The 105,494-nt window shown below is 46.4% G+C and overlaps 6 protein-coding genes across 17 annotated transcripts; 2 read left to right on the top strand and 4 right to left on the bottom strand.

Annotated features, from left to right (window-relative positions):
- Positions 1-1,167: 1,167 nt before the first annotated feature.
- On the bottom strand, positions 1,168-12,396 carry CCM2L (CCM2 like scaffold protein). Of its 2 annotated transcripts, none has more exons than XM_069953759.1 (10): positions 11,939-12,396; positions 11,679-11,849; positions 9,545-9,628; positions 6,324-6,507; positions 5,670-6,238; positions 5,414-5,546; positions 4,516-4,579; positions 3,356-3,503; positions 2,268-2,406; positions 1,168-1,598 (listed from the first exon to the last, which is right to left on the bottom strand). In XM_069953759.1, the coding sequence occupies exons 1-10, from the start codon at positions 11,966-11,968 to the stop codon at positions 1,339-1,341; spliced, it is 1,782 nt and encodes a 593-aa protein (XP_069809860.1). In that variant the 5' UTR covers positions 11,969-12,396; the 3' UTR covers positions 1,168-1,338. The 2 variants fall into 2 exon arrangements, with proteins under 2 accessions (XP_069809860.1, XP_069809861.1); XM_069953760.1 differs by having other exon boundaries at positions 11,679-11,846.
- Positions 12,397-21,551: 9,155 nt separating this feature from the next.
- XKR7 (XK related 7) lies at positions 21,552-31,611 on the bottom strand. Of its 2 annotated transcripts, none has more exons than XM_069953762.1 (3): positions 31,494-31,611; positions 25,049-25,248; positions 21,552-23,210 (listed from the first exon to the last, which is right to left on the bottom strand). In XM_069953762.1, exons 1-3 carry the CDS (start codon positions 31,532-31,534, stop codon positions 22,258-22,260), a joined length of 1,194 nt encoding a protein of 397 aa, XP_069809863.1. In that variant the 5' UTR covers positions 31,535-31,611; the 3' UTR covers positions 21,552-22,257. The 2 variants fall into 2 exon arrangements, with proteins under 2 accessions (XP_069809863.1, XP_069809862.1); XM_069953761.1 differs by having other exon boundaries at positions 31,104-31,582.
- Positions 31,612-39,069: 7,458 nt separating this feature from the next.
- On the top strand, positions 39,070-44,082 carry PDRG1 (p53 and DNA damage regulated 1). Of its 2 annotated transcripts, XM_069953769.1 has the most exons (6): positions 39,070-39,218; positions 42,157-42,232; positions 42,392-42,466; positions 42,551-42,631; positions 42,794-42,902; positions 43,849-44,082. In XM_069953769.1, the coding sequence occupies exons 1-5, from the start codon at positions 39,129-39,131 to the stop codon at positions 42,874-42,876; spliced, it is 405 nt and encodes a 134-aa protein (XP_069809870.1). In that variant the 5' UTR covers positions 39,070-39,128; the 3' UTR covers positions 42,877-42,902; positions 43,849-44,082. The 2 variants fall into 2 exon arrangements, with proteins under 2 accessions (XP_069809870.1, XP_069809868.1); XM_069953767.1 differs by having other exon boundaries at positions 42,794-44,082.
- Positions 43,115-54,602, bottom strand: TTLL9 (tubulin tyrosine ligase like 9). Of its 4 annotated transcripts, XM_069953764.1 has the most exons (14): positions 54,483-54,602; positions 49,850-49,896; positions 48,268-48,360; positions 47,949-48,060; positions 47,667-47,852; positions 45,855-45,923; positions 45,676-45,766; positions 45,498-45,538; positions 45,305-45,392; positions 45,030-45,088; positions 44,666-44,862; positions 43,823-43,936; positions 43,291-43,415; positions 43,115-43,207 (listed from the first exon to the last, which is right to left on the bottom strand). In XM_069953764.1, exons 1-14 carry the CDS (start codon positions 54,522-54,524, stop codon positions 43,134-43,136), a joined length of 1,338 nt encoding a protein of 445 aa, XP_069809865.1. In that variant the 5' UTR covers positions 54,525-54,602; the 3' UTR covers positions 43,115-43,133. The 4 variants fall into 4 exon arrangements, with proteins under 4 accessions (XP_069809865.1, XP_069809867.1, XP_069809864.1 ...); XM_069953766.1 differs by having other exon boundaries at positions 43,115-43,415; positions 48,263-48,360; XM_069953763.1 differs by having other exon boundaries at positions 43,115-43,415.
- A 3,254-nt stretch (positions 54,603-57,856) lies between these two features.
- Positions 57,857-65,447, top strand: LOC138772242 (interferon regulatory factor 4-like). 3 transcript variants are annotated; one of them, XM_069952493.1, is made up of 9 exons: positions 57,857-58,256; positions 60,703-60,916; positions 61,052-61,226; positions 61,356-61,423; positions 61,601-61,691; positions 61,993-62,097; positions 63,079-63,471; positions 64,562-64,677; positions 64,764-65,447. In XM_069952493.1, exons 1-9 carry the CDS (start codon positions 58,009-58,011, stop codon positions 64,881-64,883), a joined length of 1,530 nt encoding a protein of 509 aa, XP_069808594.1. In that variant the 5' UTR covers positions 57,857-58,008; the 3' UTR covers positions 64,884-65,447. The 3 variants fall into 3 exon arrangements, with proteins under 3 accessions (XP_069808594.1, XP_069808593.1, XP_069808595.1); XM_069952492.1 differs by having other exon boundaries at positions 63,076-63,471; XM_069952494.1 differs by lacking the exon at positions 61,993-62,097 and having other exon boundaries at positions 63,076-63,471.
- Positions 65,448-66,980: 1,533 nt separating this feature from the next.
- On the bottom strand, positions 66,981-98,255 carry MYLK2 (myosin light chain kinase 2). 4 transcript variants are annotated; one of them, XM_069953629.1, is made up of 13 exons: positions 97,927-98,255; positions 90,318-90,427; positions 81,886-82,135; positions 81,393-81,670; positions 80,883-80,988; positions 79,970-80,063; positions 77,839-77,948; positions 76,395-76,536; positions 72,298-72,368; positions 72,075-72,203; positions 70,463-70,615; positions 68,114-68,246; positions 66,981-67,698 (listed from the first exon to the last, which is right to left on the bottom strand). In XM_069953629.1, exons 3-13 carry the CDS (start codon positions 82,005-82,007, stop codon positions 67,618-67,620), a joined length of 1,419 nt encoding a protein of 472 aa, XP_069809730.1. In that variant the 5' UTR covers positions 82,008-82,135; positions 90,318-90,427; positions 97,927-98,255; the 3' UTR covers positions 66,981-67,617. The 4 variants fall into 4 exon arrangements, with proteins under 4 accessions (XP_069809730.1, XP_069809731.1, XP_069809729.1 ...); XM_069953630.1 differs by lacking the exons at positions 90,318-90,427; positions 97,927-98,255 and adding an exon at positions 88,128-89,085; XM_069953628.1 differs by lacking the exons at positions 90,318-90,427; positions 97,927-98,255 and adding an exon at positions 85,108-85,401.
- Between the last annotated feature and the right edge of the window lie 7,239 nt (positions 98,256-105,494).

The raw sequence follows: 105,494 nt of genomic DNA, 5'->3' as shown, positions 1-105,494 counted from the left end.
TTTGTGGGATCTGCTCACATGTGGATGCTGCAGTGTAGATGATATTATTTGGGGGATCATGTGTCACCCCGGTCCTATCAGGATGCAGCAGCTGCTTGTTGGCTCTCAGCACAATGCTGCCCATGGGGTTGGGGGGCACTGCTTGTTATAACAGCGGCTCCATTCATCTTTGACTGGGGGGTGTCCCATTTTCCTTGTTTATCACTAAGGCTACAGACAGATGTAGGTGGAATCTCCCTTTTATCTTTGTATAATGGGCTGTGCCGGGGGTTGGAGTTCACTTTGCTCCATTGTAAGGATTAGCCCTTGGGGGTCATTCATATGCATGTGTGCTATCAGTCCAAATACATTATGACTATATGGTCTTCCAAAATATCAGTGGGTGCTATTAGAGATCTCCAGGTTGTGTGTAACACAATTTTTCTTCTTCCTGTAGTGTTTGTAATGGTATACACACACACCTACTTGAAGAAATAAGTCTGTTGTGCATCTATAGAGGATGTGCACCCTGTAAATACCAGGTCATGTTTTGATGGATTGATGCCATCTGTACATATTACATGGTACTTTTTTTTTTTTAAATGATCCTTCTATAATGACCTCTCTGTCCCCCATGCTGCTTTACTGACATGTATAGGACGTCTCCTTAAAGGGGTGATTAAAGAATAGAAGGGAAAAAAACCCCGAAACCCTGCACCACACCTTCAGTTCATTGAAGTAGGAGACTGTAATACCACTAGAGATGAGCGAACCGGGTTCGAGTCGACCCGAACGATCGGTATTAGCGGTGGCTGCGGAACTTGGATAAAGCTCTAAGGTTGTCTGGAAAACATGGATACAGCCAATGACTATATCCATGATTTCCACATAGCCTTAGGGCTTTATCCAACTTCAGCAGCCACTGCTAATCAAATGCCGAAAGTTCGGGTTTGCTCATCTCTAAATACCACATGTGACCTGAGGTGTGCGCCTTTTTGTAAGAACGTAGCCATGTTTTTGTAATCCTGGATAAGTCGTTTGGTGTGGAAACCTATTCCTCCATGTGATACTCCTTGTAGAGCTCACCTGTACAGATAGTCTCAGTGCTGCCTCCCTTGGTCAGAGCTGGAGACTTCTAGCATTCTAGATTTGTAGAACATGCAATAGAAACTATATACACATCTCAGCCTTGGCTTTAATAAGAATAATGACAAAGTATATCAGCTGGGAGGTGTCAGCCGGGTGTCTTTCCCAGAAGCCTGAATGATACTCATTGTCTCAGTGCTGGCCAGGTGCCTTCTCGCACGTTCTGTCCCAGCCTCCTGAATGACTGGCCTTATATACAGGTGCAGGTCACGGTTATAGGAAGTCATCGTCGTCCGAATCGTCTCTCGCTAAAGCCTCTATATTGTGTGTGATGTCCGTGATCATACGGTTAAAGCGGTTGGACCCGGGCGAGCAGCTGTCGTAATTGCGCACAGCAGAGGCAGACGTGTTACTCATGCTGCGCTTGATTCTCCCAAAGCTGTCCGTCAGGATCCCGCCATCACGAATCCCAATGCTCTCCAGGAAACTTTCAAAGTAACTGATGTCCATGTCGGGGATGAATGGCCTCAGGCCTGACAAGAAACCCGGAAATGGTGACAGGTCAGGGACACAGGTTGTCATGTAACTGCTGAGGATCTGTGTCAGCACAAGGTGGACAGTCTCTACAGTGCCCTGACCTGGGTGGGAGTCTCAGCATTACAACAGTTGGAAGGGTTCGGGTTTAAAGCAGCAATGGGGAACCCTTGGCCCGACAGCTGTTGTAAAGCTACAATGCCCATCATGCATGGAGCTTTGGCTGTCCAGGCATGATGGGTATTGTAGTTTTGCAACAGCTGAAGTGCCAAGGGCTCCCCATCCATGGTTCAAAGTGAATGTAGTATCAGGCCCAGACTGAAGCACTGGAGGCAGGCTGACCTACCCCCAGTGGGTGGAAACTCCTAGCCCCCCCCCCATGATATGGCTCCATTGATTCTAATGGAGCCACGTCATGGGTAGGGGGGGGTTCGGTCTGCCTCCAGTGCTTCAGTCCGGGCCTGACGGTACATTCACTTTAAAGCCTGCTCAATAAAGTACCTGTTATGGTGCTAACCCTGGACCTTATGTATACTGGGAGGTCTGAGTGGGTGTGGAAACGTCCCACACTCCCACAGGATCTCTGCACAAGCTCTTTCACCATCAGCTTCCTCTGCTTGCAGAAGTCTCAATAACATGTCTGCTATAAGCAGTGACTGACCCCTTACCCAGCAGCAGGAACTTCCTGTTCTCCCCATAGAGGTGGAGCAGCTCCCGGCAGTAATCCTTCACATCCATCCCCAGACGATACTCCCGTAAGAGGCAGGCAAAGCGATAGATCTCCATGGGGGCCAGCTTGTTTCTCAGCTAGAAGAAATGACTGCTTTGTTATACTCAAGAAGCACTGTCACACACAAGACATGTCTGAAGCTTTGATCCGGGAGTGTTCAGACCCCGACCGATCCTGAGACGTCTCAGTCTGTGCAGTCCTCTCCTGGTGTCATGTGACAGGCAGCCTCATAATGGAAGTCTATGGGACATGTCTTTTTCACTGATACCTCACTCATTCTATTGATGGTCAGCATCTGAACACTCACACCCTGCCTGATAAAGGCTGTCCGGGCATAATGGGAATTGTAGTTTTGCAACAGCTGGAGGGACGAAGGTTCCCCATCCCTGTTGGAGGGTATGTGCACACTACAGAACCCAGGCGTATCACCCGTGCATCTCCGCTGGTCCCATAGGCTTCATTCTATGGTTTGCCAGATTCTGCCATCAGCCCGAAGCCTGAGCGTGTTTATTCTTCGGGCACATGGCAGAATCTGGCAAATCATAGAACGAAGCTTATGGGACCAGCGGAGATGTGCGTGTTTGTGAGCTGCGGAATCTGCGGCGGGTGATACGCCGAGATTCCATAGTGTGCACATACCCTTATACTCTTGTCACATCCAAAGTTGCATTCACATACCAGTGCATTAGCTCTTGGGTCACATGACCTCCCATTTACCTGTGCCCAGGTGTGGCTCATATCTTATACAGCAATGGTGCACAACCTGTGTCCCTCCAGCTGTTACAGAACTACACTACCCATCATAGTTTTGCAACAGCTTGAGGGCCACAGGTTGTGCCCCACTGCTATAGAGCACTCTTTTATATGTAGTTGGGGAAGGGAAGGTTCTCTCCTATTACGTCAATGTACATATGAGTATAATAGGACTACATAGGCCCCAGGTGGCCTATATCTCTATGAGGTGAGCTCAGCACCTATAAGACATAGCATAGGTTTAGTGCTGCACGTGTTCAGCTCCATACTCACAGTCATCATGTAGTCCTGCAGCTGCTCCATGGCTGCGCCATTCTGGTCGCCATCGCTGGCTCCGGACGCCAGGCTCTGCTCAGACACCCTGAACGAGGGGGAAGATTCTCCACTGTAACGCACCTCGAATGCGTCATGGGAGCCATTGCTGGAAACGGGAGGTTAGAGAAGAGTATACTTGGGATAAAGGGTACCCCCCATTTCAGCAAGCCTAGTCATACTTGTAGGGCATCAAGTTTAATCTTTCTGCAGCCACATTTTGTAAACCTGTATCCTCCTGATATGCTGCTGTTTTCCTTCCACTGTTGACAGCTCGTTGTCTAGGTTACCGACCACCACCCTGCTAAAAAGCAGTGGTCTGGTGGATATATAGCTATAGTATACATATTATATAGTATTTATACAACTACATTATAGCTATATATACACACACCAGCCAGACCAGTGCTTTTAGAGCAGAGTGGTGTTTGGTAACCTAGACAACAAGTGGTCAACAATGGAAGGAAAAGAGCAGCATACAAGGAGAAAAGTTTGCCAAATTAAAATATTTGCACAAATACTGAACTTTAAAAAGGAAAAACAGCCAGGGAGGAGGTGGCTGAACATTGCAGACACTTACCTCTCCGGCTCCAGCGCTGGGGTCCACTGCACCCTGCTCTGGTTCCTGGTCCCCCGGCCCCTTCCTGGTCTGAGTGGGGACCCAGGATGTGAGTCAGCGAATAAGGCGGGCCCCCGATATGGCTGCTGACTGGCTGAGCGGGGCTGACACGTCAAGCCCAGGGTTCCCACTCAGACCAAGAAGGGGCCATGGGACCTCGACCTGGAGCAGAGGACAGCGGACCCCAGTGCTGGAGCCGCGGAGGTGAGTGCCTGTTATGTTCAGCCACCTGCTCCCTGGCTGTTTTCAAAAATATGTCAAAGCCCAAACTTCCCCTTTAACCGTATTAGCTGAGATAAGTATTCCCCATTAAACAATATATTATTATTATGAGAGGTTATCCCAAAATCAAAGCACCTAGCTGAGCGATGGGTGGGGTGTCTTACCACTAGGACCCCCACAGATCACATGAGCAGAGTTACAATGTCCACTGGAATAAATGGAGCTCTGTTGATCAGTGGGGGTGCACAGGATAACCCCTTTAAGGATTATACTGACTTACAAGGAGCTGCAGCAGCTGAAGTCGGCGTCATATGAGAATGTCCCTTCTGTATGGGAGCTGTCACCTGAAATACGACAAGAGCAGAAATCATAAACCACTTGGACAAGGGGGCAACTGGGCAAAGTAGCGACAAGTGTAGAAGCTGCTCCGACCACCAACCACATCAGGACTCCACTATGGTTTCCTTCTTTAGGATTTGTATAGCAGTATTGGGGATATAGCACTATTATATGCACACAATGGGGTGGTATTATTCAGGCACTGTATAGCAGTATTGGGTATAAGGCACTATTATATGCACACAATGGGGTGGTATTATTCAGGCACTGTATAGCAGTATTGGGTATAAGGCACTATTATATGCACACAGTGTGATGGTATTATTCGGGCACTGTACAGCAGTATTGGGTATAAGGCACTATTATATGCACACAATGGGGTGGTATTATTTGGGCATAGTATAGCAGTACTAAGTATATGACACTATTATTTGCACACATTGGGGTGGTATTATTCGGGCACTGTATAGCAGTACTAAGTATATGACACTATTATTTGCACACAGTGTGATGGTATTATTCGGGCACTGTACAGCAGTATTGGTTGAGTATATGGCACTATTATTTGCACACAATGGGATGGTATTATTTGGGCCCTGTATAGCAGTATTATTTGAGTATATGGCACTATTATTTGCACACAATGTGGTGGTATGATTCAGGCACTGTATAGCAGTACTGAGTATATGGCACTATTATTTGCACACAATGGGGTGGTATTATTCGGGCACTGTATAGCAGTATTGTTTGAGTATATAGCACTATTATTTGGGCACCTGGTGACACACAATGCTGTCACTATGAGCATCTGAATGAATATTGGGGGGCCCATATCTTACAGCGTGACAGCCACGGCCTCTCCGGAGGGGATGTATAGTGATAGCCGGCCCGGTCCACACATTCAATGCTCTGGTCTCCATAGATGATCTGGAAGACTTGGCAGATGAGAGCACAGGATTCCTCTGCAGCGTCCTGTAACACACAATGACAAGACTGAATCTATGGTGACAGATACAATGCTCAGCCCCACAGACACCTCCTGCTGCTTCACTGTCTGCACATAGCATGCATGCAGGATGAGTAGAAGCTCCTCACCCTGTTCTCCACAGCCAGGATTATCAGGTTGCAGTAAGCATCTGGACTTGGCTCTTTGGGGTCTAAGGGATTCTGTCCAGGTCTTCTCTCCCAGCTGCCCCCACAGGGGTGACGTCTCTCCCAGCTGCCCCCACCAGGTTGCCTCCTCTCCCAGCTGCCCCCGCAGGGTTGTCTCCTCTCCCAGCTGCCCCCGCAGGGTTGTCTCCTCTCCCAGCTGCCCCCGCAGGGTTGTCTCCTCTCCCAGCTGCCCCCACAGGGTTGTCTTCGCTCCCAGCTGCCACTGAACGTCATTCTCCTTTCCCAGTTGCCACACGCCTGACCTCCCCGACTCTTCTCCCAGCTTCCAGTCTCCTGCTTTGCGCCACTTCTCTCCAGACTTCCCCCACCCTTGGTTCGTCCATCTGAAGTTCGGTGTGCCATCTTCCAGTCCAGGCTGCAGATGGTATGGCGCCTCTCCATGGCACCTCCTATGGGCTTGGAGCCAGCTCCACCTGGAGTCCTGTCAACCTTTCCAACTGGAGGTTTTCTTTCCAAGCTGCCATTGGCTGGAACAGGGTCCAATCCGAGACCTAAAGGGAGGACCATGAGAGTGTGACCAATACAAAGCTAATACAAGGCTGCAAATCTCCAGGAGAGACAGTCTGATGGTCACACCTGTCTTCAGGACCAGCAGATGGAGAGCGTCATCCCGAACATAGGAAGCCGCAGCAATCTCATGTGTGGGGATCCGGAGAATCAGCTCCTCATTGTCTCTCCAGGTCAGTAAGAGGCTCCGGGCTGATAAGCTAAGGATACTGTCCTGCTCCGGGGTGCACTGCAGGGGGAGCGCCTTCAGCTGCTGCAAAAGTGGAAAACAAACAAACCCTCAAGTTACAACAATAAATGTTCTATGTGTAGATATCTATGTACATTGGAGCAGTATTATAGTGGTTATATTCTTGTATATAGGGAGCAGTATTATAGTAGTTATATTCCTGTATATAGGAGCAGTATTATAGTAGTTATATTCCCGTATATAGGAGCAGTGTTATAGTAGTTATATTCCTGTATATAGGAGCAGTATTATAGTAGTTATATTCCTGTATATAAGAGCAGTATTATAGTAGTTATATTCTTGAATATAGGGGGTGGTATTATAGTAGTTATATTCTTGTATATAGGAGCAGTATTATAGTAGTTATATTCCTGTATATAGGAGCAGTATTATAGTAGTTATATTCCTGTATATAGGAGCAGTATTATATTAGTTATATTCTTGTATATAGGAGCAGTATTATAGTAGTTATATTCTTGTATATAGGGGCAGTATTATAGTAGGTATATTCCTGTATATAGGGGCAGTATTATAGTAGTTATATTCCTGTATATAGGAGCAGTATGGCTTGATCAATTCATATACAGACACTCTGGTGTTGATTTTTAATATAGGCCTAGCGGCGTTAGTATCAGCCATAGATAGGATGTGCAGCCGTTCTATTCTCTCCAGTTCGTGTTTTGCAATTCTCCCTCTCTGAACAGCTAGCACTCCTTTATAAGACCCACATGACCAAAATTGGCAGGATATGTCTGTGCTCACATGTCTGGACCCTATGTCTTCCCCATTCTGTGAGAGCAGCAATGGTAAGTGTAATACCATATCCATACTTGTGTCGTTTGGGGGCAGCCTTCCCCGCCGGTGGTGCTGGCTGGGTTTTGGTGGGGCTTTTTGGGTCTGGTCCTGTGACATTGGGGTTGCAGGGCCGTTCCATGGCCTCCCTTCCCTGCACGTGCACGCTTTGCGGGGTTGGCGGTCGCTTACCGACACGGTGTGGAGTTAGCGTAGGGACCTGTGTGGACCAGAGGACCTGCGCGGTGGTACACGGGGCAATATGGCTTGATCAATTCATATACAGACACTCTGGTGTTGATTTTTAATATAGGCCTAGCGGCATTAGTATCAGCCATAGATGGGATGTGCAGCGGTTCCATTCTCTCCAGTTCGTGTATTATAGTAGTTATATTCCTGTATATAGGGGGCAGTATTATAGTAGTTATATTCTTGTATATAGGAGCAGTATTATAGTAGTTATATCCCTGTATATAGGAGCAGTATTATAGTAGTTATATTCCTGTATATAGGAGCAGTATTATAGTAGTTATATTCCTGTATATAGGAGCAGTATTATAGTAGTTATATTCCTGTATATAGGTGCAGTATAATAGTAGTTATATTCTTGTATATAGGAGCAGTATTATAGTAGTTATGGTTCAGGGAAGAGAAAGAGTGCTGCACCTCACACCTATGGCTGATACTTGTACCTCTCGGCTGCATTAACAACATCAGAATTCTGTATGTGAATTGATCAAGCCACACTGCCCCATGTACCGCGTGCAGGTATCTGATACACATGGGTCCCTACACTAAGTCCACACTGTGCCGGTCAGCGACCACCACCCCCGCAGGCGTGCACAGTCAGGGAAGGGAGGCCATGGAACGGCCCGGCAACCCCCATGCCACAGGACCGGACCCAAAAATGCCACACCAAAACCCAGCCAGCACCACCGGCGGAGGAAGCTGCCCCCAAACAGCACAAGTCTGGATAAGGTATTGCACTCACCATAGCTATCAAAGATAGAATGGGACAGACAGGAGGGATTAAAACCATGAGCACTCAGGTGTCTCCTGCTAATTGCGGTCATGTGGGTCTCACCAGGAGGAGTGCAAAACACGGAGAAAAGAGAGAAACAAAATACGGTTCAGGGAAGAGAAAGAGTGCTGCACCTCACACCTATGGCTGATACTTGTACCTCTCGGCTGCATTAACAACATCAGAATTCTGTATGTGAATTGATCAAGCCACATTATAGTAGTTATATCCCTGTATATAGGAGCAGTATTATAGTAGTATATTCCTGTATATAGGAGCAGTATTACAGTAGTTATATTCCTGTATATAGGGGCTGTATTATAGTAGTTATATTCCTGTATATAGGGGCAGTATTATAGTAGTTATATCCCTGTATAGGAGCAGTATTATAGTAGTTATATTCTTGTATATAGGAGCAGTATTATAGTAGTTATATTCTTGTATATAGGGGGCGGTATTATAGTAGTTATATTCCTGTATATAGGAGCAGTATTATAGTAGTTATATTCCTGTATATAGGAGCAGTATTATAGTAGGTATATTCCTGTATATAGGGGGCAGTATTATAGGAGTTCTATTCTTCTATATAGGAGCAGTATTATAGTAGTTATATTCCTGTGTATAGGAGCAGTATTATAGTAGTCGGTCGCTGACCGAAACGGTGTGGAGTTAGCGTAGGGACCCGTGTGGACCAGAGGACCTGCGCGGTGGTACACGGGGCAATATGGCTTGATCAATTCATATACAGACACTCTGGTGTTGATTTTTAATATAGGCCTAGCGGCATTAGTATCAGCCATAGATGGGATGTGCAGCCGTTCCACTCTCTCCAGTTCGTGTATTATAGTAGTTATATTCCTGTATATAGGAGCAGTATTATAGCAGTTATATCCCTGTATATAGGGGCAGTATTATAGTAGTTATATCCCTGTATATAGGAGCAGTATTATAGTAGTATATCCCTGTATATAGGGGGAGTATTATAGTAGTTATAGTCCTGTATATAGGAGCAGTATTATAGTAGTTATATTCCTGTATATAGGAGCAGTATTATAGTAATTATGTGTGCAATATAGAAATAGAAGTGATGTATATTTCTATATATTACTATAGTTCTTAGTCATGTACAGTTATATAGATTTTAAAAGCATTGTCCTCTTCACTGTGCCTGTAAAGTCTTTGCTCCATTGTGATGCATAAGGAGAGACCTGTAATGTGATGTAGGAATACATATATGACTTTTCTTACCCTTGCTGTATCCAGAAGCTGCAAAATTTCATCTCGACTGGATGGATTCAGAGAGGCCACAACCCAAGTCAGGTGACCCAGGAACTGTGAAGAGGATTTACACTGTACTTCACTTTCAGCTTTTTACATAAAAACAAGATTGTCGGCAGTAAAAGCCCCCCCCCCCCCCCCCCCCCCCCCCCCAATACCAAACCCTCTCCTATGTCACTATCCTTACCTACCAACCCTGCTCCTATGTCACTATCCTTACCTACCAAACCTTCTCCTATGTCACTATCCTTACCTAACAAACCTTCTCCTATGTCACCTTACCTAACAAACCTTCTCCTATGTCACTATCCTTACCTACCAAACCTTCCCCTATGTCACTATCCTTACCTACCAAACCTTCTCCTATGTCACTATCCTTACCTACCAAACCTTCTCCTATGTCACTATCCTTACCTACCAAACCTTCCCCTATGTCACTATCCTTACCTACCGACCCTGCTCCTATGTCACTATCCTTACCTACCAAACCTTCTCCTATGTCACTATCCTTACCTACCAAACCTTATCCTATGTCACTATCCTTACCTACCAAACCATCTCCTATATTACTATACTTGCCTACCAAACCTTCTGCTATATTACTATCCTTACCTACCAAACCTTCTCCTATGTCACTAACCTTACCTACTGACCCTGCTCCTATGTCACTATCCTTACCTACCAAACCTTCTATGTCACTATCCTTACCTACCAACCCTTCTCATATGTCACTATCCTTACCTACCAAACCTTCTCCTATGTCACTATCCTTACCTACCAAACCTTCTCCTATATCACTATCCTTACCTACCAAACCTTCTATGTCACTATCCTTACCTACCAACCCTTCTCCTATGTCACTATCCTTACCTACCAACCCTTCTCCTATGTCACTATCCTTACCTACCAACCCTTCTCCTATGTCACTATCCTTACCTACCAACCCTTCTCCTATGTCACTATCCTTACCTACCAGCCCTTCTCCTATGTCACTATCCTTACCTACCAAACCTTCTCCTATGTCACTATCCTTACCTTCCAAACCTTATCCTATGTCACTATCCTTACCTACCAAACCATCTCCTATATTACTATACTTGCCTACCAAACCTTCTGCTATATTACTATCCTTACCTACCAAACCTTCTCCTATGTCACTAACCTTACCTACTGACCCTGCTCCTATGTCACTATCCTTACCTACCAAACCTTCTCCTATATCACTATCCTTACCTACCAAACCTTCTCCTATATCACTATCCTTACCTACCAAACCTTCTCCTATGTCACTATCCTTACCTACCATACCTTCTCCTATATTACTATACTTACCTAACAACCCTTCTCCTATGTCACTATCCTTACCTACCAAACCTTCTCCTATGTCACTTACAATCATATTATAGAGAATAGGACTCCGAACAGACCCTTGTGGCACACGGAATATACACCATTACCAACAACCCTCTGATATCTATTATTCACCAACCACAAATCCACTGAACTATCCAGGGATTAAGTCTAATTTTCTCTAACTTCTCTATCAGCTCTTTATGGGGAACTCTATAAAGTCTTTGCTGAAGTACAGATAGGCGATATACCCGGTACATTCATCCAGCACTTTTGTGACATCAAAGAAATCAATGAGATTAGTCTGACATGATCGTCCTGCAGTAAAGCCATGCTGGTTTGCATCAATCAGATTGTTGATTCTTAGATGATCAATTATCTTCATTTTTAGAAGAGTTTCCATAATTTACTACCACAGATGTCAGGCTAACTGGCCTGTAGTTACTGGGCTCCTCTCTACTCTTGTTGTGGATGGGTTTAACATTGGCCGTTCTCCAATTATCAGGGACATCTCCTGTTAGCAGGGACTGGTTATACAGATCTGTCAGGGGGGCAGCAATCACAGATCAGAGTTCTTTAAGAAACCTGGGGTGGAGGCCATCAGGACCCATCGCCTTATTCAGCTTTAAACGGGCAAGCTCCTCTGAAACATCGGCCTCTGAAAACACTGCAGCCCAACCCATATAACTGGAGGCATTTGTTCCCAATTTAGTACCCCCCTCCCATGTGCCATCTTCACCCCCAATCTTCTTACCTTTACTTCCTTCTCTACATAATCATGCAGAAGTATCTGGGGATCCAGCAGGAAGTCGGGGGGCATCACCGGCACAGAGTGTAGGGGTCGGCGGTAGCTGCTGTTTCTGACCGCTGACCGGCGGTTAGACTTCAGTGACACTAATCGTTTGATGGGCGACACCAGGGCCTGCTGGGAGAGAAGTAGAGATGGACCAATGGACCCTATGATACAGGATGAATCGGACCCCACAGACACACAGGGACAATACACCGTGGTACCTTCTTGCCCTTCTTGGTCTGTTGCTCCATGCTGCTGCTGTCTTCCAGACCTCCCGACACTTTTGTATATCTCCACACGGACTCCCAGCTCCCTGGGCTCCTGTGTCTAGCTGGCTCTGCCTCCTCTTCCTCTCCATTGTTATTTTCCTACAGAGGAAACTCCACCAGGTTCAGGGACAGAGCTCAGTTCCTGCCTCTGTCCAGTGATAAGAGAGCAGATGGCTGGGTCAATAGGCAGTGCAATTTACAGGACTGCCTCTAGATGGCAGCACACCACCATTAATCCAGGGTGTAGAACATGAGACATGCAGGGCCGAGCGCCTCATTCAACCCATGGGGACGACAAACTTGGCTCTGCTGAATCTTCTCAGTATATAAGTCATAATTTGTAGACACAAGCTTAAAGGGGTTTTTCAGAATAGCAAAACCACAGCTGCCTTCCTCCAGAAGCAGCACCACTCTTGTCCTCAGGTTGTGTGTGGTATTGCAGCCCAGTTCCACTGAAGTATATAAAGCAAAGTTGTAATACCACACATGACCTGGGGTAAGGTGTGGAGCTGTACTGGGAGAAAGCAGCTAAGTTTTTTAAAGCCTGCATACTCCCTTTAAAGGGGAAGTCCATTCACTAAATATACCCCTTGGGTATTAAATGGGTGCTCTGGTGAAAATATTTTTCTTTCAAATCACCTGGTGTCAGAAAGTGATGTAGATTTGTAATTTACTTCTATTTTCAAATCTCCAGTCTCCCAGTACTTATCAGCTGCTGTATGTCCTGCAGGAAGTGGTGTATTCTCTCCAGTCTGACACAGTGCTCTCTGCTGCCACCTCTGTCCATGTCAGGAACTGTCCAGAGCAGGAGAGGTTTTCTATGAGGATTTGCTGCTGCTCTGGACAGTTCCTGACATGGACAGAGGTGACAGCAGAGAGCACTGTGTCAGACTGGAGAGAATACACTGATTCCTGTAGGACATACAGCAGCTGATAAGTACTGGAAGACTGGAGATTTTTATATAGAGGTAAATTACAAATAAATATTACTTTCTGAAATCAGTTGATTTGAAAGACGATTATTTTTACCAGAGTACCCCTTTAAATATATGTTCTCAGGGGTGTATAAGCACATGCACCCTCCTCGATCTCTTAAGCAGGGGTCCCATGTCTTCGCTTAGAATGTTACGGCTGCTCCGCTCACTGTCTATGTGACCCCTGCTGCAGCACTGGCCGTCCCATAGCGGGTCTGGCCGATCACCTCTTACCCTGTGGACAGCGGATACGTGTTGGTGGTCAGACACTGCCACACCTTCCCACAGGTGTTTTTGGGTTATTACAGCACCTTCACTTTAATTAAGCTGAGCTGCAGTACCAGACACAACCTATAGGCAGGTGTGGCGCTGTTTCTAGAAGGAAGCAATCACGTATTTCTAATAAAGTATATCCCCTTTAAATTAGCCATAGTGCTATATTCCTAAGGAGATTTATTGCAGCATCACAACCCAAAGCACAATGTGGTAGCGGCCATATGCTCCTCTCCGAGCCTGGATCCCCCATGTGCCGCCATATGGATCAACGCCTCAGCACATTCCCACTTGGCGTCTCCATGTTACGCAGCATCAGGGCTGCACGTTATCATCTCCGCATTGTGTCGCTGTGTATTATACTTCATAGCCGGCAGCAGAGAATTCCTCAAGTGCAATAATCTGCAGAGAAAACCTACAACAGAGTCTGGGAGAAAGTGACCCCCACAGTGCAAGCACCTGCAGGGGGCGACGGTGCTGACAGAGGGCCAGCCAGATGCATTATAGTGCATAGATCTATAGGGCTTCAATCCGGCCCTATTTACAAGACCTCCATTTCCTGCCAGAGAATAAGAACATTCTTCTTTCCTTCTATAAGTCCTACAGACAAGATACTGCTCACAGCTGGTGGTTTGTTACAGTTTCATCCACTCACAATTCTCTCATACATCTTTACTGCGCTGAGGAATTGCAAAACCCTGTGAGGACAGGAGAGGGCGCTGTGCTGCTAAGGTGCTCTGCTCCAGACTGGAAGCATTGCAGGGGTAGCTGCTGCATCTCCTTCACAGTGTGGTCCTGCTCCCAGCTGAGGAGTCAGTGTAGACAATGCTCTGTGAGCTCTACAGCCTGGACTCCAGACTGATACATTGTACATAGCTAGTCCTGTCTATAGACAATGCTCTGTGAGCTCTACAGCCTGGACTCCAGACTGATACATTGTACATAGCTAGTCCTGTCCATAGACAATGCTCTGTGAGCTCCAGACTAATACATTGTACATAGCTAGTCCTGTCTATAGACAAGGCTCTGTAAGCTCTACAGCCTGGACTCCAGACTGATACATTGTACATAGCTAGTCCTGTCTATAGACAATGCTCTGTGAGCTCTACAGCCTGGACTCCAGACTGATACATTGTACATAGCTAGTCCTGTCTATAGACAATGCTCTGTGAGCTCCAGACTAATACATTGTACATAGCTAGTCCTGTCTATAGACAATGCTCTGCGAGCTCTACAGCCTGGACCCCAGACTGATACATTGTACATAGCTAGTCCTGTCTATAGACAATGCTCTGTGAGCTCCAGACTAATACATTGTACATAGCTAGTCCTGTCTATAGACAATGCTCTGTGAGCTCTACAGCCTGGATTCCAGACTGATACATTGTACATAGCTAGTCCTGTCTATAGACAATGCTCTGTAAGCTCCAGACTGATACATTGTACATAGCTAGTCCTGTCTATAGACAATGCTCTGTGAGCTCCAGACTAATACATTGTACATAGCTAGTCATGTCTATAGACAATGCTCTGTGAGCTCCAGACTAATACATTGTACATAGCTAGTCCTGTTCCCAGCTGAGTAGTGATACAATGGTATCCAGCCTAGACAATGCTCTGTGAGCTCAACAAATTAGAGTTGTGCTCTTTGTGTCTGGTCCAGAACGGATACAACTGTAACAAACCCTCAGCTGTGAGATGTATGAGCTCAGGGAGAGTTCCCATATGGCGACTAAGCTGCAGATACCCCCTGACATGAAGGTTGCGGCCCCCAGGAGGGGTATATAACCAGTATACGGGCTCCAGAGGGCGATGACAATGACCACAACAGACACGGTACTGAAATCACGTTTATTATCTCATGTAGCACCAAATGAAAAATATACAAAACCCGGTGAATACAAAAAGATTCCTAGAATCCTGATTCTGCCCCCATGAGGGGGTATTGTGCACGATGGGGGAGGGGACGGGGGCAATGTGACAACTGTGAGATACAGGAACCCAGGCACAAGATATACAATCAGCAGCTTATCGTATAGGACTCCCCTCCAATCACAATCCAGGACAGGTAACCCACCAATCACAGCCCACGCTGGAGGAGCTTCACGTGTACTACTGCCATGGAACTGAGGGGGCGCCACTGTGTTACTGAAGGGGACTGACATCAATATAGCGGTAATATGTGCATGGCGGTGTCATGTGACCCCCACCCCCCCAGAGTCAATATTCTCCAGTTACTATACCGTCAATCTGCAATGTGCGGACAATCAGCAGATGTTACACCCAGATGGGCAGATCCCAGAAACTACCACCTGGAGTCTGTGGCGGTATTATACATGGCTACTAGCTGTTAAAGGGCAATTCCAGTCACATATGTCTACTCTCTTACCTACATAGACCAACAGTGGGCAGTATTATAGTAGTTATATTCCTGTATATAGGAGCAGTATTATAGCAGTTATATTCCTGTATATAAGAGCAGTATTATATTAGTTATGTTCCTGTATATAGGAGCAGTATTATAGTAGTTATATTCCTGTATATAGGGAGCAGTATTATAGTAGTTATATCCCTGTATATAGGAGCAGTATTATAGTAGTTATATTCCTGTATATAGGGAGCAGTATTATAGTAGTTATATTCCTGTATATAGGAGCAGTATTATAGTAGTTATATCCCTGTATGTAGGGGGCAGTATTATAGTAGTATATTCCTGTATATAGGAGCAGTATTATAGTAGTTATATTCCTGTATATAGGAGCAGTATTATAGTAGTTATATTCCTGTATATAGGGAGAAGTATTATAGTAGTTATATTCCTGTATATAGGAGCAGTATTATAGCAGTTATATTCCTGTATATAGGAGCAGTATTATAGTAGTTAGATTCCTGTATATAGGAGCAGTATTATAGTAGTTATATTCCTGTATATAGGAGCAGTATTCTAGTAGTTATATTCTTGTATATAGGGAGCAGTATTATAGTAGTTATATTCCTGTATATAGGGGGCAGTATTATAGTAGTTAGATTCCTGTATATAGGGAGAAATATTATAGCAGTTATATTCTTGTATATAGGGGGCAGTATTATAGTAGTTATATTCTTGTATATAGGAGCAGTATTATAGTAGTTATATTCTTGTATATAGGAGCAGTATTATAGTAGTTATATTCCTGTATATAGGAGCAGTATTATAGTAGTTATATTCCTGTATATAGGAGCAGTATTATAGTAGTTATATTCCTGTATATAGGAGCAGTATTATAGTAGTTATATTCCTGTATATAGGGGGCAGTATTATAGTAGTTATATTCCTGTATATAGGGGGCAGTATTATAGTAGTATATCCCTGTATATAGGGGGCAGTATTATAGAAGTAATATTCCTGTATATAGGGGGCAGTATTATAGAAGTAATATTCCTGTATATAGGAGCAGCATTATAGTAGTTATATTTTTGTCAATAGGGGGCAGTATTATAGTAGTTATATTTTTGTCAATAGGGGGCAGTATTATAGTAGTTATATTTTTGTCAATAGGGGGCAGTATTATAGTAGTTATATTTTTGTCAATAGGGGGCAGTACTACAGTACTGAATGCTGGTCTGGTACAGCTAGGTTTGTCAGGACAATAACTGATTTAGCCTAGTGACAACCACTTGGGATTCTCTGGCTCTCTTAGCAGCTCCTTAGAGACATTGATGAGGACAGGACAAAGCTCCTCCCAATGCAAGATTGTGTGACTACCAATACTGACTGGAACTGCCCTTTAGGCTGCGTTCACACTACGTATATTTCAATCAGTATATTTCAGTCAGTATTGCAACCAAAACAAGGAGTGGATTAAAAACACAGAAAGGATCTGTTCACATAATGGTGAAATGGAGTGGATGGCCGTCATATAACAGTAAATAACGGCCATTATTTCAATATAACAGCCATTTTTTTAAAATAACAGCAAATATTTGCCATTAAATGGCGGCCATCCACTCAATTACAGCATTGTGTGAACAGATCCTTTCTGTGTTTTTAATCAACTCCTGGTTTTGGTTGCAATACTGACTGAAATATACATATACTGACTGAAATATACATATACTGACTGAAATATATATATACTGACTGAAATATACATATACTGACTGAAATATACTGACTGAAATATACATATACTGACTGAAATATACATATACTGACTGAAATATACATATACTGACTGAAATATACATATACTGACTGAAATATACGTAGTGTGAATGCAGCTCAAGGTTATAAATAGTCACCAAGTGATTCCTAGACAAAGGCACAAGACTGCAGCCGGATTACTTAGCTTCATGTCATAGAGATCACAGGAGACTCTGGGTATCTGCCCATATTTCCCGTAAGGTCGTTCACCTCCAAATAAACACAGATGACACAATGATGTCAGAGCTCATCCATTATAATCTGTGATGTCAGAATTCATCTATTACAGGCAGCGACATCAGAGTTCATTATGAATAAAGCAACACATGCAGCCACCATACATGATGTGGGGAAAGTGACTCATCATGGTCATACGTATTGTGGCCATTACATTAGCGGACTTCAATAACTGACCAATCAGCTTCCAGGGACAAAGACATCTCCTATGGAACTGTGAACATGTAGTCATCTCCAGGGTTCAAATTAGGGCATATCCAGCTGTGAGTGCTGCAATCTATGGCAATCTCTTCCCGATAGGTGGCAATGAGCTCCCCCCCCCCCCCCCCCCCCAATATTAGCCGACATCTCAAGGAGTCATGTATGGGTATGGGTGAACCGCAGGTTGCATGTGGTACTCCAGCACAGTTCTAGTCAATGATGCCGAGTTGCAATACCAGACACAACCTATAGATGGGCATGGTGCTGTCTCTGCAACCAAGAAGCCATGGTAACTAATCTGGAAAAACACCAAGATCTTTACTATCCAGGTGTCTGTCCCTGCGTTGAGGATACGATGGAGAGGCTGATCTGGTGTTCCCATAGGTGGTTGTGGTGGGCAGCACATACAATAGTTATTGCTCTGAGGATGGGTGATGGTGGCCATACATTCCCACCACCCTGAACCTCATTGATGAATCTGTAGACAGGGATGGGGGAGTCCTACAGCTAGTGAGGAGCCATAGGTCCCATAAGGTCTCTCTAGGATGATGCCCACCCCTATTGGCTGATTAGGAGATGCAGCCATGACACAAACAACATGGCAGCCCTTACAATATATAAGATATTGGACATTAGGTTGGGTGGCCCACGTATAGTTAGAATGGAAGAAGATGGAAGAGATGGGTCTCAACCTGTGGCTCTCCTGCTGTTGTAAATCTACAATTCCCAGTAATCCCAGACTGCAGCTTACTGGGAATTGAAGTATTAGAAGAGCTGACGGGTGGAGATCATGTACAACAAGACATGAGGCTCTATCATGGGAACCTACAAGCCACCTTAGATGCCGAAGTGACTATGAAACCCACAGAGAAGGATCCAGATGCATCGCAAAGGTCAGTGAAGGTCACCCAAAATAATCTTATATTATCATGTGTGAGGCGTATGGAGACTTGGATGTCTGATGATGGGATCTGGGGACTGGAGTCTAACATATCTGGGGGCTCTCAGGTCAGGCACCTATGAAATGCATCTTTGGCCATGACCCCTTATTTACAGCCCTTGGATGATCCGTGCCTGAGGGTTTGGGGTTTTTGCCTGCCTGGATATTGCTTTTCCTTATTGCTGTCCTACCAACACACAAAGCACAGGACCTGCAGAGCATCGCTCCGGAAGAACATTGCACCAAACCAAAAGAGTTCCCATATAAATAGTATATTGGTTATTTTTAACAATATAATCCCCATCCCACCACCCAAAAAAACATTCCCGAAGCGATACACATAGATGATGAACAGTCCACCTCTCCCTATGTACAGGCTCTCTAGGCCGACAGACACAGTGTACAGAAGAGGCACAATCACGTGTGGTTCAGTCGTGAGCAGAACAATGGCACGTTACACAGCACTGAAGATGCCACCACAATCTACCGCCACTCATGGGTATATACAGGACTATTACACTCTTTATTAAAAAAAAAAAAAAAAAAAAAAAAAAGGGCTACAACAAAATGGCTGCCACCACCATCATATGGTATGAGAACTGAAGACATGCTGCTAAGATGGCGGCGAATGATACGTCCAGCTTATGGGTGGAGGAGGGATATATAGACAGTCATGGCCGCCAACTCCTCCCACCGCAAAACATTTTGGTTCCACGTTTTCTTCCCATCTGTACAAATCTGCCTGATCTTCTCACAGGGAAAACAACTATGATTCATGCACATGAGGGAACATGCGGCTGTCAAGATGTTCTTGGCTATACAGCCTGCAAGCCGGGATAAAGGAAAGCGTATGTTCTTTCAGCGCCATTTTACAGTTTTTATACAGGAAACAAAAACATCTACATAAATACATTACTTGTCCTGTACTGAGTTACCGCCTGTATTATACCCCAGAGCTGCACTCACTATTCTGCTGGTGGGGTCACTGTGTACATCAGGGATGGGGAACCTTCGGCCCTACAGCTGTTGCAAAACTTTAATTCCCATCATGCCTGGGCAGCCCTGGTGTACATACATTACTGATCCTGAGTTACATCCGGTATTAGGCCATGTTCACACAGCGTACATTTAGCAATCATTGAATAGCGCCCGCACAAACATGTCAGTTTACACAATGGCTCCGGCCGCACGCTCCATTGTATGCAGCAGTGAATTGGGATGTGGGCGCACACAGATGTGCCCGCATCTGAATTCACCAGAAATGAAGATCATCCGGCCATTACTGCAGTATGATGATCCTCAGTAATACTGGCCGTTCTGTGACCCAGCTGGGTCACAGAGCGGCCGTTGTTATATGCAGTGGGAACATGGCCTTATACTCCAGAGCTGCACTCACTATTCTGGATCCAGCAAAATAGCGAGTGCAGCTCTGGAGTATAATACAGGATGTAACTCAGGATCAGTAATGTAATGTATGTACACAGTGACCTCACCAGCAGAATAGTGAGCGCAGCTCTGGAGTATAATACAGGATGTAACTCAGGATCAGTAATGTATGTACACAGTGACCTCACCAGCAGAATGAGTGCAGCTCTGGAGTATAATACAGGATGTAACTCAGGATCAGTAATGTAATGTATGTACACAGTGACCTCACCAGCAGAATAGTGAGCGCAGCTCTGGAGTATAATACAGGATGTAACTCAGGATCAGTAATGTATGTACACAGTGACCTCACCAGCAGAATGAGTGCAGCTCTGGAGTATAATACAGGATGTAACTCAGGATCAGTAATGTAATGTATGTACACAGTGACCTCACCAGCAGAATAGTGAGCGCAGCTCTGGAGTATAATACAGGATGTAACTCAGGATCAGCAATGTTATGTATGTATATACTGACCTCACCAGCAGAATAGTGAGTGCAGCTCTGGAGTATAATACAGGATCAGTAATGTATGTATACAGCATCACATTCTATGAAACCAATAAAGGATGGGGCAGTATATCTATGAGTTACAGCCATATAATATACAATCTTGGCAGATATATACTGCACATGTGACAGTGACATGTAGCTGGAGGTGACCCCATACATTAGGACACATGGCACTTTGCAGATGTGTAACGTGAAGCTCCTGTGCCCCACAATGGAAAAATAAAATCTAACAGCGCCCCCGCCTGCCATGTGTCATCATGATAGTGCGGTCCTGAAAGCTGCACTGCTGGCACCAGGTAACATGTAATATAAGCTGGGGTGCTCATACTGTCAGCCTCGAGTTCCCCCTCTCTCAGCCACCATGGTGGGATTTAAAAAGTGATATTTGTGACACACTTTACTTCTGCTGCAAACACAACAAAATGGCTGCCTGCAAAATACAATGAGACGATTGTGCCGGGTCCTTGTGAGACTAGTGCTTCCCCATTATCTTCTATACTGCTGTGCGACACTACCGCGTGCTATACGTCTATCCCAGGTGCCGTCTGTGTCTCGGGGGATATATGTGGGGCCAGTGAATGTGATTTGTCTGCATCCATGTTTGTGGGACCCTCTCAATGTGATATAAACCACAACCCCAGCCTGAAAGCAAGAGAGCGAGACTTGTAGTTTTACAACAGTTGCGCCAGGAGTTGCAGACCATTGGGTTTACGGGCTGACCATGGAGAATCCCCATTACATCTAGTCCTATGCATTGTAGCTGTGTATAGGTAAGGCTTTCCATATGGAAGAATCTGGAAACCCTGCTCAGGATCCATAGGCTCGTACACCATTATATAAACACCACCATACACGCCACAACCATAATATACAATACAGGCAGTCATGTGCTCATAGTAAGTATTACTGGCTCTCCAATCACAGTAGTAGCAGCAATCGCACCTGGTTGGGTGGTCTCCTCTTTTATGGGGCAGAGGTCTTTCCCTATCTTCTCACGTCCTCCTTAACCATCTGAGGTCACCCCTGCCCGGGCCTATCGCCACCTTTGTCTCCCGTCCTGAACAGGATCCACCCAGGGGACGGCTACTTTTCCCATTTGCTTTCTTACACGTCCTCCATACACTCCAGACCTAGGAGCAGATAATGGAACCAGTGTTGGCTTTAAAGCCCCCATTGGTATTGCCAGTCAACCTATTGTTCATAAGACATTGTTGAATGGCAAGGTCTGCCCCAGACAAGACAGCAGCAGGACCTTCGGTTGCCCATCTCTGCTCTTGAGAGTCTCTTCTTACAACACACACACCAGAGAGTCTTCTGCTCACCACGTGCCCCTAGACCCTCAATGTGTCATTAACATCTCACAGTGTGGCCTACAGTATTGGAGAACGTCATCTGGGGCCACCAGTGGTCTCCTTCCCAGACCATCTCTCCTGCCAGTGTCTCTATTCTCCTTGCCCCACAAGACATTGAAGAGCCTCTGACCATCAGGTGATCCCCCAGTGTCTCCTACGTTGTGAGAAGGAGGTCACACTGTGGTCTCATACTCGGTAACTTCCTGTGAGGTCCCTACAGTCCTGTACTGAACACGGGGGGTGGCTGGGGAAGAATATTCCAGGGCCAAAATAGTCTTTCTTAATCGGCGGTCTATGAAATGGGCATCCCAGGCTGGATATTTCTTGCGTGGAAGATCTATACGTATGACGGGTCCCTGGGCCCGAGGAGCACGCGTTACTGGGGTGGCAGGGATGCTAGACCGGACTTGGAAGACGGGAACACAACTATCCCTGTCACCAGGCACCAAGTCTCTGTCTTGCTCTGTAGTCCGTGGTAGAGTACGAGGAAGGCTCTCCGTACACTCCACTTCAGGAACCCTAGATGTCTCGGGACCCTCAGTGAAGACACAACTGCTGCTCGAGGGGCCAAACATCGGACCATTGGGATGGAGAAGACTGTAGTATAGGAGCATGAAGAAGACACCAAGAGCAAAGCTGCAGAGGACAGAGCAAACAATGAGGAGGGCGTAGAAGTCGCTGAGCATATAATCGGGCCGATAATAATACCACAGCGCCGTGAGGACTGCGTTCTCGGACAGCACGATAATGTAATAGGTGGTCATTCTACAGCGAGTCCGACCCTCACGCACATTGAACCAGCAGAAGATGTAGATGATCCCCAGCACCATGTTGTAGATGATCTCCTCCCAGCGAGACATGCAGAAGTCCGTCTCTCCTTGGATAATCCAAAAAGTCATGAGACACCAGTGAGTGACAATGAAGATACCGAAGTACAGGTGGAAGACAGAGGCAAAGAGGGAGAATGCCAAAGCGCGGGCAGCGATGGTGAAGAGGTGCCACAGTATCTGCACCACCGCCCCCTTGTAGGACATGGGCATCTTATCGTCACGGGAATCCCTCAGAACCTTTTGGTAAGAGGCGATCATCCAGGCGAGAGACAGGAGAGAAGCAGTGGCAGAAAGACCTGAGCACGGAGAGACACAAGGGAGAAGAACAAAGAGGAGTCAGAGGAGAAGTCACCGAAACACAGAGGAACCCAAGCCCCACCACCAGCTACAAGACCAAGATTATGGAACCAGACTATTCCCGAGCTCCATCTTTACCAGCTATAGCCCCTTCTTCCACTGCTGTTTAACATGAAGGTTCTGGGCTGTAGGAAGAACATGCGAGAACGGGGAGAACATGCAAGCTGCATACAGATGGTTTCACTCAAACATATGGTCTAACCACGCTGCGGGGGCACTGTGCCCGGGTATATGGTGGAAGGCACAAAAAACAGTTATAAAATACATAGTATGCGAGTCCTCCGAGGCGGAGCGGCCACACAAGCCTTAAGCTGCCCCCCACCACCACCACCCCCTCCACATACACGAGCACTTGGCTCGGCTGAGCATTCGTGTGTTCTAAATAGAGAAGCTGGGGAGCCGCTACCAGACTGCTCAGACAGCGGCTTACCTCCTTGAGTTCTCCAGGATTAGAAATACAGAATTATTATCTTCCAAAAACAGTGCCACACCTATCCTCGTTTTGCCATTTCCTTCAATAAAACTAAGCTGCAATACCACCCAAAACCTGAGGATTGGAGTGGCGCTGTTTCTGGAAAAGAGCAGCTATGTTTTTCTAAGCCTGGACATCCCCTTTAACATACAATACACATGAGATGGTCAGCTGGTCCCTCTGTAATTATCAGGTTTGGCCAATAATTATTATATATATATATATATATATATATATATATATATATATATAGTCCTTTGGTGCTCAATGCCAGGTGTCAGCCGAGGGGAGGTAAAGCCAACCTCAATGGTCTCTAGACTAGTTCTCAATCATTCTTCACCATTTACATATCTGGGTTTTGCAGCTTCTGTCCAAACACTTGAGGTGTCCTCTGACATTCTAGAAGCCAGTCATGGTCAGGGGTTCACATACTTTTGGCTGTGGGGTAAATCTGCTATGGATCTTCTGTGCATCAATTATTAATTCCATTTTTATGCAGGTAACAAACACAGCGGCTGAGAGCTGAACCATGGGGAACAAATAGGTCGAGGTGAGGAGGGGTCTGTGGGCGACAGGACTCCCCCTCCCCCCTCTACGGCTACACCTCCGACTGATTACTGTAAATTATTTATCCCAGACAATAAAGGTCAATTATGTAAGAGCTCAGTGCACGTCTCCCGCCAGCCAGGCACTGAAGGAAACCAATGCTGAGAAGTCACTACAGGTCACAGCATGCCCAGCAGGAGTGCAGATACATGCCTTTATATAAGAGAGGTGTCTTAAAGGGGTTGTTCCCCACAAAATAATTTGTTGAAATCGACTGGTCCAACAAGTGCCAGCGATCTGTAATTTACTTCTATTAAAAAAAAAATACATTTCCACTTCCAGTACTTATCAGCTGCTGTATGTCCTGCAGGAAGTGGTGTATTCTCCCCAGTCTGACACAGTGCTCTCTGCTGCCATCTCTGTCCATGTCAGGAACTGTCCAGAGCAGCAGCAAATCCCCATAGAAAACCTCTGCTGCTCTGGACAGTTCCTGACATGGACAGAGGTGGCAGCAGAGAGCACTGTGTCAGACTGGAGAGAATACACCACTTCCTGCAGGACATACAGCAGCTGATAATTACTGGAAGAAATTAGTTATTTTTTATAGATGTAAATAGTAACTCTTTAGCACTTGGTGGCACCAGTTGACACAGCATATAGGAGTTTCTGGACGAGTCTGAACACCAGCGTGCAGCTCTGGATGTGACAAGGGTATACAGAGAGACAATGATGGGAGTGGTAGTGGGGAAGAGCACTTACCCTGTAAAGGCTCCACGTGGCCTTGCTGCACCATGATGCAGAGCTGCAGCACCAGCTGGGGGGCGCTCTTCAGAAAGGTCTCCAGCAGACGGAGCATGCTGATATCTGCGCTCTCAAACATCATGCGCCAGTAGAAATGGCGGCTCTGCTGCTCTGAGTGCCAGCGGCTCTGCAGGCCGAGATACAGCGCTCGCAGGTACCTGGTGAGAGATGGAGGACACGGTGACCAGTATATTACACGGCAGAGAAGCTCATAGGAAGGGATACTATATACACATGTGATATACTACATGTAATATATACTAATAGTACACAGAGACTGTATATACCATGTAATATATACTAATAGTACACAGTGACTGTATATACCATGTAATATATACTAATAGTACACAGTGACTGTATATGATGTGTAATATATACTAATAGTACACAGTGACTGTATATAACATGTAATATATACTAATAGTACACAGTGCCTGTATATAACATGTAATATATACTAATAGTACACAGAGACTGTATATACCATGTAATATATACTAATAGTACACAGTGACTGTATATAAGATGTAATATATTCTAATAGTACACAGTGACTGTATATACCATGTAATATATACTAATAGTACACAGTGACTGTATATGATGTGTAATATATACTAATAGTACACAGTGACTGTATATAACATGTAATATATACTAATAGTACACAGTGACTGTATATAAGATGTAATATATACTAATAGTACACAGTGACTGTATATACCATGTAATATATACTAATAGTACACAGTGACTGTATATGAGGTGTAATATATACTAATAGTACACAGTGACTATATACCATGTAATATATACTAATAGTACACAGTGACTGTATATAACATGTAATATATACTAATAGTACACAGTGACTGTATATAACATGTAATATATACTAATAGTACACAGTGACTGTATATGATGTGTAATATATACTAATAGTACACAGTGACTGTATATAACATGTAATATATACTAATAGTACACAGTGACTGTATATGATGTGTAATATATACTAATAGTACACAGTGACTGTATATAACATGTAATATATACTAATAGTACACAGTGACTGTATATAACATGTAATATATACTAATAGTACACAGTGACTGTATATACAATGTAATATATACTAATAGTACACAGTGACTGTATATACCATGTAATATATACTAATAGTACACAGTGACTGTATATACAATGTAATATATACTAATAGTACACAGTGACTGTATATACCATGTAATATATACTAATAGTACACAGTGACTGTATATGACATGTAACAGTACATCCACCATCACTCCCAGCATCCACCATCACTCCCAGCATCCCCGGTGTAACCAGTGAATGATACCCAGCGTGTAACCAGAGATACCAGTGTAACCAGTGATACCAGTGTAACCAGAGATACCAGTGTAACCAGTGATACCCAGTGTAACCAGTGATACCAGTGTAACCAGTGATTGATACCCGGTGTAACCAGTGATACCAGTGTAACCAGTGATGCCCAGTGTAACCAGTGATGCCCAGTGTAACCAGTGATTGATACCCGGTGTAACCAGTGATACCAGTGTAACCAGTGATACCCAGTGTAACCAGTGATACCAGTGTAACCAGTGATACCCGGTGTAACCAGTGATACCCAGTGTAACCAGTGAATGATACCCGGTGTAACCAGTGATACCCAGTGTAACCAGTGAATGATACATAGTACACAGTGACTGTATATAAGATGTAATATATTCTAATAGTACACAGTGACTGTATATACCATGTAATATATACTAATAGTACACAGTGACTGTATATAAGATGTAATATATACTAATAGTACACAGTGACTGTATATAAGATGTAATATATACTAATAGTACACAGTGACTGTATATAACATGTAATATATATTAATAGTACACAGTGACTGTATATAACATGTAATATATACTAATAGTACACAGTGACTGTATATAAGATGTAATATATACTAATAGTACACAGTGCCTGTATATGATGTGTAATATATACTAATAGTACACAGTGACTGTATATACCATGTAATATATACTAATAGTACACAGTGACTGCATATACCATGTAATATATACTAATAGTACACAGTGACTGTATATACCATGTAATATATACTAATAGTACACAGTGACTGTATATACCATGTAATATATACTAATAGTACACAGTGACTATATACCATGTAATATATACTAATAGTACACAGTGACTGTATATACCAGGTAATATATACTAATAGTACACAGTGACTGTATATGATGTGTAATATATACTAATAGTACACAGTGACTGTATATACCATGTAATATATACTAATAGTACACAGTGACTGCATATACCATGTAATATATACTAATAGTACACAGAGACTGTATATACCATGTAATATATACTAATAGTACACAGTGACTGTATATGATGTGTAATATATACTAATAGTACACAGTGACTGTATATGATGTGTAATATATACTAATAGTACACAGTGACTGCATATACCATGTAATATATACTAATAGTACACAGTGACTGTATATAACATGTAATATATACTAATAGTACACAGTGACTGTATATACAATGTAATATATACTAATAGTACACAGTGACTGTATATACCATGTAATATATACTAATAGTACACAGTGACTGTATATAACATGTAATATATACTAATAGTACACAGTGACTGTATATACCATGTAATATATACTAATAGTACACAGTGACTGTATATGAGGTGTAATATATACTAATAGTACACAGTGACTATATACCATGTAATATATACTAATAGTACACAGTGACTGTATATGAGGTGTAATATATACTAATAGTACACAGTGACTGTATATACCATGTAATATATACTAATAGTACACAGTGACTGTATATAACATGTAATATATACTAATAGTACACAGTGACTGTATATAACATGTAATATATACTAATAGTACACAGTGACTGTATATACCATGTAATATATACTAATAGTACACAGTGACTGTATATAACATGTAATATATACTAATAGTACACAGTGACTGTATATAACATGTAATATATACTAATAGTACACAGTGACTGTATATAACATGTAATATATACTAATAGTACACAGTGACTGTATATACCATGTAATATATACTAATAGTACACAGTGACTGTATATAACATGTAACAGTACATCCACCATCACTCCCAGCATCCCCGGTGTAACCAGTGAATGATACCCAGCGTGTAACCAGAGATACCAGTGTAACCAGTGATACCCAGTGTAACCAGTGATACCAGTGTAACCAGTGATTGATACCCGGTGTAACCAGTGATACCAGTGTAACCAGTGATACCCAGTGTAACCAGTGATACCAGTGTAACCAGTGATACCCAGTGTAACCAGTGATACCCAGTGTAACCAGTGATACCCAGTGTAACCAGTGATACCCAGTGTAACCAGTGATACCAGTGTAACCAGTGATTGATACCCGGTGTAACCAGTGATACCAGTGTAACCAGTGATACCCAGTGTAACCAGTGATACCAGTGTAACCAGTGATACCCAGTGTAACCAGTGATACCCAGTGTAACCAGTGATACCCAGTGTAACCAGTGATACCAGTGTAACCAGTGATTGATACCCGGTGTAACCAGTGATACCAGTGTAACCAGTGATGCCCAGTGTAACCAGTGATTGATACCCGGTGTAACCAGTGATACCAGTGTAACCAGTGATACCCAGTGTAACCAGTGATACCCGGTGTAACCAGTGATACCCGGTGTAACCAGTGATACCCAGTGTAACCAGTGAATGATACCCAGTGTAACCAGTGATACCAGTGTAACCAGTGAATGATACCCATTGTAACCAGTGATACCAGTGTAACCAGTGATGCCCGGTGTAACCAGTGATACCAGTGTAACCAGTGAATGATACCCGAAGTAACCAGTGATACCAGTGTAACCAGTGAATGATACCCATTGTAACCAGTGATACCCGGTGTAACCAGTGATACCAGTGTAACCAGTGATACCAGTGTAACCAGTGATACCCAGTGTAACCAGTGATACCAGTGTAACCAGTGAATGATACCCGGTGTAACCAGTGATACCAGTGTAACCAGTGAATGATACCCGGTGTAACCAGTGATACCAGTGTAACCAGTGAATGATACCCGGTGTAACCAGTGATACCCAGTGTAACCAGTGATACCAGTGTAACCAGTGAATGATACCCGGTGTAACCAGTGATACCCAGTGTAACCTGTGAATGATGCCCGGTGTAACCTGTGATGCCTATGGAGATGTGGGCACAGTAGCTGCTGGGTGTTATTCCCAGGTTTGTACATACAGATAATCAGTTACAGAACAGAGTTTTGGAGTTTGGTGTTACTGTACTGACACAGCGTACTGATACTGTACTGACACAGCGTACTGATACTGTACTGACAGCGTACTGATACTGTACTGACAGCGTACTGATACTGTACTGACACAGCGTACTGATACTGTACTGACAGCGTACTGATACTGTACTGACAGCGTACTGATACTGTACTGACACAGCGTACTGATACTGTACTGACACAGCGTACTGATACTGTACTGACAGCGTACTGATACTGTACTGACATATCTGCTGTGCCCTGTACCACTAGTGACCCCAGTGATATCTGCTGTGCCAGCTATGCCCAGTGATCTGTTCTATCCAGTAAGACCAGGGATGCCCAGAATGAGAAATGATATTCAGTGTAATCATAGATGCCCAGTGATGGCCGGTAATGGCTGCTGTGCCCAGTGATGGCCGGTAATGGCTGCTGTGCCCAGTGATGGCCGGTAATGGCTGCTGTGCCCAGTGATGCCCGGTAATGGCTGCTGTACCCAGTGATGCCCGGTAATGGCTGCTGTGGCCAGTGATGCCCGGTAATGGCTGCTGTGGCCAGTCTGTGCCCAGTGATGGCCGGTAATGGCTGCTGTGCCCAGTGATGCCCGGTAATGGCTGCTGTACCCAGTGATGCCCGGTAATGGCTGCTGTGGCCAGTGATGCCCGGTAATGGCTGCTGCCTGTGCCCAGTGATGCCCGGTAATGGCTGCTGTGCCCAGTGATGCCCGGTAAAGGCTGCTGTGCCCAGTGATGCCCGGTAATGGCTGCTGTGCCCAGTGATGCCCGGTAATGGCTGCTGCCTGTGGCCAGTGATGCCCGGTAAAGGCTGCTGTGGCCAGTGATGCCCGGTAATGGCTGCTGTGCCCAGTGATGCCCGGTAATGGCTGCTGTGCCCAGTGATGCCCGGTAATGGCTGCTGTGCCCAGGGATGCCCGGTAATCGCTGCTGTGCCCAGTGATGCCCGGTAATGGCTGCTGTACCCAGTGATGCCCGGTAATGGCTGCTGTGCCCAGTGATGCCCGGTAATGGCTGCTGCCTGTGCCCAGTGATGGCCGGTAATGGCTGCTGTGCCCAGTGATGGTCGGTAATGGCTGCTGTGCCCAGTGATGCCCGGTAATGGCTGCTGCCTGTGCCCAGTGATGCCCGGTAATGGCTGCTGTGCCCAGTGATGCCCGGTAATGGCTGCTGCCTGTGCCCAGTGATGGCCGGTAATGGCTGCTGTGCCCAGTGATGCCCGGTAATGGCTGCTGTGCCCAGTGATGCCCGGTAATGGCTGCTGCCTGTGCCCAGTGATGGCCGGTAATGGCTGCTGTGCCCAGTGATGCCCGGTAATGGCTGCTGCCTGTGCCCAGTGATGGCCGGTAATGGCTGCTGTGCCCAGTGATGCCCGGTAATGGCTGCTGCCTGTGCCCAGTGATGCCCGGTAATGGCTGCTGTGCCCAGTGATGCCCGGTAATGGCTGCTGTGCCCAGTGATGCCCGGTAATGGCTGCTGTGCCCAGGGATGTCCGGTAATGGCTGCTGTGCCCAGTGATGCCCGGTACTGGCTGCTGTGCCCAGTGATGCCCCGTGCCCCGGTTAACCCTCTCACCTCCACACCTGTCCGAGCTGCAGCAGGTGGATGGAGCCCTGCAGGAACCAGGCGCAGAGGCGGCAGCAGGGGCGGGTGGTGCCCGGTGAGGAGCCCCGGTCGGTGACCGCCCAGCTGAAGCTCAGGCTCTGGGTGAGCAGGGAGGGCAGCAGCACGAGCAGCACGGTGGGCCAGAAGCACGAGAGCCGGTGCCGCTGCAGGTAATCCGCCGCCAGCCACAGGTCGGACGCTCCATCCGAGAAGAAGACGAGCAGCGCGGCCACCACCCACAGCCCGTCCCGGAGAGAGTAGCGGGGACACCGGGGAGCCACCCGGGTACCGTCCGACTCCGCCGCCATGATGGGAGGAGCCGACTTCCGGGGACACACCCGGGGCTGACTACTCCCTTACCGGAGGGCGACAAATCCATCTACCGGGGGAGGGGGCGGCATCGCCGGGAGCCATGGTTACCGCCGCTCCCCGGGCTCCGCAGCCGTTATAAGCGGGAAGCGACCGTCATGTGACCGTTATCCGGAATCAGAGAATTGCAACAATGTATCACAATGTATCTGGTGTAACCCCGCCCCCAGCCAGCATTAACCCCCTCCTGCCCGCCTGGATCTATAACCCCGCCGTCCTTGTAATAGACCGGATTATCCCCCCGGGGACCCCGGCCCCTCCGCCATCATTGTGTCTATGGGACGTAGTGACGGCCGCTGTCCGGGGTGCTGAACTCTGACGGCGGGGACCGGATCTGTATCATCTGCCTCTTGTCCTGGGACCGATCTGTATCATCCACCTCCTGTCCTGGGACCGATCTGTATCATCTGCCTCCTCTCCCGGGGACCGATCTATATCATCCGCCTCCTGTCCCGGGGACCGATCTGTATCATCCACCTCCTGTCCTGGGGACCCGATCTGTATCATCCGCCTCTTGTCCTGGGGACCCGATCTGTATCATCCGCCTCTTGTCCCAGGGACCCGATCTGTATCATCTGCCTCCTGTCCCGGGGACCCGATCCGTATCATCTGCCTCCTGTCCCGGGGACCCGATCCGTATCATCTGCCTCCTGTCCCGGGGACCCGATCCGTATCATCTGCCTCCTGTCCCCAGGGACCCGATCCGTATCATCCGCCTCCTGTCCCGGGAACCGATCCGTATCATATCATCCGCCTCCTTTCCCGGGGACCGATCTGCATCATCCGCCTCCTGTCCCGGGGACCGATCCGTATAATCCGCCTCCTGTCCCGTGGACCGATCTGTATCATCTGCCTCCTCTCCCGGGGACCGATCCGTATCATCCGCGTCCTGTCCCGGGGACCGATCTGTATCATCCGCCTCCTGTCCCGGGGACCGATCTGTATCATCTGCCTCCTGTCTCGGGGACCAATCTATATCATCCACCTCCTGTCCCGGGGACCGATCTGTATCATCTGCCTCCTGTCCCGGGGACCGATCTGTATCATCCACCTCCTGTCCCGGGGACCAATCTATATCATCCACCTCCTGTCCCGGGGACCCGATCCGTAGCATCTGCCTCCTGTCCCCAGGGACCCGATCCGTATCATCCGCCTCCTGTCCCGGGGACCGATCCGTGTCATATCATCCGCCTCCTATCCCGGGTACCGATCTGCATCATCCGCCTCCTGTCCCGGGGACCGATCCGTATAATCCGCCTCCTGTCCCGGGGACCGATCCGTATCATCTGCTTCCTGTCCCGGGGACCAATCTATATCATCCACCTCCTGTCCCGGGGACCAATCTGTATCATCTGCCTCCTCTCCCGGGGACCGATCCGTATCATCTGCTTCCTGTCCCGGGGACCAATCTATATCATCCACCTCCTGTCCCGGGGACCAATCTGTATCATCTGCCTCCTGTCCCGGGGACCAATCTATATCATCCACCTCCTGTCCCGGGGACCCGATCTGTATCATCTGCCTCCTGTCCCGGGGACCGATCTGTATCATCCGCCTCCTGTCCCGGGGACCCGATCTGTATCATCCGCCTCCTGTCCCGGGAACCGATCTGTATCATCCGCCTCCTGTCCCAGGGACCCGATCTGTATCACCCGCCTCCTGTCCCGGGGACCCGATCTGTATCATCCGCCTCCTGTCCCGGGGACCCGATCTGTATCATCTGCCTCCTGTCCCGGGGACCTGATCTGTATCATCTGCCTCCTGTTCCGGGGACCGATCTGTATCATCCGCCTCCTGTCCCGGGGACCCGATCTGTGTCATCCGCCTCCTGTCCCGGGGACCCATCTGTATCATCTGCCTCCTGTCCCGGGGACCCATCTGTATCATCCGCCTCCTGTCCCGGGGACCAATCTATATCATCCACCTCCTGTCCCGGGGACCCGATCCGTACCATCTGCCTCCATTCCCAGGGACCGATCTGTATCATCTGCCTTCTGTCCCGGGGACCCGATCTGTATCATCTGCCTCCCCTGGGACCGATCTGTATCATCTGCCTCCTGTCCCGGGGACCCGATCCGTATCATCTGCCTCCTGTCCCCAGGGACCCGATCTGTATCATCTGCCTCCTGTCCCAGGGACCCGATCCGTATCATCTGCCTCCTGTCCCCGGGGACCCCATCCGTATCATCCGCCTCCTGTCCCGGGTAACGATCCGTATCATATCATACGCCTCCTATCCCGGGGACTGATCTGTATCATCCGCCTCCTGTCCCGGGTAACGATCCGTATCATATCATCCGCCTCCTATCCCGGGGACTGATCTGTATCATCCGCCTCCTGTCCCGGGGACAGGAGGGGGGGGGTGATGGGTACGCGCACTGTACAGTGATAATATTGGGGGTCACACTGACTGTACAGTGATAATATTGGGGGTCACACTGACTGTACAGTGATATTGGGGTCACACTGACTGTACAGTGATAATATTGGGGGTCACACTGACTGTACAGTGATATTGGGGTCACACTGACTGTACAGTGATAATATTGGGGTCACACTTACTGTACAGTGATATTGGGGTCACACTGTACAGTGATAATATTGGGGTCACACTGACTGTACAGTGATAATATTGGGGGTCACACTGACTGTACAGTGATATTGGGGTCACACTGACTGTACAGTGATAATATTGGGGTCACACTTACTGTACAGTGATATTGGGGTCACACTGACTGTACAGTGATAATATTGGGGTCACACTGACTGTACAGTGATATTGGGGTCACACTGACTGTACAGTGATAATATTGGGGTCACACTGACTGTACAGTGATATTGGGGTCACACTTACTGTACAGTGATAATATTGGGGTCACACTGACTGTACAGTGAGTGGGGGAGGGGGGCACCCCGTTGCGTTGTCTGGCTCCTTACCGTTCCCAGTATAACTCGTCAGACTCCAGTCACAATACGCGGAGCGGGTAAAGTGATAATTATAGGGATTGCAGCAGGCGGAGGGAAGGCTCCCAATTACTGAATCACTGCTCATCCCTTATTATCATGTGATGTCGCAGCGGGGGGGGGGGAGGCAGCATGCAATCCTGATCATCAGTCACATCCCCAGAAAACTGGGGGGTTTATTCCCTCCAAATACGCAGGAGGTAGGGGGTCACACTATACGCCCAAATCTTAAATGGGTTGTGCAAGATTAGAAAAAATACAACTGCTTTCTTGCAGAAACAGCGCCACCCCTGTGTGTGGTATAACAAGTCAGCTCCACTCACTTTAATGGGACTGAGCTAGAAAACCGCATCAAAACTAATGACAGGAGAGGTGCTGTTTCTGAAGCGAAGCCGCCATGTTTTTCTAAGCCTAGATATCCCCTTAAGGGTACAAACACACACACTGTATACGCAGCAGATTTGATGGTGTGTTCAGTTATTTAGATCTAATCTGCTGTGTATTTGCTGCGTATTTGCTGCGTATCGCAGCAGTAAATACGCTGCGTATAAGGTGTGTGTGAGAAAGTACAAAAAATTACCTGCATGCAGAGGGGGTGCAGGAACATAATAAAGAAAGCATACTTACCCCTCCCTGTGCCTCCGCAGTGCTGCCTTACTGATCTCTGGTCTTCTGCTATCCGGCTGATGTACAGCCCTGACAGGCAATCAGTGAGATGGGGGACACAGCTGCAGTCACTGACTGGCTGAGCAGGCAATCAGTGAGATGGGGGGCACAGCTGCAGTCACTGACTGGCTGAGCAGGCAATCCATCAGCCGGGCCGTGACCTTGCAGCAGCAGGAGACGGAACTATGACGTACCAGAAAGCTGGCCGAAAATGATACCTGGTGGCTGTCCGAGAGCGGCCATACAGGTAAGTATATTTTCTTCATTATATTCCCCACACACCTGTGATTTTTTTCCTATGGACTTTAATGTTTGTAACTTTCTGAGATTTAAAAAAAAAGGGGTACTCCACTCAAACATAGCTTTTGATATGTTGCTGCCCATGGTGAGACTATTCTTCCATACTTCTTATTATCTGTTCAGTCTCCTTCCCCCAGTTCTGAGCTGCTGTTTTCTGCTGATGACACATAAATCTTTGTGTGAGCCCTTCTCTCTGTCTCCTCCTCCTCTCCCCTCCCTACTGAGACGGCTGATGTAAACAAGTCCCTGGCAGGCTTTATCTGCAACATTGTAGCTTCTTTGTAATGCTGGGAGGATTATTTTGAGGTCAAGTTGCTGATGAACTCATGTGATTATCCCTCCCAGCATTACAACGAATCTACAATGTTGCAGATAAAGCCTGCCAGGGACTTGTTTACATCAGCCGTCTCAGAAGGGAGGGGGAGACACAGATTTTTGTGTCTTCAGCAGAAAGCAGCAGCTAAGAACTGGGGGAAGGAGACTGAATAGATAAAAACAAGTATGGAAAGAATTGTTAGTCTCACCATGGGCAGCAACATATTAATAGTTGTGTCTGAGTGGAATACTGAGTTAATACTGTGCCCTGATGAAGCAGATATTATTGTTGTAGAAACACGTTAGGGCTGTTCAGGTTTCCATTTATTGTGGGGGGTGATGTTAGCGGTGGATGTGGAGGGTTACACTACACACATGACCTGGACAGATTCCAAGTGCACAAGTCTATGGGGCCAGGACACAGAGCGGGGACAGGAGCATGCGGAGGCGGCCTTGTTCTTCTGATAAGTCATGGTGTGAGCCCTTAGTCCCTGACCGACCTGTCCTTAGGACATTTACTATGAGTGACAGGTGCAGCAGATTTTCCCGCCCATTGTCCTGCAGTAGCAGAGGATTTATAGATTTGCTGGGAAACCATTTAAGTCAACGGGCAGGAAAATCTGCAGCAGATTGTCAGGTGTGAACGTACTCTTACATGATGGTCAGTTCCTTGCTGTGACATACATGTATAGGAATACCACTTAATAACAGATATACAACATCACCTTCATGCAACTTTGCATCAGACAGACATTATAGGAGAACATGGAACATTGCCTCTTCAGACCACACATGGTATATACTGTATACAGCACCAGGCACCTGTATGTAAGAAGGACATGGCTGACCTGGAGCGGGTGCAGAGGACAGGACCAATGGGGGGGGGGGGGGGTACAGGACAGGTTATCAAGCTTGGGGTTAGAGAGGAGACGTCTTAGGGGCGATCTGACCCCAATGTACAAATATATGAAGGGACAGTACAGAGATCTTTGTAGTGGTCTCCCTACTCCTAGGTCTGTAACCATGACAAGGGGGCATCCTCTACGTCTAGAGGAAAGAAGATTTCACCATCAGCATCAACGCGGGTTCTTTACTGTAAGAGCAGTGAGACTGTGGAACTCTCTATATTCTTTACTGTAAGAGCAGTGAGACTGTGGAGCTCTATATTCTTTACTGTAAGAGCAGTGAGACTATGGAACGCTTTATATTCTTTACTGTAAGAGCAGTGAGACTATGGAACTCTATATTCTTTACTGTAAGAGCAGTGAGACTATGGAACTCTCTATATTCTTTACTGTAAGAGCAGTGAGACTATGTAACTTTCTATGTTCTTTACTGTAAGAGCAGTGAGACTATGGAGCTCTCTATATTCTTTACTGTAAGAGCAGTGAGACTATGGAACTCTCTATATTCTTTACTGTAAGAGCAGTGAGACTATGGATCTCTCTATATTCTTTACTGTAAGAGCAGTGAGACTATGGAACTCTCTATATTCTTTACTGTAAGAGCAGTGAGACTATGGAACTCTCTATATTCTTTACTGTAAGAGCAGTGAGACTATGGATCTCTCTATATTCTTTACTGTAAGAGCAGTGAGACTATGGAACTCTCTATATTCTTTACTGTAAGAGCAGGGAGATGTTGTTATGGCTGATTCATTAAAGTGACTCTTTCCCCGCATGTAGCCGCCCCCAAACTGCTTATACCGTGTTGTAGAGGTTCTCACGCCGCATCCATCTCGGGAGTCGGCCTTGCTCTTAGTGACTAAGAAAAACTACTTTTATTGCTGCAGCGGTGCGGGGGTCAATCTGGCGTGGCCTAGAGTTTCTGTGCCCTAGAACTGCTGCAGCCTCTCCCTGCCTCCATCCAGCCCAGGGGGAGAGGCACCACCGGCATAGGGCACAGATAGGGCACCGGCATAGGGCACAGATACTCGAGGCCACGCCAGATACGTTCAATAAGTTCATCTGCCTCATGAGGGTTTCGCCTTCCTCTGATATGAGCACAAATGGAGCATGATCATATGCGATTGTTCGGAAATGAAATAGCAGTGGCTGAAGAAGATGGAGGCAGCCCTAGGGAGTCTGGGATAATATGGACACAGCCATAGGCTGTATCCACCAGGACTCCCTGGGGCTGCATCCAACTTCTTCATCCACCGCTATTGCAATGCCGCACAATCGCATCTGATCATGCTCCATTTGCACGTATCTCTATTGAGGGGGGCCTTCCCCTGTTGCCCCCCTCCTGTGGGGATAGGGGACAAGTTAATATATGTGGGAATACCCCTTTAAAGGGAACCAATCACGTTACCCGAGGGACGTGATTACATCGCCAATCTGCCCAGGGGACGTGACTCGCTTCATAGAGACCGCCGCCCAGATGACTATTTGGGGGTCATTATAGTAAGTTTAGAAGGGAGGATATAGGGACGTGTATGGGAAGTCTGCTGGCTGATGGGTCCGCACATTTCCCCAGCTTCATAGCCATTTTAACCTGATTGGTTCCCTTTAAGCGCCTCTTTGTCATTATGTATTAAATCCTGGACAAAAAAGGGTTAAACGACTCTGAAGTCGCAGATCTCAGTCGTCGACACACGGATAGGGATCTCATACACATTTATATTATATGGCGGTATGGATGGTGCAGCAACAAACCGCATGTGAGCCGCGCCACCAATGCGTCCGTGCAATCTGCTGCAATATGGCTGTATAGGAAAAAATCACAGAGAAGTCACAAGCAGGTCGCATTGGTTTTCTACTAACACCGAGGTCAGCGGCGGGCGGCCATGCGGCGGTCGCATCAGGCTGGAGGCTGCAGTAACGGCACTGACAATCACTAATGCGACATTGTGACGGTAATAAAAGCAGTCGCCACCTCAGCCCGGCCCAAAGTGAGAAGACGGCCATTGGTATTGGTAAGATCCAATATGGTGGTATATGGGTCAGAGGAGACCAAACCCACCAGGTGCCACTCATGGGCCCAACCTAAGCCGCCCCTGTGGTGATGGTTTATCACACAACTCTATGTATGCCAGCAACCTAGCAAAGGAAATGTGTAAACCATGTGGAACTACAAGCCCCAGCTGACCCTGCCGTCCAGGCTGTGACTACTCTACTCCACACTACAACTGGGCTGACTGGAGACAGTGTCACGTGATTGTCTCAGGTTATGACCGCGCCTCACCACCAGATGGCGCACATGCCCCTGAAATCAATACTGATCCCACTTGTCACCAGAGGCAGAAGTGAGGATGTGGAGTTGTCTCCGCGGCCATCTTGTCGAGGTTATCTGCACTATAAACAGCTGCCCGTCTTCTAGAGTGACGTATATAGTCTGCGCTGTGAGAGGATCAGACCGGGAAACGACATCAAGCAAGGCATGGAGAACTACGGGGGGACGGAGAGTGTGCTGGCCTATCTGCAGGAGGTGGAGAGGAAGGCGGAGGATGTGCTGGGAGACCGGCGCCAGGTAGTAACCGGGTAGTAAGGATAAAGCTGCCTGCTCAAAGTACCCGTGTATATATATATATATACTGCACTCCTGTAAGCAGAGCGCCCCCTATATATATATATATGCGCTGCACTCCTGTAAGCAGAGCGCCCCCTATATATATATACTGCACTCCTGCCAGCAGAGCACCCCCATATCTCACCCACTCCCTATATATATATATATATATATATATATATATATATATATATATATATATATATCACTCCTGCCAGCAGACCACCCCACTATATATATATATATATATATATATATATATATATGTGTGTATATACACTCACCGGCCACTTTATTAGGTACACCATGCTAGTAACAGGTTGGACCCCCTTTTGCCTTCAGAACTGCCTCAATTCTTGGTGGCATAGATACAACAAGGTGCTGGAAGCTTCCTCAGAGATTTTGGTCCATAGTGACATGATGACATCACACAGTTGCCGCAGATTTGTCGGCTGCACATCTATGATGTGAATCTCCCGTTCCACCACATCCCAAAGATGCTCTATTGGATTGAGATCTGGTGACTGTGGAGGCCATTGGAGTACAGTGATCTCATTGTCATGTTCAAGCAGAAATCGAGACTCATCAGACCAGGTAACGTTTTTCCAATCTTCTACTGTCCAATTTCGATGAGCTTGTGCAAATTGTAGCCTCAGTTTCCTGTTCTTAGCTGAGCGGAGTGGCACCCGGTGTGGTCTTCTGCTGCTGTAGCCCATACTGTGTACTGTGCGTTCAGAGATGCTCTTCTGCCTACCTTGGCTGTAACGGTTGGCTATTTGAGTCACTGTTGCCTTTCTATCAGCTGGAACCAGTCTGCCCATTCTCCTCTGACCTCTGGCATCAACAAGGCATTTCCGCCCACTGGATGTTTTTTCTTTTTCGGACCATTCTCTGTAAACCCTAGAGATGGTTGTGCGTGAAAATCCCAGTAGATCAGCAGTTTCTGAAATACTCAGACCAGCCCTTCTGGCACCAACAACCATGCCACGTTCAAAGGCCTCAAATCACCTTTCTTCCCCATACTGCTCGGTTTGAACTGCAGGAGATTGTCTTGACCATGTCTACATGCCTAAATGCACTGAGTTGCCGCCATGTGTTTGGCTGATTAGAAATTAAGTGGTAACGTGCAGTTGGACAGGTGTACCTAATAAAGTGGCCGGTGAGTGTGTGTATATGTGTGTGTGTATATATATATATATATATATATATATATATATATATATATATATATATATATATATATATATATATATATATATATATATATATATATTAGGGATGTCATGATACCAGAATGTTGATTTCGATACCAGCGTGCTTTGGAGGTTTCCTGCCATCTGCTTGTCTTGCTCAGCCAAGAGTGAAATCCACTGCGGATCCGGTGTGTGTGACGGCACCCTAAAAATACAAATATACTGCCCCCCACCCAGACTGCGGATATGCTAGGAGTTGCTGTTGTGTTGGGAAGCTACTGCTGCAGAACTACAGCTCCCAGCGTACCTCCTCCTCTTGCATAAGAAGGTATGCTGGGAGTTGTAGTGCACAAGAGGGTATGATGGGACTTGTGCATAAGGTATGCTGGGAGTTATGTTGGAAGGCTGTTGCTGCACAACTGCAACTCCCAGCATACCTTCTTGTGCACAACAACTCCCAGCATACCTCCTTGTGTATCCACACCTCTGCTGGCTGTCAGTGTATCCCACACCTCTCCTAGAAGTCAGTGAATGGAAGAGCTGATGGATCTCACAGCTGAGGGGCTGTTACAGTGTGTCAGCAGCAGTGTTGTGTTTGCACAGATCTTCCTGGCTGTGGACTGATTGGGGAGTTCCTGTGTCAGATATCCATATGTGACCCTACCCAAAAATTATCACTGTCCCTTTACATAAAAAGTGATGTGAGTGAAGGATGATTAGATACAGCTACGAGAAGAGCTTCACCGTGCGCTTCACTCCCCTACTTACTGCAGGTGATGGGCTCCAGTGTCTGTGTCTATGGAGACTCTCGTGCTGTTGGGACCCGGAGGTCGGCCTGCAGTGGGGGACCCGGAGGGAGGTCGGCCTGCCTGCAGTGGGGGACCCGGAGGGAGGTCGGCCTGCCTGCAGTGGGGGACCCGGAGGGAGGTCGGCCTGCCTGCAGTGGGGGACCCGGAGGGAGGTCGGCCTGCCTGCAGTGGGGGACCCGGAGGGAGGTCGGCCTGCCTGCAGTGGGGGACCCGGAGGGAGGTCGGCCTGCCTGCAGTGGGGGACCCGGAGGGAGGTCGGCCTGCAGTGGGGGACCCGGAGGGAGGTCGGCCTGCAGTGGGGGACCCGGAGGGAGGTCGGCCTGCAGTGGGGGACCCGGAGGGAGGTCGGCCTGCAGTGGGTCCCGGGGACGGAGGGGCTTGCGATGGGGGGCCGCTGCACCAGGGGAACAATCGTTAAATGACAGCTGACTGCGGGATCACGGGCTGCAGTCATTAGCAGTGGGAGCCTCTCCATATACAGTAGACCCCAGCTGTATATGGAGCGGCTCTGGAGGGGTTAAATGCCGCTGTCAGTTATGACCACAGCATGTACACTGTAAAATAGCCGGCACAAGCGATCCCTAAGTGGCGGCTATTTGAAGGTGGCTGGTGGCAGGCTGAGGAGGTAACACCAGGGGGAAGCACACAGAGAACATGGCTGACGCTCAGGTAGCATAAAATCAACATAAAGTATCGAATACCAGGAAGTCCTGGTACCGAGCCGTTTTGTTGCCCAGAATATCGATAGTAGTATTGATATTTCGGTGCATTGTGCATCACTAGTTATATACCCACCGCCTATATATCTCACTCCTACACGGTTCATGTCATGTAACTGGATGATATTGATGCGTATAGTTGGGATTCTTGGCAACTCTCGAATCCTTTATATTTCAGATTGTGGACCTCGACATGAAAAGGAATCAGAACAGAGAGGCCTTACGGGCGCTCAGCGGGGACCCCTCTCAGTCAGGTGAGTTACTGCAGCTCCCCCTGTAAATTCCAATCATCCAGCATAGAACTAATTTTATTGCAGGCCGGTTAGCAGGATTCCATGATAAATGTACAGGTACCCCCTGCCTGGCGGCTCTCTGGAGAGCAGCCTCTACCATCTATCACTGTATGTCCGCAGGGCCGGTGACAGTCTGCTTCGGGAACATGTTCATAAACCTTCCAAAAGATAAAGTCAAGGCAATGATTGAGCAAGGTGAGTGTGACGGCCGGGGATGATGGGGATAGTAGTGGAGGACTGGTGTACGGTGATGATATCGCATCAATACTCTTCTTTCAGATCAGGAACAATTGGATGGAGAAATCAATAGACTTCGCTCTCAGCTAAAAGTGAAGGTGAACCAGTTATATGAGGCGCAAGGTAATGCAGGATCCGGGTCTCCCCCTTTGATCACTACCCATCCCCTCCCCCTGTCAATCACTACCCATCCTCTCCCCCTGTCAATCACTACCCACCCTCTCCCCCTGTCAGTCACTACCCACCCCCGCCTTGGCCACCATTTATGGATCTCTGTCCACACAGGTCAACCGGAGCTGAAAGGCTTCCACCTGACTCCGCTGGATCCGGATGAAGTCAAGGCGATCAATAAAGTTCTCAAGGGATGAGCAGACCGGAAGAACACAACAGTCTTGTAAGTGACGGTCACCTTTCTCAGAGCTGTAGAAAATCCGGTACTCCAAGCCGGTGCACAGATTATACTGCACCACCTGAAATGGACGTAATGTCATCAATACGACCAATGAGCTCACACCGTGTTCACCGACAGCAGTTTATATGAACCTACTCCATAGCCACTATGGCCAACACCTTTGACCCAGCCCTGTAAATGCAATGGACAAGATGGCGGATGTTGAGAAGTTTATTAAGTAGCCGATGATTTCTTACTGGCGGCTTTCATGAGTTGTCTCAGGTTCTTCTTTCTGTCATTGACGCAGCCTGTGGGTGGAGGGGATGTGTCAGTAAGTGTGCACCAAGGCAATGATAGGGACTGCACGCTGTAAGAACAGGCCGCCTCTCACCTAGGTGTGTGTTTGCCATTAAGTTTCCGCTGCTGATACCGTCTAGCTGTCCGTCGTCTCGGGATACAGGGCCGTCGTTCCACATGAGGTCGAAACCTCCGACTCTCCTTTCCTTCCCTGTTAGTCTGAGTAGAAGTGAATAAAACGTTCGGGAACCTATCATCACTCTCCTGCTGCGTGAACCAGGAGTCATCTGGGCGGTTCTCCTCACCCCACCAGCCTTCATTGATTGATACATTTCTCTACATACCCAAATGGAGAAATCTGTCAATCGCGGGTGGTGGGGAAGGTAGAAGCTACCAGGGACCATCCTGATGACTTCAGGTACAGCCAGCATGAAATGGATGACTGCTTCTACAACTTTTCAACATGTATTGTGTACTTCCTCACCACTTTCAATATTTCCATTAGCTGTCAGTAAAGCATATAGGTGTTTTGTGGGGGGTTTTCCCCCCAGAACCACCTATATGCTTTCATTCACTGACAGCAAGCAGAGATCTCACCATCTCAGAATGTTTGGCACAGGTCTCACCTTCCTTCCATGTCCACTACGTGCAGGGTGTCTTCCAGGAGACGACATTTCAGGTCATAATCTTCTTGACTGCTGGCGGTCAGGGAGGGGGAAGCATTAACCTCCAGCAGCCACCTGGGGAGAAGAGCAAGAACATCGGAACCAAAGCTCTACGGGTCGTTTGCCAAGGATGGGTATCTGTGGTCACTGTTTCTATGGTAACCGCAGAGCCAGTGTTTATACATTATAATGTTAATAGTAAACCTATATTTTGTTTCTCATAGTGCGAGTTATGTTGTATGTGTCCATGATGCACTGATATAGCCTCAAAGGGGTGCCCAGTCATTCTGGTCAGTGCAACACCCCCCTAAAGGTGTCACTGATATAGCCTCAAAGGGGTGCCCAGTCATTCTGGTCAGTTCAACAACTCCCTAAAGGTGTCACTAATAGCCCCAAAGGGGTGCCCAGTCATTCTGATGAGTGCAACGCCCCCCTAAAGGTGTCACTGATATAGCCCCAAAGGGGTGCCCAGTCATTCTGGTCAGTGCAACACCCCCCTAAAGGTGTCCATGGTGTCACTGATATAGCCCCAAAGGGGTGCCCAGTCATTCTGGTCAGTTCAACAACTCCCTAAAGGTGTCACTAATAGCCCCAAAGGGGTGCCCAGTCATTCTGATGAGTGCAACGCCCCCCTAAAGGTGTCACTGATATAGCCCCAAAGGGGTGCCCAGTCATTCTGGTCAGTGCAACACCCCCCTAAAGGTGTCCATGGTGTCACTGATATAGCCCCAAAGGGGTGCCCAGTCATTCTGATGAGTGCAACGCCTCCCTAAAGATTAACCCCTGGCAGCAGCTGTTGCTCACGGTTTTAGGTCCTCGTCCAGCAAGATGTCGTATCCGTACAGTTCAAAGCAATGCTTGTCATTGATGATGATCTTCTGAACGCTCTGTAGGCTCTTGATGAAGATATTGTCTATATTCTGAAAGAGGGTCTCCACTGCCACCGGGCCGTGCTTGGCCGTCAGGTACTGCCGCAGCTGCTGTATCATCCATTTGCAGCCCTAAGGAGAATATAGAATGGTTTCTAGAATAGGTCAATCATAACGTCCCAGAATGCCACCACGATGTGCACTGGAATGATGACCGTACCAGCTGAGAGCACTATGGGCCACAGTGTGAGGGGAATGCATAGGAAATAACTATCAGTGAAGGTATTGGCACCGCTCACCTTTTCAGGATCATAATCTGGAGCAGTTTTCTGGATCGCCACATTGGTCAAGTGAATATCTGTACCAGGAAGTTAAAGGGTTAAAACAAGAAGCAGCTCTCTGAATAATGTCAGTCTACTCTAATCCCACAGTTCCAGATATACTGTTAGTATAAAGTAGTGTATGGTCTCCAGCGGTTGCAAGACTACGACTCCTATAAAGCCCTGTCCTTTGGAATGGTAATTATGCAATGGCCGGAGAGCCACGTTCCAGGGAACATTGGTATAAAGGATACACTGATCGTCGATGCTGCTGAGGGTGAAACGAGTGTTTGAGAATCGGGCAAAACCATCGCGGTAAAGCCAGGCCCGGAGGGGGGTGTACTGTGGGGAAAGAAGGCATCACACGGGTTTAGGATGTCTGCAAATCTCGTACAATCGTTACATCTATGGTAGCGATATAACGTCTCCATCATGGCTCAGTCTTACCGATGTGACCAGCACGTAGACCCGCAGGTCAAATTTTCTTCCTGTAAATAAAGTGTAAAGACATAATATACGTAGTCTCTGCAAAGGTAATCGAGAAACCGAGCTGGGCTCCTCGCCATAAGTGTGTATGAGCAGGAGCTCCTCCATACTCTGCGGAGGGGGCAGCGGCTTCTCTCACCTCCTATCAGGTATGGATTCTCTATGTAGCGCTGAGCCACGTAGTTTTCTACAGGGATCTCATCTCTCTGCTCATCTGAGCGGCCGCCATCCTGCAAAACATTGAGACAAGCTTTTTAAATTTCCACCTTCTTAGATGACATGTCGCCCGATTCCCCTTGTCCAGAACCTTTAAGTCACCTTCCTCCAGTCAATGATGTCCTTTAGCTTCCGGAAAAGGAAAATCCCCTTTCCTTGGGATCTGGCCACCTAGAGGAAAGACCAATTGTAGATATGGTATATACTGGTGCATACAGAACATGCTGATAAACTACAGCTAATTCTGATCCAAGACTTCAATAGTCTGGAAAACTCTGGCGTATTTAACCATTAGTATATTCTAGCCCTTTCTCCTTATCTGCCATGGCAATGCATCGGGGTTCAGACGGCAACAATGGAAGCTGCTTCTCTCTGCCTAACCACTTACATGCCAGATATACAGGATTAGAAAACCATGGCTGCTTTCTTTCAGAAACCTGTTGAGGCCTTGCAGCTTAGCTCTTAAAGGGGTTATCCTGCGTTAAAAAAACATGGCCACTTTCTTCCGCTTTTGTCTCCAGTTTGAGTGCAGGTTTTGCAACTCCATTGAAGTGAATGGAGCCTAATTGCAACCCACACCTGACCTGGAGACAAGAGCGGTGCTGCCTCTGGAAGAGAGTGGCCATGTTTTTCTAATGCTGGAGAACCCCTCTTAAAAGGGGTATTCTAATCTCGACTAACAGTTATACTTATAAGACTCGTCAAGCTGAATATTTTTGCAACTACCTGCAGTACCTCACACGACCTGCGGATGGGCGCTGTCAGCCTGCAGTACCACACACGACCCGCGGATGTGCGCTGTCAGCCTACAGTACCACACACGACCCACGGATGTGCGCTGTCAGCCTACAGTACCACACACGACCCACGGATGGGCGCTGTCAGCCTGCAGTACCACACACGACCTGCGGATGTGAGCTGTCAGCCTGCAGTACCACACACGACCCACGGATGTGCGCTGTCAGCCTGCAGTACCACACACGACCCACGGATGGGCGCTGTCAGCCTGCAGTACCACACACGACCTGCGGATGGGCGCTGTCAGCCTGCAGTACCACACACAACGCATGGATGGGCGCTGTCAGCCTGCAGTACCACACACGACCCGCGGATGGGCGCTGTCAGCCTGCAGAACCACACACGACCTGCGGATGGGCGCTGTCAGCCTGCAGTACCACACACTACCCACGGATGGGCGCTGTCAGCCTGCAGTACCACACACGACCTGCGGATGGGCGCTGTCAGCCTGCAGTACCACACACAACGCGTGGATGGGCGCTGTCAGCCTGCAGTACCACACACGACCCGCGGATGGGCGCTGTCAGCCTGCAGTACCACACACGACCTGCGGATGGGCGCTGTTCGCCTGCAGTACCACACACGACCTGCGGATGGGCGCTGTCAGCCTGCAGTACCACACACGACCTGCGGATGGGCGCTGTCAGCCTGCAGTACCACACACGACCTGTGGATGGGCGCTGTCAGCCTGCAGTACCACACGCGACCCGCGGATGAGCGCTGTCAGCCTGCAGTACCACACACAACGCATGGATGGGCGCTGTCAGCCTGCAGTACCACACACAACGCGTGGATGGGCGCTGTCAGCCTGCAGTACCACACACAACGCGTGGATGGGCGCTGTCAGCCTGTAGTACCACAGACGACCCGCGGATGGGCGCTGTCAGCCTGCAGTACCACACACGACGCGCGGATGGGCGCTGTCAGCCTGTAGTACCACACACAATCTGTGGATGGGCGTTGTCAGCCTGCAGTACCACACACGACCCGCGGATGGGCGCTGTCAGCCTGCAGTACCACACACGACCCGCGGATGGGCGCTATTAGCCACATGTTAGCAGCAGGTCTTAGGGTTAAGGCTACTCTATGTGCAGACAGACCCCCAGCCCCACTTACAGGCTTCATAATCCACGTGATCCCGGGGTTCCTGCGGAATTCCTCTACAAACAGGTGATACTCTGCAGGAAGTTCAAAGGTCTTGGGGAAGAAGTCGCATTTTGCAGCCTCGAGGCGGCCGGACTCTCGCTCCAGCTGCTTCCGGAAACGCTTCAGATTCTTAACCATAAAGTTTTTCCTGGTCAACTAATACAAGAGAGATGGTAAAAAGTGAGTATGGCGGCGGCGGCTGCTGTGTTTACACCCAGAACCAAAGGCCCAGATGGTAGAGACAGACGGCACCTCGTAGTGATTGCGGAAGTGGCAGATGCGCACGTGTTCCTCCATGTAGATGTGGTCGAAGTTCTCGCGCAGCCAGCCGACGTCACACCAGTAAAAATCCCATTCTCCATCTCTGAAAAACACATTAGTGACTGAGCAATAAGGCCGAATTATCCAGGGTTAGATACATAGGTGGAGCGTATCTCAGCACATCTCATATACAGGATCAGGAAGCTACGAGAAGAGTGACAACCAATATGGCGGCTGATCATTAGTATACAATAGCGTTCCTGAAGAAATCAATGACTACAGTGAAGCGTGGCGAGTGCCCAAACCTTACTCCTTCACCTCCGTCCAGCCGGGCCGCTGTCTCAGCACGTCCGCTATGGTGTTAAGGAGGCCGCACTTGTACCGGATGCAGGATCGGGGCTCTCTGTGGAGAACACAATAAACCTTAAAGGAACGGTCCTAGCTTCTGTATACCGGTATAAAGTTTTATCAGTATATAATGAAAAATTGTGCAACTTTAAAAATAAAAAAATGGTGTGCTTTCCATCATGTATTTAAAGGGAACCAATCAGAAATCACTGTTACAGCTACAAATGAGCTCCTATGTGCCCCCCCCCAGCAAGGCTCTGGGCATATAAGTAAACACCACGGGGGAGATTGATCAAACTGGTACAGCTGGCTCAGTCGCCCCTAGCAACCAATCAGATTCCACCTTTCATTCCTTACAGATTCTTTGGAAAAGGTGGAATCTGATTGGTTGCTAAGGGCGACTGAGCCAGTTCTACTTTACACCACTTTGACCAATCTCCCCATATGAGCGTTACTTATATGTCCTGAAAAAGTACTTTTTATACTCCTGGCATGTGGGGGGTCCGAAGCTCCTAACTATTCACGTCTGGCGGGGAATCCTGGCGCCAATCACACTGCGGTGGGAGCGTCAGCACTCAGGGACGACCCCTGTGTGACACTGCCGGCTCCTATACGCCGACGCTCCCAGGGAGGCATGATTTCCCACAAGATTTCCCACCAACCATGACCACGTGGGAGCTGTGGACCGCCCGGGTGGGGCGGGGGGCATATAGGAGCCTATTTATATTTACATGATTGGTTCCGGGCGAAAGAACTATTTTTAATTATGTTATAGGCCAACAAAAGTTATTCAGCTTCTTGACATACACTGATGGGGGGGAAGGCACATATAGAGCCCCCCCCCCCCTTCTAATTTACTAAAGCAACAGTCTTCATTTCCTACCGATAATGGTGACATCACGACCCATAGTCTAACATAAAGGTGCGGGCTGGGAGCGTGAAGCAGAGTAAGCTCCAGATGGAAGAGAGACCACCGGGATGATGTGACATGTGAATCATTAGGCCGGGGGTCTGTCTCCCCCCTGTACCGGAGCGGTCATCCTCCGGTAAGGGGATATAAGGGGCAGCGCTGAGCCGGGCACATTGTGCAGGACATTGGAGAGCGGGTTCCTCTGCCCCCTCAGCTCCCTGGGGAACGCAGTCACCAGCATCAGCAGCGAGGCCGAGGAGGAGCGCCATGTGGAGCCAGCTGACAAGTCTTACATTGCCGGAGCGGATAGAGAGCAGCCAGGGGTCCTGCGCTTCCTGCTCTCTATCCGCTCCGGCAGTGAAGCGCTTGTCACCTGGCTCCACATGGCGCTCCTCCTCGCTGCTGGTCTCCTGTCCCGCCCCGCTGCTTACCCTGCTCCACTCTCCCGTCCTCAGCCCAGCCCGCACCTCTATGTTAGACAGCAGATCATGACGTCACCATTTTTGGTAGGAAATGAAGACTGCATGCTTGGGCATGATGGGAGTTGTAGTTCTGCAACAGCTGGAGAGCTGAAGGTTCCCCATCCCTGCTGTAGAAGTTGAACCATTGCAATAAGAATATTTTGACCCCTTACCGCTCCTTCTGCCGCTGGTAACCGTACGGATTCCTGTTTGTAGCCACCTGATGTAATAGAGAAGCAGGGATGTAATGGGGTCTATACAGCGCACAGTGCAGACAATGGCCTAGGGGTAATCCGGGGTACTGGGGGTTATCTCCCACCTCTAGTGCAATACCACCGCGCTAATTGTTTACTAGGCCTGGACCCCATTATTACATCCCTGATTTTACTAATATTCACCCCAATTAGGATTTTGACTACTGACTACAGCATAGGGGGCTGTAGCTGGCACTGTTATGGGGGCACTATGACTGGCACATTATAGGGGGGCACTATGTCTGGCACATTATAGGTGGCTGTAGCTGGCACTGTTATGGCGGCACATGGTGGCACATTATAGGGGGCTGTAGCTGGCACTGTTATGGGGGCACTATTATGGGGGCACATTATAGGAGGCTGTAGCTGGCACTGTTATGAGGACATTATGACTGGCACATTATGGGGGTTTGTAGCTGGCACTATTATGGGGGCACATTATTGGGGTGCTGTAGCTGGCACTGTTATGGGGACACTATGACTGGCACATTATAGGGGGCTGTAGCTGGCACTGTTATGGGGACACTATGACTGGCACATTATAGGGGGCTGTAGCTGGCACTGTTATGGGGGCACTATGACTGGCACATTATAGGGGGCTGTAGCTGGCACTATTATGGGGGCACTATGACTGGCACATTATAGGGGGCTGTAGCTGGCACTGTTATGGGGGCACTCTGGCACATTATGGGGGCGCTGTAGCTGGCACTGTTATGGGGACACTTTGACTGGCACATTATAGTTTTTTTTTAGCTGGCACTGTTATGGGGGTACTATGACTGGCACATTATAGGGGGTTTTAGCTGGCACTCTTATGGGGGCACTATGACTGGCACATTATAGGGTTTTTTTTAGCTGGCACTGTTATGGGGGCACTATGACTGGTACATTATAGGGGTTTTTTAGCTGGCACTGTTATGGGGGCACTATGACTGGCACATTATAGGGGGCTGTAGCTGGCACTGTTATGGGGGCACTATGACTGGCACATTATAGGGGGCTCTAGCTGGCACTGTTATGGGGGCACTATGACTGACACATTATAGGGGGCTCTAGCTGTCACTGTTATGGGGGCACTATGACTGGCACATTATAGGGGGCTGTAGCTGGCACTGTTATGGGGGCACTATGACTAGCATATTATAGGGGGCTGTAGCTGGCACATTATAGGGGTCTGTAGCTGGCACTGTTATGGGGGCACTCCGACTGGCACATTATAGGGGGCTGTAGCTGGCAGTGTTATGGGGGCACTATGGCACATTATGGGGGGGCTGTAGCTGGCACTGTTATGGGGGCACTATGACTGGCACATTATAGGGGGCTGTAGCTGGCACTGTTATGGTGGCACTCTGGCACATTATAGGGGGGGGCTGTAGCTGGCACTGTTATGGGGGCACTATGGCACATTATAGGGGGCTGTAGCTGGCACTGTTATGGGGGCACTATGACTAGCACATTATAGGGCGCTGTAGCTGGCACTGTTATGGGGGCACTATGACTGGCACATTATAGGGGGCTGTAGCTGGCACTGTTATGGGGGCACTATGACTAGCACATTATAGGGCGCTGTAGCTGGCACTGTTATGGGGGCACTATGACTGGCACATTATAGGGGGCTGTATCTGGCACTGTTATGGGGGCACTATGTCTGGCACTGTTATGGGGGCACTATGTCTGGCACATTATAGGGGGCTGTAGCTGGCACTGTTATGGGGGCACTATGTCTGGCACATTATAGGGGGCTGTAGCTGGCACTGTTATGGGGGCACTATGACTGGCACATTATAGGTGGCTGTAGCTGGCACTGTTATGGGGGCACTATGACTAGCACATTATAGGGCGCTGTAGCTGGCACTGTTATGGGGGCACTATGACTCGCACATTATAGGGGGCTGTATCTGGCACTGTTATGGGGGCACTATGACTAGCACATTATAGGGGGCTGTAGCTGGCACATTATAGGGGGCTGTAGCTGGCACTGTTATGGGGGCACTATGACTGGCACATTATAGGTGGCTGTAGCTGGCACTGTTATGGGGGCACTATGACTAGCACATTATAGGGCGCTGTAGCTGGCACTGTTATGGGGGCACTATGACTCGCACATTATAGGGGGCTGTATCTGGCACTGTTATGGGGGCACTATGACTAGCACATTATAGGGGGCTGTAGCTGGCACTGTTATGGGGGCACTATGACTGGCACATTATAGGGGGCTGTAGCTGGCACTGTTATGGGGGCACTATGACTGGCACATTATAGGGGGTTGTAGCTGGCACTGTTATGGGGGCACTATGTCTGGCACATTATAGGGGGCTGTAGCTGGCACTGTTATGGGGGCACTATGTCTGGCACATTATAGGGGGCTGTAGCTGGCACTGTTATGGGGGCACTATGACTGGCACATTATAGGTGGCTGTAGCTGGCACTGTTATGGGGGCACTATGACTAGCACATTATAGGGCGCTGTAGCTGGCACTGTTATGGGGGCACTATGACTGGCACATTATAGGGGGCTGTAGCTGGCACTGTTATGGGGGCACTCTGGCACATTATGGGGGGGCTGTATCTGGCACTGTTATGGGGGCACTATGCCTGGCACATTATAGGGGGCTGTATCTGGCACTGTTATGGGGACACTATGTCTGGCACATTATAGGGGGCTGTAGCTGGCACTGTTATGGGGGCACTCTGGCACATTATGGGGGGGCTGTATCTGGCACTGTTATGGGGGCACTATGCCTGGCACATTATAGGGGGCTGTAGCTGGCACTGTTATGGGGGCACTATGACTGGCACATTATAGGGGGCTGTAGCTGGCACTGTTATGGGGGCACTCTGGCACATTATAGGGGGCTGTATCTGGCACTGTTATGGGGGCACTATGTCTGGCACATTATAGGGGGCTGTATCTGGCACTGTTATGGGGGCACTATGCCTGGCACATTATAGGGGGCTGTATCTGGCACTGTTATGGGGACACTATGTCTGGCACATTATAGGGGGCTGTAGCTGGCACTGTTATGGGGGCACTATGACTAGCACATTATAGGGCGCTGTAGCTGGCACTGTTATGGGGGCACTCTGGCACATTATGGGGGGGGCTGTAGCTGGCACTGTTATGGGGGCACTATGACTGGCACATTATAGGGGGCTGTAGCTGGCACTGTTATGGGGGCACTATGTCTGGAACATTATAGGGGGCTGTAGCTGGCACTGTTATGGGGGCACTATGGCACATTATAGGGGGGGGGGGCTGTAGCTGGCACTGTTAAGGGGGCACTATGACTGGCACATTATGGGGGGCTGTAGCTGGCACTGTTATGGGGGCACTATGTCTGGCACATTATAGGGGGCTGTAGCTGGCACTGTTATGGGGGCACTATGACTGGCACATTATAGGGGGCTGTAGCTGGCACTGTTATGGGGGCACTCTGGCACATTGTAGGGGGCTGTAGCTGGCACTGTTATGGGGGCACTCTGGCTGGCACATTATAGGGGGCTGTAGCTGGCACTGTTATGGGGACACTATGTCTGGCACATTATAGGGGGCTGTATCTGGCACTGTTATGGGGGCACTCTGGCACATTATGGGGGGGCTGTATCTGGCACTGTTATGGGGGCACTCTGGCTGGCACATTATAGGGGGCTGTATCTGGCACTGTTATGGGGACACTATGTCTGGCACATTATAGGGGGCTGTAGCTGGCACTGTTATGGGGGCACTATGACTAGCACATTATAGGGCGCTGTAGCTGGCACTGTTATGGGGGCACTCTGGCACATTATGGGGGGGGGCTGTAGCTGGCACTGTTATGGGGGCACTATGACTGGCACATTATAGGGGGCTGTAGCTGGCACTGTTATGGGGGCACTATGACTGGCACATTATAGGGGGCTGTAGCTGGCACTGTTATGGGGGCACTATGACTGGCACATTATAGGGGGCTGTAGCTGGCACTGTTATGGGGGCACTATGTCTGGAACATTATAGGGGGCTGTAGCTGGCACTGTTATGGGGGCACTATGGCACATTATGGGGGGGGGCTGTAGCTGGCACTGTTATGGGGGCACTATGACTGGCACATTATGGGGGGCTGTAGCTGGCACTGTTATGGGGGCACTATGTCTGGCACATTATAGGGGGCTGTAGCTGGCACTGTTATGGGGGCACTATGTCTGGCACATTATAGGGGGCTGTAGCTGGCACTGTTATGGGGGCACTATGTCTGGCACATTATAGGGGGCTGTAGCTGGCACTGTTATGGGGGCACTATGACTGGCACATTATAGGGGGCTGTAGCTGGCACTGTTATGGGGGCACTCTGGCACATTGTAGGGGGCTGTAGCTGGCACTGTTATGGGGGCACTCTGGCTGGCACATTATAGGGGGCTGTAGCTGGCACTGTTATGGGGGCACTCTGGCTGGCGTTGCCATAGGTAACTGTAGTAATCCCATTCCCTGCCTCGCAGTGAGCAGTCACGTGACCCCCGCCCCCCGGGCACCTATCATGGCCGTAGAGTTATACAGATCCTGACCGCGGACACCGACCTTTCCCCGGGACATGCTGCCTGCAGCCGGCGACCACCTCATCCACACTCCTGTATACAGACACAACGAATGGCAGAAGCGCCGGACGTTCCCATGACAACGGAAGCGGACCACGTGATGTTACGTTCTACGTCAGCACGCTGCACACATGACGCGCGTGCCCGCTCACAAACCTGTCGCCGGGAGGCGCGGACATTGGATTGGTGGGCAGAGTCTGATAGAACAGGTCCGGAGTTAACCCGTGAGTGTCTGGACTGTGCAGAGTATTATAGACAATGTGAGAGGTGATATTCTGCCATAATCTGCATATTATTACATTGTCAGCCTGCTGTAATATCTATAAACATAAATCTATAGCCACATCTCACCACCTTTGGCCATAAAGTGAATATTACATATTAGTGAATAACTTCACTTACAGTCACTGCAAGCAAATGGATGTCAGTGTATAATACCACGTCCATTCACCTTAAAGGGAACCAATCAGGCCGAATATGCCCCTAATGATAAGGAGACGTGCTGGTACATCCCAAACGTCCCCTGGACCCTCCATCCCCTCCTTGATTACACTAGAATCTTACTTTTCCAAAGTCCCGCGCTGTATGGGTTCACACTGCGGGATTTTCATCTGCTTTCTGCAAAAAATGGATGAAAAAAACGGATGTATTTGTGTGCATCCGTTTTTCAATTGACATCCATGCTTATAGTTATAGACATCCTTATAGTCATAGACATGCGTATAGTTATAGACATGCTTATAGTTATAGACATTCTTATAGTTATAGACATGCGTATAGTTATAGACATGTGTATAGTTATAGACATGCGTATAGTTATAGACATGCTTATAGTTATAGACATCCTTATAGTTATAGACATCCTTATAGTTATAGATATGCTTATAGTTATAGACATCCTTATAGTTATAGACATGCTTATAGTTATCGACATCCTTTTATAGTCATAGACATGCGTATAGTTATAGACATCCTTATAGTCATAGACATGCTTATAGTTATAGACATGCGTATAGTTATAGACATGCTTATAGTTATAGACATGCGTATAGTTATAGACATGCTTATAGTTATAGACATCCTTATAGTCATAGACATGCATATAGTTATAGACATCCTTATAGTCATAGACATTCGTATAGTTATAGACATCCTTATAGTTATAGACATGCGTATAGTTATAGACATGCTTATAGTTATAGACATGCTTATAGTTATAGACATGCTTATAGTTATAGATATGCTTATAGTTATAGACATGCTTATAGTTATAGATATGCTTAGAGTTATAGACATGCTTATAGTTATAGATATGCTTATAGTTATTGACATGCGTATAGTTATAGACATCCGTATAGTTATAGTCATGCTTATAATTATAGACATGTGTATAGTTATAGACATCCTTATAGTTATAGACATGCTTATAGCTATAGACATCCTTATAGTTATAGACATGCTTATAGTTATAGACATGCTTATAGTTGTTGTAGACATCCTTATAGGTATAGACATGCTTATAGTTATATACATCCTCATAGTTATAGACATGCTTATAGTTATAGACATCCTTATAGTTATAGACATGCTTACAGTTATAGACATGCTTACAGTTATAGACATCCTTATAGGTATAGACATGCTTATAGTTATATACATCCTCATAGTTATAGACATGCTTATAGTTATAGACATGCATATAGTTATAAGCATGTGTATAGTTGTAGACATGCTTATAGTTAATGACATGCTTATAGCTGTATACATGCTTATAGTTGTTGTAGACATGCTTATAGTTATTTACATGCTTATAGTTATAGACATGTGTATCATGCCTGGATAGCTAAAGCATGTACAGGCATGATGGGAATTGTAGTTTTGCAACAGCTAGAGGGCCGCAATTGCTTTAATGGATTGAGTTTATACTGACTACATTCAGTCTGTTTGCCAAATATATTTATATATTTTTTTTTTTACAGGACTGAATAGTCCTGATGTACTGCGTCATACAGCAACATATTCCAAAAAAGTCTTGTAAATGAAGACTTAGTGGGCTCCTTCTGATCAGTACTGCGATGGGTGTGGCACACTGCTAGGAAAACACAATGGGGAAGATTTATTAAAAGGGAAGTCCAGTAAAAAATGTTCAAATCAGCTGGTACCAGTAAGTTAAACATTTGAAAAATTTGTAATGCTGTGAAATAATAAATAAATATACTTCATATTATTACTTCTATTTACGTCCAGTACTTATCAGCTGCTGTATGTCCTTCAGGAAGTGGTGTATTCTCTCTAGTCTGACACAGTGCTCTCTGCTGCCACCTCTGTCCATGTCAGGAACTGTCCAGAGCAGGAGAGGTTTTCTATGGGGATTTGCTGCTGCTCTGGACAGTTCCTGACATGGACAGAGGTGGCAGCAGAGAGCACTGTGTCAGACTGGAAAAAAATACAACAATTTGTAATTGTACGCCGGTCTCGCCCCCATTCCCCCACTTAGGGCCCTATTACACGGGACGATTATAGTGCAAAAAATCGTTAAATCGTTCAAATTTAAACGATAATTGTTCTGTGTAATTGCAGGCAACGATCGAAAAATCATTCGTATGTCGTTGATCGTTTATTTAGATCTGAACCTAAAATTATCGTTAATCGTTCGCTAATCGTTCGCTGTAATTCCACGTTCTCGTTTGCAATGGTTTACCGTTAGTCGTTAATCGTTAAAAATCGCTCAGTGTAATAGGACCCTTAGTAAAGCCAGCGAGAGCGGCAGGACTTATGCAGAAATGTACACCTGTAGATTTCTGACATGGTTTACACCAGTTGAGAAATTAGGTGTAGGATGTGGCCACGCCTTCTCCCACGTGGTCCCACCCCCTTGTCCACCATCAGGCGAGCTGGGCTTTAAGCTGGGACATGCCATGGAAAAGGGTAAAATCTGCCCTATTTCCATCACATACACATCTGCCCCAAAGAGTTCCGAGGTGAAACCCCTCATCCACCTCTCAGGACTCTCATGTAGAGACCCCAGGCTACAGGAGCCAACAGGTCCACACAGTCCGTCATTTAATGTGAATGGGGCATGACTTCATACACGGTTACACCACCTGTGACTTAGGATCAGAGCCATGATCATCCTATATTCTTCAGCTCCAGGAAGCTATAAAAAGCTAGAGTTCCCCTTTAAGTATTGCCTTTTCTTAACCCTTGCCGTGCATGGTTATAATGTACGGTTGTAATTACGCAATTGGCTTCCGTAGTAGAAGTATTGTTCTCAGTTGCACAATCTTTAATGAAAACAAAACAAAAAAAAAACTTAAAATCTTTGTGGTTGGTTGTAAATTCCTTTGGGTTTCTCACATCTTTGCGACTCTCATACCTCGCTCTCCCACTACGGTTAGTCACTTTGTTGTTCTTTCTCAGATTCTTATACCTGTTTCCTCTTTAGGCTCCACCTCCATGTTTTATTTGTTTTTCTGCAATAATATAATTGTTTCTGCACTAATCATTCTATGTGGCCATATCTATCCCGATATCTCTGGATGATGGGTCACCTGGGCAGCACATTGTCACCAGCTGAGCCTCCTATCTATAAGCTGCGGCAGGCGAGCCGTCCGTCCGTTCTGCTGACTGTGAAGCTGGAAACTGAAAGTAAAGAGATGATCAGTTTCACTTTTCATCTTACTTGGAAGAGATCTAAAACTGGAGAGAAGGAACATAAGCGAGAAAAACGTGAAGAAGAGCGGACTGAGGCCTGCAGGTAAGATCCAAGGCTGTAGGGAATATACAGGGCGATGGTCAGGAACAGCCAAGGACCCTAGTTCTAGAACATAAAGTTCAGGAGAGAAGCTAAGGAAATCCTAAGCAATAAGGAGGGCGGCTATGGAGACTCTTGAAGGAGGTGACACGTGACAAGGAAATATTGTGGAGAAGGGAATGGGGGTTCTAGGATGAAGGAAGGAGCCAGAAGAAAGGAATGGAGGTTCTAGATTAAAGGAGAGATTGTGGAGAAGAGGATGGAGGTTCTAGGATGAAGGAAAGAGCGAGAAAAAAGGAATGGAGGTTCTAGATTAAAGGAGAGATTCTAAAGAAATGAATGGGTGTTCTAGGATACAGGAAAGGATGGGGAGAAGGGATGGAGGTTCTAGGAAACGAGAGATTGTGGAGAAGGGATGGAGGTTCTAGGATAAAGGAAAGAGTAAGGAGAACAGGATGGAGGTTCTAGGACAAAAGAGAGATTGTGGAGAATGGGATAGAGGTTCTAGGATAAAGGAAAGAGTAAGGAGAACGGGATGGAGGTTCTAGATTAAAGGAGAGATTGTGGAGAAGGGGATGGAGGTTCTAGGATACAGTAGAGATTGTGGAGACGGGAATGGAGGTTTTAGGATAAATGGGAGATTGTGGAGAAGGGGATGGAGGTTCTAGGATACAGTAGAGATTGTGGAGACGGGAATGGAGGTTTTAGGATAAATGGGAGATTGTGGAGAAGGGGATGGAGGTTCTAGGATACAAGAGAGATTGTGGAGAAGGGATGGAGGTTCTAGGATACAAGAGAGATTGTGGAGAAGAGATGGAGGTTCTAGGATAAATGGGAGATTGTGGAGAAGGGATGGAGGTTCTAGGATACAAGAGAGATTGTGGAGAAGAGATGGAGGTTCTAGGATAAATGGGAGATTGTGGAGAAGGGATGGAGGTTCTAGGATACAAGAGAGATTGTGGAGAAGAGATGGAGGTTCTAGGATAAATAGGAGATTGTGGAGAAGGGATGGAGGTTCTAGGATAAATGGGAGATTGTGGAGAAGGGATGGAGGTTCTAGGATAAATGGGAGATTGTGGAGAAGGGGATGGAGGTCATAGGATACAGGAAAGATTGTGGAGAAGGGGATTGAGATACCAGGTAAAGGAGAGATTCGAAAGAAATGAATGGGTGTTCTAAGATACAGGAAAGGATGTGGAGAAAGGAATGGGGCTCCAGTAAAGAGTTCAAGAGTAAAGAAGAAGAAGATAAAGCAAAAGTAATAGAGGTTCTAGGATAAAGGAAAGAGTAATATGATGATGGAGGGGGAAGGAGGATGAAGGGGGGAGTAATATGATGATAGGGAAGGAGAATGAAGGGGGGAGTAATATGATGATGGAGGGGGAAGGAGGATGAAGGAGAGAGTAGTATGATGATGGAGGGTCTGGAGGATCAAGGTGGTAGTATGATCATAGGGAAGGAGGATGAAGAGGGGAGTAGTATGATGATGGAGGGGAAAGTAGGATGAGAGGGGGAGTAGTATGATGATGGAGGGGAAAGTAGGATGAAGGGGGGAGTAGTATGATGATGGAGGGGGAAGGAGGATGAAGGAGGGAGTAATATGATGATGGAGGGGGAAGGAGGATGAAGGGGGAGTAATATGATGATGGAGGGTCTGGAGGATCAAGGTGGTAGTATGTATGATGATAGGGCAGGAGGATGAAGGGGGGAGTAGTATGATGATATGGGTAAGGTGGTCTCTGAAGCTAACAGTATTATTGAGTGTCTGAAGCTGGCAGTATTAGGCAGTCTGAGACCTATACTATTAGGGGGTCTCTAACACTTGGCTCCCCATATGTCACCACCACTAAGACTGGCACTAATACATGTTAGGGTATGTTCACACTGAGTAAAACAGGCGGAATTCTGCGGTGGAACTCTTTGCCGCAGAATCCCGCCTGTCTCACTGTCCCATAGCCCGTCTATGGGAGAGCGCGCACTCCTCCGCAGCCGCCGCTCTCCGCTCAAAGAAGTGACGTTACTTCTTCGAGCGGAGAGCGGTGGCTGCAAAGGAGCGCGTGCTCTCCCATAGACGGGCTATGGGACAGTGAGACAGGCGGGATTCTGCGGCGGAGAGTTCCACCGTGGAATTTCGCCTGTTTTACTCAGTGTGAACATACCCTTAGTGTATGCACTTCTGTTATATAGTTCTGTATGCACTGTTGGTATGTAGTCATATATGCAATGTTCACTGCTGGTATATAGTTGTGTTTGCGGGGGAAGGGGCGCAGTTTCAATTTTCGCCTCAGGCAGCAGAGGACCCAGAATTGGCCCTGGGTGCGGGGAACATTGTGGACAAGGGAATAAGGTTCTAAGTTACAGGAAAGGTTGAGAAAAAGTAACGATCCGCGTGTCCGAGAGCAGAGACATTTATGGTTATTATACTTGTTCCCTTTTCTTTTTTTAACAGTGAAGAACTTGATGATTTAGGTTGTTTTGGTCAGGACATGAATGAAAGAGGAACCCCACCTTTAAGACTGAAGGAGTGGCTCATACTTCAGATAGAGAGTGGAAAGTATCCTGGTCTCCAATGGGAAAATGAGGAGAAAACAATGTTCCGGATTCCCTGGAAACATGCGGCCAAACATAACTACAGGGAAGAAGAAGATGCCGCCCTATTCAGGGTAAGACCGGGGCCACATCTGGAGTGTACAACCTTCAGCATGCTCCTCTACTGCTAGGGGCCAAATGAAACTTTGGAAAATGTATAACTTCTATAGGCGTTCTTTATAACATACAGCGGTTGTTTGCTTCCTCAGGCCTGGGCTATGCATAAGGGAAAGTATCGGGAGGGAGCCATGAAGGAAGACCCCTCAGTGTGGAAGACCAGACTCCGATGTGCCCTCAACAAAAGCCCAGACTTCCAGGAGGTGACGGAGTACTGCGAGGACTTCTCCGAACCCTACAAACGCTATTGTATCATGTCCGAACCCCGTAAGTGTCCTAATTAACATTGGCTTTGATAAGAAACCCGCAAGAGATATCTCCAGATTAGTCAGGAACGTGAGGTAACCTTAGTAGTTATTTGGCCGTATGATCTTGTCTAAATTATTTGTGTTTCAGATGAGGCGTCCAAAGAAGCCAACAAGAACCCAAGGAAAGAAGAACCACCCAGGATTCCCATGGTCAAAGTAACTAAAATACCTCTTATTTTATAGTCAGATGTGAAAAAAAAAATGGATGGGCCAAACATAGAGTAGGAATTGAAATAGTACACTGGCCCTTTAACTGACTGGCCTTGTCTAGTCTTTAGTTTCAGATATTAAACTTTTTTTTTAGTAATTTCGCTCCTTCTATTTTATTTATAGACAGAGAATAAAGCCCTGGAAGGTCTATTGAAGCCACATGGTTTCACCGAATGTCTGAAGCTGAAAAGTCCAAACAGTCCGATGGATGGAGGTGAGTCGGGTGGTCTGACTAAGATAGCCCCCATAGTCAGGATCTGGATCGCCAATGTCCGGTGATCACTGATGAAGGCCTCATTGGATATACATTTCCTTCCCAGTAGCCATGTGACTATGATGTTCATATGGGCTGGGGGTATGGAGGCAGCAGCCTAGGGGGGTCCTGGGTGGGAGACCTCCATCCATGACATTAGCTATACAGACAGGGTTTTCCTGAATAAGACCAACTCTCTATTGGGTTTGGAATGTGACAACCCTTCTCTTTTCTTACATTTTTTCTGTTTCTTCCTGCCTAGGGGGTTTACCTTCACCCATCAACTTAAGTGGCCAAAACCATGATCAAAAAGTAGCAGATCTTTCTAAGGAAGCCATTAGCGTCCCTCCAACATCTACTTCATCAGGTGAGACATGGCAGATTAGAGATTTTATGGATTTCCACATACATGGACAGGGGTGTAGCTATAGGGAAGAGGGAGGGAACCTTCGGCCCTCTAAGATGATGGGTATTGTAGTTTTGCCACAGTTGGAGGCAGGGGCGTAACTAGAAATGTTCCCCATTCTTGCTATATGGGATGCAGTTGCATCTATGCAGTGGTACTGAAAGGTGATATATAAGAAGACACCAGATGTGGGCCCAGTTATAAATTCTGTAAGGGCTTCCAGAAGCTTTTAAAGTGATACTGTCCCCCCCTTACTCTGGTTTTCAACACCATCCACAAGCTTAAATCCTGACATTTGATATATACCGGTATAACACTTATCTTCTTTCTGCTCTAAAATTGCTTCATTTCATCGGTGGACAGTGTCAACTAGGCGGGGCTTCATGGCTGTTGGACCCTCTTCCCGGGCCAAGAGACGAGACACAACTGCTGTGAAGTTCCGCCCAGTTAACACTGTTAACTTTCTAAATGAATTGAGAGTAAAGGTGGATTACAGTATTACTTTAGGGTTTGGATTAGTGAGGGTCTGGGTGCTCAGACCACCACTGACCACTAAAATGAACTAATAGAAGCGGACGGGGGTCCCATATAATTTTTTTGGCACCAGTTGATTTGAATGAAAAACGTTCACCGGAGTTCCCCTTAAGGGTGCGTTCACATGTACAGGATCTGCAGCAGATTTGATGGCGCAGATTTGAATCTGCAGCAGATCCGCAGCAGACTTCAAGGTCCAGATTGGATTTGCCTTGAATCTGCAACTCTAAATCTGCTGCAGATCCTGTACGTGTGAACGCACCCTTAAGGTTTGGATCGGTGAGGATCTGGATGCCAAGATCACCACTGATCACAAGAATGGGTAGATAGAAGTGGAACCAAGGACTAATCCTGATCCCTCATCCCGCATCCTCATCCCTGATCCCTGTATTTGTTTTCTTACAGCAGATTACTGGCTACATGTCCGCCTATACTACCAGGGCAAACTGGTGACGGAAGTCACCACCCAGACAGCAGAGGGGTGCCGCATCATCCCTCTGCCATCACCCGACCATGAACACGTGCTGGCCTCGCCCTGCCCTCTACAGGATATCCCTCTCCCACCACCCCAGAAGCTGCATGGAGTCCTGTCCCTGGAGATGCAGCTGCTAGTCAAGAAGCTATTGCTGCATCTGGACAAAGGAGTGGTCCTGTGGGTGGCACCTGAGGGGGTCTACATAAAGCGCCAATGCCAAGTGCGGGTCTACTGGAGTGGCCCCCTGGCTCCCAATATTGACCAGCCCAACAAGCTGGAGAGAGAGAAGACCTGCAAGGTGTTGGACACGGAACGCTTCATGTATGGTAAGCAGAGATGACTGATCTAGGTGGCATCTAATATCTACTACATACACATCCAGAGCTGCATGCACAATTCTGCTTGTTTCCCCTAGCCCCTAGGCTGCATATCACTGCTGTTCTACATGCCATGTATGTATATTGCATGTCTTCTGCCAGTGTACTACAGGATATGTATAGTCTGTACATGGCATTGCAGGAAGAGGTGTCTTCTCTCCATTCTGACACAGTGCTGCCACCTCTGTCCATGTCAGGAACTGTCCAGAGCAGGAGAGGGTTTTCTATGGGGATTTGCTGCTGCTCTGGACAGTTTCTGACATGGACAATACACCACTTCATGCAGGGCATACAGCAGCTGATAAGTACTGGAATACTGGAGATTTTTAAATAGAAGTAAATTACAAATCTCTATAACCTGAAAACTGTCAATTTGAAAAGAAAAATAAATCCCAGGAGTACTTTATATAACCATAATCCCTGCAAAAAAGGCAGTGTATAGAAAGGTGAGTGAGCCAGGGGCTATTAAAGGGGTTGTCCAGCAAAAATCTTTTTCTTTCAAATCAACTGGTTAGTTGATAGTCATATAGATTTGTAATTTACTTCTATTAAAAACTCTCAACTCTTCAAATACTTATCAGCTGCTGTATGTCCTGCAGGAAGTGGTGTATTCTCTCCAGTCTGACACACTGCTCTCTGCTGACATCTCTGGCCGAGACAGGAACTGTCCAGAGCAGGAGAGGTTTTCTATAGGGATTCATAGAAAACCGAGACAGAGTTCCTGTCTCTGCCAGAGATGTCAGCAGAGAGCACTGTGTCAGACTGAAAATAAAACAACATTTCCTGCATGACATACAGCAGCTGGTAAGTATGGGAAGACTTGAGAGTTTTTTATAGAAGTAAATAAAAAATTTATATAATTTTCTGACACCAGTTGATTTGAAAGAACGTACCCCTTTAAGTATAAAGAGGCTAACCAGGCAGCTGCCACAGGGCTCAAAAAACTGGCCCCCAGCTGAGTGTAGCCATTGTCAGGAAGACACCTTGGTGTCTATGTCTTTCATGTGTGAGATTTACCCCTCTTATTTCTGTCTCCTAGATCTTAAGATGTACGTTATGAACAAGGGCCCCGAACCCCAGTATCAGATTCAGCTCTGCTTCGGGGAGGAATATCCAGGGTCAACGCTGAACCCCAAAAAGTTGATAACAGCTTATGTGAGTATATACAATGTGGGGTACACATGCCACGTCCTTTGTATCTGCCCCTCTGTCTGACATATCGGTCACTTCCATATTCATAGGTGGAGCCGGTGTTTGCTCGAGAACTACTGATAAACGCAAAGACAAAGCTGAGGAAGAGCCCTCCAAATCCTCACCCCGACCCAGCACGTAAAATCTACGGCCTGAACGACCCATCCTGAGCAATCCATCACCCTGCTTCGTCCCACTTCTTATTTATATCTTATTATAGGAAAGCTGGGTGACAGCACATATGGTCGCCATCTGTCACCCGTGCTGCATAGATGGGGGGGGGTACTGTAAAACTAATTCTCATTTAGGACTGTAGGAAAGCTGGGTATAGTTAGTCATATTGGTTGTCACCCGGCTTTCCCTAAGACAGACGACTGTGAATTTTAATTATTTTTTTTAAATCTTTATGGGAGACAGGGGCAGTCTTAAAGGGGTATTGCAATCAAACATTACTTCTGATATGTTGCTGCCCATAGTGAGACTAACAATTGCTTCCATACTTGTTATTATCTATTCAGTCTCCTTCCCCCAGTTCTGAGATGCTGCTTTCTGTTGAAGACACAAAAATCTGTGTGTGAGCTTTTCTCTCTGTCTACGACTCCTCCCCTCTCCCTTCTGAGACGGCTGATGTACACATTTTAGCTTCTTCGGTGGGAGGATTTATCTGAGTTGCTGATGTGATTATCCCTCTCAGCATTACAAAAAAGCTACAATGTTGCAGATACAGCCTGCCAGGGACTTGTTTACATCAGCTTTCTCAGAAGGGAGGGGGGGGGGGGGGAGACAGAAAGGTTCACACACTGATTTCTATGTCTTCAGCAGAAAGCAGAAGCTGAGAACTGGGGGAAGGAGACTGAATAGATAACAAGTATGGAAGGAATTGTTAGTCTCACCATGGGCAGAAACATATCAAACGTTTGAGCGGAATACCCCTTTAAAGACATCCACATGTAGGAGACAAGTCATTGGCCTCTTATTGGCCAGTACTAAGGTATTCTCCACTGCTCAGGGAAAATTCAGAATTGGGGTTAAAGGATTCAAGATTATTAGACTGTCAAATTTCTGAAGTGTCAGATTCTGGATTATTAGAATTTTACAGTTAATCTGGACTAACCCAGGAAGAACTACCCAGAATGCATCTGTACCCAGGGGTTTCCACCATTAATGTGAATGGATGCCAGCCGCTCCAGTGTCAGTGAATAGCGGCTCCTTCTCATCACAGTGAACAGGACCGGACTTCTTCATACATCACAATGTATCAGCTTTGCCGCTGTCATCCGTATACTTTGCCTCTATGTAAATAAAGATGAATCATTATATGACTCTATAGCTTTCTCCTGTAGTTAACTTCTATTTAAAAATCTCCAGACAATCTTCCAGTACTTATCAGCTGCTGTATGACTGTAGAACTGAGCAGTAAAACCACCCCCAGAATAAGGACAAACCATTACTACTATGTGTAGCCTTGCTGTCACTACTACTACTACTACCACTAGCCCTAGCCCTAGCATTTAGAAATAAAACAAACCACAAACCACACTTACAATAGACCACGCCCCCACAAAACACGCCCACAATAAGCCACACCTCTTAAAATTTCTATTGTTGGCAGCGATGATATTATAATCAAACTATAAACTTTCACTTTTTTATCCTGTTTTGCCCCATAATGATGCCAGGACACGTAGGTACACATCTCATTTATTACAGTCGTACATTCAGTGCATCATCTACTTAATAACTCTTGCAAAGTGCAAACTATATTTACATAGAAAACTAAAATCCTCCAGGATGTAGTAAAGCAGCGGTCCTTCAACTGTTGAGGGACTACAATTTCCAGCATGCCCTGACAGTCATAGAAGACCAGTAACATGGTGCAGTGCACAGTCTACTTAAAGGGGCACTCCAGACAAACCAATACTCTATGTTATCCCCAATTCAGGTCCTTAGAGGGTGGAGCATGACACTAGGACTCATGTGTCATGCCCCGCCCCCTCAGTCATAGCACAACGTATCAGTTTCTTCAGAATGTTCCTTTAATTCATTGCTACAATGTGTATCCTGCAGCAGCCAATCACATTATCGTGCAGTAAAAAAAAAAATAGCAAATCCTCTGATTGGCCGATTTGGCTTTACTAAATGAGCGTTACTAACAATGTGCAAATTAGCAGTAAACCATACGGGGTCTTGGCACAAGGCAACATGGCAGTGTCAGCGGGTTCAGATCGGCACCGGGGTTACCACTACATAGGATGAGAGAAGGGGGGTGCAGTAACAGTAATGCAGTAGTGTGTGCATGGCATGGTGACCCTATGCCTAGAGGGGTCCCCTAGTCCCCCTGCAATAGGAGCAGGAAACAATCCTATCCTTGGCAATGCAAAAGCGACACACCATGCAAATTATACACTAAAAGCTGTAGCAGAGTTGAGCGTGTTCTTTCACACCAAACCAATGATATGGCACGTTCAGCTCTGCTACATCTGTATAACTATATTCTCCATACATATAAGGCTCCTATACAGCACAACACCTTCCTATATGGCAGTGTATGACACCATTGCTGGCCCAGTTGTGCGCCGTGGTCAATGGGCTTCAACCAAGACCTATGATTTGCATCAGAGCTATAAAACCAAGCAAAAAATGTAATAATCCAGTTTTACTGTCCAACACAGTAGGATCATGTCCAGACGATGATCACAGGGTCTCCAAGCCCGAAAGAGGGAAATCCATAGGGTCTAACTGAGGTATAATTCACGGACAGCTTCATCCAGCGGCTAAAGTCTATCCATTGCGCTCTCTTGTGCGTTCATCTAGAATATTCCTTATAGCATGTCCGGAGGTTCCGTGGTCAGTCAATATGGCTCTAGCAGTATGGCTTGGCTTCCTTGGTTCTCCATCAGATGCTCATTCGCCCAGTGAGGTCAGACATCCGGAGCTGCTGATCTTCAGGAATCTGTTTGCTGCCGTCACGGCAAATACGTTCTTCTGTTGAGTAGAAATACAGAAGGGTAAAAAGTCAGTCTATCATAGGACACAGCTTTCCCAGGGCCCTGAATGGATTCTTGACAACTTTACACTGATTCCTTCATAACTGGGCAAGGATGGCATTCAAGAGTCTAGAAAAGGTGAATACTGAAATACATACATACTAGTTATCACCCAGCTTTTCCAGGAGAAAGAAGCCTGCGCCCTAATGCTGTTTATGGATTAGTGGCTGATGACTGATCTTACTGAATAGGAAAACGGGAAGAAGAAGAACACGGAAAGCCGACAAACACAATATTCAATGAAACTCAACCCAAGATACTGGTGACTCCTTATGTTTTGTGCCAAGAAAATGTCTTCACCAAAGTGACGAGCAATTGATAACTACAGGATTACGATGGCTGTAAACACAAACCTTCCAGCGTCTTCTCATCATGTATTTCCTCAGCTCCATCTGTGACTTCAGGAGACGGTTACAGAGCTTTGCCTTCCTGGCAAGATCATTGAGCCATGGGTGCTTGAGACACTGACCGGCACTCATACGCCCACTGAGCAGAAAACACAGATAATATAAGGTGAATTCATAATGAAATACCATCTCCGATGTACAAGAATATAACTACTATAATACTACTCTTATATACAAGAATATAACTACTATAATACTGCCCCCTATATACAGGAATATAACTACTATAATACTGCCCCTATATACAGGAATATAACTATAATACTGCCCCTATATACAGGAATATAACTACTATAATACTACTCTTATATACAAGAATATAACTACTATAATACTACTCTTATATACAAGAATATAACTACTATAATACTGCTCCTATATACAAGAATATAACTACTATAATACTGCTCCTATATACAGGAATATAACTACTATAACACTGCCCCCTATATACAGGAATATACTACTATAATACTGCTCCTATATACAGGAATATAACTACTATAATACTGCTCCTATATACAGGAATATAACTACTATAATACTGCTCCTATATACAGGAATATAACTACTATAACACTGCCCCCTATATACAGGAATATAACTACTATAATACTGCTCCTATATACAAGAATATAACTACTATAATACTGCTCCTATATACAGGAATATAACTACTATAATACTGCTCCCTATATACAGGAATATAACTACTATAATACTGCTCCCTATATACAGGAATATAACTACTATAATACTGCTCCTATATACAAGAATATAACTACTATAATACTGCTCCTATATAAAGGAATATAACTACTATAATACTGCTCCTATATACAAGAATATAACTACTATAATACTGCTCCTATATACAGGAATATAACTACTATAATACTGCTCCTATATACAGGAATATAACTACTATAATACTGCTCCTATATACAGGAATATAACTACTATAATACTGCTCCTATATACAGGAATATAACTACTATAATACTGCTCCTATATACAGGAATATAACTACTATAATACTGCTCCTATATACAGGAATATAACTACTATAATACTGCTCCTGTATACAGGACTATAACTACTATAATACTGCTCCTATATACAAGAATATAACTACAATAATACTGTTCCTATATACATGAATATAACTACTATAATACTGCTCCTATATACAGGAATATAACTACTATAATACTGCTCCTATATACAGGAATATAACTACTATAATACTGCTCCTGTATACAGGACTATAACTACTATAATACTGCTCCTATATACAAGAATATAACTACAATAATACTGCTCCTATATACAAGAATATAACTACTATAATACTGCTCCTATATACAGGAATATAACTACAATAATACTGTTCCTATATACAGGAATATAACTACTATAATACTGCTCCTATATACAGGAATATAACTACAATAATACTGTTCCTATATACAGGAATATAACTACTATAATACTGCTCCTATATACAGGAATATAACTACTATAATACTGCTCCTATATACAAGAATATAACTACTATAATACTACTCTTATATACAAGACTATAACTACTATAATACTGCTCCATATATACAGGAATATAACTACTATAATACTGCTCCTATGATTTCATTATTTGTGTAGTAGATCCTGTATTCCATCCCTACATGTAGATGAGACAGTGCGGTCACATAGTGGCAGCTATCTGAATAATGTAGCTGTCGGCACTCATCAGAGTTGTTGTGACTCAATGGTGGCGGTGGAATCTAAGAGATTGAATGCCCAGACATTGCTATGTGACACACCATAAGGTCGACATTCTATTTTTATAGAACATTATATTTCGGAAACTTTTAGATGGGAGGTGGTGCGATGGCCACTATTGTCCCAGGCATCCCAACTGTATCCATAGCAAAACCATGCAGGATGATGAGGTCCCAACATCCAAAGCCATTTGTCCTTACTACAGGTATACAAATCTTATATACCATGATGTCATCATGCACAGCAATGGGCAACCTCATAGGTGCTAAGTTGGGATTGTACCAATCCTCAGAAATCCCAACTGTGCTGCATTAATTTAACAATGATTTTGAGGTCAGCTGAAAAGATGCGATCAGCGACATACGAATAAATTTTCATTTGTGGTTTCATCATTGCCATATGTACACCAAAAGATTATCGCTTAAATTCGAATTCAACGATTTTTTGCACAATTATCGTCCCATGTAAAAGGCCCTTTAACAGAAGAGACTTTGGAGTCGTGAAGATTCTCACCTCTTATCTCTCACCAGTAGGTTGGATATAAAGTCTTTGGCTTCTTCTGATACCAGCTCAAAAGGTTCTTCATCAAAGTCTGCATCTCCCACCAACACATTGTTCATCGTCTCAGTGTCATTGGCACCCAGAAATGGGGACAATCCACTGACCCTGTAGGAGGACAAATATAGTACTGCTAATGAGGGATATATTAGGCCAAGTAAGTGCATGCATTCTGGGATATAACTACTATAATACTGCCCCTATACACAGGAATATAACTACTATAATACTGCTCCTATATATAAGAATATAACTACTATAATACTGCTCCTATATACAGGAATATAACTACTATAATACTGCCCCATATATACAGGAATATAACTACTATAATACTGCTCCTATATACAGGAATATAACTACTATAATACTACCCCCTATATACAGAGATATAACTACTATAATACTGCCCCCTATATACAAGAATATAACTACTATAATACTGCTCCTATATACAAGAATATAACTACTATAATACTGCCCCCTATATACAGGAATATAACCACTATAATACTGCTCCTATATACAGGAATATAACTACTATAATACTGCTCCTATATACAGGAATATAACTGCTATAATACTGCTCCTATATACAGGAATATAACTACTATAATACTGCTCCTATATACAGGAATATAACTACTATAATGCTGCTCCTATATACAGGAATATAACTACTATAATACCGCTCCTATATACAGGAATATAACTACTATAATACTGCTCCCTATATACAGGAATATAACTACTATAATACTGCTCCCTATATACAGGAATATAACTACTATAATACTGCTCCTATATACAAGACTATAACTACTATAATACTGCTCCTATATACAAGACTATAACTACCATAATACTGCTCCTATATACAGGAATATAACTACTATAATACTGCTCCTATATACAGGAATATAACTACTATAATACTGCTCCTATATACAGGAATATAACTACTATAATACTGCTCCTATATACAGGAATATAACTACTATAATACTGCTCCTATATACAGGAATATAATTACTATAATACACGAACTGGAGAGAATGGAACGGCTGCACATCCCATCTATGGCTGATACTAATGCCGCTAGGCCTATATTAAAAATCAACACCAGAGTGTCTGTATATGAATTGATCAAGCCATATTGCCACTGGACGCCCCTGCCTTCACTTCCCCTCCCCACTCGTGTCTATCAAGACTAAATAAAACAGACTTATACCGCAGCGTTTTTTGGTGAGTGCAAGCTTCTTTGTCTCCTTTTTTGGATTACCCGTATACCTTGTTACAGCTTTGCACCCCTATGCTGCACACCGTAGGCCTAGTATCCTCACCCTATATATCCTAGCTCGTGGGCACACATGACATGACACTGGACTCTGGTGCTAACTCAGATCTTTCTCCCTAGTTGGATAACTACTATAATACCGCTCCTATATACAGGAATATAACTACTATAATACTACTCTTATATACAGGAATATTACTTCTATAATACTGCCCCCCATAGACGTCATACACATATAGAATATAGACATGTCACACCATATAATATTACATCATGTATGTGATGACACCAACACTCCACATGTCCGTCGGGAAAGAAACGTGGTCGTAGTTGATGACTTCTGGGGACAGAAATTCGGCGGTCCCAAAAGACACTTTTAACTTGTTCTGCGGTTTATACCTGTAAGGGCGGAGAGGTCGGGGGTAAGAACAACTAGACGGCATTTATTACACAGGAGACTGGATAGACTTGCAGCCATGTGCACAGGACTCACCTCCGCGCCAGGCCGAAGTCTATGATCTTCACCTTGTGGCTGATGGGAGACACACAGACTATGTTTTCTGGCTGGAAGGATTGAGGATTGTTATACGTTAGTTTATGTGTCACCATCTTATTACTTGTCTGGTTATAATCCATCCATGTATATATAAGTATAACCCATCCATGTATATATATGTGTAACCCATCCATGTATATATAAGTATAACCCATCCATGTATATATAAGTATAACCCATCCATGTATATATATGTGTAACCCATCCATGTATATATATATATATATATGTAATCCATCCATGTATATATATGTGTAACCCATCCATGTATATATATATATATATGTAATCCATCCATGTATATATGTGTAACCCATCCATGTATATATATATATGTAATCCATCCATGTATATATATGTGTAACCCATCCATGTATATATATATATGTAATCCATCCATGTATATAGAATTATAATCCATCCATGTATATATAAGTATAATCCATCCATGTATATAGAAGTATAATCCATCCATGTATATATAGGTATAATCCATCCATGTATATAGAAGTATAATCCATCCATGTATATATAAGTATAATCCATCCATGTATATAGAAGTATAACCCATCCATGTATATAGAAGTATAACCCATCCATGTATATATATGTGTAACCCATCCATGTATATATATGTGTAACCCATCCATGTATATATAAGTATAACCCATCCATGTATATATAAGTATAATCCATCCATGTATATATATGTGTAATCCATCCATGTATATATATATATATATATATATATATATATGTAACCCATCCATGTATATAAGTATAATCCATCCGTGTGTATATAAGTATAACCCATCCATGTATATATATGTGTAACCCATCCATGTATATAGAAGTATAATCCATCCATGTATATAGAAGTATAATCCATCCATGTATATAGAAGTATAATCCATCCATGTATATAGAAGTATAATCCATCCATGTATATATAAGTATAATCCATCCATGTATATATATATATGTAATCCATCCATGTATATATATATATATATATATATATATATATATATATATATATGTAATCCATCCATGTATATATATATATATATGTAACCCATCCATGTATATATAAGTATAATCCATCCGTGTGTATATATAAGTATAACCCATCCATGTATATGTAAGTATAACCCATCCATGTATATATAGAAGTATAATCCATCCATGTATAGAAGTATAACCCATCCATGTATATGTAAGTATAACCCATCCATGTATATATAAGTATAATCCATCCATGTATATATAAATATAACCCATCCATGTATATATATGTGTAACCCATCCATGTATATATATGTGTAACCCACCCATGTATATATAAGTATAATCCATCCATGTTTATGTAAGTATAATCCATTGCAGCCTATTACTCCACCCGTGTCAGTCTACACTGCAGGTCTAGGATTCTGTTCATGACTGACATATAGGGATCTGTCATAGATGGCAGCTGGGTCAGGACATAGGAAAGTGCTGGTAAGGCTGCTGGGCTCCCTAACCTGATCCTATGGGGGTGTTAGATGTCACTGGATACAGGAGGCTACTGTGCGGACATGGGGGTCGCTGATAACAAGAGCTGTCCAAGGACTCCATGTGCAATAAACAGCCCCCCCCCCCCCCCCCCCAGCAAATCCCCCCTGGTCCTTGGTTACAAGGAAAGAACTTACTGTGAGTTTCTCCCAAAGGTCACAGGTTATATGTGCTGTAAGCAAACTGATGGCCTCTCCGCCTAATCCCCCCGGATTTGGATCCTGGGCCTCTCATAGGTTCCTATTAATATTCCCCAGCTCCTTCACCCTCAGGGAAGTGTCATAAACAGGGCCAAGAAAACAGATTAATAAGGGTCTGACAGGGCAGGAACCTGAGCCGCCGGGCTGACAGGGCCGCCCAAGGGGCCGAACACTGCCCCCTCTGGCAACATGGGAGCATGGTAGGAAATGTACAAGTCATCAGAGGGTGCAGGGGGGTGAGGGGGTGCAGGGTAATGAGGGGGTGCAGGGGGATGAGGGGGTGCAGGGGGATAAGGGGGTGCAGGGTAATGAGGGGGTGCAGGGTGATGAGGGGGTGCAGGGGGATGAGGGGGTGCAGGGGGATGAGGGGGTGCAGGGTGATGAAGGGGTGCAGGAGGATAAGGGGCACAGCAGAGCGGACAAACACTGCCTCCTCTGGCAACATGGGAGTATGGTAGAATATGTACAAGTGATCAGGGGTCAGGGGGTGCAGGGTGATGAGGGGGATAAGAGGGGTATGAAAAGGGGAGGACTAGGGGTACAGGATGATGGGAGGCTGATTCGGGGGTACAGGATGATGGGAGGGTGATTCAAGGTTACAGGATGATGGGAGGGTGATTCGGGGGTACAGGATGATGAGGGGGTGACTAGGGGTACAGGATGATGGGAGGGTGATTCGGGGGTACAGGATGATGAGGGGGTGACTCGGGGGTACCGGATGATGGGAGGGTGACTCGGGTGTACAGGATGATGGGAGGGTGATTCGGGGGTACAGGATGATGGGAGGGTGATTCGGGGGTACAGGATGATGGGAGGGTGATTCGGGGGTACAGGATGATGAGGGGGTGACTCGGGGGTACCGGATGATGGGAGGGTGACTCGGGGGTACAGGATGATGGGAGGGTGTTTCGGGGATACAGGATGATGGGAGGGTGTTTCGGGGTTACAGGATGATGGGAGGGTGATTCAGGGTACAGGATGATGGGAGGGTGATTCGGGGGTACAGGATGATGAGGGGGTGACTAGGGGTACAGGATGATGGGAGGGTGACTCGGGGATACAGGATGATGGGAGGGTGATTCGGGGGTACAGGATGATGGGAGGGTGATTCGGGGGTACAGTATGATGGGAGGGTGACTCGGGGGTACAGGATGATGAGGGGGTGACTAGGGGTACAGGATGATGGGAGGGTGATTCGGGGGTACAGGATGATGAGGGGGTGACTAGGGGTACAGGATGATGGGAGGCTGATTCGGGGGTACAGGATGATGGGAGGGTGATTCGGGGGTACAGGATGATGGGAGGGTGATTCGGGGGTACAGGATGATGGGAGGGTGATTCGGGGGTACAGGATGATGAGGGGGTGACTAGGGGTACAGGATGATGGGAGGCTGATTCGGGGGTACAGGATGATGGGAGGGTGATTCGGGGGTACAGGATAACGTGGGGCATGACTTGGATCAGTCACAATCTCCGGTACGTCCATCCTGGTCAGCTTTGCGGGAGCTGCCCTGTATTATACTCCAATCACATCCAAAGCCGCATCCAGGGTTCTGTTAGTTTCCTGATAAAAGGTCACTGTCATTTCAAACAGCTTCCCTCCATGTGATGTATCATTGATCTACCAATAATGACTGCTAGAAAAACTGCTCTAAAGTCTTGGCCACTAGGTGTCTCCCTTCCCTGCAATGTTCTGTCAACTGCCTGTTGTTAGGGGGAATCTGTCTCTAGTAACAGTTAAATCAGGACACATAACAGGAAGTAGGGTTTAGCAAGTACCAGGGTGCTGAAGTCAGGCTGTGTACCTGCAACCAGAGCCAATCTACCTGCTGTAGATGATTCACACTGCTCCTCAAAGGTAAATGAAGGCTTCCCTCTCCTCTCCGACCACCCACCCATTTCCTGTATAAATCTAAGTGTATCTACTCCTGTATGTGCACAGTGCTGCAGTGTAATCTCCCTCCCCCAGCATCTCAGTAACAGCAGTTCAGTGCCTCATATAACCCTTTCCTTGCCATGCTGATGCAGCTTCTTTCTTTCAGCTCACATAGCACAATGCAAACCCAGTGCATCAGTAACCCCCACCCACACGCCATCTATACTGTGTACATCATTATGAGAGATGAAGTGTAATAAAAAATATATCTCCCAGAATGCAATACAGCCAGAGTGATTTCTGCCACAGCAGCTAAGCTTTACAGCAGAGGAGTATACGGAGGCTCCAGCTGTATCCAAGCTCTGCCTCCCCTATGACTGGAGGAGGACCGGATATAGCCGACTGACCTTCAGATCCAGGTGAAGCACGTACATCTGGTGCATATAGAAGATTCCTTCACAAATTTGGCGCACAAACACCATGGCGTCCACCTCCATCAGCTGGTAGCTGTCATCTATAATCCTCTCGAAGAGCTCCCCTCCCCCCACGCTGCACAGCCGGGTGTGATGGTGGGCGACACCAGAGAGAAATAGAACAAATAAAGAGAACAAAACAATGAGACAATGATGCAAAAGAGGTAGAGGTTTCCTTTATGTGTAATCTGCCTCTGACCGGCTGCCCCATCCCTTCCCTGCCCCCCTCCACAGCTGAGATTATGGGGGAGACCAGCACCAAAGCCCCCAAGTCTGCTGAGACCATCATGCTTGGATATGGTAAGTATGTCAGTCTGCTGAGACCATAGTGGTGGTATATGGTAAGTATGTCAATCTACTGAGGCCATAGTGGTGGTATATGGTAAGTATGTCAATCTGCTGAGATCAAAGTGGTGGTATATGGTAAGTATGTCAGTCTGTTGAGACCATTGTGGTGATATATGGTAAGTATGTCAGTCTGCTGAGGCCATAGTGGTGGTATATGGTAAGTATGTGAGTCTGCTGAGACTGTAGTGGTGGTATATGGTAAGTATGTCAATCTACTGAGGCCATAGTGGTGGTATATGGTAAGTATGTCAATCTGCTGAGGCCATAGTGGTGGTATATGGTAAGTATGTGAGTCTGCTGAGACCATAGTGGTGGTATATGGTAAGTATGTCAATCTGCTGAGACCATCGTGGTGGTATATGGTAAGTATATCAGTCTGCTGAGGCCATAGTGGTGGTATATGGTAAGTATGTCAATCTTCTGAGAACATAATGGTGGTATATGGTAAGTATGTCAATCTGCTGAGACCATAGTGGTGGTATATGGTAAGTATGTCAATTTGCTGAGACCGTAGTGTTGGTATATGGTAAGTATGTCAATCTGCTGAGGCCATAGTGGTGGTATATGGTAAGTATGTCAATCTCCTGAGGCCAAAGTGGTGGTATATAGTAAGTATGTCAATTTTCTGAGGCCATAGTGGTGGTATATGGTAAGTATGTCAATTTTCTGAGGCCATAGTGGTGGTATATGATAAGGATGTCACTGCTAGTAGGAGAAGTTAGCTACTTCCTGTCTCACTGATGGTTGTAAGCTGCCTTACCCCTCCCCAGTTTGTTACCCTCTACATGTAGGAGGGGTTCCTTCCTATAATTGACGGCCTGGAAGGGAGGGGCACACCCTTTGTGTAACAGCTCAATAGGAACAAGTATGGCGGATAATGGTGCCAAATGGCTACTTCCTGATGGAAGGAGAATTCCGGAGATATCTTTGCACAAGAGGTCTCCTAAGTTTCATCTGTGGCTGGAGTTTCCCTTTAATAAGATTATATTATATGTACATGCAGATTGTGTTATATCACCTGATAACTTACTATTCTAAGAAGAGGAAAATCTCAGTCGGAGTTTCTATAGCGTCAAACATCTGGATGAGGTTGGTGTGATCCAGCTGGTTCATTACATTCACTTCATTCAGCGCCATTTCCTGTAAGACATAGAGACAACCCCCAATGTAATATGGATATAGAGAGAAGACGGGGGCAAGAGCCTGATCAAAGATGGCACTTGGTATAGCCCAAGCTGTATGATGGCGCTTGGTATGGCCCATGCTGTATGATGGCACTTGGTATGGTATGATGGACCCCTTATGGTATGGCCCAAGCTGTATGATGGCACTTGGTATGGTCCAAGCTGTATGATGGTGCTTGGTATGATATGATGGCCCCCTTATGGTATGGCCCAAGCTGTATGATGGTGCTTAGTATGGTATGATGGCTTCCTTATGGAATGGCCCAGGCTGTATGATGGCCTCCTTATGGTATAGCCCAAGCTGTATGATGGCTTCTTTATGGTATGGTATGATGGCTTCCTTATGTAATGGTATGATGGCCCCCTTATGGTATGGCCGAAGCTGTATGATGGCTTCTTTATGGTATGGTATGGTGGCTTCTTTATGGTATGGTATGATGGCTTCTTTATGGTATGGTATGATGGCTTCCTTATGGTATGGTATGATGGCCCCCTTATGGTATGGCTCAAGCTGTAAGATGGCTTCTTTATGGTATGGTATGATGGCTTCCTTATGTAATGGTATGATGGCCCCCTTATGGTATGGCCCAAGCTGTATGATGGCTTCTTTATGGTATGGTATGATGGCTTCCTTATGTAATGGTATGATGGCCCCCTTATGGTATGGCCCAAGCTGTATGATGGCTTCTTTATGGTATGGTATGGTGGCTTCTTTATGGTATGGTATGATGGCTTCTTTATGGTATGGTATGATGGCTTCCTTATGTAATGGTATGATGGCCTCCTTGTGGTATTGTATGATGGCCCCCTTATGGTATGGCCCAAGCTGTATGATGGCTTCTTTATGGTATGGTATGATGGCTTCCTTATGGTATGGTATGATGGCCCCCTTATGGTATGGTATGATGGCCCCCTTATGGTATGGCCCAAGCTGTATGATGGCCCCCTTATGGTATGGTATGATGGCCCCCTTATGGTATGGCCCAAGCTGTATGATGGCCCCCTTATGGTATGGTATGATGGCCCCCTTATGGTATGGCCCAAGCTGTATGATGGCTTCTTTGTGGTATGGTATGGTATGGTATGATGGCTTCTTTATAGTATGGTATGATGGCTTCCTTATGGTATGGTATGGTATGATGGCTTCCTTATGGTATGGTATGATGGCTTCTTTATGGTATGGTATGATGGCTTCCTTATGGTATGGTATGGTATGATGGCTTCCTTATGATATGGTATGATGGCTTCTTTATGGTATGGTATGGTATGATGGCTTCTTTATGGTATGGTATGATGGCTTCCTTATGGTATTGTATGATGGCCCCCTTATGGTATGGCCCAAGCTGTATGATGGCTTCTTTGTGGTATGGTATGGTATGGTATGATGGCTTCCTTATGGTATGGTATGATGGCTTCCTTATGGTATGGTATGATGGCTTCTTTATGGTATGGTATGGTATGGTATGATGGCTTCTTTATGGTATGGTATGATGGCTTCCTTATGGTATGGTATGATGGCTTCTTTATAGTATGGTATGATGGCCCCCTTATGGTATGGCCATGATGATGGACAGTGGGGAGAATCTACAATATATTATTTAACTAGTCATATGTAATAAGGCAACTTAAAGGGATTATCCAGGATTAGAAAAGCACTGCTACTTTCATGCAAAAACAGTGCCACCTCTGTCCTCAGGTTGTGTACGGTATTACAATTTAGCTACATTAACTTGTATGAGACTGATCTGCAAACCCACTGCTAAACGGGGGATGCTGTATCTGGAAGAAAGCGGCCATGTTCTTCTGGATAGCCAGCAACCTGAGCGCCACTAACTGACAGCTAGGTGCATTTCTCTCAGGACAGATGTGATGTATAGGTACAGATAGGTTGTATAGGTACACTGCTTCTGGTGGCTGACAACAGAGAGTAATAGACTGCATCATAAAGCCGAATAAAAACAGCCTGCCGATCATTACCCGATCTCGCTCGCTCTGAAGTTTCAGGACTTTGGCCACAAGTTGGAGGCCGCTGGACTTCTCTGTGCACATGTGGACTTCTCCAAAGCGACCCCTGCACATAAGGCACGCATGACATTAGTCAGAGCATCACAAAGGAGGCCATGTCCCTTACACATCAGTAATATTTATAATGTATGCAACCTATGGCTTAAAGGGGTAGTTTGCCCCCCAAAAAATCTTTCAAATCAGAAAGTTATACAAATTTGTAATTTACTTCTATTTAACAAAAAAAAAAAATCTCCAGTCTTCCAGTACTTATCAGCTGCTGTATGTCCTGCAGGAAGTGGTGTATTATTTCAAGTCTGACACAGTGCTCTCTGCTGCCACCTCTGTCCATGTCAGGAAATTCTCATAGAAAACCTCTCTTGCTCTCCAGACTGGAAAGAATACTGCTTTCCACAGGACATACAGCAGCTGATAAGTACTGGAAGGATGATTTTTTTATTTTATTTTTTTTATAGAAGTTAATTACAAATTTGTATAACTTTCTGGTACCAGTTTATTTGAAAGATTTTTTTTATTAACAACCCCTTTAAGCCACCAAAAACATAAAGGCGCCCTCTGTCAACTTTGCATTGGGCCATCTAGTTGAAGGGTATTGGCCAATTATAGAACGCAACTTCCTACTGTGTAGTCTTAGTTATACAATATATTTTTTTTTAAAATAATTTTTTAAGAATAATTTTTAATTTTTAAAGAATTTTTGCGCCCTCAGACAACTTTAACTTGCTGATAACTGTCATTTCTGCCGACTTTGTGTCTCATTTCCGTCAATGTGATTAAACCGCCTCTGAAATCACAATTTCCCCACTTTAGCTGGAGTTTGCCTTTGGTTTCGCCCGGCACTGTGTACCTGTGTAAAGTATCTCACCCTCCAAGAATCTCTTCCATGTTGAGGTCATACAGGTCAGTGACATCTCCAGTTCGGAGAGTTACCATGCGGTGGGGAAAGGGAGCCGGAGGAGGAGGGCAGTCGTCTGTCAAATAAAGAAAAAATTAAATCAAAAAGCTGGCATCTCCAGTCTTCCCATACTTATCAGCTGCTGTATGTCCTGCAGGAAGTGGTGTACTCTTTTCAGTCCGACACAGTGCTCTCTGCTGCCACTTCTGTCCATGTCAGGAACTGTCCAGAGCAGCAGCAAATCCCTGTTTATCTGGACAGTTCCTGTCTCAGACAGAGATGGCAGTAGAGAGCACTGTCAGACTGGAAAGAACACGCCACTTCCTTCAGGACATACGGCAGCTGATAAGTACTGGAAGACTGGAGATTAATAGAAGTAAATTACAAATCTTTTTATCTTTCTGACACCAGTTGATATGAAAGAATTTCTTTTTTGCTGGAGTGCCCCTTTAAGCACCCACTAACAGTTCTCATCCTCACCTATTATTTGGAAGACATCTTGTCCGATGATGATCACCGGACTCTGCAATTCTCTTTCCAGAGCTGCGGGACTTAGTGGAGATCCAAACTTGAACCCTGGGCTCAGCAGTGCCTCGGCGGTCCCTGGCTCGGGGGTTCCCCCGGCGGCTGCATCACCCAAGGGTCCGGCATTGGTCACTGCGGCCAGTTTTAGGTTGGATTTGGGTCTGGAGACATCTGCCGGCCTCTCTGCGACTTTCTCAGGGGATTCTTCATTCCTGCTTGTTTTAGCATCTGACCTATTGAGAGAGATGGCAAAGGTCAGCTGACCTGGCCTCACCCTGTCACCCACCAGCTGTTGGGAAACTACAACTCCCAGCAATTCCTGACCACCACCTGCTACAATCCTGATGCACAATGGGGCCATACTGTTAAAAAAACAGCAGAAAACTAGATAACAGTCCCCGACCACCCTCCCCCGACCCCAGCTGTTGCCGCCATCTTCGTATCTTACTTGAGCTTCTCCTCAGTGGGGGGCACATTCTCGTCACTGGTCTCCCCTTTATCCTTCTCATCCATACATGTTCCGGGTGAGGCCCCTGGTGGTGCGGGTTCTGGATCTTTGGTGTCCATCATAGCTTTGCCTTTGCCGGTGACTCAGGAGACCCCCAGAGACCCCCTTTATCCTCAGCTGTTCTGGTGGAAGCCGCGGGATTATTCAATTGTCCAACCAGAGGTGTCACACGCTAATTCCACTTTGCCTCCTGAAAGAAGCGTACAGTGTGTATAGGGTTGTATATACAGTTATATTCTATAGGTATAGTATAGAGCAGGGGGAGGGAACCCTGGCTCTCCAGCTGCTGCAAAACTACAACTCCCATCATGCCTGGACAGCCGATGGCTGTCCAGGCATGATGGGAGTTGTAGTTTTGCAACAGCTGGAGAGCCAAGGTTCCCTTCCCCTGGTACAGAAGCACAGGATGAGGGGGACCCAAAGGGGCAATGACACCTGCTCTCCACTTCCCGAACAGCGTCTACCCCTGTATGACTGACTGCAGGAGTCACAGGCTTGAAGCTGATCCCAAAGGAAGATGTGGCTGTAAGAAGTTAAAGGGGTATTCCACCCAGGTAAAATACATGTTGAATTATCCCCCTTCCTGGAGACTGACAATTCCCTCCATACTTGTTATTTTCTATTCATTCTCCTTCCCCCAGTTCTGAGCTGCCGTTTTCTGCTGAAGACACAAAAAACTGTGTGTGAGCTTTTCTCTCTGTCTCCCCCTCCCTCCTGAGACGCCTCATATTCCTGGCTGGTTGTTTCTGCACTCTGGGAGGATTAATTGCAGTAAGGTCACAAGTAACTTGACTGTAGATGAACTCTCCCACATTACACAGTGCAGAGACAGCCGGGCAGGGACTTGTTTACATCAGAAGGGAGGGGGATACAGTTTTCTGTGTCTTCAGCAGAAAGCAGCAGCTGAGAACTGGGGGAAGGTGACTGAATAGATAACAAGTATGTAAGGAATTGTTGGTCTCCAGGAATGGGGACTCAACATGTATTTTCCCTGAGTAGAATACCCCTTTAAGGTGCAAATAATTATTTTCCCAATCCTGAAGTTACCACTGTATGAGAAGGGGCACTTGCCAATGGTAAGTCCCATAAGAACACACGTGCAACGTCCAAACACTAGGATGTGTGGTGTCCAGAGTCATTGCTCCCTGACCTGTAAAGTAGTTGGACAGTGACGCCATCTCTCTCTGTTATCAGCCACTAGTTGTTTTCCATGTAAGGAGTCACAATATTGGTGCCTCTCGGCCGTGCCTCGTGCCTCGGCAGCCGGCGTGTCTACTCACTGTTTACTTAAACAACCATCTCCGGGTGGAATGCCACAAACACAGACATATCCATATTCTGAGCCTAAGTTTAGAACCTCAGGATTTTCGCCTTCTTTACCTTGGCATTGCGCCAGGCATTCCTCCATACACTTGGCATCGATTGCATTGGTCAAACAAAGAGCCAAGAGATGGGATTCCCTGATCCTTCAAATATGACACCAAGGAAATGGCAGGAATGTTAGAGGGGTTTCCTACATGAGAAGGGCAAAAACAATGACAGCATCTTCTTTCCATCACAGCCCTGCACTTCAGTCAGACGTTATTCTGTGAACAAAAGGGGACCGCAATGGGGTCCCACCTAACCCCAGATCAGCCGGGTCCAGCAGGGAAGCCACAAGGCAGGACAGCATGTATTTGTCAATCATTATTCACATGGAGGGAGTTGTATTTGTGGTGGTCTCAGGAGAAGGGGCCCATAGATCTCATAGACCCCCCCCTGTGCTCATAGACCCCCCCTGTGCTCATAGATTTTGTGTTCGGTCCTCCAGCATGGTCAGGTGAACAGAATGGTTTCAGCATTAGATAATAAATGCCAGAAATATTTCACTTCTGACCTTAAACATCTCAGTTGCATAGCTAGAAATACTACAACCCCCGTCATTACACATACATGCCAAGAGCTACTGTATTTATCCCTCTTGCACAGATTTCAATTTAGTAATTAATTTATCTCATATCTATCTATCTATCTGTCTATCTATCTATCTCCTATCTACCTATCTCCTATCTATCTATCTATCTCCTATCTATTATCTGCTATCTATCTATCTATCTATCTATCTATCTCCTATCTATCTCCTATCTATCTATGTATCTATCTATCTATCTGTTATCTATCTATGTATCTATGTATCTATCTATCTATCTATCTCCTATCTATCCATGTATGTATGTTTGTATGTATGTATCTATCTATCTATCTCCTATCTTTCTTTCTATCTATCTATCTATCTATCAATTATCTCCTATCTATCTATCTCCTATCTATCTATCTATCTATCTATCAATTATCTATCTTCTATCTATCTATCTATCTATCTATCAATTATCTATCTATCTAAAGGTGCGTTTACACAGACAGATTTATCTGACAGATTTTTTAAGCCAAAGCCAGGAATGGATTTGAAAAGAGAAGAAATCTCAGCCTTTTCTTTATGATTTGTTCCCTGTTTATAGTTTGTTCCTGGCTTTGGCTTCAAGAATCTGTCAGATAAATCTGTCTGTGTAAATGCACCATATCTCCTATCTATCTATCTCCTATCTATCTATCTATCTCCTACCTATTATCTATCTATCTCCTATCTCCTATCTATCTATCTCCTATCTATCTATCTATCTATCTATCTATCTATCTATCTATCTATCTATCTATCTATCTCCTACCTATTATCTATCTATCTATCTATCTATCTCCTATCTATCTATCTATCTCCTATCTATCTATCTATCTATCTATCTATCTATCTATCTATCTATCTCCTACCTATTATCTATCTATCTATCTAATCTATCTACAAAAATTTATATATATATATTTCCCAGGATGTGGGTGCTGTCAGGCTTGTTATCTGGATCTTATCTCTATCTAGTTCTCACATAGCCAGAACTACTACAACCATTATAATCACACACCTATGCCATTGTCTGTAATAGGAAGATACTAGTGGCAGCCATCATCTATCCAGAGGAAGGTTACTTGTTCTATACACATATCTCCAGCTGTATCTCCCCATATATATTAAGCAGCACAGCCTCTCCTGTAGATTTGCATTGCTGGGCAGCAGTCCCATCTTCCCCTGAGGATTAGCTGTTGTCCCATCCTCTCCTCCCATGCAGTTACCTTTATGCAGCAGAGAAGAGGTGCTGGATGAGTCTCTCTGGTCCTGTGTGTTGTTGATCTGTGGAGAGGACATATCTGGCCTTGGAATACAATGCTGTGTGGGTGGGCAGAGTATCCCTTACACTCCGTCTCGCGTTATTACCACACAACGCACCTGTCACACTTGGATGTGATTCAATGGATACGTCCCATTCTTCCAGCCCTGGAATGTAACGATACGTGGAGACGGTGATGTCCTAAAACCCTGTCCCCATCCTTCCTGTGACTGCCCAGGGCTAGGCTGTTCTGCTGGTATCTGCCATTCTCCCCTGGCATAGTGATTGGCAAACTAAGGGTTACTGAGCTGGGCCAGTACATGGAGTCCTGTCTGCCCCCCCCCCCCCCCCTGACCCATGGCCCCAGCCCAGGGATTACTGGGACAAGCCTCAGCAGCTGTGCAGGGTCATTAGCGGCCATCAGTCACCGTCACAGTCTCCTGGCCAGGTTAGGGTTAGACTGCAGAAGCTGGCATCCCCCTGCTCCCACCCTGACCCCCCTGCTGCAATTCTGACCCCCTGCTCCCACCCTGACCCCCCTGCTCCCACCCTAACCCCCTGCTACTATCCTGATCCCCTCTGCTGCCATTCTGACCCCCTGCTCCCACCCTGACCCCCCTGCTCCCACCCTGACCCCCCTGCTGCAATCCTGACCCCCTGCTCCCACCCTGACCCCCCTGCTGCAATTCTGACCCCCTGCTCCCACCCTGACCCCCTTGCTGCAATTCTGACCCCCTGCTCCCACCCTGACCCCTCTGCTCCCACCCTAACCCCCTGCTACTATCCTGATCCCCTGCTGCAACCCTGACCCCCCTGCTGCCATCCTGACCCCCCTGCTACTATTCTGCCCCCCTCTGCTGCCATCCTGACCCCCTGCTCCCACCCTGACCCCCCTGCTGCAATCCTGACCACCTGCTCCCACCCTGACCCCCCTGCTGCTATCATGATCCCCTGCTGCCACCCTGACCCCCCTGCTACTATTCTGCCCCCTGTTCCCACCCTGACCCCCTGCTACTATCATGATGCCCTGCTGCAACCCTGACCCCCCTGCTACTATTCTGCCCCCCCTGCTGCAATCCTCACCCCCTGCTCCCACCCTAACCCCCTGCTACTATCCTGATCCCCTGCTGCAACCCTGACCCCCCTGCTACTATTCTGCCCCCCTCTGCTGCAATCCTGACCCCCGCTCCCACCCTGACCCCCTGCTTCAATCCTGACCCCCCTGCTCCAACCCTGACCCCCCTGCTGCAATTCTGACCCCCTGCTCCCACCCTGACCCCCCTGCTGCAATTCTGACCCCCTGCCCCCCCTGCTGCAATTCTGACCCCTGCTCCCACTGCTACTATCCTGATCCCCTGCTGCAACCCTGACCCCCCCCTGCTACTATTCTGCCCCCCTCTGCTGAAATCCTGACCCCCCTGCTGCAACCCTGACCCCCCTGCTACTATTCTGCCCCCCCCCCCCCGCTGCAATCCTCACCCCCTGCTACTATTCTGCCCCCCCCCCTGCCACCCTGACCCCTTGCTACTATTCTGCCCCCTGTTCCCACCCTGACCCCCTGCTACTATCATGATCCCCTGCTGCAACCCTGACCCCCTGCTGCCAGCCTTACCCCCCTGCTGCAATCCTGACCCCCGCTACTATTCTGCCCCCCTGCCGCAATCCTGACCCCCCTGCTCCCACCCTGACCCCTGCTACTATTCTGTAATGTGTGACACTGCTGAGCTCCTGTATCTAAGCCTTTTAGGTGTGATACTGCTTGATGTGTAGGTGTACAGTAAATTATCTAGTAACTGGTGAGTTGTGGATCTCAACCTTTCATGTGTGATACTGTCTACTAAGCTGCTGTATCTAATCCTGTAACTGGTGATACTATCTGCTGATTTGCGTATCTAAGCCCCTCATCTGTGATACAGTCTGCTGAGCTTTGTATTGAAGTCTATTATATATGATTCTGGCGGATGCAGTTTAGTTTCGGTACCGCGTCATTTCAGCTACTGTATCTAAGCCTGCCCTGGGTAACCCTGTCCGTTGAGCTGTTGTATCTAAGCCTATCATGGGTGATACTGGCTGATATGAGGGTGTATGCAATCCTATCATTTTATCTATGCTTGTCATAGGTGATACTGCTTAATGATGGGTGTATCTAAGCCTATAATGGGTGATACAGCCTAGTGGGCTGAGTATTGAGGCTTTTAATATGTGATGTCTGCTGAGTTGTCTATCTCACCCTATCATGTGTCATTCTATCTGCTGAGCTGTCTATCAAGCCTGTGATGTACCATACCCTCTGCTGAGCTAGTGTATCTAAGGCTATCCTTGGTATCCCGCCTGCTGAGCCTGGGTAGCTAATCCTGCCTGTGATAATACCTGCTGAATTAGTGTATCTAAGCTATCATTGGTATCCCGCCTGCTGAGCCTGGGTAGCTAATCCTGCCTGTGATAATACCTGCTGAATTAGTGTATCTAAGCTATCATTGGTATCCCGCCTGCTGAGCCTGGGTAGCTAATCCTGCCTGTGATAATACCTGCTGAATTAGTGTATCTAAGCTATTATTGGTATCCCGCCTGCTGAGCCTGGGTAGCTAATCCTGCCTGTGATAATACCTGCTGAATTAGTGTATCTAAGGTGCATGGTGACTGGTGGATTCTAAACTGATAGCGTCTGCTGAGCTGGTGTATCTAATCCTGTGTGATACTGTGTGCTGAGCTGGTGTATATCAGATTTCGGTGGTGTTACATGCCTCCCCTGCTGGGTGATCTGTCAACACTGAGTCTATTACAGGTTACGGCTCCGGCATTCAGAGGCAAATCATTGATAGCAGCGATCGGAGTCAGTCGGAGGTCTCAGGGCATGCTGGGACATGTGGTTTCAATAAGGATTTCCTGACTGACATCAGGGATCCCACTCATGTCAGTCATTCAACCCTCTTAATGCCCCAATCAATAGCAATAGTGGCAGCTACATGGCAATATGACACATACCGCGCCTGACAGATGTCTGATTGGCATCTCTGCCACATGGTTGAATGGTGCCAGTCACTTAAAGGGGAAGTCCATCGAGTTTTGGGGTGGGGTGGTGAGGGTGGGGACACGTGCCACATCACAGGCTTCAGGATCCCTGCCGGAACTCATTTTCCATCAACTCTGTATGAAATTATATTCTGCTCCTTGAGCTCTGAATACGGTTCTGCTCTATAACAGGCGGCAGAGACGGCACGTTCTCTGGCAGATTTTCTTGACCATATAGAATGAACATGTTCATTCTTCAGCACGGACAGGGCAGGAGCGCACGCCTCCCATAGACTCCCATTATGAGTGGGAGGCTAACGGCATTCCGCTGCGGACAATTCCACCGCGGGATTCCGCTAGTTTTGCTCAGTGGGAACGGGGCCGTTATGCTTCAGTCCCAAAATGCGGTCGCGTCCGTCAGTATAGGAAGCCTATACAACACCAGGAAGCAAAACAACAAATACAATATGAAAGGTACAACCAAAGCAACAACGAAAAGACTTCATATATTATTGGGAGAAAAAAACAATAAAACATAATATAACAATATATATCAGACAATACTCATCACAATGAAAACTACCAAGACCCTTCTGTCCTGGCCTCAGCCCTTCCTGCAGGATGCCCAGAATCCTCTCTGACTCCTCCTTCCCAGGATCCCCCCAAGGTTCTCCTGGGATCTCCATCCTATAGGTCATTTAAGATGCACAGATTTGTTGGCCGCAAGAGAGCGCCGGTCACCTAGGCCATAGACTATATCCATGTTTCCCAGGACTCCCTAGGGCGGCATCCAACTTCTTCAGCCACCGGTAATCAGATACTGCACGCTCAGGTTCGGATGGGCCCAAGCATGCTCGAGTTGTGCTAATCTATAATGAAATACTGTCCTAAGATGGTGCACCATAAAGGCCTTCCCAGGACTAGAAGGAGCAGCACGGACTTCAAAACTAGCAGCCTGACAACCTGCCAGCCGACCCTAACCAATCGCTCATCCCTACATATTATGGACACAGCTCAATAGGAGTGTCAGTAATGTGTCCCACTTTGTCCCAATTTGTAAATGAATTCTATTTAAAGGGGTACTCCAGTGAAAATGTTGCTTTTAAATCAACTGGTGTCAGAAAGGTAAAACACTTTTTTTTTATTTACTTCTATTTAAAAGTCTTCCCATACTTATCAGCTGCTGTATGTCCTGCAGGGAGTGGTGTATTCTCTCCAGTCTGACACAGTGCTCTCTGCTGCCACCTCTATCCATGTCAGGAACTGTGCAGAGCAGCAGCAAATCCCAATAGAAAACCTTTCCTGCTCGGGACAGTTCCTGACATGGACAGAGGTGGCAGCAAAGAGCACTGTGTCAGACTGGAAGAAAACAACATTTCCTGCAGAACCTACAGCAGCTGATAAGTATAGAAGGGTGATTTTTAAATAGAAGTAAATTGCAAATCTCTATAACTTTCTGAAACCCGTTGATTTGAAAGAAAAAAATAATTCATTGCATAACCCCTTAAAAAATCTCCAGTCTTACCGTACTTGTCAGCTGCTGTATGTCCTACAGGAAGTGGTTTATTCTTTCTAGTCTGACACAGTGCTCTCTGCTGCCACCTCTGTCCATGTCAGGAACTGTCCAGAGCAGGAGAGGTTTTCTATGGGGATTCGCTACTACCCTGGGCAGTTCCTGACATGGACAGAGGTGGCAGCAGACTGGAAAAAACACACCACTTCCTGCAGGACATACAGCAGCTGATAAGTACTGGATTTTTAAATAGAAATTATTTACAAACCGGTATACCAGGGATGGGGAACCTTCTGCCCTCTAGCTGTTGCAAAACTACCATTCCCATCATGCCTGGACAGCCAAAGCTTTGCTTTGGCTGTCCAGATATGGTGGGAATGGTAGTTATGCAACAGCTGGAGGGCCGGAGGTTCCCCATGCCTGCTATATACCTTTCTTACACCATTTTTCTCTGGAATACCCCTTTAATACTGCACCCTTGCTTTTGGATATTTGTCTGTAGAGACACTGTTGGTAAAACTGGTTGTAAAGAAAATATTTTCCTTGATAGACTCAAGATAGAAAAATGCCTCCACGTTTCCTTTATCCATCCATCACACATGAATACAAGTTTAAACTCCACATGTGCTGCTGGACATCTTGCTCAATACCTATTACTATACAGTCGGCCCCGTTTGCTGTTGCAGTCTCTTCTATGACAGATCTCATTAGGATTCTGTAACCTTGCTGAGCAGCTGAAGATGAGAAGATGTTGCCCAACCTGAAAGAAAGAAAAAATTACAAAAGAACAATTATTTTAAATTCTGGCAAATCAAAGTGGATATCCTTGACCAGGTCTCAATATAGTTAACAACTGTCTTAAAGGGGACCTGTAGCCAACCCCCCCCCCAAAAAAAAGTGAGATTAACCCCTTGACAACCACGGGTGTACAATAACGCCCCCACAGCCTGGACCTTGGCACAAATGGGCGTAAATGTACGCCTACCAGGGTACCAGGCTGTGAAGCGAGCTTGCAGTGTCCCACTGAGGATGTTACTAGTATGTTCCACCCATCGAAAAAGTTTGTACTTCAAGTAGTAAGTTTTGCCGCTATTGTATGTAACTGTACTTGTATTTTGCACAGCTGCAGGTAACTAAAGGGTTATGGTTTGTTGTAATCTGTACACCAATGAGGACCTTCTCTTCTTCTCTACCTATGTCTAAGCTCCTTTCTTGCTATGCTTTTTTCTCCACCACTCACAGGGGACATTACACCTCCTGTAGGAAGTTGTCACATGGGGAGAGGAAGTATACACTCACTCTTAGTCAGGTTCCTGTGCAAGACACAAGACAAGTTGGTCCCTGCTGTGGTCCAGCTGGACCCTGACAAAGCCAGGTCCCCACTCCAGAACTAGTCAGTAGTGTCAGTAGTGTAGTCTGAGGTGTGGTAGTGAGCAGATGCACATGGGAGACGCAGACACCAGTTTCTTCTACACACTATGCATTGCTAAGCTACCCAAGGGAGAGGACAAGTCAGAGAACACCCCAACCCACGCCGAGAACAAGTCTAAAAGTGCAGGACAGTATCCTGATAACAAGAGGAACTGATCCGGATAGAGCAAAGTTGCTAGAAGCCTACATACTCTATCTTGCAGCGCAGGTGTAACCAGGTAAATTGTCCATCTTACTTAACTCAGGTAACAAGGTCTAGGGCTCGTGTCACCATCATAGGATGGGTCAGCCGACACTGGTGGGCAAACAGGTGGTACATGACAAATAAGGTCGAAACGCAGGCGCAAGTAAACGACTACTTTCAAGTCTTTTCTCATGAAACTATTGTATTTCTCTGCAGCTGATGATTTGTAGATCTATGAGAATGTGCTGATGTGTATGAACATGGAGTCCTCCTTCCTGTCGGCTGAAACCATCTATATAAGTTATCAGCCCATCAGAAGTTCCTTATTGCTTCCAGAGAACAGCCAATAAAATGATCTGTATAAACACTTGGAATTGTCACCGTCTTATTTCCATAAAACCTTCAGGTCAGGGAGGGGGAACCTAATGCCCTCCAGCTGTTACAATCCCACAACTCCCATCATGCCTGGACAACCAAAGCTTCAGGCTCTCTGCTGCCACCTCTGTCCATGTCAGGAACTGTCCAGAGCAGAAGAGGTTTTCTATGGGGATTACTGCTCTAGACAGTTCCTGACATGGACAGAGGTGGCAGCAGAGAGCAGTGTGTCTAAACCACTTCCTGCAGGACATACAGCAGCTCATAAGTGCTGATAAACATGAGTTGTTCTTTTTAAAGTAGAAGTAATTTACAAATCTATATAACTTTCTGACACCAGTTGATTTAATAAATATTTTTTTTCCAGAAAACCCCTGAACCTGCAACACATAATCATCAATGTGACTGCTGTGGCCTGTGATGTTGTTCACTGTGCGGGAACAATATTGTTATAGTTTAATAGATTGGACAATTCCACACGCTACGATATGTATTATGTATTTTTTTTATATTTCTATTTGTATAGGAATAGGAAAGGTGGTAATACAAATGTTCATTGGGGCATTTTTATAAGAGTATTTTTTCACTATGTTTTAAAACTTTTTTTTTTTCTACACACGTTTTATATTGTATATATAAGTCCCTGAAAGCAGACACTATGCACAGAGCGACGACCTTTCAGGACGCAGGCAAGTGGCTTACCTCCGCTTGCAGGTACAAGTGATCGGGAACCCCGCAGTCATATTGCGGGGGTCCCGATCAGTCAGTGACAGGTACTTGTCCTGTCACTGACTAACTTAAACACTGCAATCACTATGAATTGCAGGGTTTTAGGGGGTTAATGACAGGCAGCAGCGTGACTGCGGCTGCCTGTCTTTATGCCCGGGTCTGGGGACAGTAATGTGTGCAAGGCCGATCACATTGAAACAGCCCTGCACACATTAAAACCCCTTCACAGTCAGGAACGTATATATACATTCCTGCGGCACAGGGCATCTGCAGCAGGAACATATATAGCCATATGGCTGACGTGAAGGGGTTACAGAAGTTTATAACTACACCAGAAAGAATGAAGAACAAAAGCCGAAAAATAATATGTCACCAAACAATACTAGGATTATAAAAGACATGAAAAAACTCTCCACCCTCATCTAGTAGCATGACGGGGAGATGTCCTGCAACGTGAGTGCGGTTGATCCGTCACCTTCATCCCAGGTGATCTTTTGCAGGGAAATGGTTCCACTTGATCCAACATGGGGTCCTCCAGCATGTGATCAGGTACCTGCACAGGTGAGGGATTATAGCTGTGCGAACGGGGCAGCCGATCCCTGCCGCTAGCCTGATACACTATTAATGTCACTGTCCCTCCAGACACAACCCCCCCCCACACACACACACAAACCCTTAAAGGGCGACTCTGCCACTTGATTAGGGATTTAGGGATCGGCTGCCCCAAATGCAAAACTGTAATCTGTTACATGTGCAGGACTCGCTGGTATATAGAATTTTTTGCGCACATATTATACACACATCTATAGACCTACCAGAAAAATAGACACACACACAAAGGCCCATACACACATAAATACACAAATATGCACACACACATAGTACAGAGATACAAAGACATGCAGATTACATACAGTGTATAATACATCTATAGCACTAACACTCACACACATGACAGGGATGCACAAACACACACAGATAGGCACAATACACAAATATACACCCTCACACACTTTTTATGCAGGACAGGAAGCTCCAGGGGGATCCACATGTGACGTCTCCTCTTCTTCAGCTCCAGCCCCTCCTGCACCGACTGCAGAGCTGTACAGGTCTATACACAGCTACAGGGGGAGCGGACCACACTACAGGGGGCCAGGAGAGAGGAGGGGGCCCAGCTGCTTCTCTCTGCATCTTCCTGTCTGTCACCTGGGTGCACAGGCAGGAATATAGCTGTGCCCAACCTGGGAGCTGCTGACCTGAGGCCGGTCCAGGGAGAGTGCAGGGGGAGGGGAGGGAACATGATTTCAGTTCAGTAAAAGAACGGGGCCCCCTGCAAGGCAGCAGGAATCTTTTTTAACCCCCCCCCCCCCCTTTGTGAACTGGCCTCACTCTGCAGCAGCTCCCAGGCTCGGCACAGGCACACACTGTGGACAGGTCTTCTTACCAACACAAGTGCAGTGTGAGAGGCATCACCGGGCCCCATTATAGGCCGGGCCCCTGACGGCAGTACTGCCAATTCTGCCACTATGACGGCCCTGACTCCATAGGTCAGATGCAGAGCGCCCGGCCCAGAAAATGTAAAGACTATCAGTAAGGGGCGATGCATCTTGCACCACTACTTACTGTAAAGGAGCGGGGATTCCCTTCATAATTAGGGGAATCCCCAATCTAAATGGGTGTTCCACGCAGCAGAGACAGAGAGGCAGGAGCAGGAAGGGAATACCCATGGGGAACAGCTCCTCCAGCCTGCCCCGGCTCCCTGGACTCCTCTCCGGGCTGCCAGCTCCCATGCTTCAGCATTGGTGGCCTGGAGATGGGTGGCGGCAGCTGGGGCAGGCTGGAGGGGCTGTTCTCTGCAGCGGGGAGAAGCAATGGCAGCGCGGCAAGTTCAAACAGCTTCCCGCTCCTGCCTCTCTGTCTCTGCTGCAGGGAACACCCATTTATAGCAGGGATTCCCCTCATTATGAAGGGAACCCCCGCTCCTTTAACCTTGTAATCCCAAACACCTCAATAACTGTCAGCAGAATATTTATCTCACCTGATTTTGTTCGGATACCGGGTGTTACTGTATATTGTATTTTACAAGGAAAACATCGACCCTGTTATAAAATTTACTTTTCCACCTCGGGGCACACCTTGGAAAAAAAAATTTCCTCAGGGCTCCCCTACTAAATAATGTTCTACAAAATAAGAAAACCGTCATACAGTGACTCACAGGTGATGTCTTCTTTGATCTGAGTAGTCACTTTCCCTTTTCTTCTCCATCCGCCATGATGATTTCTTCCAGCTACTTTTCATCTCTTCAGAACCTGCGAGACAAACAATTTAGGCTCCGCACATTTCTAGCAACTTCCTTCCCTTTCTCCCTCCTGTAGGCTCCCAAAGTAACTGCGCTGTTTGGTGTTATGTGCAGTAAAGCGAGTAGGAATGTGGGATGCCCCCTGTATGTAGGATCCCCTGCTGTGCCCCCTGTATGTAGGATCCCCTGCTGTGCCCCCTGTATGTAGGATCCCCTGATGTGCCCCCTGTATGTAGGATCCCCTGCTGTGATGAACTAATAATGCCCCCAGAGGTGCCCCAATGAGCTAATAATGCCCCCAGAGGTGCCCCCATGAACTAATAATGCCCCCAGAGGTGCCCCCATGAACTAATAATGCCCCCAGAGGTGCTCCCATGAACTAATAATGCCCCCAGAGGTGCCCCCATGAGCTAATAATGCCCCCAGAGGTGCCCCCATATACTAATAATGCCCCCAGAGGTGCCCCCATATACTAATAATGCCCCCAGAGGTGCCCCATGAACTAATAATGCCCCCAGAGGTGCCCCCATGAGCTAATAATGCCCCCAGAGGTGCCCCCATATACTAATAATGCCCCCAGAGGTGCCCCCATATACTAATAATGCCCCCAGAGGTGCCCCATGAACTAATAATGCCCCCAGAGGTGCCCCCCATATACTAATAATGCCCCCAGAGGTGCCCCCATGAACTAATAATGCCCCCAGAGGTGCCCCCATGAACTAATAATGCCCCCAGAGGTGCCCCCATGAACTAATAATGCCCCCAGAGGTGCCCCCATATACTAATAATGCCCCCAGAGGTGCCCCCATGAACTAATAATGCCCCCAGAGGTGCCCCCATATGCTAATAATGCCCCCAGAGGTGCCCCCATATACTAATAATGCCCCCAGAGGTGCCCCCATGAACTAATAATCCCCCCTGCTCTGCCCCTTAAAAAAAAAACACCCTACTCACCTAATCTGCGCTGTGTGGCTGCAGGAAGCAGCTCTCCTCCTCTTCGGGCTCCATCTTGAGAGCCGCGGGGACAGGACTTCCGATGACATCACATCATCACGCCTGCCGGAGAGGTCACGTCCCGGCCTCCCATAGGCTGCTGGCATTAAGTGCCGGTGGTCTATGGGAGTGAATATAGGAGCAGGACGCTGACACTTCCTGCTCCTATATTCTGCTTAATTTAATGTTCTGCCCGCTCACAGTGCGGGCGGAACATGAAAGTGATCCGTGCATCCCGAGAAGCTGCGCGGCCGCAGCTTCTCGGGATGTTTAAAGAGACAGCGCACATTTCCCACCGGGATCCCACGGCACCCCTGGCAGGTTCTTCCGGCACACCAGTGTGCCGCGGCACCCCAGTTGGGAAATGCTGCCCTAGAGGACCCAGCACATACCGGTACGCCATGGCTCACTGTCCCCAGACGACCCTGGGTGTACTGGTACGTCCTGGGCTATGAAACACGCTCCGGAGTGGAGCGCACTTCATAGGAGGTGGGGGCAGTGAGCAGCCCGGCCCTCACCGTTAATGACAGGCTGCAGCGCGTCATTAACCCCTTAAACGCCTAAGTTTAAGTGTAAGTGACAGGGGCAGTCCGATCGTTTTAACGGACCACTGGAGGTCTCTCACCTTTCTCCGTGGGGTCCGATCAGCGCTCTGCTGATTGAGTCTGCCACAGGCCCATCACACTGACCAATGCTATGCCTATGGCATAGCAATGATCAGTGTGGTAATGTAATAAGTGTATGTAAAAGTCCCCCAAAGCCCCTCCCAAATAAAAGTTTAAATCACCCCCCTTTCCCATCATATAAATAAAACATATAAAGATAAATAAATAAACATATAATATACCGTAGCGTGCGTAATTGCCCGATCATGTTAGGCCCCGTTCCCACTGAGGAAAGGTAGCGGAATTCCGCGACGGAATTGTCCGCCGCGGAATGCCGTTAGCCTCCCGCTCATAATGGGAGTCTATGGGAGGCGTGCGCTGCTGCTCTGTACGCGCTGAAGAATGAACATGTGATGTGAACGCCATTACTAAGTACAACTATTCCTGTAACAAACAACAAGCCCCCACATGGCCCTGTAGATAGAAAACTGAAAGTGCTAGAGCTCTTAGAAGGGGAGGAGGGAAAAACGAAAACACAAAAATTTTAATTTGCGCGGTCCACTGGGTCATTTTGGGCCTGGTCCTCAAAGGGTTAAGGCCACTTTCAATATTATTTCCTTCAAAGGGAACCAATCAGCCCAATCGGACTGATATGGTTCCCTGAACTGCTGTATACAGTTCCTGCAGAAGCTGCGACACGTACCGGCGGCAGCTGCAGCAGTAGCAGCTGTATAAGCGAAAAACTTTTTTGCTCCTCCCCGGGTCCAGCGGCGGGTCCCGCATCAGGGCGCTCCGGTCCCCGATTCCCGGCCGCTTCCGGGTATCTGACGCCGCCTGAGACGCTACGTCTGACGTCTCCTATCTATCTATCTATCTCTCTCTTTATCTATCTCCTATCTATCTATCTATCTATCTATCTCCTATCTATCTATCTCCTATCTATCTATCTATCTATCTATCTATCTATCTATCTATAATCTATCAATCTATCTCCTATCTATCTATAATCTATCTATCTCCTATCTATCTATCTATCTATCTATCTATCTATCTCCTATCTATCTCCTATCTATCTATCTATTTATCTCCTATCTATCTATCTATCTATCTATCTATCTATCTCCTATCTATCTATCTATCTATCTATCTATCTATCTATCTATCTATCTCCTATCTATCTATCTATTTATCTCCTATCTATCTATAATCTATCTATCTCCTATCTATCTATAATCTATCTATCTATCTATCTATCTATCTATCTATCTCCTATCTATCTACCTATCCATCTCCTATCTATCTCCTATCTATCTACCTATCCATCTCCTATCTATCTCCTATCTATCTATCTATCTATATCCTATCTATCTATCTATCTATCTCCTATCTATCTATCTTTCCATATGCAAATTACACCTAGCAATGATCTGGTCTCTGATTGGCTGTCTGCTTTCCTTATGACATCACAGGGTGACATCAGCCACACATGATGACATACATGAATGATAAGGCGCCGCTGATCTCGGAATTCTTCAGAGTTGGAGTAGGAGTTGTAGTGTAAGTATCTCCCCATCCCCTCCCCCACCCTATGCTCCGCCCCCCAAGCCTGGTGTCCCCCAAATCTCACACAATAGAGAACTCACATAGGTGAGTGATCCGCTAGATCCATAGAAACCCCAAGAAGCCGCACTAATAACATTTCTTCTCTCTTCCTCAGGTTCTCGTGTCTTGTACAGCGATCACTATGTTTGCTATGAAGGTAAGGGCCTGTTCACACTGTCACACTCTCTATGTATCTCCCCCTATATGTGTCAGCCTGTAGGGGGCGCTGCACCCATCACAGCCGCAGTTACTTCCTCCAATCTCCACAATTCTTCCTATTTCTGACCATGAAGAGAATTGATGGATTAGAGATTGGGGAGATTTATCCTGCCGTCCTATAGGAAGATGCTTCTCACTGCCCCTAGCAACCAGAGCTCCCATAGCAACCAATCACAGCTCAGCTTTCATTTTACCAGAGCAATGTGAGAAATGAAAGCTGAGCTGTGATTGGCTGCTGTGGGCAACAAGGAGAATCTTACTGTAAGATAGAGCCATAAATCTCCAGCAAGGTACCTGCTGTGTGTTTCTGGTGCTGCCCCCTGCTGGTCTCCCTCTGGTACTGCTGTGCTGCAAGTTGTCTGTAATATATTTATATATATATATATATATATATATATATATATATATATATATATATATATACACATATATATATATACACATACATATACAATAGAGGGGTGTCCAGTGTGGCCTCAGTGGATTCTCTATACAATTCAATGACACTAACTCACTTCTCCCTGTTTTGTCATTACAGAAATGGTCTACAGTGTGCGACTTGCACTGTAAGTAACTCTGCCGTCCCCCCACCCACCTACCATCCTCCACCTCCCTCTGCCATCCCCCCACCCACCTACCATCCTCCACCTCCCTCCGCCATCCCCCCACCCACCTACCATCCTCCACCTCCCTCCGCCATCCCCCCACCCACCTACCATCCTCCACCTCCCTCCGCCATCCCCCCACCCACCTACCATCCTCCACCTCCCTCCGCCATCCCCCCACCCACCTACCATCCTTCACCATCCCCCCACCCACCTACCATTCTCCACCTCCCTCCGCCATCCCCCCACCCACCTACCATCCTCCACCATCCCCCCACCCACCTACCATTCTCCACCATCCCCCCACCCACCTACCATTCTCCACCTCCCTCCGCCATCCCCCCACCCACCTACCATCCTCCACCTCCCTCCGCCATCCCCCCACCCACCTACCATCCTCCACCTCTGCCATCTATCCTCCTCACCATCCCCATAACTATCCCATTACCCCCCACAATCCTCCCCACCAGTCTCTCCATGATCCCCTCCACCATCCTCCGCCCCCACCCCCCTATCATCCTCCATCCCGCCATCCTCTCTGAGATCCCCCCACGCTCCCCATTTTTCCGCTATGTACAACCAACATGGGGGAGGGATTAGGTGTTTTTCTTATATTGAACATCTCAGTAAATTTCATCTGTTTTTTTTTTTTACAGCTGAGGATCCAGAACCAGAACCCTGGGAGGAGGACCCTGATGAGCTGTGAGTATCAGCCCCCCCCCCCCCCACACCACCACGTATGGTATCATCACAATGCCCTGCCTCATGGAGCCGGGGCCTCTATCATTGTGACAGCTGTGACAGCTCCACTACAGTAAACAGCTATGCACTGTGCCTCACTGGTTACTCTGTGGCCATGGAGGTAAAAGATGATACTGTACATGGCCTCTTAGTTCCATATATCCCATGGCCATTTATCTCCTTATACCCTACGGCCACTTATATTCTCACACCCCATGGTCACTTATAACCTTATACCCTATGCCTAGTAATCTCTTTATACCCCATGGCCACTTTCTAAAACAAATATGCGTCCTTCTGTGTATCATTAGTTGTGGAAGACTTGTTAATATGTTAATATGTTTCTTATTCTGGTTTCTCCTGCAGATGGCTCTTGGTGCTACCTCCATACCCGCAGGTTGTCAGGTATGGTGGAGTCTTCCTTGTAGAAAGAAAAAAAATTACAAACATCTGAATATTTTCTATAGCTAACCCTATATAGCTGACATAGGAGATGACTAATCATTATCCTCTTCTTTTCTCTATAACAGGATTAAAGAGTCCAAGTATGATGAGGACGATGGTCCTGACGAGGCGTGAGTATCACCCCCCTTACACCCCCTTCTCCCCCATGGCCACTTATCTCCTAATACCCCATGGCCCCCTATCTACTTATACCCCATGGCCCCCTATTTCCTTATACCCCATGGCCACTTATCTCCTGGGTAGTGTGGGTAGTTCTTTGCATCACTAGTTGTAGAAGACTTGTCAATCTATTTCTTCTTCTGGCTTCTCTTGCAGATGGCTCTCCTTGGTCCGTTCGGCCCCTCATGCATTCAGGTATGGTGGAGTCTTCCTTGTAGAAGAAAAAAAACCATTTGAATATTTTCTGTAGATTCCATTTATGTTATGTTATCCTAACCTGTTCTATTCTCTTCCAGTGACGGCGTTAAGAAAAAGCCCTGGCGTCCCACACTGGAGACCATCAGGTAAGAACCCGTACTTTTCAATCAGTCATCACACTGATCATCTTACATTGGTGCTAGAGACTGGGATAATGTTTCCCAGTCTTTATATAGTTATATATAACTTGATATATGTTTTATGTACAATAGGGAGGAGACCGAAGAGGATTTCAAAAAGGAGATAAAGAAGGAGCGGAGAGAGCAGAGGAAGTCGAGACGAGCTTTGAAGAGGGCGAGGAGGCTGGCTATGTAAGTAGAGAGATGCAATACACTAACATACAGACACATTATAGATCACACCACCATATAGACGTCTTACTGCCCCAATAGAAGACACTGATATAAAACCTGTCTGCACACACTATATATCTGCACACACAGGCGCCATCTAGTGGTGCCAATCATGGGGCATATCCTGCTGGAGAGTCGGTCAGTGCGCTCCTCCCGCGGGGGTCTCTAAAGTTTCTTCATGTCAGCTTTCTTCTTGTTATTCCTTAGGATAAGATCCTTCTTCTGCTGCTGCTGCGATCCAGTCACCGTCGTCTAAACCGTGAGTATACAAGATCCTTCTGTAGTCATTCCACCCAATGCCGCCCTTACCTACTGCTCAGAAATGTCAAAGACAGCAATAGATTTTACCACCCACACAAGAGATGTGATCAGCCGCTGAGTGGCCGTTTTTCCGCTCCTCGGCTGATCGCTGAAACCTTTACGCCTGCCGATTATTGGCCGTATATTTTAGCAACACTCCTTGCCAATAATCGGCCCGTGTAAAAGGGACTTAAGCCCAGCACATTGTTCTACACGTACACAGTCAGGCCATGTTCACATGGCGTAAGAGACTGGCCGTTCCGTGACCCGGCCGGGTCATGGAGCGGTCGGTCTCAGCAAAGATCTTTCCTTGGGCAGAGTTCTGATACGGGCGCATCAGTGCGCCCCTGCATCAGAACTCACCACTGCACACTATGGAGCGAGCGGCTGGAGCCGCTCGCTCACTAGTGTGCACTGACATAGTTTCCTGCGGCTGCTTATCATTGAATAGCGGCCGCAGAAAATTGACATGTCAGTTCTTTGCGGTGCCACTAGGGGTCCCGGCCGGAGCATATACCATGTGTATACGCTTCGGCCGGGACCCCATAGACACCTGGCCAACTTATTTTTTCGTATTGTTACGGCTGTTGTTACAAATTGCAACAACGGCCATATGGATACGAAAAAATATGTTGTGTGAACATGGCCTTACAGTGTTACTTTTTTGTGCTTTAAGGCCATTTTTTGACAAGGGCCAACGTCGGGGATGCTCACCTGGCAGATACTACAGTATCAGCGTGATAAGCATCACTTTATTTGAATTGGAATGCAGGCACATTTGGGTGTGCCCGCACTCCAATCAGCCACAGAGCACAATGTAAAGTATGGCCAGGAGCCGTCCTTTACATTTTGAGTACAGGGTTTCTTGTGTGGTCGCTGTTTAATGAATAACAGCCACACAAAATAGACCAGTCGGTCTTCCTATGCAGCCTCATGGCCGTAGGCGGCAATGCAATCGCTCCTTGTCATTAAACTACGTCCGTTGTTGCAGGTTGCAACAATGGCCGTTGCTTAATGCAAAAATTGCCTAATACTGTGTTGTAATGTGCTGTTCACAATGGCTGTATGTAATCTAATGCCCTTAGTGTATACCTGCAGCGTCACTGGGCCCATTAGAAGCTGCTATACACCATTAGAATTAGTAGTGCTGTGGAGACTGTATGGAGTGCCCAGAAATGGACCCTCTATAATTATGGCTGGTTGCCCCCCACATACTTACTGTATTGTTATAATTTGTAAAGATTTTTTACATCTTATTCAATTCTAGTCCCAGAATATTCTGTAGGAAATTATTCATTTCTTCATCAGAGCCATGAGATGTGAGCTGTAATAGAAGTATCTTTCACCTCTTTGCTTCATTGTTTGGTGTCTCTCTGCTCCATACAGATTTATAACAACATCTTAACCATCTGGCATCACCATCTAGAATTACCATCTGGCATCACCATCTAGAATTACCATCTGGCACATTTGAAACATCTGGCATCACCATCTTGCAGTATTACCACCTTTACCATCAACTTAACAACTGGCATTACCATCTAACACCTGGCATTACCATCTATAACATCTGGCATTACCATCTAACATCTGGCATTACCATCTATAACATCTGGCATTACCATCTAACATCTGGCATTACCATCTATAACATCTGGCACTACCATCTGTCTCCTCTCCGCATCTGGCAGGCACTGCTAACACTGTGCTGAAGACACATTGACTGGCAAGCACAAAGCACTGGCCTACAACTGGTGGGCAACAGTCAAGGTACATACACATGTACCTAATCCACTCTGGAATTAATGCTGCGGTTAAGCCTTACTTAACCGGAGTTCCCCTATAACAATTGGGTATTAATAAATCTTTATCTTCAGCTGTATCTTGTGTTACTTGCATCGTCGCTGCTCATATTAAACTTAGTTGGATCATCTAAAACAGGGAAGGGGCAGGGTCATCTTTTCCATTGGGCAGGAGGGTAGGTGGCTACTCGGGGGCCTATCACTCTTAGGGTACAAACCCACACACCGTATATGCAGCGTATTTACTACTGCAAAACGCAGCAAATACGCTGCAGATTTGATCTAAATAACTGAACACAGCTTCAAATCTTCACCATCACATCTTCTGCGTATTTGCTGCGTATTTGCTGCGTATACGGTGTGTGGGTTTATACCCGTAGGAGATATTTAGGAGCAAGCAAGCACCGTCCATTATTAAAGGGGTACTATGGCGAAAATCTTTTTCTTTAAAATCAACTGGTGTCAGAAAGTTATACAGATTTGTAGTTTACTTCTATTTAAAAATCTCTGTATGTCCTGCATGAAGTGGTGTATTCTCTCCAGTCTGACACAGTGCTCTCTGCTGCCACCTCTGTCCATGTCAGGAACTGTCCAGAGCAGGAGAGGTTTTCTATGGGGATTTGCTGCTGCTCTGGACAGTTCCTGACATGGACAGAGGTGGCAGCAGAGAGCACTGTGTCAGACTGGAGAGACTACACCACTTCCTGCAGGACATACAGCAGCTGATAAGTCCTGGAAGATTGGAGAAAACAGAAAAGTTTTTGAGACACCAGTTGATTTAAAAACATTTTCTTTGGAGTACCCATTTAAAGTGTACTTGTCATTATAAAAAAAAAACTTTTGACATGTCATGAAGAGATGTCAAAAGTTTGATCGGGAGATAATTAAAATATTAACATGCTCATTATTTTAATGGCTGTAACAATGACCTTTTCTTTTTACACAATGTGTGCTCATTTACTAAGCAGTTTGGGTCGCTGAGGACAGGGTTGGTGTCATTTTTGGAAGAAAGCAGCTATGTTTTTTTTTTTGTTTTTTTGTTTTATCCTGGACTTCCCCTTTAAGGCTTTGTTCACACTACATAAAAGTACGGCCGTTGTTGCCATCAGCAACAACGGCCATACTTTATGCAGTGTGGAACATTGCCTACATTTCTATGGGATCCCGGCCGGAGCGTATACGCATCGTATACGCTCCGGCCGGGATCCCATGCGGACCCGCAAATAACTGACATGTCAGGAAACCCTGTCAGTTCACACAATGAAGCAAGCGGCTCCGGCTGCTTGCTTTATTGTGTGCTGTGGGAGGTTCTGATGCGGGTGCACGCTGATGCGCCCGCATCAGAACCCTGCAGCTGGAAAGATCACCCGGCCAGTACTTAATTGCCGGCCGGGATGATCCGGGCAGAGACCGTCGGTTCCATGACCCGACCTCATACATAGTGTGAACATAGCCTAAATACAGATTTATATAAATAATGTACAGATGTCCTCCATCAAAGGGGTACTCCAGTGAAAAATCAAAAATGTATACTTACCCATCCCGGTGCCCCTGTGCTTTCAGACCACCGCTGGACTTCATTTTCTTTCCGCTAGTACCCACTCAGCCAGTCAGTGACTGCAGTAGTTTTCCGACCTGTATGAGTGGGCATTCCCAAGCCTGTGTTGTGACGTTGCAATAGCTAGAGCAGGCCGGCGGTGGTCTGAGAGCGGTGATGCTCTACTGCAGGGGAACAGGGACAGGTAAGTATACATTCTATATTATGTCCCCACCCCCAACCTGGATTTTTAGTTCTGGCCCGGAGTTCCCCTCCTAATCTTCAGACACAATCTATATTCTGGAATTCCAAACATCTGGAATCCTCTGTAATTTCTTAGAATTATAATGTAGCTAGGGGTTCAGCCTAGGGGGGGCGAGTGAGTCTGAGTGGGCCCCCAACCATTGTTACCCATAGGGAACCCCAGCAGGTGACAAGGGTTTTTTTGAATAATAAAGGGTATATTCTTTTACATTTCTTATAGTGAATAAGGATAAAGAGCAGTGTGAGAGGCTTCTACATCTGGAATATAGAACCACAAAAAAAGTAAAAGTGTTTAGGATTACAAAAATATAGCTGCTTTCTTCCACAGACAGCACCACTCTTGTCCTCAGTTTGATTCTCCTGGTGGCTGCAACCTGTGGGTGACAACCATCAGCCCTGAAGTTCCAGCAATACATCTGTCTCCAGCCGCAGTTATGGGAGGATTGTACTACTGTACTACAACTCCCAGCATATCCTGAGGGCTGCAGACTGTCAACCTGGAGCCCCCCCTCCTCGACCAAGCGCATACTACTGGTATATATTTATGGTATTACCAATAATACCAGTATACAAGGGGGAAATATTACCGCCACAACCACTACCATCACCACCATATTGTTACTGACTAAATCCTCTATACTAAATCCAATAAAACACAGTACCAGATAACAAGTAACAAATAACACCACTACTTACTGACTAACACCACCACATACTGACTAATACCACCAGATACTGACTAATACCAGCACATACCGACTAACCCCACCGCTGCTACTGAATAATCCACTGTACACAGACCAATATCACCTCTTCCAGTCATTTAGCGGTAGCCCCAGCTCTACACAGGTTGTATACACCATATACATTACAGTGCAGATATATTTAGTGACTCACAGGGGACGT

Source organism: Dendropsophus ebraccatus, chromosome 14 (genome assembly GCF_027789765.1).
Source record: "Dendropsophus ebraccatus isolate aDenEbr1 chromosome 14, aDenEbr1.pat, whole genome shotgun sequence".
In the NCBI taxonomy this organism is placed as follows: domain Eukaryota; kingdom Metazoa; phylum Chordata; class Amphibia; order Anura; family Hylidae; genus Dendropsophus; species Dendropsophus ebraccatus.
Note: the sequence above shows the minus strand (reverse complement) of the source record. Positions and strands in the feature narration are given on the sequence as shown.

What these genes read in the sequence shown, in the direction of transcription:
- XKR7 (XM_069953761.1), bottom strand. Translation starts at nt 31,441, where the DNA reads ATGGCGGCGGAGTCGGACGGTACCCGGGTGGCTCCCCGGTGTCCCCGC. An exon ending in CAGCTCGGACAGGTGTGGAG is followed by an intron (nt 25,249 to 31,103) that starts GTGAGAGGGTTA and finishes ATCTCTCACCAG; the next exon opens with GTACCTGCGAGCGCTGTATC. An exon ending in CCACGTGGAGCCTTTACAGG is followed by an intron (nt 23,211 to 25,048) that starts GTAAGTGCTCTT and finishes CTCCGTGCTCAG; the next exon opens with GTCTTTCTGCCACTGCTTCT.
- LOC138772242 (XM_069952492.1), top strand. Translation starts at nt 58,009, where the DNA reads ATGTGGCCATATCTATCCCGATATCTCTGGATGATGGGTCACCTGGGC. An exon ending in AAGATGCCGCCCTATTCAGG is followed by an intron (nt 60,917 to 61,051) that starts GTAAGACCGGGG and finishes TTGCTTCCTCAG; the next exon opens with GCCTGGGCTATGCATAAGGG. An exon ending in CACGGAACGCTTCATGTATG is followed by an intron (nt 63,472 to 64,561) that starts GTAAGCAGAGAT and finishes TCTGTCTCCTAG; the next exon opens with ATCTTAAGATGTACGTTATG.
- CCM2L (XM_069953759.1), bottom strand. Translation starts at nt 11,968, where the DNA reads ATGGAGCAACAGACCAAGAAGGGCAAGAAG. An exon ending in GAGGCCGTGGCTGTCACGCT is followed by an intron (nt 4,580 to 5,413) that starts GTAAGATATGGG and finishes GTCGTATTTCAG; the next exon opens with GTGACAGCTCCCATACAGAA. An exon ending in CAGGAAGTTCCTGCTGCTGG is followed by an intron (nt 1,599 to 2,267) that starts GTAAGGGGTCAG and finishes GTTTCTTGTCAG; the next exon opens with GCCTGAGGCCATTCATCCCC.
- PDRG1 (XM_069953769.1), top strand. Translation starts at nt 39,129, where the DNA reads ATGGAGAACTACGGGGGGACGGAGAGTGTGCTGGCCTATCTGCAGGAG. An exon ending in CGGGGACCCCTCTCAGTCAG is followed by an intron (nt 42,233 to 42,391) that starts GTGAGTTACTGC and finishes GTATGTCCGCAG; the next exon opens with GGCCGGTGACAGTCTGCTTC. An exon ending in CAAGGCAATGATTGAGCAAG is followed by an intron (nt 42,467 to 42,550) that starts GTGAGTGTGACG and finishes CTCTTCTTTCAG; the next exon opens with ATCAGGAACAATTGGATGGA.
- TTLL9 (XM_069953763.1), bottom strand. Translation starts at nt 54,524, where the DNA reads ATGAGGTGGTCGCCGGCTGCAGGCAGCATGTCCCGGGGAAAG. An exon ending in TCACGTGGATTATGAAGCCT is followed by an intron (nt 45,924 to 47,666) that starts GTAAGTGGGGCT and finishes TCTTTCCTCTAG; the next exon opens with GTGGCCAGATCCCAAGGAAA. An exon ending in ACATCATTGACTGGAGGAAG is followed by an intron (nt 45,767 to 45,854) that starts GTGACTTAAAGG and finishes AATGTTTTGCAG; the next exon opens with GATGGCGGCCGCTCAGATGA.
- MYLK2 (XM_069953629.1), bottom strand. Translation starts at nt 82,007, where the DNA reads ATGATGGACACCAAAGATCCAGAACCCGCACCACCAGGGGCCTCACCC. An exon ending in CCCACTGAGGAGAAGCTCAA is followed by an intron (nt 81,671 to 81,885) that starts GTAAGATACGAA and finishes CTCTCTCAATAG; the next exon opens with GTCAGATGCTAAAACAAGCA. An exon ending in ATTTTCCTCTTCTTAGAATA is followed by an intron (nt 76,537 to 77,838) that starts GTAAGTTATCAG and finishes CCGGCTGTGCAG; the next exon opens with CGTGGGGGGAGGGGAGCTCT.